This window comes from Marmota monax, unplaced genomic scaffold (genome assembly GCF_021218885.2).
Source record: "Marmota monax isolate L192 unplaced genomic scaffold, Marmota_monax_Labrador192_F-V1.1 WCK01_AAM20220418_F8-fsc00008, whole genome shotgun sequence".
Lineage (NCBI taxonomy): Eukaryota > Metazoa > Chordata > Mammalia > Rodentia > Sciuridae > Marmota > Marmota monax.
The window spans coordinates 28,080,555-28,223,248 of record NW_026694432.1 but is presented as its reverse complement, the minus strand read 5'-3'; the positions used below and the strand labels follow the sequence as shown (position 1 = coordinate 28,223,248).

Genomic DNA, 142,694 nt, shown 5'->3' with positions numbered 1-142,694 from the left:
GATGGTCACCCAGCATGGCATGAGGCACCCCCAGGGAAAGGCAGACCCTGGCGGGTCGGTCACCTCTGGCCCCTGCACAGCCATGTTCTTGCCCGTCTCCCACCTCCAGCTCCTTGGCCGCAGTGTTAGGGGCGGGGTCCAAGTCCCAGCTCTGGGTCCTCTAGTGACTGTGAACATGACCTTTGCCCTCCTAGGCCCTAGTGTCCCTGTCTTTGTAACTGAAGGCTTGTCTTGGCCACTGAGGGCCTTCCTGCTGTGATCCTTCACTGGGTTCTTGCCTCCTTTGGAAGAAATTCTAGAACCTTTGGCCTGAATGCAGGTTCCCCTCCCTGAGTGAGAAGGACTCTCCTCAAGGCAACCCCCACCTCCTGAGATCCAGGCCCTTGGTGCCTTGTGTCTGAGGGCCACAGCTGAGGAGAGGCACATAACCTGGCACCCTGCAGCCAAAGCTGTACCCCCTTGCATATGCAGGTCACGCCAGGGCTCTGGTGGGGACAGGACGATGGTGTCTGCTGGCAGAGGGAAATCCCTTCCCGGCCCACAGCGCCAGTTGCCAAGTGCAGGTAAACGGGTGGGGGGATCAGCAAGGTGGGGGCAAGGCAGGCCTGGGCAGACGGTCCCAGCGCCTCGCCACTCCACCCACCTCTGCTTGGCTTCTAAACGTGGCCAAGAGGGAAGGGCAAGGGCTCCATGAGCGCCTCTGCTGGTGAGCAGAGGATGAGCTGACCAGGAGCCCAAGGTCGGGAGAGGGATGAGGCTCCCCCAACAGCCGATGGATGCTCCTTTCTGCCCCTTGGGGCCCCCAAGATGCCCCAGTTAGGGGTGGGAAGTATGACCTTAAGACCTTCCTAGGTCCCCACCTGGTCCCTTCATTTCTGCCTTGGAGCGTGGAAGTGACTCATTCCACCCTGGCCACTGCCTGGTGGCAGGAACCGTCAGCACCCACTTGACAGATGGGGAAGGCAAGGCATCGGGAGGGGAGAGGCGCCCTGAGCTCACTGCACCAAGCGAGTGTCCCCCAGGGAAGTCTCCCGGGGCTCCCTCCAGGGTCCCACACCTCCCTGTCCTCTGAACTCTGCAACGACCATGATCCAAGTCCATGGAAAGAGACCCCTGCCGACCGGAGTCACGCAGGTGTGCGAGGGGCCTGGGCTCTGAACCACAGCTGACCCCTGGGTCCAGCCAGGCGGGTTGCCCTCTCCTGGGACTCAGCTGGCACCAAGCCCTGTGCCCGGGCTGGCTTTTGCTGCTCAGGCAGAGAAGACTGCTACATTTGTATGGATTTTGTGACCAGGCGCTTTTCCTTTCTTCTTTTTCCTTTCAGAAGGGGGTTGTTAAACATTTACCAGCTCACACTGACAGGAGCCCACAGCTCTTACAGTGTCTCAGAGGGGTCCCTGGCTTAGAAGGAACAATAGCTTAGTGAGATCCAGGCTTTGTCTCAGGTCCGGAGACAGATCTGAGCCTGTCTGAATCCAAAGCCAAAGAAATTCCTTCCTCCCCGGTGATGTCAGGAGGTGGCTTCTCTTTCTTTCTACTCCGCCATGACAACTTCCTGTCCAGGCTAAGAAACCATTCTGACTGTCCCTTTGGGGCAGAAATTAAAAGTCCTGCAAGTTCAGAGCTGCCGCCCAGCACACCCTGCCCCCTGACACTGCACCGTAAACATTGACCAAGCGCCTCGCTTATCCCCCTGAGCCCGTTTCCTCCCCGGCATGGTGGGCTCATGGGCAAGGCCCATCCATTCGTCCACCTTCTGTGGCCTGGTGTCTCCCGTGTGTGCCAGGTGATGTCTGGAAACAGTGAGATCAGGATTTCTGCTTTGAGTCCTGGCTCAGCTGTGGGCTCCCTGTGTTACTGGGCCTCAGCCTCCCATCTGGACCATGGCCTCTGTGTAAGGGCTCCTTCCAGCTTCCCTCCCATCTGGGGCAATCAGAGTCCCAGGAGAGGGCAACCCGCCTGGCTGGACCCAGGGGTCAGCTGTGGTTCAGAGCCCAGGCCCCTCGCACACCTGTGTGATTCCGGTCGGCAGGGGTCTCTTTCCATGGACTTGGATCATGGTCGTTGCAGAGTTCAGAGAACAGAGAGGTGTGTGACCCTGGAGGGAGCCCCAGGTGACTTCCCTAGGGGCACTCACTGCATGAAGTGGGGGAGATACCTGGACTCTGGTGAGGTGGGAACTGGAATGGTACCCATTTTGCAGATGAGGAAGCTGAGGCCCAGAGAAGAACAGAGACCTGACTGAAGTAGTTTATTTACTTGAAAAATATTGACTGACAGGGAGTGTTTAACTGTCAGAGTCTCAATTAGGGATGGGGAGTGTTCAACGGGTCAGAGGCTCAGTTTAGGGAAGGTGAAAAAGTTCCCCACAGGTGAAGGCCGCACCACAGCATGAATCTACTTAAAGTCTCAGAACTGAAGCTTTCAGAGGGTTACAGCGGCAGCTCGTAGGCCAGGTGTGCTGATTTGGACTTTTGTCTTTGTTTATGCTGTGTGTAGTTTACCACAATAAAGCAAAGAAACAAAAAATATCGATCCCCAACTGTGTTTTGGACACTGTGCCAGATACTGTGGACACAGAGAGGAACAAAACAAATATCTCTTCCTTTGTGGAGCTAACATTCTAGAACAGTGCTGCCCAGAGAACTTTCTGTGAATGGAGTGACAGATGGGTGGCCCGTTCTGGATCTGCTCTGCACAATAGGGTGGCCCTTAGCTACACGGGGCTATTAAGCCCTTGAACTGTAGCTAATGCAAATGAGGAACTGACTTTAATTTTATTTCATTTTAATTAATTTAAATTCATCAGCCGCAGGTGGTTGATGCCTACCAAACTGGACCGTGCAGTTCCAGTGAGTCATGTGTGCGCCGTTCAGAACCCCGTTCATCTCCCCTGGCCTTGTCTTAGTCAAGCTTCCAGGTACTGTCTTGCAGCAGGTCAGACCTCTTGCATCAGAGTCTCCAGGGAAGCATGCTAAAATCCAGGTTCCACTCGACCCACGGAGTCAGCGTCTCAGAAAATGGGCTCAGGAGTCTTGTGTTTTTATCAGAGTCCCTGGGTGATTCTGATGCACAAGGTCAAGTCTGAACCCATCACCCTTCTTGTTCAAGACTCCCAGCTAAGAAGAGTTTGCATCAGGTCTGACCTGTGAGGACCAGGCCTGCTCAGGGTGGGCACCCCTTAGGGCTCCCCGAACCCAGCTAACCCAAACCTGAAGATAACTAGTTCTGGTTAGCAGCCTGGGGCTCCTGGGAGCCTGTGCTTCTTCCTGAAGAGCCAACATGGGGGCTCTTCCATGCTGCATCCAGAGGGGTGGAGGGCTCCCGTGGTGCCCCGTCCTGTGTTTCACCAATCTCTGGGGCTTCCCACCCATCAGCCCCAGGCTCTGGCCCCAGTGGGTGGGGAGTGGGGAGCAGAGGCCTGGCCTGGTGCCCCAAGGCAGACCAGCCTGGTCAAGCAAGGAAGGAAGAAGTGGAGGCAGCCCAGGGCCAGCGGACACACGGGGAGGGGTGACTCGGGCCTCAGGAATTTGAAAACAAACATTCAGCCAGGGAAGGAAGAGGCTGCTTCTGGCGGCTGAGCTAGGGCGGGCCCAGTTCCCTCCTTCCCGAGGCAGGGGCAGGGGTGAATCCCAGCCCTGCTGACCGTGGCCCCTGGCTGGAACCAGTGCCTGGGAGTTTCCACTCCATCGGTGGGATCAGGAGGCCAGAGGGGCGAGGAGAGGACGGGCCAGAGAGCCAGGAGGAGGCGCAGCAGAAAGGGATGCTCATCAAGCACCTGCGGAGCACCCACAGTGCTCCAAGACAGAAGCACCGCCTGGCTGCGGGGAGCAGGGCTGAGCTAGGGGCTCCCTGCAGAGAAAGCCAGGGCAGGCTTCCTGGAGGAGGCAGCACCTGGACCCAGCCCTGAAGGGTGAACTCTGGTAGGCCAGGATAGAATCTTCTTAATCCCAGCCCTCCCCAACCCTGAAGGCAGCACCCCGAGCGTGGATGAGCCCGCCAGTGCGCGGACATGCAGAACAGGCAGATGATCACTGTGCAGTCTGAAGGGTCCAGGCTCAAGGGCAACAGAGGAGCCCCTCTTCCCGTCCCCTCTTCCATGTCTCCTCCTCCTGGAGCTGAAGCTGTGATCCCCGTTGGGACCCAGAGACTCTGGAGCCAGCTGGCCTGAGTTCCGTCCCAACTCAAGTCACTCCCCAGCTGTGCGGCTTTGGACACACGACTTCGATTCTCTGTGCCTCCTGTCCCTTCTCTGTGAGAGGGAGAAAATAATATCGCCTCCTTTGTGGGGTTTGGTGAATCCACACAAGTAAATGGCTGGGAATGGTGGCAGGCTTGTGTGTGCCCATGGGTGACGGGGGTGACGGTGTACGCATTCGCTAATCCACTGACTTACTCACCGATTCACTCCCTGATTCAGTGCCCCACTCACCCTCCTCCCTCTTTGCCAGGCATCTGCTGGGCAATCCCCGAGTGCCAGGCCCGCCGGTCCTGCCTCCCAGCCCCTTGCCAGTCCTGGACGGTGCTGGCTGAGCTGCTAATGACTGCAACAATTTCCTTAATTCCTCTCAGCCCAAAACAAACTAGAAGGGCCTTCTGGGGCAGGGGTGACGTGCTAAGACCAGACCTGGGTGTGGACGCTAAGCCCCTAGGATGGGCTCCTTGGCCGGGAGCCAGCACCTGGCACTGCCCGAAGAGGGTCGGGCCTCCCAGCCTGCAGGTGGCACATCAATGTCCTTCCCAGGGTGGCCTCACCCACCCAGCCTCTTTGACAGCCAGATTGTCCCAGGGCCAGACCTCAGGCACTCACACCTCAGACTTCATGAATGCCAGGACCCCGACCTGGTACCCAAGCCAGCGGCCAGGGCCGGCTTCAGTGAGCTCCATTTCCCCAGTGAACAAGCAGAGTTGCATGCGGTGCTTAATAATTGCATGCTGATTAATGGTAGACAGCTGAGCCAAAGATCCTCCGCTGGCTTCCTCCTTCCCCATGGGCCCCGGAAAACAGGTTTGCTGGGCAGGAACCCACCTACTGGGATCCTGTGAGAGCTGTTTCCCAAATTCCTTCTTAGGCCAGGCTCTGAGCTGGGCTTTTAATATCTTTTCTTTTTTCTTTTCAGTACTGGATGGACCCAGGGGTGCTCTGCCCCAGAGCTACATCCTCAGCCCTTTTTATTTTTAAAATAGGATCTCCTGGCAGCTTAGGAGACTGAGGTAGGAGGATCTCAAGTTCAAAGCCAGCCTCAGCAAAAGTGAGGGGCTAAGCAACTCAGTGAGACCCTGTCTCTAAATAAAATACAAAATAGGGCTGGGGATGTGGCTCAGTGGTCAAGTGCCCCTGAGTTCAATCCCCGGTACCCACACCCCCCAAAAAAACTAAATTGCTCACTAAATTGCACAGACTGGCCTCAAGCTGTGATCCTCCTCTCTCGGTCTCCCAAGTCACTAGGATTACAGGTGCGGCCCCCTGCACCTGGCACCTGATACTTTGAACAGCATGGTCTGGTGGGGATGCTGACTTGCATCTCACACACAAGGAAAGTGAGGCTCAGAGAAGGAAGAGGACTCACCCCAGGCCACACAGCCAAAAAGTGTGGTCCTGGGATTCCATTCACGTCTTCTGGCCACCCCCACTCACACCCAGGGCCAGGAAGGGTTGGCATCTATGGAACTGGAGAGAGGCTGGGCTGGGCATGAGGTGCTGTTTGGGCTAGAGGGTGGGGCGGGTGAGGAGAGTGAGAGGCCCAGGCAGGTGCCAGGCAGCCACACAGCAGGGCGGGTAACGGGAGCCTGGCCAGGCTGGGGCCCTTGGGCAGGCCCCGCCGGGCCCTGGAAGCAGCAGGCTCATCCCATGGAGCCACTGGGTGATGCCACCTCAACCCGCTGACTCAGCCATTGTGAGGGCTTTTTCCTGGAAAACGGCAGACACAGAGGGAGTCAGGGAGGGAGGCTCCGATTTGGGAAGGGGGTGTGGGCACCCCTTTCTGCCCGCAGCTCCTGCCTCAGCCCGTCCTCAAGGATCCCCCTCCAGGTGCCTCAGGAGCCCCCTGCCGTGTGCCCTGACCTAGGGCTCCTGGATCCAAGGGCCAGAGGTGGCCGTGGGGCTGGGACAAGGGTGCCAGTAGGTCCCTAAGTGACCACCTCAGCCAAGCAGCACAGCCTGGCCGGGCATGTCCCCACTCGCCTTCCGCAGAGACTTGCTTTGCCCCATCCTGAAGGGGACAGGCGTGGATGGACATCTGTGTGACACCATTAGGTGCCACTCTTACTTGGGGACTTTGGTGCTGCTCTGCCGTGTGGAGCATCTTTAGGGAAACATAAGAACCCCGTGGCATCAGGACCAAGGCGTCCACTGCCCAGCCGGGGTCAAGAACAGGGGCTGAGTGCAGGAGAACCTGCGGTCCTTGGGAGCCTGGCAGGCCCGTCACAGGCATTTGTCACGCCCTAGAGGGGATAATGGGATCAGGGGCTTGGCGGCCACCAATTGCATCATCCCCACACCCAGGCAGGGCAAGGGCAGAGAGAGCTGGGCAGAGGCATCTAGAGGGCCAGGCAGAGGGCTGAGGCCTGGAGGGCGAAGTGGGAGGGTCCTCCGATGGCTCAATGTCAGGGTCCCCTGTTGGTACAGTGGTGTGCTGGTAAACATTAACAACCGGTTCTGTGCAGGGCGGAGATTTCCTGGCACACCTCCCCATCCCCGCCTGCCTGCCTGCCTGCCTGCCTCCCGAGCTGTCATGAGAACTGTGGAGCTGAAGGACGTGCACTCGGCCAGCTGGGAGCCGAGGCGTGGTTGTTAACCACGGGTCACGTGTGACCTCAGGCAAGTCACATCCCTTCTCTGAGCCTTGTTTTTCCCCTTTGTAAAATTTGGATGATATGAATAGAACCTGCTCTTATGGTTGTGACAGGAATTAAAGGAGGTACTTAGTGACAATGAACTGGTGACATGTGGCACTTGGTGTTGGTGGTTTTTATGGTCCAACTATTCAGCCAAGAACTTGGCATGAAGGACTCAGACAGCACAAGCTGCTGGTCCCCAAAGTTTCTGGAAATGAGCACCTTCCAGTCTTAGGAACCCTCAGAGCTGAGACCGGGACCCGGCATGAGCTCCTACCTCCTGAGACCTGTGCCCGCGCAGCCCACTGCCTTGTTCCTAAGCAACAGGAAGGCTCAACCCTGGGACCCAGGGAACACACAGCCCGACTCCCAGGTCCCCTCCACACCTACCCTGGGCTTTGCTGCCCCCTGGTGGCTGTCCTTAGAAAAACGCTGCTCCCACTGGGGGAACCAAATGGCAATTACCATTAAAAAATAAATTAATGATGATGATGATGATGATGATGATGATGATGATGCACCAGCGCAGTGGTGCAGCCTGTGATCCAGCTACCGGGAGGCTGAGGCAGGAGGATGGCAAGTTTGAGGCCAGCCTGGACAACTTAGCAAGACCTTGTTTCAAACTAAAAAGCGGGAGCTTGGGATGTGGCTCAGTGGTCCAGCACCCCTGGGTCCAATCCCAGCACCAAATAAATAAATAAATAAAATAAAACAAGCAAACACCAAAACCCCAGAGGCTGCAGTTCTGCTTCTGCTGTTCATCACTTTGAGTTTGTGGAGAAGCTCCCCAGCGGAGCATGGGCAGCACAGAGCAGGGGACAGGGATCTGGGCGGAAATCAGAGGGGGATTTAAGTCCTGGGCCAACAGGTTTGGTGACCTTGTGCGAATCACGTCCCTGAGCCTCAGACTCCTTTTCTGTAGAATGGGGTGACAAAAACAAGGTTGTTATGAGGATTAAGAGACCCACTGCCTGTCACAGAGGTTGAGCTTGGGACAATAACATAGACATTGTCACCTAGTGACACTTGCCTGGTCTGTGACACTGCTCCCCTCTGTGGAGCGCTTTTTCAAGGTGTCTCCTCCTTTAATCCATATGGTGACCCCCATTTAACAGATTAGGCAACCGAGGCCCAGAGAGGGGAAGTAACTTGCCTGCAGCCTCACAGCTTGTAAGTGCTAAGGCAGGACTGAAGACCGGTGCGCTGATTCCAGCCCCACCTCGCTTCCCCGCACCTCGATGCTCTGCACTCTGAAGCTCCTGAGGGTGCCTGTGTCCTTCTGCAGGCCCAGCTCCCGTCCCTATCAGAGTCCCTTCCTCCGCCCATTCCATGGCAGCACCTGAAATGCCAAGCCCAGCAGCTGACCCCTTCCCTCCTGACCAGCTCCCCAGCCCACTCATGAGCCCAGAGCTTGCAAGTGGCTTCCAAAGGTCATCCTGTCCATCCCTCTGCACCCCACCCAGGCAGATGACTGTTCATCCTGTTCTTCATGCTGCTCAGGGGAGGAGATTCCATAACCTGCTTCCTCTTCCCGCCCAGGTGTTTGTGAGGGTTCCCATAGTGGCAGACTCTAGTGTCTAACCACAGTCCTTCCTGGTGCAGTTTCCGCCCATCTCCTTTTGTTCCAGTAGTGTCAGAGTTACCATGTGAGGAGGACACTTGACACCACAGAGAGGGACCCTGGGACTGGAAAGCAGCTCTCAGGGGCAGGAAGTAAGAGCCGAACCCAAGTTCAAGTCCAGGTCAAGGTGGCAAGAGTGGCCGAGCTGGTCTCCTCCTGGTGCCCCGGGCAGCCCGACAAGTCCACCCTGCCTCATCGCACAGTGGTGCTCACAGTCTGGGAACTGGCTTGGCAGCGGCTCTGCCACCCTCCACACACGTTTGCTGAGTCCTCCTCTGGGCCTGGTGATGCATCTCGAAGACACCAACGTCCCTGCCCTCAAGGATGGCACAGTCCACGACCGTGAGCCAGCCCACAGATGAACGGACAAGGAGTCCTGGAGTGGCCAGAGGGTGGTGGAGTGACCCTTGGCCAGGTGACTGGGAAGGGTCTCCAGGGAGGGGCTTGGAGATGAGGCCTGAATAACAAGAAGGAGGGAGACCCCAAGATCCCGGGGAGACCCTGATAACTGGGCCAACGCCCCCGGGGTACAAGGAGCTGGTGTGAAGCCACCTAGAAAGATGGCCAAGGGCAGGGCTCTGTGGGCCCACCAGGGCGAGAACTCACAGGGCCCCCAGCTCTGAGCCTCAGTTTTCTTACCTGTCAAATGGAATCAATGGTACCCGAAGGTACTCCGATCCACAGGGGTGGACAGACGGGCAGGGAAGTCCTGTAGTGCTGGGGTCAAACCCAGGGCCTCCCAGGTGCCAGGCAAGGGCTCCACCACTGAGCGGCGTCCCCAGCCCAGGAGGATGCTTTAAAGGCAAAAACGGGAAGGAGGCCACAAAGTATTTTGAAATAATATTTCCTGACGGCAAGGATCAGTAGAGGCCGCGTGTCGGCCCGGGATGAAGCGGGCAGTGTGGGGAGGCCTCCTGCGGAAGTGCTTTTGGTGTAAGGTGCAGTGGCCTCTGGGTGAGGTGGTGGCTTGGCAGTCTTGTGAGGGGTGCCTGTCATCGGGCACCAGATCCCCTCCTTTAGAACCTCCGGGCTGTATTGAATTTCTGGTCAGTGCCCAACCAAAGCGACTCCATTGCCTCAGTCCGGCTGCAGCAAAATAACGGGGGGGGGGGGGGGGGTGACGAACAACTTGTGTAGATTGATACAGCAGGAGTGGGAGCCGTTTATTGTAGGACAACAGAGGTATTTATACATTCCACACAGCTTATCTTAATTAGCATAAACTAGATACATCAGTCAACCAATAAGGAATCTCCACACTTAATGGCTCGCTGGTGTTACTTCACAAACCACTCCCTCTGGCATTTTGCCAGGCGCCATCCAGACTTGTTTATAGACTCTAACACTCCATCTTGATTTGGATGGCTTCGCAGTCCCTAGCGCTCTACCACCTAGTCCCTAGTCTAGTAGCCAGGCCATCCGTGGTAGCTTTCGGGGTTTCACTTCATCACCACCCCCTCGAAAATGACCCCCACCTGCACAGGGGCTGCTCGACTGTTCCCTTGGGTACTGGGAGATATTTTTGAGTGCTCATGCACAGCACTTCACAGTTTGTAAAGCACTTCCTCTGATCTCTGAAGTGCCCTGCGAAGTCTGATCGCTGCAAAACCTCTGGAGCCATCAATGGCAAAGGGTCTAAAGGCCACAGGAGGCTCAGGCTCAGGCCCTGCCGTCCGCCCTGCTCCCCCGAACTCCAAAGCTTTTCTTACCATCCTCTGACATCTGAAGGATCGTGTTCCCAACACACAGAACCCCAAGCCAGGGAGGTGCTGTCATGGGGCTATACTTGGTTAGGATCAGGTGGTGACCTTCTTAGCCTGGCACACACCTGTGATCCCAGTGACTCAGGAGGCTGAGGAAAGAGGGTAGCAAGTTGGAGGCCACACTCAGAACGCAGGGAGATCCTGTCCAAAAGTTAAAAAATAAGTAAATAAATGAAGGGTTGGGGATGCAGCTCAGCAGTGAAGTATCCATGGGTTCCATCCCCAGTACAAAAAAAAAAAAAAAAGTCAGAAGGTGACTTTCCATCAAAACCCAAAGCAGCAGGGCACAATGGCACACAGCGGCTTGGGAGGCTGAGGCAGGAGGATTGCAGTTTCAAAGCCAGCCCGGGCAATTTAACAAGACCACGTCTCAAAAAAAAAAATAAATAAATAAAAAGGGTGGTGGGGGATGTGGCTCAGTGTTTAAATGCCCCTGAGTTCAATTGCCACCCCCCCCCAAAAAAAAATAAGAAGGGTTCTTGGTCCTTCCCAAATGGAAATGGAGCAGGAGCAGGCCAAGGTCAGATTAAGGAGGCAATCCCTTCCCTCTCCCCAGCAGGAAAGGACTTCTCCTTGGGCCACTGCTTCCCAGGGGAGGGCAGCTCCTGAGCCACAGCTCAGCATGTCCTGCCACCTCCATTTGGGTTCTTAGGATGTCCCCTTGGTGGCACCACCTCTAGGCAGTCTGCCCTTCCTCCTGAGGGCTGGCTGCTCCTTATTTGCACTCCACAGCCCAGGGGCTGCACTCCAGCTAGTGAGTAAGTTTAACTCACATGCAAAACTGCACAGATCCTAAGTGTGTGGCTCAGTGGGTGGATCCAAAGGGACCGGCCCTGGGCAAACAGCTCCAGCCGCCTCCCTCTCTGGTTGCTTCCTGCGCCATGGGACTCCCCGCCCTGGCCAGTCAGTCCATCCTGCCAGCTTTTGTACTTCATGCAAACACAACCATCTGATCTCCTCTGCCATCTGGTCTGGTTTCTCTCACGGCATGTCCACATCCTTACACGTGGCTGCAGATGTTTTATTCTCGTTATCGTATAGAGTCCCACAGTGTGGTTGTCATTTATCATCGGTAACACCTGGGTAGTTTCTCCTATTTTGACAATTAATGTTAAGAACATGCTATTTCATGTTTTTAGGGGGTTTTTTGGCCCTGAGGATTGAACCCAGGGTGCTTTACCACTGAGCCACATCCCCAGCCCTCTTATTTTATTTTGAGACAGGGTCTTGCTAAGTTGCTCAGCCTGGTCAGAACTTGCAATCCTCCTGCCCCAGTCTCCCGAGTTGCTGGGATCACAGGCATGCACCACTGCACTAGGTGCCAGTTCCCGTCTTTGGGGACTTGAATGTGCCCATTTCTGTCGAGTGTGTACCAAGAAGGTGGAGGGACTGTGCGCTCAGCATGTGCTCAGCTCTAGTGAAGCTGCTGGGCTGCTGTCTGAGAGCGGCGGTGCCCATTCACGCCCCACCACTGCCTGCCTGCCTGGCTGTGCCAATCCTGGGGAGCTATTCAAGAGTCCTGTACTTCCCCTGTTTACCCAGTAGGGGACGCCACAAAGACTGGCACTGTGTCCCCTGGTCCTGAGGAGGCGTAAATGAGGGAGGAGAATGAAGGAGATTGGAAAGAGGAGGCAGGTGGGAGGGAGGAGGGAGGGAGGAGGGAAGGGGAGGAGGAGGGCGGGAGGGCGGAAGCACACAGGGCTGTGCTCTGCCAGGCTTGCAGCCCCAGACAAGTGCCCACCAAGTCAGAAGCTGTGCTCATTGGTTCCCCAAAACCAGGCTGTGCCATGGGAACAAACCACTGAGCAATTTCTTCCCCTCCCTTTCCCCCCTCTGTTGGTGCCAGGGACTGAGCCCCGGGCCCTGCCTATACTAAGTGCCCAACCACTGGGCTGCACTGTCAACCGGTATACATCACTCTCTCAATTATTTTTCAGGACAAAAATCTACATAGGCTCAGAGTTTGGGGACCTGGGGAGGTCATGGGCAGCAGAGAGGGGCGTGGGTGCTGGTGGGGAGACAGTCCCTGGAAGCCATGTGTGCTGGCTCCCGCAGGCACGTGGCTTGGAGACTGGCTGGGCAGACAGCCCCAGGCCAGACCTGCCCTAGACATGCCCGCCTCCACCTCCTGCCCTGTCCAATACCACCCGCTCCAGCCTCCTCCGCCTCAGCAAGCAGGGGCAGGGCCCTGGGTCCTTGGCCAAGGCCAGATGCCAGTGCAGGGCCTACTGGGCAGAGGCAGGCGCTCCTGAGAGAGGGGCCTCCAAGAGGCCTGGTCTGGACCTACTCTCTGGGTGGGGGAGCAGGCAGGGAGGGAGGGAAGTGGGCCAGCCAGCCTTGGGCAGCCCTGTTGGCAGCACCCCCAAGCCAGCCCCCGGGGCCAGCAGTCTAGCCCAGCCCCGACACAGGCCAGAATCAGATGTGCCAGGGCAGGGAAACGTGGGAGGGCCTCTGCTCTGCCAGCCGATGTCAACCTCGGCTCTCCCTGAGCAGATTCGGCGCTGGGGAAGGCACAGGAAAGCTGTCCTCACGCTGTCCATGCGCCTTAAGTCCTCCAGGGGCAGAGGCCGCACCACCTCCAAGGCCTGTGCTCTGACTGGGCAGCTCTGGTGCCATAAAAGCTGTCGCTTGGTATAATTTCTTCACAGGGCATGTGATGTGTCCAACACTTCTTTTCATGGAGGCTTCTGGAAATAGGTACCCTATTTTGCAGTTGAGGTAACTGAGGCTCAGGGACTTAAAGACCCTCTGAGGAGCTTGGGGCCTTGTCTAAAATCACATGATTCGTGCGCGCGTGCATGCACACACACACACACACATACACAAGCGCGTGCACACACTTCCCATGGCTGAAGAGAGGTGCCTCTGCAGCAATGGGCACCCCCAGCATCCAGGTCTTGGTGTCTAAATACCACTGTCCTAATGAGTGGAGCCTGCCCTCCTTGGAGATACAGCAGAGTCCTCCGTGGAGGCAGGAGACACGCAAGATGAGCCTGGAGTGTCCTGCAGTGGCCAAAACCAAGGAAATGCTCAAAACCTCAGAGGACGTGGGCAAGGCAGACAGTCACAGGAGGTGACCTGAGAGACCTGGCAGAAAGCTGGAGCAATCTGAGCCACTGGACAAGCCCATAGTATTAGATTGCAGCCCAGAGTTTAGAATGCATAGACACACGAGTCCACGCGGCTAGAAGAAACGGCTGACTAAATAAATGAAGGGAAAGGGACAAATCCTCCATGAGGAGGAATTCCAAATAACACGTGGAGATGCATCCTCCCAGAGTGCAGCACGCCCTGTGGGCTCGACTTGATTCCAAGGAACAGTATGGGAAAGAGGAGAAAGAGGAGCTTCATAGTAGAAAACCCAGCAGACACCACCTTACCCACATAGTCGAGGCCAACATGGCTGGGGCTGCAGAGCTCAGTGGTTTAAAAAAAAATTAAAAAGGCCAAAGCCTGGAGAAGTGGCCCACACCTGTGATCTCAGCTACGAGGGAGGCTGAGGCAGGAGGATCACCAGTTGGAGTCCAACGTCAGCAACTTAGGGAGACCCTGTCTCAAAATAAAAAATAAAAAGGGCCGGGGATGTGGCTCAGTGGTTAAGTGCTCCTGGGTTCAATGCTCAGCACCACAAAAACACCAACAAAACCAGCTCACGTGGCAAGTCCCGGGCCAGCATGTGCCCCCTGCCGAGATGCGGTCTGTCTGTCCCCAAACCCCATCACTCAGGTCTGGTCACGAGGAAAACATCAGATACCCTGACCTGAGGGCTCGTCGGCAAAACACTGACCAGAACTCCTCAAAATGTACAAGGTCAGGAAAAGCAAGGAAGGACGGAGAAACTGTCACAGACCAGAGAGACAGACAGACATGGCAGCCGGAAGCAACGAGGGCTCCGGGAGCAGAAAAGGGCAAACTGGGAACCCCCCCAGAGTCTGCAGCTGAGTTAGCGGTGGGGTGCGGAGGGGTCCTTAGCTGTGCCACAGGGACCCCGTCCTGGGAGGCATTTCCAGGGGAGGGTTGTGAGGGGGTGGATGGGACCCCTCCCCTTGCAATTTCCCCGTACACCCAACAGGATTCAAGAATAAAAAGCGGGAGGGCCGGAGGTGGGGCTCATGGGTAGGGAGCGGGCAGGGGTGAGGCCTGGGCTCCTTCCCCAGCTGTGCAAAAAAATAAATAATAATAATAATAAATAAATAAATAAATAAATAAACTTAAAATGACTGTAAACATGGTACGTGGGGCTGGGGTGTGGTTAACTGAGCGACAGGGCACTTCAGTCATTCCCCAAGCCCTACCCTGGGTCTGTGCCTCTCTCCATCCGCCCTAGTCTGCCCCCTGGGGCAGGGTAGACATCTGTCTTCCTCCCCCAGTGACCTCCTTTGGAAGCTGAAGCAAGCCCCCTGTCCCCCGCTCACCTCTCAAAGCTCACTGTCCCACCTCCTCCCACTCTCCTGGCGGCTTGGACTTCGCCAACAGTGGCCTCCTCAACATGGACCCTGCTTCACAGCAGCTGCCCATCCTGCTTGGGGGCCACTTGGACTCCAGGGCAGCTGACCCCAGCCAGGCCTCAGGGAGGAGCATGTGATTGGTGTGCTGTGGTTTGGATCTGAGAGTCCCCCCAGGCCCACGTGTCCCAGGCTTGGTCCCCTGCCCGGGGCTCTGCTGGGAGGTGGTGGAGCTATAGGGTGTGGGACTGGTGGGAGGAGGTTAGGTCACTGTGGAGGGGTGCCCTTAAAGGGGACACTGGGACCCCTTCTCCCCTCTCACTTCCTGAGGTGAGCAGACGTCTTCCCCTACGCGCTCCCACCCTGACATACTATGTTGCCACAGGGCCAAAGTGACAGGGCCAAAGACCCTGGACTGAAACCTCTGAAATCCTGAGTCAAAATAAACCTTCTCTCCTTTAAAGTTGATTATCTCAGGTGTTTTGTCCCAGCGATGAAAAGCTGACCGACACGTAGTCTACACCTAACAGCATAAACCATCCCCTACATCAACACAGAGGAAGCCATGCGACCCCAGCAGTCCAGTCAGAAAGAATCCCAGGAGTGGGGTTGGAGTTGTGGCCCAGTGGTAGAGCATTTGCCTGCATGTGTCAGGCCCTGGGTTCGATCCTCATCCCTGCATTTAAATAAATAAAAGATCCACTGACAACTAAAAAAAAAAAAAGACTTCCCAGGACTTTGGGAACACTGAGACATTTTTCTTCCATGTTGGATATGAATGAAGAGGCCCCAGGGCTGGGGATGTAGCTCAGCTGGTAGAGTGCTTGCTTTGCATGCACAAGGCCCTGGGTTCAATCCCCAGCACCACCAAAAAAAAAAAAAAAAAAAGGAACAAAGAAGCCCCTAGAAGCTCTAAGAGGAAGATAACACCAAGGACAGGAGTCGAGAAATGGAGAGAGCTGGGTCCTCAGTGACATCAATGAGCCACTTGATCAAGCCAACTCTGAAGCCCATCTTTCCTCTTCTGTGCTCAGTATAAAAACTATGGTAAAAATGACCCCTCAAAGTATATCTATGTCCTAATCTCTGGAAACTAATTTTTCAAAAATGATTAAATGATTTTTTAAAATAGTAGATTAGGGGTATCTTTGTAATGTGATCTATTAATTTATTTATTTTGAGATGCCAAGAATTGAACCCAGGGCCTGGCACATGCTAGGTAAGCATTTTACCACTGATCAATGCCCCCAGCCCCTTTTATTTTTACTCTGAGACAGGGCCTTGCTAAGTTGCTGAGGCTGGCTTTGAAACTTGGGATCTCCTGCCTCGGTATCCCAGGTCCCTGGGATCACAGGCATGTGCCACTGCACCCCGCTCTGCCTGTTCCAGTGCAGGATGATGACATGGGGGATTATCTGGGTGGGCGCCAAACTTTAGGAGCATTCACATGTCCGTAAGCAGAGGCAGGAGATCTGACAAGGGCACACAGAACAGGGAAGGTGACCCCAGAGACAGAGCCTGGAACGATGTGGCTCCAAGTCAAGGAATTCAGCAGCCACCAGGAGCCAGAAGAGGCAGGATGACCCTCTCCTGGGTCCCCAGTAGAGCCCAGCCCTGCCCAGCCCTGCCAACACCTGGACGTGGGCCCAGCGATGTTGGACTTTAGATTCCTGCTCCAGAGCTGGGACAGAGACATTTCTGTTGATTTAAGTCACCCAGAACCGATAGGAGACAAATCCAAGAACTAATAAAATCTCTTTAATATTCAGCTGTTGGAACCCAACGTTTCATGATGGCAGCTGAAGGCAGCCTGACCATGCAGCGCCTGTCCCCAGCCCCCTCCTCACCAGAGAATTCTGGAAAAAGGAAACCCATGGGGAAGCAGCCAGAGGCGCTCCTGGTCTCAGGCAGGAATCGGGGGGGGGGGGGCAGTGCGCAGGCTCCCAGGATCCAGAGACAGGTCACAGCCACCAGCCCCAACCTGGCGCCGTGGGGAGGGGGCAGAGAAGACTCCAGATACACAGAGGTCCCAGCACCCACCAACCAGCACCAGAGTACTCCTCAGCCAGCGCCCTGCCAGAGGGGCCCAGAGGTGGGCAGGGTGGAGGGCACAGCGGGAAGGGCCGCGTCCTCGCCTGTCATGGCCCCCATCCCACAGGAAGAACCACATGTGGCCCTGAAGTGTGGACACGAGGAGCACAGGACAGGGAAGACCCTCTGGAGGCCCCACTCCTCGGTCCAGCCTGCACCCTCGATGGCAGGGCCAGCCGCAGCAGCAGCCCGGAGTGTGGAGACACTGCAGGCCCCTGACCTGTCCAGGCCAGGGGTGCCAGTCACGCGGGCGGCTCCCCCAGCTTGCTGGTGGCACTGGTGATCCGCTTATTCTCCCGGAGGTTCCGGAGGCGGGCGCTGAGGCTGCTGATCTCTTCCACGTAGGCCTGGGGCACCCACCCCTTCTCGCCATCGGCCAGCCGGACCCCCTCCAGCCAGCCTGGGGACACAGCCGACAGCAGCATTGGTAGCATCAGAGGGGCACCAAGCCTCCGCCTGATGCAAGCCTGGGGCCCAGGTGACATCATTTCAGCATGTCCTAGCTGTCTTGTAGATAAACTGACCTGTTTTTATTGACACCTCTGAGAAGGGTATTTCCCACTCCCCCCATCACTCTAGATCCTACAGCTTTAGGAGCAGGAAGTTCCTCCTCTTATCTAACTGATTCCCACACGCGCTGTGGTTTATCAACCTTTGCATAATCTTTCCCTGTGATGTCTAAGCCCTGGCCGGGAGTGCTTTCCAGGGGGACACGCTCACCGTCACTGGTCCGGGTCTTCACTGCCAGGATGTCAGTCTTCTCCAGGGTCAGCTCATCAGGCTGCAGGGCCTTGTACGTCCTGACACACTGAACCTGAGGGCGGTCTACAGCCCAAGGGAGGGTCAGGGAATCCCAGGCAGGTGGGGCAGGAGGGGTAGTAGGAAAATGTAAAGCAAAGAGAGGAGCTTTTCTGTCCCTCCCCGCCGCAGGTCATCAGCAAGACCTGGCGCCCTCTTCCTGCAGTACAACCCTGGTGGGTCCAGTCCCTCCACGTTTTGGTTACTACTCTGGCCAAGGCTCTCACCTCCCAGCTCAATCCCACACTTTGCCCTTGACCCCTAGACCCCAACCTCCAACTGCTCCAGACGCCACTCAGGAAATAGTGGTGGCGTCACACGTCCCCTGACAGCACTGATGCCAGCCACACCCTTCCCTCCCTCCTTCGAGAACATCCTCAGACCTCCCTGGGCCCACAGGCCTGTGTGGTCGGCCAGGAGTGCTCCTCCTGGACTGTCCATGGCTGCCCTCCTCGTCCCATAAGGCTCAGAGGTTACTTCCCAGGGGCGTGCCCTCACCACCTGTCTGGAGTAGGGGTCTCATGCCAGCCAGTGGGACTCAGCCCAAGCCAGAGGATCTGTGGTTCCAGGCCCTACCCTTTCCAACAGACTAGGTGGGCAGGAGGTCCAAACGCCACAGGTTAGAGCATCTAAACCAGCTCTGTCACCTACTGGCTCTGTGACCTTGGGCAAGTTACTTAACCTTTCTGGGCAGATATGAAAAATGAAGAAAATGAGTCTCACAGAGCTGTGGTGAAGATTAAATAAAATAAATGCAAATGCAAAGGTCCTAGCCCTGGGCCTGGCGCGTGGCAGGTGCTGGTGGAAACGCATCCCTTCCTTCCTAAACGCATCCCTTCCTAAAGCTCAGCCCGAAGCCTCTGCTCAGAGCCATCAAGATCAACTGGCTGCCAGCAAGGTGCTCTGGGACTAGGCAGCACCGTGACTCCCCAGCCCAGATTCCATGGAGGTGACTCTATCAACCAAGCAGACCCCCACTCTCTCTCCACCACCCACAGGCCCGCCACTCTGGTACCGTTCTCTTTGCAACTGATGCAAAGACAGAGGCAGACCCTGGCTCCAGAGAGCTCTGCCACTTACAAGCTGGGTGAACTTGGACTAATCCCCTCCCTACTCAGAATCTGTCTTTAACATGCAGAATGGACTTTGGAGATTCCTGGTGCTGCCCCCACCACAAGGCTGGCCTGTCCCGTGTCAATCCTGCCTAGCCTTCCAGGGTCCTCTGAGCCACCCCTAACCACCCCAGGCTGCCAGTCTCCCTCCCTACAGCCCACCCAGGATTGGAGGAAGAGAAAGCAGTGAGGTCCCCAGCCCAAGGGACATGGGGGTGGTTGGGGTGGACGCTACTACCTTCCCCCTCGCTGATGACCTCCTTGTCCTCCTGGGGGCTGGAGGGGCACAAGGCTGAGATCCACCTCTGCTTCTCACTCCTAAGGAAGAGGGGGCTGTATTGTCACAACATGCAAAATACCACTGCCCAGAGGTGAGGGAAACCAGGTCACGGAGAACGATGTCCAACCCAGGAGCCACGTCTGCTCCGCCCCAGAGCCCCCAGGATGTTAGCGCTGCCCATGTCCTGCCTTGCCCCATCCTGAAGCCAGAGATAAGGGGTATTTGTTGGCATCCAGAAGACACCCAGGGCCTGGCCCTGGCCCCCAAGTCGGACACATCTGCTGCTCTGGGCACTCGGGATCCTCCTCCCTCCCCTGGCCACTCACTCTGTACGGGCCCTCAGCAGGAACTGGTGCTTGGCATGCTGCCCGTGGAGGAGCCGGAGGAGGAACACGTGGCCTGGGATGCCCTGCAGCTGCAGGCTGAGGTCCCTCACCTGCAGCTCCACCATCCTGGCGTGGACGAAGACGGCAAACCTCCCCAGCCTGCGGGACAGGAGGAGGTCAGCCTGGCCTGGGCCTGGGCTCCTAGCACCATCCTCTGGACAAGGTAAGATGACCGAAGGGAGAGGGGTCTCTGCCCCTCCAGCAGCCTCCCCAGGGAACCTCGCCCACGCAGGGTGCCACTCCTCCAGGGGCCAGCAAGAAACTGGCAGCTCCATTGAAGAGGTGCAGGTAGACAGCCTTGCTGGACAGCTTCAGCTTGGCAGGAGGCACTGCGGCGCTGATGGAGGGGGAAAGTGGTGACCAGTTCTGACCCAGGCACACTTTCAGCTTTCCCTGAACCTCTGCCCCAGCTCCTGCTGCGAGGACCCAACTAGATGCGTTCCTGTTTGGTGTCGACTCCCTAACTGGTATAGAAGCTCCAAGAAGGCCAAACCTTGCCTCTTAGCCCTGCATCCTACAGCCGGGCACTGCCTGGCTCAGTAAACACTGAGGTTCAGTAAACACTTGTGAGAAGGAGGGTGGAAAGTGGGCAGGGTATCCCACAGCTTCTGCTACATCCCCAGCCCGATTTTTCATTTTTTCATTTTTTTTCTGATTTTTTTTTTTTAAGACAGGGTCTCACTAAGTTGCCCAGCCTGGCCTTGAACTTGGGATCCTCCTTCCGGAGTTGCTGGGATTACAGTTGTGACTTGCAACATCCTGAGTGGCACCACTGTGCCAGTCTGTCCTGTAGCTTCCTTATCTTAGCATCTGCCATTCCAAATCAATTCCCTTCTCTTTCCCTGTTTTAGGGAAGAACCCCACCAACTGCCCCAGAGGAAGTCAGGTGTCAATGCACCCTCCCCCCCAAATGGTAGCTCTGACCTGTCTTCCCTCCTATGTACTGTCCCCAGAATCCTCTCACCCTGAAACACCCTGCCACCCCTGGGGCACCTACGCTCACCTGGGCGACTGCGAGGGCTTCTGGTCTCTCCTGCTCCAGGCCGTCCTTCAGATTGGCAGGAGCAATAGTCACACTGCTCCTGGCTCTCCATGCTCCTTGCTGCCCCCAGGACAAGTCTGACCTCTCCACTGTAACTTGCAACATCCCAACTGCCCTCTCCTGACCTCTCTTCTATAAATTCAGCCACAGGAGGTTCATCATTCCAAAACACACTGTCCTGGGGTTGTGGCTCAGTGGCAGAGCACTTGCCAAACACACGTGAGGCACCGGGTTTGATTCTCAGTACCGCATACAAATAAATAAAATAAAAGGCCACTGTCAACTAAAAAAAAAAATTTTTTAAAAACCACACTGTCCTCTCATAAACTCCCACAGCCCTGCTGAATACTCTCCTCCAAATTACTACTCTACCTGGAAAACTTCTCCTCATCCTACAAACCCAACTGAAATGTCCCTTCCTTTGTGCAGCTTTATCAATACTCACCCCACACTAGAGGTACCACACACACCCTCCCATCTAAACCCACATGACATGATTATCAGGATGTATTCTCACTGGTCTGAGAGTCCTGTGAGCAGACAGCAACTGTCATGCATATTTATGTCCCCAGTACTCAGCAGAGAGGGTCCATTACAGAATAAGTTCAGTGACAGTTTATCAAGTGAGCAAAAAATCAGGAATGAACTCTTCTCATGGCTTGAGATGCCCTCTCTCCACCCCATCCAGCCTTCAGCTTACGAGCTCTTCTTTCTGATCCCTCCTCACCTGGGATAATCACAGCTAGGACTGAGAGAGTGCTCCCTGGGCCCAGGCACCCAGCTGAGCTCTTTTCAAGAGTGACTGTCACACTGGATGTGCCTACATGGTAGCCTGTTTTACAGGTGGACATTAGGGCGGTGTGGTAGGTAAGAACATGGGTTCTGGCATCAGACAGAGGGGGTTACCTCTGGGTCCTTCATTCACTAGTGCCCCAATCTTGAGAATAACAAGGGAGCCTAATTTCCAGAGAGGTATCTGGAGGACTGAAGGGAATCCATGAAGCACGCCTGGCCCAGAACATGTCCTGGGTCAATGTTGGCTATTACCACTGACTCAGGGCAGAGCTGGACTTCAGGGCTTTGCTCATTTCTGATCTCACTGGCTGAAGCTTCATATCCTCTGCACACAGCCCAGCCCTTGACTCTCCCATCTGGACAATGGCCTCACTGTCCACCTGTGTTCTAGGAGCCTCCAATGCTCAGGGTGCCCAGGGAGCTCACGGTGCCCAGGGAGCTTAGCCTGGCACAAGCTGGGGCTCCCAAGTCCTGTGAGAGGCCACTAGCAGTGATCCTGATGGAGGAGAAGAAAGCCTGGCTCCGATCCACCTGCCCACCACCCAGACTCACTCCTTCCGCCGGGAGAGCAGCAGGCAGTCATTGAAGAGGTGCAGGTAGACAGCCTTGCTGGACAGCTTCAGCTTGGCAGGAGGCACTGCGGGCAGGGGTGCCAGTTCCACCAGCTCCCCATGCCGAACCAGCCAGCGGGCCTGAGAAATCAGCGGGAAGATCTGGAGGATGGAGTAGACAAAGAGAGGCTCAGGGGCACAGACAGAAAGCACAAGCTGGGAGGTGGGTATGGGAATGACACTGGGGCCTGAAGTCCCCAGGGGAAAGAGGAAACAAGAGCCACATACCTTGCCCTCAAAGTGGATCTTCTTGCTCAGGTGAATGAGCTCCTCGGTCCTCTTCATGGACTGCACACTGGCATTGCACTCTTGTACCAGCTGGGGAGGCCAGGGGCAGGTCACCTGCAAGCCGCTTGTCCAGAGCCCAGGATACCAGAGCCCACCTCAGGCCTCTGCCCAGGAATCAGAGACCCCCACAGCTGGAAGCTCTTTAAAGGACATGCTAGGAGTCCAGGACAGCTGGTCAGGAGCCCAACAGCCCTGTCCCACTGAGCTCACCTCCTTGAGTGCATTAAAAGCCTTGGTGGCCATATCTTCATCTTGGGAGCCCTGGGCTGTCCGCTTCAAGATGTTCTAGAGGTGAGATTCCAAAATGAGACAGGCCACTCCCTCCCCCATGATCTTGCCTGCCCAGCCCTTCCCTCTGGGTACCTCCACCAGCATCTTCAGGCGGGTGATCCTCTGAAAGGGCAGGATGAGGAAGGAGGTGAGGGGCAGTCGTTGGCATACTGGGGACTCCTCCAGACGAGCCAGGATGCTGGGGAACTTGGGGTTTTCCAAGCTATAAAATGGGGAGGGGAGTCACCCCTAGGCCTGAACTCCTGGTGTCCACCACCCCACTACTCCTTGGCTCTTCAGGTGGCACTTATCTTGGTCACAGAGCCCCTTGCAGGGACCCCTCCCCCTTCAGAGTTACACTTCCTCACCCTGTCCTCTGTGCTCCCCGAGACCTCCCTCCCTCCTCCCCCATACAGAGCCCCCAGCCCTACAGCAGGCGCTGGTAAGTGCGCTCCTGGTAGGCCTGGTTGGTGACATAGGGCAGGTAGACACGGCGGAAAGCAGGGCAGTGTTGCAACACCACGTCGCATACACTGAAGCGCAGCACATCTGCCTCCAGACGCTGCTCCAGATCCTGCAAGAACCTGAGGGGTGGGCCAGGGCTCAGGGCCAGGGCAGAACCCACAGATCTGGGGGTGTGCCAGCCACAGGGTCAGTCCCCACCTCCACCAGGCCAGATCACTCCCTCACCTCTCGCTGGTACTCTTGACCTCAGGAAGTTTGGAAAAGAGCCATTGCTTATCCTGCGCCCCCAGACACTCGTTGAGGTCGGTGGAGCCTAAGAAGTGACCTACGGCCACTGTCAAGCTGTGGATGTATGAGGCTTCGGAGGTGATCAGTTCAAATTTGGCCTGAGGGAGGATATACGGGGCTGTAAGGGCCAGGCTAGCCTACCTCGAGATCCTGGCCTGGAATCCCCCAACCCCAAGGCCGCCTCCACAGGCAACCTGTACCCGTCCCTTCTCTAATTGCACCCTTAATCTGGTTCTTGGCGGGGCCCAAGGTCCCGCCTCCTGCCGCAGGCAATTGTAGGAGCCAAATTGCGGCCCTCGACTCCACCCCTTTCTCTAGCTCCGCCCACCTGCCCCATTCCGCTCATCGGGGCCTGCCCCGCCCGCGGAGCGCTCCCCCATCAGCCCCGCCCCTGCCCTAGGCCCCGCCCCATCCAGCGCCGGCTATCTCGATAGCTCCGCCCCCCTCAGGCCCTGTCCTATCCGAGGCTTCGCTTCCCTTGGCTCCGCCCCTCACGCTCCCAGTCTAGCTTCTCTAGTTGCCTTTGGCCCCACTACTTCTCTTGTCCTAGCTTCCAGGACCCCCCGGTCCTCAGTGTGGGCAACCCTGCCGCTCGGTCCTTTTGTGACTCGGTCCGCTCTAAGTCCCAGGACCACCTACTTGTGGCCCGCTCCCTGCCTACCTACTTACCCTCTGAGGGCGCCACCCCGCCCACCCGGCCCAGGCTCCGCCTCCGCCCCGCCCCGCCGGGTCCCGGCACCCACCTCCTGCAATTTGCAGTCACGCAGGCTCAGCGTGGCCAGAACGCCACTGCCGCGCACGTCGGGGATGTCCTGCCACAGCGAGAAGGTGGAGCCTCGCGCCGAGCGCTGCGCCCGGAAGGAGCTGCTCGGGGAGAGGTTGGCGCGCGGTGGCCCGGGCCCCTCCTCCGCGCCCTCCGCCTCGTCCCCGGGGCCCTCCTCTTCGCGCTGCTGCCGCCGCAGTTCGCGGGCGCTGGCCACGTCGCTGTATTCCTGGTACAGGACAGCTGGGAGGGGGAGGGACACGGGTAGGGCCGTGGGACGCCCGCCGGCACCGGCACGGCTCCTCCCAGGTTCTCCCGAGAGCCAGCCTCACTTAACAAGCCTCTGCAGTGGTTGGGACACAATGAATTCATTCATTCACTCATTTATTCATTCCATTGACACTAATTGAGCGCCAACTGCGCGGTAGCACCAGTGCTAGATTTCGAGAATTCAATTCTCTCTTTCACACGATCTCAACCTCCCACCTCTCCAAACCCTGGTGTTTCCACACCCCAGCCTCTTCCTTCGTGATCCCTCCCAGAGACCCTCTCCGCTTACAGTTAAGGAGGAATCGTGACTGCCGCCGCTCGTTGGCTCTTCTAGGATCTGGAGGCGGCCCTTCTTGCGTGTCCAGCCTAGGAAAGAGTGTCAGGACTCTAATTTGGCTGCACCCTGCCTCAGACCCGAGCCGAGTGAATGGTGGTTACCTGGGCTCCAGCAAGCCGCCGTGGCTCTCGCTTGGGTCAACAGGTGGTGGCGGAGAAATGCTGTCCACCCTCATCTCTATGCTTCTGGGCTCCCTTCCAGATGCCTTCCCTAGGGAGAGAAAGAGCTGAGGGTGGGTGGTCCCAAGGGTACAGGGCACAATACCCTTTCAACCAGCACCCAGTGGCAAGTGTCCCCGTGTCTAGCAAGTTGGACATGCCCCACCAGCATGTGCTCACCCAGGGCTGTCAGGGACCAGGGGAATTGTTGGTACCTTCCCGAGCTGCTCCTGAGGTCAGTGCCCTGGCTGATGAATTCCGCCCCAGGCGCAGAGAAGAGTGCAGCCGGGTCATCAGCTCTGAGGCTGAGAAGCGCCTGCGCTCAGGCCCCTCAAGGCCAGCCCTGGTAGTCCCAGACAGTTCCAGTGGCCTGGGCTCCTCTGCGCTCAAATGCCTCTCTTGCGCAGCTTGCCCAGGCTCCAGGAAGACAGCCTGGGCCTGGGAGCTGCCCATGACCTCTTCACGCTGGTACACTCGCATCTTGCGCCCTGTGGTTGTGGGGCATGGGAGCACAGGCTGGCACCTACTGAGGTCTCTTCCAACCCCTGTCTCCTGCTTTTGCCCTGTGGTCCTGAGCATCCCAGGGAGTTCAGACCCCATGCCCAAGAGAAAGGCTGATGTTTCTGTGATGATCTGGTGCCCAGGGCCGGGGAAGCATCAAGAGGGGTAGAGAGCACAGGGCAAGGGCCCAGGACAGCCAGAGACTTGTTGTGTAACCTTTGACAAGTCACTTGCCCTCCCTGAGCACTATAGTTCCCTAATCACTAAGATCTGCCACTTGTCCTGGAACTCTGGGGCTTAAGGGGTTCAAAAAGAGCCCACCCAGCCCCCTCCCCTGTCTGCCCCAGTGGGCCATTCCCCGAAGGGTAACTCACAGGCTGACTTCTTCTCAGAGCCATGGCTGGCCCGTCGCTGTGGCTGTGTGTGCTGAGAACTCCAGGGTCCCTCCAGAGCTGGGGGCTGAGCACCAGGACAGTGGGGCCAGCTGCCTGCCCTGCTGGGCCGCATCCCCCCACTGGTGGTGTCTGGGCCTCCTGGGGATGGTGGCCATAGCAACCTTTGGAGAGGGGCAGGGGTCCCCAGGGACCAGCGGCTGCCAGAAGCCTGTAGCTCCTCCGGGGCGACGGGGAAGAGGTCCAGACACACAGGGCTCAGGGGCTGCAGGCTGGGCAGCTCCACAAAGGACAGACTCTCCTGCTGGCACACAGCTACTGGGCGGCGGGCAGTACTAGGTGGCCCAGCCAGGTGGGGCTGGAGGGTCGCAGGTGGCCCACAGTCCATTCCTCCTTTGCTGTGCCACCCACCTGTGCCTGCAGGGGAGAAGGGATCAGAGCCAGGCACAGGACAGCTGGACTAGCCAGTAAGCCACCACATCCTGGAGGCCTGGACAACCCCTCGTGTATGCTGTTTATACACATCTGCACAAACACCCACCTGATTATCTAATTAAAAGCTAATAGTTGGCCCTTACGTAGTGCCGTAATGCTGGGCAAGTGCTTTCCACATATCATCTCATTTAACTCCTCCTATGAGTCGATGCTGTTATTCTACCCATTTTATAGGTGAGGGAAGTGAAGCAGAGAGGTGGTTATGTGGTGAGTGGTAGAGCCAGGATACTCACTCGGGCATTGCAACTTTCAAGACTTGCTATTTATTCACTGTATACCTTCTTTAATACACTGATGTATGGCATATATATTGCCACACAAATCCATGTTCCAACAAATACATTCACGCATTTACCCTCAAGTACACACACTGACACACACACTTTCATAGATACACTCAGACTTGAGATTCAAGTACACAAATTCACGGGCACATTTTTTTTTTTACTGGAGATTTAACTCAGGGGCACTCAACCACTGAGCCACATCCCCAGTACTGTTTCATATTTTATTTAGACAGAGTCCCACTGAGTTGCTTAGCACCTCGCTTTTGCTGAGGCTGGCTTTGAACTTGAAATCCTCTGGACTCAGCCTCCCAAGCTGCTGGAATTACAGGCGTGCACCACCATGCCTGGCTCATGGACACATATTTTTTGATTTGCTTTTTTTTTTTTTAAATCAAACATCTATATAGGTGTTTTCTCCCAAACATGCGCTGACCCATCTGATGTTTACACACACACACACACACACACACACACACACACTTTCCCATTCTGTTCCAGTCACACACATGCACACCCCAGGATGCAGACATGAATGCACGGGCCCACTAGTCCTTGCTTTGGTGTGACCCAACCCCCCTCCCCCCCCCCCCCCCCGAGTGGCGGCCTTCAGTGCTGAGTGATGCCCACACCCATGCCAAGCTGGCTGGGAGGGTCACAGGCTGGAAGGCAGGCCGCCAACCCAGATTAGGCGGGGCCCTCCCAGGGAAGGGGAGAGAGGTGGCCTAGCCCCCCAGCTTGGGGTCAGGGGGGGGTTTCTCCCACCCTGGCTCCTAGCCTCTGGATCAAGCAAGGCTAATTGAGTTCTTTCTGGGCAGGACGTCATCCCGGGAGCCTGCCAGAGCCTTGGGGTAGAACCATGATCTGAGGGGTCTAAGCCCCCACGGCCTTTGCCCCAGGGCGTTCCACTACCACCCTCCTGCCCCTCACCTTTCCAGCTGCTGATGCTGTCGGGCTGCTGTGCAGGGGAAGCCCTCTCTCTGCCCAGCTGGCTGGGGGAGATCCCACCCAGACAAAGAGTTTGATTCATCAAACCCTGTGGTGAGGCAAGCCGGGAGGGAGGAGGGAGCAGGCAGCGGGCTGGGCGGGGGCCTACCCTAGCCTGGCCTCACTGTGGGCAGGCTGGGCAGCAAGGACCCCCCAGAGGTCCCTTCTGGCCAAATGGGCAGTGCCCAGTCTGGCAGGGCCAAGAAACTCAGAGGGAGACCCAGAGAAATGTAGACTATTTAGACAGCAACTCAGAAACTGAGACCCTGAATGCTGACAAACAGAAAAACCACAGATGCTAAGACATTCGGGGACCCAGAGATGCAGACAGAGACACAAAAAATTTCAGACAGTCCAGATACTCAGAGACAGACATGAAGCCCAGAAAAACCCTGGAAGACAGATGGACAAACAATTCATGCCCCGTGGGCTTGCCAATCTGGTGGGAGAGCCAAGAATGAAAACAGTTACAATCCAGATTGGCAAGAGCCAAGCCAGAGGCACATCTGAGTAGTGTGCCAGGCTCACTCAACCTGGGAATCCTGGAGGTCTTCCTGGAGGAGGTCATGGTAACAGCTAATGCAAAATCCCCAGGACCCAGAGCACCTAGAGCTGCTTCCCCATTCTTACCCTGGCCAGGTGGGAACCAGCTGCTCCTAAGGAGCCTCCCTGGGGTCGAGCCTCTAGCTTGTACCTGGAGCCTCTGTCCATCTGAGTGTACTTCCCTAAGCCTCAGTTTCCTCATTTGGCAAACAGGAGAGAGACACCAACTTGACAGTGCTAATGAGAGAATAGGCACCGTAGAGGTGAAGCACCGAGGGCAGAGTGGAGCTTGTTGTTCACGGTCATTCCCCAGAGTATCATTATTATTTCATCAGTCTTTATGGTATTGGGGGATGGTCTGGGTCATCAGCCAGATGGTAAAAATGAAGATACACATGACATCTTAGGAGCATGTGGGTGGGGACCCAGGTGGCCTCTGCCCTTCAGATAAGTTTCTTTCTCTCCAGGAATAAGAAGTCCTCAGCACAGTTCATGCATTCCCCTGCTCTCTGTATTAGAGGAAATTCTATTTGAGTTCTAGACGCCCCTGGAAGACAGGGAGAGGCAACCTCCATAATTTACAGGGATAAATAAGCCAAATATTGAGTCTTGGGGCAGAGGCACCTCCAATTGAGGCCTTGGGGAAAAGCCTGGTGAGTGTGGGCAGAGGGAAGGGGGACGGCAGGAGAGGGCTGAAGGCAGGTCCTGAGTGGGCGGTCAGGAGTGAGCAGCCTCCACCCACCCCACGCCCAGGCTGAGGGGTGAAGGGAATGATCCACCCAGCTCTGGTGTGGCCACCCAACCTCAATGCTGGGGATCAGGTAGGGGCAGAGCTGCGTTCATATTGTGTGTAGCTCATCTCTGCTAGGAAAAAAGAAAAGAAAACCTGAGGGAGAGAACTGGGCCCAGGCAGCAGGGACACTACCTGCCCAGGACATAACCTCAGGAGAGACCAGTGGCCATTCTAGAACCCAAAGGGAAAAAACCCAATCAAAGGTTCAAGGCCCCATATTGGCACTAATCAGTTCTGTGTGACCTTAGACAAGGTTCAAGGCCCCACATTGGCACTAATCAGCTCTGTGTGACCTTAGACAAGTCATGGCCCATCTGTGGGCCTCAGTATCCCCACCTTCAAAGTGTCCCAAAGTCCCCAGCCCCAGCTGCTCCCTCTAAGAAACCTGTGTCATCATAAATATTTCTCCAGTACAAAAAGGATAGGCAGAGGCCAGGGAGAGTCCTATCCGGTGGGCACTGCCAGTCACAGAGGGCAATAGGCCACTTGGCAAGGCTGGCAGAGAGCGTCCTTGGACACTACTACGGTCTTTTCCCTGCTCCTGCCTAGTGCCCCTAGCCCTGCAGCCCACAGGAAGAGGGATCCTGCCCCCTAAGGACAAAAAACAAGTGGGAGGGTCATGGCTAGAAAGGGGATCCAGGCCAAGTGGTCTGCAGATCCCCAGGAGGCCATAAGTGTGTTGGGGCCAAGATCAGAGGCCAGGCAGGCAGCACAAAGGACTCACTTGGGGAAGACTGGTGGGAGGCGGATGGGGCTGCTGGCACCCTGGGGGCCCTACCTCAGCCAGGGAGCTCCGTCCAGCTGCGGGCACAGTCCAGGGCTGCAGGCCACCCTGGGGGCTCTGGGGTTGCAGCCAAGTCCTCAGGGGGCGATGTCAGCATGGCCCCTGAGCCCGGCAAGGCAAACTGCTGGGTATTGTGTGGGGCAGGGCGGGGGGAAGGCGGAGGGAACCTTGCAGAGAGGCAGGCGGCTGTCTCAACGTGCCTGCTCCCCGCCCCCCTTCCTCAGAACCGGTTTGGCCAGTCTGGGGTACAGAGGGGGCTGGAACAATGGGAGTCCTATGCCTGCACGAGAGGCTCTGAAGGACCCCAGACGTCCTAAAGATGGGGGAGGCACTGCTGCTTCTCCTGGGAGACAGGTTACTCCTCTGCTGGAGCTTCTCGTATGCAAGGTGTGCTCAGGGGACTCCTGGGGGCTGGAGAGCATCCTGGGAGCCTCACAGAGAATCTCCCAAGCCTTGGAATCCTCAGGAACTCTGAGACCTCCACTGACCCTCTCTGAGCCTAATAACACATATATAAAATGGGAATACTCAGTTCTGATGTTGAGACATAGAAATCGGTGCTGACAGTTGGCAATGTGACATCTGGCTTCATCCTGGATGGCCTTTCTAGCATGGCCACTTCTCACAAATTACTCATCCTTTCCTGTCACCTGGAATGACCCACCTCACCATCTCCCATAGACCCTCCATCACAAAGCCTTCTCGGACTGAGCCCTCAGTAAAGTAATTAAGATAGCCTAAACCCAACCACCCTCCATAAGGATTCTTTGTGCTGCTCTGTATCTGGCCTATAATTTTCCAAAGCTTGTGAAAGGGGAAGCTGCTTCCCCCCAACTCCAGCCCCACTACCTGCCATTAATTTGAACACTGCAAATGCCAAGCACTTATTATTATATGATTTGGGCTGGGATGTTGTTCAGTGGTAGAGCTTGCCTGGGCTGTGTAGGCCCTAGGTTTGATCCCAGCTATGGAAGAAAAAAAAAAGTTATGTATACAAAAAATAATACATTGCTAATAACTTGTATTGCACATTTACTATGCACCAGGCACTCTTTTGAGCACTTTACATGCATTTCTTCATTCATTTATCTTTACCAGGACCTATGAGGCTGACACAGTGGCCGCTGTCACTTAGCAGGTCTGGAGCTTTCATAGGTAAAATCACACAGGCAGTTATCTCATTTGAATATCTCATCAGTTCTATGAAGTTTCTATCTTACAGATGATGAGACTGAGGTTCAAGGGATTAAATAACTTGCCCAAGGCCACATAATTAGTAGTAATGAACTAATAATGAAGTAGTAATGAAGCCTAAATCTGCCTGACCCCACCACCAACCTATATCCTTAACCACGCCCCTGCACTGCCTCACCAGGGTTTTGGGCGGGGCCCATAAACAGTGTAAGTCTGTTGGGAGATGTCTCTGCTGACTAGCTAAACCCTTTTAGTGTGGTTCATACACTATGGGTTTTGATGACACACAGGGCAGGCTTGCTTCATGGCTCAGACTCCAAAGAACGCTCCTTTAGCAGCCAATGACGACCATTGTGTTCCGAATCATTAGGATGCTTGCTTCCTTGTGTCCATATCCACCTCCTCCCCTAGAGCAGCATCACATAGTGAGGACACGCTGCCCAAGGCGGGTGGGGACTAGGTGGCCATGGAGAGGTCGCACACTGGGACACAGAGATAGATTTACTGTCAGCATTTCAAAAAGAGCAAGAGGCAGGGAACACAGAGAGAACCCCAATGGTTTCATTCCTGGCCAACGCACTGCTCGGATCCCTACCTGGAAGCCAGAGGGCCCCCATCGAAAGAACATCCTGGGGAATCTAGGGTCTTCAGTTGTTCCTGCGTCCTGAGCTCAGAGGACAGCAGCCCCAGAGGGAGTAAAACTTGTCCAGGTTGCGTAGGCTGACCTCCAGAGCCGAAAGCCTCCTCCTGGGGTGCGTATGTAAATGAAGGGGCGTGGTATGGGCGGGGTTTCACGGGAGGCGGGACCAGGCGGAAATGTGGGGAATCCAGCCAATTGCTCCAGGGAGAAGACAGCAAGACCACGGGGCTAGAACGGGCTGAAACTAGCGGGGGATGGCCAAGAGGCGTAGTCACGCTGTTCAGGCAGGGCCAGGTTCCCCGCCCACCCCGCCGTGCGGACAGCAAGCGGCGCCGGCCAGTTAGTCGCCAGCACCTGTTGGCTAGGTAGCGCTCACGCTCTTTCTTGGCCAGGGCGGCGGCACCTTCGGCACGAGCCAGGCAATGAGGCGCAGACGTGCTGGGGAGAAGGGGCAGGGGCGGCCAAAGCCAGATGATTATTTTAGTAATCTTAGTTTATGGTGCGCTTACTATGTACGAGGAGGTGTTCCGAGGGTTTTCTGGATATCTTCACAACTCCATGAGGTGAGTATAACTGACACTCCCATTTACAGATGAAGAAACAGAAGCATAAAGGTGTGATTTGCCCAAAGACACAGAGGAATAATTCAAACCCCTCAGCGCTCACTAGAGACCCTATTGGAGGCAGGGCTGTTGAAAGGGGGTCTTAAGCAAAACGGGAGGGTGCATGCTTCCTCTCCTTTCTCCAGGTCTTTTCCCAAATATACTATTATTAGCAGAGTTAAGTCATTGTGTACCTACAGTGTGCCAGGCACTGTGCGAGTGTTTGACACTGAGTCTTCATAACGACCCTGCGAAGCAGGTCCCCATTATAAAATATAGCCCCATTTACAGCAGGTCGGCGGCAGTGCCTGAACTCGAACCAGATCTGAGACAGGTTGAGCCTTCCTCAAGGCGACGATGAAGTCTAGACGCACAACCCGCAGCTTCCAGGAGAAGAAGGTGCGGTTTCCCTGCACAAAAGCCTTGAAGCTGGGTTGAGGGGTCAGGAGAAGCTTTCAGTTGTCGACTCGGAGGCCTACATTCCGGGCCCTCCAGGTCCTAGAACCCGGCCCTGCCCCTTCAAAACACCAACCCCATCAACCGAACAAATGCCTGTCTAGAGGAGTCTGCATCCAGGGGTCCCCGCAGGAACCTCAGGAATCTCAGAGCCGCGCCCCGCTACCCTAAGGCTCGGTCCCGCCCGGATTTAGACTCCGCCCCATCCAACACCACCTCCACCCGGCCAATCCAGGCTCCTGCCCTGCGGTTCTCAGACTTTCCGCCCCGCTTGGACTCAGCACCGGCTACTCCTAGACAGGCCTGGGCCCTCCGGACCCACCTGCCCCTCCCAAGTCAATGACCGCGTCTCCAGCCGCTTCCCTGCTCTGCGGCCTGATGAGTCCCCCACCTGCAGGTAGGCGAAGGGCGCAGGCGCCAGCCTGAAATATACCTAGAGGACAGTTGGCTGTGGCAGTCTTGGAGACCAGGCAGGAAGTCCAAGGTGAAAGCGACAAGGAAAGCCTGCAGGGCACGAAGGTCTTCAAGGCCAAGTGCTCTAATTCACTCCCCATTCGGGTCCAGACCCACTCTCGCAGCAGGATGCGCCTACCTTCTGAGACTTCCAAACCTATGACTGCTATCCCAACTCCATCTCCCATTTCTCTATCATGTGGGCCCTGCCCCCCAACACCCCCTGCCCCCATCTCTGACCTCTGTTTCCCCTCCGATCCTGTATCCCCTCCCCTTGACTGTGCTCACATTCACCATTGCCGACAGGTGGTCCGTGGCCTCTAGCAGGAGCAGACAGATGCCCTAAACCCCTGTGCCTTTTGGCCACTGGCTGCTGGTACTCACACAGGAAACTGGGATCTCATTGTTGAGCAGAGAGAACAGGGGCGTCAGCAGGAAGGCCACCACAAAGATGGTGATGAACTCAAGCTGCAGCACTGGGAGACAGGGAGCCTCAGGCCTGGGCCAGCTCCCCAGTGTGTCAGGTCCCCCATGCCCCATGCACACACCCATACTGCAGGGTCACTGCTCACCTATCCCCAGGTATTCATCAAGCAGGCCCTTGCACTGGATGAGCTCATAGTTCTCTGAGTGCTGCAGCTCCTGCCTTGTCTAGATGTCCCACATCCTTGCCAGCTGCCCCTGCTGCTTCTGGGCCTTCAGCCTCCTGCAGCAGAGGCAGGGAAACCTGATAATAGCTGTAACAATATCCTGTGTCAGGAACGACCATTTCTATTCCTCCAACACTCCTTAGAGTCAGCACGATATTCCCACCTGACAGAGGAGAATCAGAGACCTAGAGACTTTGCCCAAGGCTCCCCAAATTTTAAGAGGTAGAGCCGGGGTTGAAATCATCATTTGAGTCTGGAATGCAGTTCTCCTTATTAAGTGCTCCAGGACTCAGTGCATCCTACATAATCAGTCATTCTTGGTCTCTGGAATCTTCTCTCCCCAAAATAGCAATCAGAAGCTCTCTGTTTCAAAGCTCTCTCCTGTTCAGCATTGCATAATCCTCTTTGCTCTTTTTTGAGAGGTATCATTATTCCCATTGTTCTGGTGAGAAAACTGAGGCTCAGAAGAGACAGGGCTAGCCTTGTGCCTGTCTCCTGACACCCAGGCAAGCTTTCCTTCTGCTTAGTTCTCATAAAATCCCTGCCCACAGCCTGGCTAGGCCTAGCCTGTCCTGCCTTCCTGTTCCCCACACTCAAGGCAGGATGCGCTCCTCCATGTTACTGCCATTCGCTGCCACGATGATGAAGAGCCTAAGCCAGCTCAGCGAGGCAGCCGCTAGGGCTGCACTGTTGTTGGCAGACACAGGGCACCTTATTTGGGACTTAGGAGCTGCAGAGGGGTGACTCCGCCTCCCTGCCAGTGTAACTGGCATGTGCCTGGTCACCTTCTCCTCCCACCCATCCTGGAGACCTCAGATGCAGATCCTACCCCTGCCAGACTTGAGGATGGGATGGCCCCCACACTTCTCCAAGAGCCAGCTACACAGGGGTGTAGCTGGTCACCTGTGAGCGAGGGCTGTGCAGAGAGCTAGGGACTGACTTCTCAAGAGAGGGCTCTGCAGCCAGCTGGCTTTGAGGGTCCCAGCTGGGTCATGCCAGGGTCCACATGGGACCAGCAGGGGCAGCATATGATCAAGGGGTAAGAATATCAAGGCCCCTTCCATCACCCCACTTTGGCCTATGCTCACCAGTGTCTCTAGCCAACGGGCAGGAATAGCGAAGGCTGGGCCTGCTCACTGCCCTCCTGCTCTTGATCTTGCCCAGTGGCCTGTTAGGACAACTCATACCTGACTCCCACCTAGCAGGGTCTTGGTCCTGCTCAGCGGTGCTTTCTGACTCCTGGGCTAGCCTGATGTTGTTTTTTGTTTGTTGTTGTTGTTGTTGCTCTTTTAATTAAAAAAAAATTAGTTGTTGATGGACCTTTTATTTATTTATATGCAGTGCTAAGAATCAAACTCATCAAACTCAGGGCTGGGTTGTGGCTCAGCGGTAGTGCGCTCACCTCACACATTTGAGACCGTGGGTTCAATCCTCAGCACCACGTAAAAATAAATAAGTGTAATAAAGGTATTGTGTCCAACTACAACTAAAAAATAAAATTAAAAAAAAAAAAGAATTGAACTCACCCATGCTAGGCGAGCGCTCCACCACTGAGCCCAACGCCAGCCGGCCTGATGATTTTGTGAAAGGCACCAGAGTGAAGGGCTTGCCTCCTGGACCTGCAGGTGGGATGAATCTCCCAGCCTCCTCCCCAGCTCCAGGTGACCAAGTGAGTAGGTGCTGACCAATGGAATGTGGGCAGGAAGTCCACCCCAGGCCCAGTCCACAGAAATCTTCTGTGTGATTCATTTCCTGTCTGCTGACCATTGATGCCCTGGGGCAAATATGGAGGATCTCAGGGCCTGGGCTTCAGATGGGCACATGGAGTAGACAACTGGCCCTTTGCCTCCTCCTGAGGTGAGAACTAAGCAGGAAAAAACACTTCATTTTTTAAAATTATTTTTTTTAGTTGTTGATAGACCTTTATTTTATTTATTTATATGTGGTACTGAGAATCGAACCCAGTGCCTCACACATGCCAGGCAAGTGCGCTACCGCTGAGCCCCAGCTCCAGCCCCAGCCCCAGCCCCAAGGAAAAAAACACTTTCTAGAGTTAAGCCACCAAGGCTTCAGGGTTTATCTGTTACAGCAGATCATGTGACTTCAATTAAGAAGGTGCCTGGCTGAAGGCATGTGAGGTCCAGGTCCTGCTCGGCCTCCCTCCCCCAGTCCACCCCAAGCTGGGTGCTGCAGAAGGGGGAAGGGTAGCAGGAGGCTGGGGAGACAGCTGAGCTCCGGGCCCTGCCTGAAGCCCTGTGCCCCACTCACAGCCAAGTACTCTGCAAAGAAGGTGCCGCTGCAGCGGGCCCTTGGTGGCCAGCCCTCAGGAGGGGTCAGTGTTCCACCCCAGCAGGAGGCCCTCGGTGCTGCCCTCTGGTCCGGGTCACATAAAGGTTGGGAGTGGGGATCATAGGTGTCCTCTCATGATGCCACCCCTCAGCTGGGGGTATTTTCTGTAGAGGTGGGAAGCAGGCCAGCTGCCACCTGGTCCTGATGCCACAGCTGCTCAGCAAGGCCATTGAGCACATGGGCAGTGTCGGCCAGCCCAGCCCGCCCATCCAGCGTGCGCCCATCAGCCAGCCGCCGCCCAGGCACACTCTTCACCCGCAGCAGGGGCAGTTGCCAGGCCTGCCGGAAGGCTGTGAGGTCCCGCTCAGGCACATCTGTGTGCATGTACTGGTCGAATCTGGAGGAAGGTCAAGGAGCCTGGCCAGGCACCTCTGCTCACGGCCCCATCAGACCCAGGCTTTGCCCTCCTCCCTAAAGGCTGGGCCCCACAGCTGGGCGGAGGCAGGGTCCCTGAGCCCACGTTCCACACCTTGTCAAGGGTGGCCTCTGACCTTCCCAGGGACGACCCAAAGGATACTTGGAGCCAATGACCATCCTGACGACACCAGGGGCCTCTCCTGCTACCCGGGCCAGCTGTCCAGGCAGGTCTTCGAAGGAGGCACGGTCAGTGAAAGAGAAGAGGAAGAGGAAGGCATCTGTGTTCTCCTTGCAAGCCTGGGGATGGAGAGGCTGGCTCACAGCACACCATCACGTGACCACGCCGTCCCACACCCGCGCAACCAGAACCTTGTAACTGGCTGCAAGGGGCTAAGAATCAGAAACCGCTCCTCCTTTCCACCTGAGGCCCAGAGTGGCTGGTCCTGTGGCACAGCTCCAGCTGGGACTCAGTCCCATGCCAGTTCAGAGCTCTGCCGCCAGCACCCTGCCCACCCTCAACTCATTGAAGCCCTGCTCAGGGTCCTGCAGACGAGGTGGGCCCAGCTCAGAGCTCCTCAGACATCTGCCTGCTCCCAGGGTCCTGCCGGGCCCGCCCTGCTCACCAGCAGCATGTGATCAAACTTTTTGAGCGCAGACTCCCCGCAGTCCCAGAACTCGAAGCGGAACATGATGACCCGGTTGCTGGCCTGCAGCTTGGCTGGCCAAAACACCACAGTGGTCTGGATGCCTGAGGGGGGCCAGGGTCAGCCATTCAGCATGGGAGAAATGTAGGGGAATGGGTAACCAATAAAGAATAAGAAAAGGGATACATCCCTGCCCTGGTGGGTCACCCGTCTGAATGAAAGGCGCAGTCCGTGACCTGGAAGAATTTTTAGTTTCTTGGGGGGAAAGGGAGACTTGCCCTGGAGGAGCCCCTGGTGCACTGGGAAGATGCAGCCCCTACCATGATAAAGCAGTTTCACAGCCTGTATGAGAGCCCAAAGGTCCTGGGACATTGAGGGATGCACACAATGCATGACTCTGTCCAGTGGAAAGACAGGAGGATGAACACTTCCTGAGCTCTGGCCTTGTGCCAGCCCAATGCTGGGCATGTTACCATCACCAGCTCCAGCTCTGTGACGTTCCCGTGGGGTTGGTACTGTTATCCCCTTGGGATAGAGAAGACTCAGAGAGATGAAGTGACTTTCCAAGGTCCCAGGGGAAGTGGTAGAGTTGGATACACTCCCTAGCTTGCGTAGTCAACAGCCAGGTTCTGTCTTCCACTCCCGGGAAGGCCTCCAAGGATGGGCAAAGGGTGGGTTCACTCACCAGTGGTCTCATGGTGCACCACGGGCACCTCCAGGCCAGCCAGCTTGGCCACCAGCGCCGTCTTGCCCACACCACTTTTCCCAGAAACGAAGATCTTGTAACTGGCAGTGTCAATGGCCACAGGCGGGGGCAACACTGGCCGTTCAAGCAGCCCTGGGCGGGGGGGGGGGGGACTCAGGTAGAGTCAGGGGGTTCATCCTGCACTTGCCCCAGTGGACAACCTCATCTCTAAGGGCTTCTTTTTTTTTTTTTTAATAATTTTTTAGTTTTCGGCGGACACAACATCTTTATTTGTATGTGGTGCCGGGGATCGAACCCAGGCTGCACGCATGCCAGGCGAGCGCGCTACCGCTTGAGCCACATCCCCAGCCCTCTAAGGGCTTCTAATCCACCATCTGTGGTTCTCCATATTTGTTCCAGTTCTTAAGAAGCCTTGGACACACAGAGATGTGTGACATAGTGGCACATCCCTGTGCCTAGGTTCTTAAAGGTAGTTCACAGATACTTATTTAATGAGGCCTGGATATGACACACTCGAGTGGGTACATCCAGCTGTTAATCCCCAAAATAGGAATTCAAAGTCATTATTGCCGACCCTCTAACTTCTGGGTATTGGATACTGCTGTGACATAGGTTATAAGTTTGGTGGCTCTAAGGATTCCTAGAAAATCTCTCTACCTTAACTCAATTCTTTCCCTCACACAACTGATGACATAAGGAAATACAAGAAAAGCCGACCCTTTGCACACCACTGCTCAGCGTGATCCCTACACACTTCTTTATTTCCCCTCCACTGAGCAAAGACCACAATTCTCCCAGCTCACAGAGGAGGAACCTAGCATTCACTATCCACAGTCATAGGCTAGGCAGGCATAGCCTGGGTCAAGCCAGGGTCTGAATGACCCCAAATCCAGTATTCTTGCCACCATGGGATGGAGAGAGATAAAGGCCATACTGGAGTCATACTTCAAATGTGTTTTAATTTCTTGAAGAAGAAAAAAAGAAATCACACCAGGCATGTTGGTGTACACCTGTAATCACAGCTACTTGTAAGGCTGAGGTTGGATGTTTGAGCCCAGGAGTTTAAGGTCAGGCCGGACAACATAGTAGACCCTCATCTCTTTAAAAAAAAGTAGTGAAGACATTCATGGTGGCACACCCCTGTAAGTCCCAGCTCTGGAGGCTGAGGCAGGAGGATCGCAAATTCAAAGCCAGCCCGGGCAACTTAGCAAGACCTTGATTCTAAATAAAAAGTAAAAAGGACTGGGGATGTAGTTCAGTGAAAGTGCCCTGAATTCAACCCCTAGCAGTACCCCTCCTCCCCATAAAAAAAAAATAAAATGTTTACAAACCCTGGCCTGTTAGCTCTCAATAGTAACAAATGACTCCAGTCCGACCCTCACATGTACAAGAGATACTAAAATGAGGTTCCTGAGATTAAGAAGGATCCTATCTTTTGGACAGAGTTTAAGTCCAGAATCTGAAATCCTTAGTTCCTTGCCACTCCGAGTGTGGTCCATGGACCATGGCACCGCTGTTCCCTGGGAGCTAAACAAACATTTCAGCTACGCAGACCCACTGGCTCGGAACCTGCATTTGAAGAGGATTCTAGGTCAGAGGTCTGCCTGGAACTCTGGGGTTCTGTGAGCCAGCTCTGGGCCACTGCAAATAATGCCCAACTTTTTGGGGTTGGTTTTATTAATACTGTTATGACATGCTCTGGATTTCCCACACACAGAGGCGTGGTTTCTCACAGATCCTTCTTTTTTTTTTTTTTTTTAATTGTCAATGGACCTTTATTTTGTTTATTAATTTATTTTTATGTGGTGCTGAGAATTGAACCTAGTGCCTCACATATGCTAGGCAAGTGCTCTACCACTGAGCCACAACCCCAGCCCCAGATCCTTCTTAATAAGGCAATATAAGCAAAAGTGTTTTCAATTACTACAAATGAACCCCATACAAAGTCAATCTATAGAAATCTTTAGGGGGGCTTTAAACTTAAAAATTGGAAAAAAAAAGAGTCAAAATTATGACACATTTATAGGCTAAGGGCCGAGAATCCTAAGCTAGGGACTGCCCTCTCATTTTTTGGTGGAAAGCCTGTTGGCACTTGGTCTCTCCTGGCCGCAGTGAAGTCTAGCTAGCTTGGGTGAGCTGGCTTCAGCCTGGGGGGTACCAGTGTCTTATCTCTGGCATAAGGACGTGGAAGAGCTCTGTGCTCACTAGGGCACATCCTGGGCAAGTCTGTAAAATACTGTTAGAGAAGCTAAGATGGGAGTTCACAGGGTAAAGTGCCCAGCAGAGGGCCTGGCACCAAGTGAGGGCTCAATGGACAGCATCTCTGGTGACCATGGCTGCTGGCAGGTTAGGTTGTTTCCATGTTCCTGGCTCTGTTGATGGAATTAGTTCTAAGGAGACTTGAGGGTGGGGGTCCAGGGATGGGGCTTCCAGGAATCACCAAAGCCAAGGAGTGCAGTGGAGCAGGGCCTCACTTCCTCGCTTCTTTCTATACCCACCATCCCCCAAGCAACAGGTGACACAGCCTCCCCAGAGTGACAACTGACAGGCTGAGGGCGAGAGCACTTACCAAACACCCGACGGCGGCTCTTGCGCAGGATGCAGGCCAAGTACTCCTTACCCTCGGTGGTCTCGTGCCATTCTGGGACAATCACCGAACCGTGCGCGGGAGGTCTGGCCATAACTGAGCATGCCAACTAGGTAGACGGGTGCAGAGTGCTAGGAGTGGGGGTGAAAGCGGGGGTGACGGTCTCAAGCTGGACCTGTGATCCTTCCTAACCTCCGACTCTACTGTAGCCCCAGCTCCCCATCTGAAGATGCCATCACATTGCGCCCTGGCCTCCGCAATGCTCCCTGGGGACAGCCATCCCATTACTGCTTTGGAGGGTGTTTACACAACCCCTCTCTCCCTCATCACCTTTGGGTGGGGGTCACTCTGCCCGACTCCTGAGGCCACCTAACCTTCACAGCCAGCAGTCCACGCCGGCGAGTGGGCTCGGGTGGAGACGGTCCCTTTAAAAGCCCGCCCTGCGCCGCTCCGTGCCGCGCCTCGCCGCAGCGGAACCTGCTTCCGCCGCGGCTTCTGCGCTCTCCTCCAGCCCCTGCAGCGCATGTGCGGGTCCGTTGCCACGGAGACGCAGGGGGCGGGGTTGAGCGGCTGGCGGCGTCCGCTCCTCCCGCAGAGTAGTCTGCAGCGAGCGCCGCGCAATGAATGGCTTCTCTGGGCCACTGCTCCGTCCCAGCCCGTCTTCCCTCCAAAACTTGATCAAATGCCCCTCTGTCCAGGAGCCTCCCGCGCCTCGCTGTGTCTCAGCTTCCTGTTCTATAAAGTGCCTTTTTTTTTTTTTTTTTTTTTACTTTTTAGGATTCTTTCCAACACTGCTGCTCAGCAGCCTCCTGAGTTAAGACACCTCTGGCGTCACAGACGGGGAACAGAAGCTCGGAGAGTTCAAGGGAATTGCAGGAGGTCTTAAAAATGAGCCAGAGGCCTCTGGATGGTCATTTGTTCATCTATTGTTTGATTCATTCTTTTCATTAAAAAAAAAAAGAGCATCTACCTTGTGTCCTGCGTTCTAGGTGCTGAGAATAGACAGGGGAACAAGCAGTCCTGGCCTCCTGCAGCAGACTTTTCTTTCTTTCTTTTTTTTAGATGTTGATTCATATATATATATATATATATATATATATATATATATATATATAAAACAAAACTATATATGTATAGTTTTGTTTGCAGCCGACTTTTCAGCCCTGCGTCTGTGGTCCAATCGTGGCCACTCCACCTGCTATCCAGAAAGTGGGTGCTCAGTAAACACTCCTGAGTTGAAAGGGTGCAGGTGGGCCCCTACTGAGAGGTATCTACTACATTTAATTTTTACCACTACCTTTCTGCAACGTCTTCAAGTCAGGCGAGGACTTTAAGGGACCTTACTTTGTAAGAAATGAGCTAAGGCCAGGCAGTGGGACTTAGCAGAGATGACTTCACTTAATTCTATAAACATTACATTTAGTGTAAATAATAGCATCATCCCTCTTTTACCAATGAAGAAATAGAGACATAACATGACTTTTGTGAGGTCACACCACACAGCTAGTCAGTGGAAAAACTTGTCTCAGAACCCATTGGTACCTGACTCTATAAAGTACATGTCTATTCTGCCAGAGTGGGTTTTGTGTTTTAAAATCTTCGCCCCCAGCCATGAGGAAGGCTGTCTTAGTGAAGCTAAATGCAGCCAGAGGCCACAAATCCACAAGTGAGTGAGACCATTATGTCTGGGGTGTGGGTAGGAACGGAAGATGCGTCAGACAGGGTGCTCCTTCAACTTGCTTACACTGCAGCCAGGCACCATCCCGACAGGATTCCCACAGGATTCTTTGCCTACTTGACTGGGTCAGATGGTTCCCTTCCTGCAGCTCTTCGTGCATCTGCCCACAGTCAGGCTGCCCACAGCAGTGTGGCTCTCTTCACAGGCTGGGCGTGCCCCATGGTGGGGCTCAGATATGAACTGTCTTTGGGTATCCAGGCTTCACGTCCAGCTCTGCCCTGGCTTGGCTTGGGGAGCCCAGTGAAGGTGTGAGAAAACAAAGCAACCTGACAGTGAGCTTGTCACCCGGCAGCCGTCACATTCTCTTGCGCACAGAGGGAGGCTGGTGGTCAGAGGAACTGGTGGCCAGAGGCTAGGGCTTCGGTCTTCACTGCCCCACAGTGAGCTTATGGACGCTTGAAGCCTGCAGAGCTGATAAATGTGGACCCCGGGACTCTCGGCCTCCGACCCTGAGAGGTGCTTCTTGAGAGGGAGCGATGTCTGAGAGTCTGCACCTTAAACAAGAGCACTGGCAGTTCTGAAACTGGGATCTGATTAGCTTGGACTGCTGTGCCAAAGACTGGACGATTCAATAACAGAATTCATCTTCTCACAGTTCTGGAGACTGGAAATCTAAGAGCAGGGGTTGGTTTCTGGTGAGGCACCCCCTCTCCATGTCCTCACAGGACCTCCTCTTTGGGTTCACCCTCCTGGTGTTTCTTCCTTTTCTTCTAAGATCACCAGTCCTTTTGGATTAGGGCACAGTTATGATCTCATTTAAGCTTAATTACCTCTCTTTTTTAAAAAATTTGCAGTTGAACCTAAGGGGGCTCTACCACTGAACTTCATCCCCAGCCCTTTTATTTTTTTTTTTAAGATTTTTTTTTGAAAGAGAGAGAGAGAGAATTTTTAACATTTATTTATTTATTTTTTAGTTTTCGGCAGACACAACATCTTTGTATGTGGTGCTGAGGATCGAACCCAGGCCAACCTTAAAACTTTTGATCCTTCTACCTCATCCTCCTGAGTGGCTGGGATTACAGACCTGTGCCTCCATACCTGGCTATAACAACCTCTTCGAAAGATCTATCTCCAAGGCCAGACGCCGTGGCATACACCTGTAATCCCAGCGGCTTGGGAGGCTGAGGCAGGAGGATCGAGAGTTCAAAGCCAGCCTCAGCAATTTAGCGAGGTGCTCAGTAACTCAATGAGACCCTGTCTCTAAATAAAACACAAAATAGGGCTAGGGCTGTGGCTCAGTGGTTGAGTGCCCCTGAGTGTAATCCCCGGTGACCCCCTGTCCCCCTGTACTGGCATACCACTGTTATCCCAATGACTTGGTAGGCTGAGGCAGGAGGACCCAAGTGTGAGGGCAGCCTCGGTAATTTAGCAAGACTTTCAGCAACTTAATCCCTGTCTCAATAAAAAACAAAAAGGCTGGGCATGGGCTATGGTTCAGTGGTAAAGCAACCCTGGGGGTAACCCCCAATACTTAAAAACAAACAAACAAACAAAAACCCTATCTCCAATACAGTCCCAGTGGGATTAGGGCTTCAATATATGGATTTTGCGGTGCACACTTCAGTCTATGATAAGGCCCACAGATCTCATGTGGGTAAATTCTGCAGCTGGGAACATGGAGCTACTGACTGGCTGGGACCCTTGTGGTCCAGTAGGTTCCACTGCCCTTCCATTAGAGTGGCTTTGCAGGCAAGGTGCTTCTCCTTTTAGGGCCTCTGGTGAAACAGGTGGACCTAAGGTCCCTTCCAGGGTAGAGCCCTCTGATTTTTTATTTTTTTTTAATATTTATTTTTTAGTTTTAGGTGGACACAATGTCTTTATTTTATTTTTATGTGGTGCTGAGAATCGAACCCATTGCCTCACGCATGCTAGGAAAGCGCACTACCGTTTGAGCCACAACCCTAGCCCCGAGCACTCTGATTAATGCATGCATTCTTCATGGTTCAATCATGTTCAGTTCCTCAGAGCAGGGACACAGTCACCAGCCGGACAGAGTGGATGGAAGCTCAGGTGGACGCGCACACACACGTACACAGGCTGGGGGAGGGTGGGTGAGATCGAGGCATGGGCAGCCCTGCCTAGGGACCCTGAGGGGGAGCCAATAGGACCCCAGGCTTAAAACCTTCTCCTAGCTTCTCCTTGCACCCAGAATAACACCTGTCCCCCACCTTCACCGTGGCCTGGAATGGGGCATACTTTTTGCTCCGTCTTCTACGTGGTCCTTCCACCAAGTCTACCACCTTTGAGCCATTCTCCAGGCTGAAGCCCCAGCCAGTCAGTCAGGTCAAGGGCATCAACCTTGTTGCCAAGTCTGTGGCAAACCCAGTCCTCAGATCACCTTACACTGGATGATTCCCAGGTGACTGGGCTGCTGGTGATGCTCCTAACTAGGAGGGCAGAGGAGGAATTCCTGGGGTGCTAGGGCCTGGTGGGGACTCCCTGGAGAGGACACAGCAGGTGGGGGGGGGGGGCTTAGGATGCAGGTGAGCGGCCTGGGCAGAGTTCAGCACAATCAGCACAGGGAGGCAGATCAACTTGAAGCAATGGGTGTGGAAATGAGATCCCTCAGACAGGTGGACAGACTAGAGGCCTGGATGCCACCCGGGCAATGACAGCCATGAGTTCAGACCCAGGAGAGGCAGAGGAACTGGAAAGTAGCTGAGATGAAGTAGCCAGATACCAAAGCTGGTCCAGAGTCAGGGCCCCTGGCAGTGATGCCTAGTGATGAGGGACTGATGCCCAGAGCCAGCTGAGCTGAAGACCGAGAGAAGCCTGAGGTCAATGTCCTCAGCAGTACCATGTGTTGCTCTCTGGCTTAAAACCCTCTAATGGCTGGGCATTGTGTAATCCCAGTCAGTTGGGAGGCAGAGGCAGGAGGATTGCAAATTCAAGACCAGCTTCAGCAATTTTAACAAGACACCGTCTCAAAAATAAAAAGGGTTGGGAATATAGCTCAGTGGTAGAACATCCCTGGGGTCAGTCCCCAGTGCTGCAAAACACAAAACCCCTACAGGGCCCATCTGCCCACTGTCGCTTCACTCATACACTCAGCTAGACTGGGTTTTCCTCTCCTTCTTCAGTGTGTCAAGTTCATACCCAGCTCAGACCTTTGTTCCTGTGCTCCCTCTGCGTGGAACACTCTTCCAGATTTCCCACGACTGGCTTTTTACATTCAGGACTCAGCGGAAATACAGCCAAGCCCTTCATGGGATGAGCCCGATCCTGCCCATTTACATCTGGGATGATGCTCTCAGCTCGTTACCCACACCTGTCCCTCTCCCCTACCCCCATGGGACTTCGTATTTGTTGAATGCAGTGATGAATCCTGGCCAGACCTTTCCCCCTCCACCCCTAGCTCCAATCACTCACCAGAGGCTGAGAGGTACCTCCTGCTTTTTTTTTTTTCCTAGTGTCTGGGATGGAACTTGGAACCTCATGCATGTAGGCAAGGCTCCTCCACCACTGAGCCACAGCTCCAGGCCACCCAATACATTTTTTTTTTTTGTACCAGGAATTGAACTCAGGGGCACATGACCACATCCCTAACCCTATTTGCCTTTTATATAGAGACAGGGAGGGTCTCACTGACTTGCTTAGCGCCTCGCCATACTGAGGCTGGCTTTGTTTTTTGTTTTTTTTTAGAGAGGAGAGAGAATTTTTTTTAATATTTATTTTTCAGTTTTTGGCGGACACATCTTTATTTTTCATTTTATGTGGTGCTGAGGATCGAACCCAGCGCCCCGCGCATGCTAGGCGAGCGCGATACCGCTTGAGCCACATCCCCAGCCCCCTGAGGCTGGCTTTGAACTCGTGATTCTTCTGTCTCAGCCTCCCAAGCTGCTGGGGTTACAGGTGTGCACCACCACGCCTGGCTCCATTTTCTGATGAGGTCCTCTCCTTGTTGCCGCTGCCCCACTCTGGATACTTCTTCCTGGGCTCTACTCTTCAGTTCACCCTTCTCTAGTCCGTCCTCCAGTTCTGCCCTGTCCTCTCCAGTCACAGTGACCTTAAGGTTCCAGAAGGGCCTGACGGAGCCTCAGAGCTCTGCATTTGCGCAGGCTGCTCCCTAAGTGGAACCCGCCCTGCCTCCTCTGGCATGTGTCCAGGTCCCTCTCATCTGTGTTCCAGGCAGGCCAGCTGCTCTTTCTCCTTCTAACCAAGCAAGAGCACAGATGTTTAAGACACAGAACTCGGGGTCACATGTGTAGCTCAGGGGTAGAGGGTATGTGTAGCATGTCAAGGTCCTACATTTGATCCTAAGAACCCTTTTTTTTGTTGTTTCGTTACCGGGAATCGAACCCAGGGGTACTTGACCACTGAGCCACAACCCTAGCCTTTTTTCTTTCTTTCTTTTTTTATTTTGAGACAGGATCTTGCTAAATTGCTTAGGATTTAGGGCCTAAGTTGCTAAGGCTGGCCTTGAACTTTCAATCCTCCTGCTTAAGCCTCCTGAGTAGCTGGGGTTAAGAGGTATGCCACCATATCCATGATACCCAGTCCCTTAAAAGCAAAAAAACAGCTGGTGTGGTGGCACACACCAACAACCTCTGCTACTTGGGAGTCTGAGGCAGGAGGCTATCAAGTTCAAGGCCAGCTTAGGCAACTTAGTGAGACCCTGTCTCAAAAAAATCAAATCAAGGCTGGGTGTAATGGCACATGCCTGTAATCCCAGTAGCTCAGGAGCCGAGGCAGGAGGAGTGAAAGTTCAAAATAAGCCTCAGCAACTTAGTGAGGCCCTAAGCAACTTAGCAAGACCCAGTCTCAGACTAAAAAATAAAAAGGGCTGGGGGTGTGGCTCAGTGGTTAAGTGCCCCAGTTCAATCCCTGGTATTCTCCCCCCAAAATCAAACAAAAACCCCCACAAAACTTTATTTCCTCTGACTCCATTTATTCTGTCTCTGAGCTTCTAACCTCTCTGATGCAGACATTTTAATTCAGTGACTTCCTGGTAAACTCAAGTTCAGCTATTTAAAAAAAAAAAAAAAAAATATATATATATATATATATATATATATATATATATATATATATATATTTTAGTTATAGATGGACACAATATCTTTATTTTTATTTATTTTGATGTGGTGCCAGAGACCAAACCCAGGGCCTCACGCATGTGAGGCAAGCGCTCCACCACTGAGCTACAGCCCCAGCCCATGTTCAGCTATTTTTGATTCTTGACAATTTCAACATTCTCCAAGTTTCCCCCCCGCCCCCATTTTCTCCTCTTCCAGCCCTGGGAGTAATGTTCCCTGTTGTCGAGGCCTGAGCAAATGCCAGGGAAGCATAGCTGCCTCCGAGCTCCCTCTCTTCAGGTGCCTTCTCTGGCGGGGCCTCCTGGTGAAGGGAGACACTCCACTGGGCCCACCTGTGTAGTTCTTTGTAAGAAGTGTTCTCTCCTTCCACTGAGGACTCTGCTCACGAGCTTTACTCTCTGTTCCATCAAGGGGTGATCTCTGTCCATCAAATCTACACAGGTCACTCTACATTTTCCTCAGTCCCTACCACTGGCTACTCTGGGCATGCCAGGCCTCCTACAGCCCTTTTGCATTCTGCCGGGAACACAGGCAGTCTGTCTGTCCTGTGGAGGCCTGGACTGCTCCCTGCAGGGTGAGGCTTAGATCCCACCCACCTGGGATGCCCAGAGAGGCTCCAGCTTCACCTGCCCTGCCACAGGTTAGCAGGGATCAACGGATGCTCTGGGAATGTTTGCTGAGAACAGTGGTCCCTGGGTCAGTTCCAGACTTTCCTGGCCTTCCCAGTGGGCCACAGCCATCTTCCTCCCACCTCAAGCTCCCATGGCTCGGGGAGCAGCCCTCCTCTTGCCTGTGGTGGGTGGGCAGACAGGCTCCCTAGAGGGGCATGACACACTCGGCATTTACTTAAGACATTAGCTTGGCTTTGTGCATGCTGACAGGGTCTGGGCCTGGAGCCCAGCCTTGTGGAGACAACACCAACTTTCCCACAGCTGGGGGCTGGGGCAAAGAAGGGAGAGGGCCAGCGTCGGGATGGTGATCAGGAGGAGGCAGAGACCAGGGAGGGGGTGCCACCCAAGCTTTCCCAGCAGGGGGAGGGAGGGAAGGAGAAGGCTAGCCATTTTTTCCTTTGCTTCTCCACCGCCTGACAGCTCACCAAGGCCCACTGGATGCCTCTCACAGGGTGCCCCCAGGTGGCCTTCCAGGGACTCACACCCATTCAGTGGATTGACAAGTTTTGGCTGGTTCCAGCAGAACTGCTAGATGGCATCATCACTGCCATTGAGACTCAAAGTGGGATGACTTGCCCAGCTTAAATAGCTCTTTTTGAATCTAGGTCTGTCCTGGTCCCTAGCCTGCTGTCTCCCTTCTATGTGCCCTTTGAGTCCACAGAGCCTCATCAAGAGTTGAGGGGACACGTAGGCTCCTCTTGCTCTGATGCATGTCAGCTATGTCTCCCATTAAAGTGACGAACCTCTGCTTGACAACCTCAGGAAGTGGCAAGGCTGTCGCTTCTTGAAGCATCCATGAGCACAACGACCTGCTCTGTCCCTGGCGTTCTGAAGGATGAAGGGTAGTGATGGCCACTGACAGAGGCAGGACTCAGCTGGGAACACTGGCCCTGCCCCTGGGAGGTGAGAAGGCAGGGAAGGGGGAGCCCATCAGCCTGCTGGGTTTCAAGGTGATGCCTCTTGTCCTGCCTGAACCTGGGGGTGCTCCAGGCCCAGTTTCTAGGGACCTTACTCAGGTTCCAGGGGAGGGGTGATGTGAGGCTTTGGGTGGACGACCTGGCTCAGGAGAGGGACTCAGGCCAGTGGTTCTGGCACTGCCTCCCTCTTGCCCTAGCCAGGTCCTACCATTTATACCCAATGAGCATGGCCTCTGGCCCCTTAATATGCAGAAAAGCAGAACACCTGGCTGGGGGCCTGGGCAGGCAGTGGACGCCACTTACTATGACCAGGCACTATGCTATTTCATTTCATGTGCAGCTTCACTTGACCCTCATGACCCTGTAGGGAAGAAGAAACTTTGTTTACAGGCAAGGAAACACATACCCCAGGTTAAGTCGTAAATAGGGGAGGCAGGATTAAAACAAAGACCTCTAGGCCGGCCGTCTGGCCTGTGTTCCCAACCACCTTTGCTGTACTGCTTCAAGACCCTGGGTTCTGTGCCTTGCTTAGGAGGCCAATGCAGATGCTGTCCTGGCCCTGGGGCCACCACTCCAAGCTCATAGCACACCTTGGGTCTCCCTGTAGAGCAGGACAGAGGCTCTGCAACACCAAGCCCTCAGGAGACAGTGGCTTATCAAACAGTTGTTCCAGGAAAGGGACAAGGAACACAGCTCTCCTAGAGGACACAGAGCACCTTGCCAATGACTTTGCTTCTAACATCAACCTCCAATCCCAAATGCTTCCCAGCACAGCACTTTTTCTTTTCTGTACCTAACAAAAAAACAGTTATGACAATTCTGTCCATTTTGTTTTATTTGTTAAATTGCTAAAAAGTCATTGGGGGAAACATTAACAAAAAATGAAACTGACAGATTTAAATATCCATGAAATCCATTTCATTCCTACACTGTTATGTGCCTAAAATGACTGTCTCAGGGGGAGCCACCTGGCAGCCCTGAGTCGTATGGGAAACATCACTCACAGCACCAGCTTCGCCAGGCACGATGGGTGCACTGACATGAACCCTGGTTGGTGGGAGGGGAGCAGAGCAGGGAGAGAGTACACAGAGCCAACACTAAGGTCTGCTCACGTTCACGATGAACAGGGTGAGAGGGAGCCACACACTGGTGACATGCAGAACATGCCTTCTGCAGTTCCAGGGAGGCTGCCCGAGCATAGGCTTCCTGGCCCCCGGGCACGTTCAGATCCTCCCCACTGACTTGTGCGCTGGTGAGACCATAGATAATGCAAAGCAGAGCACATCACCATGCCAGGACCACCACAAGGACAAGGACGGACAGACAAACCAACCAGGTACATCACTTTGAAAGGGAAGGAAGCAAGCGAAGCAGAAGAAAATCCAGAAAGACAAGGTGAAGGAAGGGGATGTCCCCTTGCTCTCCGTAGGCCAGTGGCTTTCTGTCCTCAAAGTCAAGCATCTCATATGGATTTCTTTCTTCCTCCTCTTCTTTAGAGTTACAACACAGTTCCCACACAGTTCATGGTTTCAGCTCTTGCTATGCAACTCAAACATTAAAATCAAACCCACAGAGGGTAGGAGGAGAGTAAGCCCAGTATTGCCTTAAAAACAAAATTTAAACTTCTTTTGACACCTAATTGGTGCTCCCAAATATGGGGGCAGGGCAGGGTTGAAGAGTCCACCATCCAAGTGTGGAGGAAGGGTGGAAATTGGGACAACACAAAACGCTCTCCGCTGCACGATGTGGGATGAGAACAGGAAGCTCTGTTCAAGAAGGTAGAAGAGACTAAAATTCCTACATGAGGTCAATGTGGTGACGGGTGAAGACAGTTATCACCTGGGGCTCTCAAAGGCACACTTGCAGGAATGGAAGGGTTAAAGCTTCAAGTAGAAACAAGATGTATTTTAAATACTTAAATACTGTTAAATATTTGCTAGGTGCTCCTGAGGGTTTAAAAAAAGTATTTTGTCTCCTTTCTTTCAGTCAATTTTAAGACAAAATTGTTATCACCATCGAAACGGAGTCGTGGTCAAATCTGATCTGAGGACACTGTGGGCACACTCACCTCAGCCGAGACACCTGAAGTCTCACTGTGCGTGTGGCCTTGCCAGGGCTGAGGAGACCATCACCTTGACTGTGCTGAGTCACCTTCCCACAGCAAAGGCCCTCAGTGCCCAGGAGCCACTGGGTGCGGATGAGGCAGATTTTTCTCTCAGGGCTGTAAACGGACAGTCTGGTTCCCAGCAGCGTGGGTAACACTGGGGTGCCATGGAGTTCAGAGCAACTGGGTTATTTTCTAAGAGGACCAGCATTTCTGCTGCCTGCTACTTGGGGAAAGTAGAAGGAACCAACAGCTTACAGCTAGGTTAAGAAGGCCACAGGACAAAGGGAAAGATTACAAAGTGGAGATTCTGAATTTTCAGGCTTCCGAGTAGTTGATATCGAAGTAGGACTAAGTTTGGAGGCACTGTCCATGCACAAACACAATGCCATGACCAAGGTTCAGCAGCAGCAATAGCAGCAGCAATGCAGAAATTGCTGATCTTCTGGGCTGGCTTCGCTTTGTGAATCAAGACCCCACATGATTAGATGGTCTTGGCCAGGGAGGGACTGGCCACAGCTGCAGAGCGGGGGAGTTGGAAAGCCGAGTACGTGGCTTGGAGTAGTGGGATACTGCAGGAAGTAGGCACATGGTCATTTCCTCATCTGAGGGAGCACGTACAGCAGTTTCTGGAACACATACCTCTCCCTATGAAAGGGCCTTTGCTGGGCTTGGCACCAAGGGGCCTGTCCCACAAAGACCACGAAGGCAGAGCAAATGGCTAAGGGAAGGGTTCATCATGATGTAACCGGAGAAAACACTTATCAGACGGCTAAGCACTGGCTAAGAGCCAGGACTCAGGGCCAGCTGCAGCCCTGGTCTGTGCTTGGGAAATGCTAACAAGAAAACGAGCGTGGGGGTGAGAAACATGTTTTAAAATTTAGGCCCTAAGGACAAAATTAAAGTCCTTTATCCACTGAGGATAAATTGCCAAAAATCCATATTTTAATGGTGCCACTTGAAATAAACTTACTTTGACATCTCCTATGTCCAGGCCTTGGTTTAGACTAGTGACCTGCAACTTTCTGTTTTAACAAAAAAATGTGCTACTAGGGTGCACCTTATCTCAGAAATGAAGCAAAGTCTAAGTCCAAGCCCTGCTTGGGTGATGCATGAATAAGAGGATGGATCTGCTCCCCAGGTCAGCCATGTGTCACAAAGGTCAAGAACACGACGCTCAACCCAGTCGCCAGGCAGATGACATGTCACAGGGGGAAAAAACATTTCTGGAAGGAACTATTGTGAGGATTCCCTTCCAGGATCAAATTTCACATTCCACAAACATGGACAGGTGTGCCCAATGTGCTTTGGAAGTAAGAGAAGCCCACAGGGGAAACCCAGTGTCTTGAGGGTTTAAGGATTCTTCATGACACTGGCCTCCTAGTAACACCAGGGAAAGTGTTCTGTTTTCTCCAGGCACCCGAGCTTTGTAAAAGAAAAGACAATGAGAAAGGTTTCAGAGCTTTAAAAAATCCATATGCAAACAAACAAAATAGGGAATAAAGCAGCCTATAAACAGGGTAAGGCAGCAAGGAGGACTGATTCTAAAGGAGGAAAAGGAGAACAAATATGGTTTTTGGCAACTTGCAACCAAATACGATTGTCAGAAAATTCCACAATCAGATACCACGTTTTCTGAGACATGCAGGGAGCACTCAAAAGACCAATGGACACTAGGCAGACAGATGTTGGAAACATTATTTCAAGATGATCCTGGCACATGTGGAACAGATCCCCTGCTGAGGGACTTCCCTCAGTCAGAGGGCAGAAGGAAACCAGATACAGGGCATCTCTGCAGAGCTGTCACAGGTCCTCTGCGGTTTTAAGAGAAGGGGAAGGACAGTTTTCTTTAAGTTACTTTTACCCTGCCAGCACCTGTTGCACGGGGGCGGGGGCTGAAATCCTTTGCATCTTGTCTATGCCCTTCCGTTTTCTAATTCTGAGAAGGCCACGTAAAGATTTACAGGGGCTCTTCAGTTTCTTTTGGAACATTACCGATTGATAGTCTGTTCCCTAACTTCTTGGTCTATTTAACAGCAAAGTAGAAAAAGGCAGCACAGCCTCTGCTAAAACACAGCAACAATTTTATCTGAACAGGACGGAGCTCTCTCCCTTTTTTGTAAACAAAGTTGGCTATATAATATATATATATATATATATATATTTTCATATATAATTTTTTTCTTAATGGAGATTTGATCCCAGCCTGGCATGAGTAGGCTGGGAATTGGAGTTTTGGTTTTGGGGAGTAATGCTGTTTTCCCAATTCTCAGTCCAAATGCTCACACACTGGAAAATTCCAAATTAAAAGCCACAGAGGGGAAAGGGGTTTTGAACACATTATCTCTTTGCTCGTACAAAGTACAAGGCGTTTGTTTTTGGGTAGTACTTCACATTCTGCTTCTTGTCCATGAGTCCTCCGAATATGATGAGTTCGCCCCTGCCTTGTACCACTGTATGCAGGCTGGTTTCAGGAGGCCCGACCACAGAGCTGCTATTAAACACTTTCCATTTGACCCGCCCCTTCTCCTTGGTGTCTTTGATGTCCAGCACGTACATCTGCATGGGCTTGCAGTTCATACTCTGGTACAGGGGTTTGCCAACATTGAGGGACTGTGGAGGGTGGTGGCCCAGGCGGCGGGCAATGGGGGGTAAGGAATGTCCATCTCCTTGGGCAGGCCCTGGGCGGGGTATGGGCACTGTTTCTCCACTGCTCAGGCTCTGGCTCCCAGGGGAGCCTGGAGAAGACCCAAGAGGAGGGCTTAGTGCTGCAGAGGCTGAGGGGCCCTTGGATGACATTGCTTTGATGGCTTCCAGACTCCGACGCAGGGCACCAGGGGAGACAGCCCCTGCAAGGGCGCTGGCCACATGTGGAGGGGTATGGACACCATTGGTCTGTTCTGGAGGGTGTCTCACACTCCCTGTAACCGTCCTGTTGTCCATACCATCCACATGATTGCTACCAGAAGCAGGTTTCAGGTCCCAATTCAGATCTATTGACCCCAATCTCAGATCTTTTTGATCTGGTAAAGACCCTCGTCGGGGGGCCAAAGAAAGTCCCATTTTTAAGTCATATCCTTCAGAGGCAGACGGAGTGCTTGGTGATATGGCCTGTACAGGGCTGTCCAAGGAAGAACCACCAACAGCTGCTGTTCCTGGAGATAAACTCCCGCCATTGAGGATGGGAGAGCCATCTCCTCTGGCTGGGGAGAGGCTCCCTTCCCGGGAACCTGAGGGAGTCTGCCTCTGAGCCCTGGGCCTCAGCGTTCCCCAGCGGCCGTTAACACATGGCGCTTCATCCATACTCCTTACTGGAGACTGGGAGCGGTACTCTCGGGTTTCGGGGACCAGGGCTGGAGGAGTGGCACTAATAGGTGATGGACGAGAGTTCAAACTGGGGCTGAGGGGGGCTCTCCCACTAGGAGCCTGGCTGAAGACCACCACGCACTGTCCCACCTGGAAGACAAAGGACCTGTGCTCACAGACTCTTCCATAATTCTCATCATTCAACCACCAAACATTTAAACACAGGCATCTGGAACTCACCAGGCATTCTGTAGCCTTGAGATATGGAAGGGAAATGATCTAGAGATACAAATGATGCAGACTGCTCTCTAGGACAGAAAGGCAGATGCAGCAGCAACTGTGGCCCTGGTGTGACACATGTTATTAGTTACGTCTGTACGTTAGTACAGCAGAGTGGAGGGAGCAAATAGTTTTGTTTGTAAGACTTGGGGGAAGATTTCATAGATAAGAAATGCTTTAAGTCAGGACTTAGAGGATGAGTGGGGTCACTTAGCCCACTTATGTTTTCCCATCTAGTGGCTCATATATGCGAGAGATGGCAAAGGAGCTATGATTTTCACTTTTTTTTATTTTTTGAGACAGGGTCTTGCTAAGTTGCTCATACTGGCCTTGAACTCATGATCCTCCTGCCTCAGGCTTCTGAGTAGCTGGGATTATAGGAGTGTGCCTCTGTGCTTGGCTGACAGCACCTCTTTGTGACACCAGAGTGTTTTCTATTCAGTAAGTTTTCCTTTGAAATTTGTCAAATTAATTTGTTTTTCCAGTTTAGAATCTCTCCTTCTGCTGGCCTGTCAGTTCCTGGCTTACCCGGCAGGCTGGATGGCACCACAATTCTGGAGCCCCGTGATCTTCATTTTCTACCTTGAGTGGCTGCCAGGCCCAGGGACCTGAATGCATGTGCAACAACCAAGCATCCTTAAATAGCTGTAAGAAAAGGACCAACAACAGGACTCAGGTGTGGCATCTGCTACACACATACAGAGCTGCAGTCTCAAGCTATACTGTCTGGTCTAGAAAGTGTGTGGGCTGGTCAGAAAGAATAACAAAGCCCTCAGTTATTTGTTCAATTATACATTCATTCATTCATTCATTTACACTACCATGGATTGGTCTGACACACAGAACTGTGTTTGTGATCCATGAATTAACTAACTGGTTTTGTGTGTGTGGATAGTGGGGTGCAGGAAAGGGTTTGACAATAGATGCCTGCAACTTTATGAATTTGCTTTTAAAGTAAATTCCATGTGGACTCTGGCAGTTACCGACCTGCTTTTTTCTCTCTCTGCCCCTTTGCCTTTGAAAACATGATAGCAGCAAACCTTAGAGCTTAAGAAGGAATAGGAAGAATATAGATATGAATATTCAAGAGACAAATATCGAATTAAAAGCATCTCTCAACACCCAAAAAGAACGGGAAAAAAGGCCAGAGAAAATGAAGGCTATATATCCAAGTGGAAAAGGCACTTTCTAAATAAAAATACCATGGAAAAGTCTTGTCTACTCTTTTTATTTCTTGGTACTGGAAACTCAGTACCAAGGGGTGCTGAGCCACTGAGCCATATATCCCAAGCCCTTTTTATTTTGAGACAGGTTCTTGCAAAGTTGTTTAGGGCTTTGCTAAATTACTGAGGCTGGCCTTGAATTTGCTATCCTCCTGCCTCAGCCCCCCTCGTTGCTGGGATCATGGGCTCGTGCACTGTGTCTGGCCTGCCTACTCTTACAGAAGATAGGGGAAGCAAGTTTTGAACATTTAGTAACATGTGTATGGGAATGCTACAAGCAATACTCACAGCATTGGGACCACCACACCCTCCAAGGATTAAGATAGTTGCATCATCTATGACAATCTGGGGAGGGGAAGAAATTTAAAATAAATTTACACACATAGCTATCTGACTTCCCATGCTCTAGTGATATACAGAAATAGCATCCCCAGCTCCCCAAAAGAGTGTTCTAGTTACCATAAGCTCCCCATTCTCCCCAAACCAGGTCAAGTCTGATCCCTCTGACCAAATTACTGACAATTCACCTGAATGGATCCATTCTTTGTTGGTCAAATATTAACATGAGAGTCTCAAGCCACTTAAAATGAAGGGTTCTCTTTGAGAAATGAAAATGCTTAGGGACAAGGCATAATATAAAGCCACTATAAATAATACAACCCATTAAAAGCCAAAAAATAAACACTAGTAAAAAAGAATGATAAATTCTCTTTGGCTTGGTGCATACTGGCATCTTACCTGACTCCCTCCTCCCTCTCCCGTCCTAACTGAAAGACGCTACAGAGTTTGCGGAATAGTTATTTTAATTCCTGAGCACCTGAGATTGGCCACCTCGAGGATGAGGACTAGGGCCAGAGATGTTCGGCTTGGACCATGCCCACTGCTCGAGGTCAAGGACCCAGACATCATTGCTCCTGTGAGAAAAGGACAGAAGGATGAGGAAGGAGGTCGGGAGCTCCCAGGGTGACAATGGTGGTCAGGGAGCTTCAGATGCCTGTGCCCAGTAGTAAACTCACACCACTCTCCCACTCACCCAGACTAGCCTAGGGGAGGCTTCAGATGGTCTCCTCAGAGTGCAGAACCAGAAAGACAACTATGAATCCCAGCTTGCAGCCTGAACAAAAACCTTAACTTTCTTTAACTCTGGTTTCCTTACTATCAAAGAGAAACACTGCTACTCTAAAGAGCAGATATAAATGAAGTTATATTTATAAATAAGTCCAGCAAAGTGCCATGCTTATAGTTAGCACTTAAAACTATGTTCCTTCCCCTGCTGTCCCTAGAACTCATCTTGAGAGCTGGTAATTAGTGACAGAGGAAACAGCTACTGATCGAACTGTAATTATTCTAAACAATAACAATGACAAAACAACAAAAAACAGGAAGAGAAAAATGATTCAAAAGGCAGCTCTATCATTGTCTGGGGGTTAAAAGCTTTATTGATTCTGGTTACAAAAATAGTTTCATAATGGCTAAAGAAAGCATCAGTTTTATCAAGGACACACTGGCATCTCCAACTCTCAAAAGACCAGCACGGCAGGACAGACTCCTGGATGGCAGTCTATTTTATGGCCATCTCTTCATGGTCCTCTGTTCATACACAGGATCCTACACAAGCTCCTCAACTTAAATCCTGAACCCTCTCATTTGGAGGGTAGCTCCTTTAGTCTCTCTCCATGATGGACAGAATATATGAAGATGGCAGGTGCTGTCAGGGGGAAAGAGCTGGGTTTGGCCTGACTTCACTGCTGGCAGCCCATCCACTCCAGCTGATAGAACAGAAGAAATGACCAGTATTGCAGCAGCTGCTGAATCAGATACATAGCACTGCAGACGATGGCTCTGGCTCGTGACTCTGGCCTGAAATGGCCAGTGTGGAGAGGACGGTGAGTGGTTGTGTATGTCAAAGAAATGTGACATACCTGACATAATTCCCTTGCTTCTATCCACTCTTCCAGCCCATCCCAATTTCTACTTGTCCTGTCTACCCCTCTTTCTTCTCTAAAAGGGGCCTAAGCTATGTAGTCAAGTAGGGCAAGGAAAAGCACCCTGCTTTCTGAAAGGTGGCCTTCTGTAGGCACAGTATAGCAGAATTGGAGTTCAATCAGAACTGGATCCTACTGTACGCATGTCCAACAGAAAGAGATCTGATTCGACCCTGACTTTATAGGACAAGCTTTCCAACTTACTGGTCTGCGACTGAGAATCAGAATAAAATGTCAAGGTGAGATGACTATCTGGATTAATTTCAACTATGCTGAGGAACATTGTACCTAGCGTCTAGTTCACTTTTCTGAGCTGTTATTCTCATGATTATTTTACCTTCAAGTTAACATGGAGCAAATCAAATATACTTACATTTGCCGGGATCCTAAAGAGCCACCAAAGACGATCATTTTATCATCTATCACACAGGAGGAGTGGCCGGCCATGGGAGGTGGCCCATGGGTTGTCACAATGCAATTCCACCTAATGCAAACAAATCAAACAGGAGGAAACCGAGAAGTCAGCACCATCTGCTTCTGTTTTCTGAGATGGGGTCTTGCTAAGCTGCCCAGTCCTCAGCCTCCTGTGTAGCTGGGACTCACAGGCACGTGCCACCATGTCCAGCTTCATCTGCTTCTGATTTTATAGACTTAAAGCAAAAAATCAGTTAAGCACGCAACACTCAAAAATGATAATCCCATCACCTCAGCAGATGTTATTAGGATAATAAAAGGAAGATGACACAACTGTCTTAAAGTTATATTCACTTTCAAGTTCTGAATGTGGCTGGTCTAGAGATAAAGTACAGAGATGAGAAATCAATGGCAAGGGACGCAATCGTGACTTCTTGGCCTCTTCAGCCCGATGTGCTGAAAGAACACCACCTGCCAAGAACCACATTCTAAGTTTTCCATTATATGGAAGAGGGGATGCTGTCATTTCAAGAAGATATGTCTGAAAAACAGCTGAGATCCATCTTGGGGACAAAGCAGAACAGATGGAATCATGTGGCTCTGTACCACTTAAGGGGAACTACCAGCCAAGGCTGAAGAGCTCCCTCTTCTTCAACTGGCTCATTCATTTTTTTTAAGAGAGGAGCAAACCCCCTTTACTTTTTCTCTTTGGAAAAAGAGTTATTGGGCTGGGATATGGCTCAGTGGTAAAGCACTTACCTAAGCATGCATGAGGCCCTGGGTTTGATCCCAAGAGCATGAAGAAGAAAGAAGAAAGGAGAAGAAGAAAGGTTCTTAACTTAAGTTCTAGGGGTCCTGAAAATCCTCTGATAGTACAGGCAAAATCTGGGTATACATACATTTCCCCTTTCCCCCTCCTGGGAAATATCCATGGCTTTTCTTCAATTTCTCCAAGTTTTTTTTTTTTTTTTTTTTGTACCAGGGATTGAACTCGGGCACTCAACCACTGAGCCCCATCCCCAGCCGTATTCTGTATTTTATTTACAGACAGGGTCTCACTGAGTTATTTAGGGCCTTGCTAAGTTGCTGAGGCTGGCTTTGAACTCATGAGCTTCCTGTCTCTGCCTCCCCAGATGCTGGGATGACAGCTATGTGCTACCATGCCTGGCCTCCAACAGTTTCTGGACACAAAACAGATAAAGAATCCAATAACTTAAAACATTGCCTTCCAGATTTAAAGCTTATCTTTTGGCTTACCAGTTTTTAGAGGGTGAGTAGGTGTGTATTTCATCAAAGAATCTCTCCGGTTGGTGTAGAGGATAAGGGCTTGGCCGTGTCCAGCCACCAAAGAGCACTAGCAGGTCCTTGTACACGACCAGGGTTGCTCCGGCCTTTGGGGAAGGGTAGGACCCTAGGAGAGTCAATAACACCATGCTTAAAACTCAGCATCATACCACAAGCCCTGGAAAAATGATCAAATGGAAACCACTACTAAAGAATAGGAGAAAGAGAGAGACGAAACTGGTTCGCAGGTCTGAGAAAAACACCACTCATTTACACATTTTTTTAATTAACAGAGAACCCTGAATTAGAGGGCAGTTACTTAGCTCCTCTCAGGTTCAACTAGCTCACCTGAAATCAGAGATCAAAGTACCTATCTCATAAGTCTGTTTTTTTTTTTTTTAAAGAGACAGAGAGAGAGAGAGAGAGAGAGAGAGAATTTTTTAATGTTTATTTTTTAGTTATCGGCGGACACAACATTTTTTGTTTGTACGTGGTGCTGAGGATCGAACCCAGGCCGCACGCATGCCAGGTGAGTGCGCTACCGCTTGAGCCACATCCCTTGCCCCTCATAAGTCTGTTTTGAATTACTAAATACAGAGATTCCCTAGTTCAACTTAAAATGGCTTGACTCATAATTTTTTAATTTCCTAGTGGGTGCTAAAGTGACAGCCATTCAGTAGAAAGCCCACTTCCATTTTTTCATCTGTTCCAAGGCTAGCAATATGTGGAATAATGCTTGAGATGCTGGGCAGTGGCAGTGAACCTCAGCTCCCAGTCAGCTACATGAATGTGAGGGCAAACAACTGATCCTCCATAGTATGTTGTGTTGCTATGCTGTGGTGTTTAGTGAGTGAGGTAATTTTTAAAAAATATTTATTTTTTATTTGTAGTTGGACACAATACCTTTATTTTATTTATTTTTATGTGGTGCTGAGGATCAAACCCAGGGCCTTGCAAGTGCTAGATGAGCACTTTACCACTGAGCCACAACCCCAGCCCCAAGGGTGAGGTAATTAATTAAGTGCATTTTCGACCTATGATACTTTCAACTTACAATGCATTTATTGGGATGTGACTATCATACATTGAGCAGCATCTGTATTATATTCAAAGCACTTAGCATAGAAAGTACATAGTACATAGCAGGTGCTCAATAAATGTATGATTCAGTGTAGGGAACTTGCCTAGCATGTAGGAGGCCCTGGATTTGATCCCCAGTATCACAAAAAATAAACAAAATAATTTTAAAATGCTGCTACCAAATGGGTAAAAAAGGAGGCAAAATAAAGTTCTTATGTCCTGTGAGTCAAATGTCAATATGGTGACCTCTAGGCCCCTCCTAGCTAGAGTCTCAGACTACCACAAATGGGCAGACTTCCAAGGCCTGATGTGAAGGGACTCTGATGAAACCACAGGCTTCACACCAAGAATGGCTTCTAAGGCTATCCAGGCTGAACTTGGAGCTACAGAGACCACATTTTGAAAGAACAGAAATTTGGCTTATGTTAGAAAACATTAGGGAAAACAAATGTTTCAGAGGAACACAATTTTTTTTTTTTTTTTTTTGAGAGAGAGAGAGAGAGAGAGAGAGAGAGAGAGAGAGAGAGAATTTTAATATTTATTTTTTAGTTACTGGCGGACACAACATCTTTGTTTGTATGTGGTGCTGAGGATCGAACCCGGGCCGCACGCATGCCAGGCGAGCGCGCCACCGCTTGAGCCACATCACCAGCCCAGGAACACAAATTTTTAGTTCTTTTGTCTTTGAAATAACATTTGATATTTTCCCCAATCCCTACTTCTACTTGTCACCTTTATTTGGCTCAAGACCAAATAAGCTGTCCTAATATCCAGGTGTTAGTAAATACTGGAAAGAAAAATTTTGTCTTTCCATCTTGTGGTAATGAGATTTGAAGCCAAGGCCTCAAACATGCTAGGCTAGGCGAGCACTCTACCACTGAGCTGCATCCCCACCTCTTTTTATTGTAGTTTGAATCAAAGCCTCACACCAGGTGTGGTGGTACACACCTGTAATCCCAGTGAGGTAGGAGGATTCCAAGTTCAAGGCCAACCTCAACAAGTTAGTGAGACCCTCAGCAATGTAGGGAAACCCTGTCTCAAAATAAAAATCAAAATAAATAAATAAATAAAGGACTGCAGATGTAGCTTAGTGGTAGAGCATCCCTGGTATGGACAGATAAAAAGAGAAAGGAAGGGAAAAAAAAAAAAAGAAAAAACAATTGTTGAAAAAAGTTCACAACAGTAATCCCCGGGTCTCACTAAGTTGTCAAGGCCCATCTGAAACTTGTGGATCCTTCAGTCTCAGCCTCCCAAGTAGAGCATTGTAGGCGTTGAGCCTCCACATGTGACTAATACTGAGCTATTTTTAAAAAAATTTGTTCTTGTTCTTAAAGCTGCAGGGCCCATGTTTTTTTTTTTTTTAAAGGAAACCTTGAGCAGAAGTATCAATCTAATAGAAGCTGAGAGGTTCCAAATTAGGTGGACAGTTTGGCTTCCCTCTTCAGCAACTGGTATGACAACATGGTTTGCAAAACCCCACTCAGGCTGCTTTAACGTTGTTGCTTACAAAGTCTGAAGGGTGGGAAGATGGAATAGACACCAGTTCTCAGAGTACGCGGTGGGCATGTAATAGTACTCTGTGCATCAGCATTTAGGGTACTTTCCTGATAGAAAAGACACCAATTCAATGGGATCTGACTATGGCAATGAAGTCCTTTTGAGATACTAGCTGAACTACTTCAAGAGTTCATTATCCCTGGGAGGCTGGGGCAGGAGGACTGTGAGTTCAAAGTTCATTATCTCTACCCTCATTTCCCAAGGTACTGTCATCAAAAGGGCTACTCATCACCTGTTTTCCTTCACACAGTCAATCATATTATTTCTGGCTGGAAATTCTGCCTTCTCAACAGAAAGCCTTCTAGCCAATTAGAAAACCTAAAGAATATAATGACTTAGTTAAGACACTACTGTTGGCTAGGTGAGGTGGTGGAGGCCTATAATCCTAGTGACTGGAGAGGCTGAGGCAAGAGGACCGCAAATATGTGGCCAGCCTTAGCAACTCAGTGCTACAGTGCCCCTGGGCATTTTTTTCCCTAATAGGGCAGGGAAAAGAGAAAGAAACAAAAAGTAAGTATGTAACAGGTTTCAGCAGAGTAGTAATGTAAACCATAACTTAAACATTCCAGGATACAATGCAGATTTGGATTTGAGATATTTAAAACCAGGCTTTGAAAATCAAGTGTACAAAAGTGAAGCAGTAGGGCTGGGGTTGTGGCTCAGTGGCAGAGCGCTTGCCTAGCATGCTGGGGGCACTGGGTTCAATTCTCAGCACCACATAAAAATAAAATAAAGGTCTTGTGTCTTTCTATAACTAAACAAACAAACAAAAAGAAGTAATGCTCTATTTCAAAAGGGTTCCTTAAAAAAAAAAAAGTGAAGCAGCAAAACGGGGGGTCCCCCAAACAGCCAAAAGAAAAAAAAATCCATTTTTAATTTAAGTTAGGTTATTTGCATACAATTTTTTAAAGGATATGTGCTTTTAGTCAGTGATTCCATTTCTAGGGGTTATTCCAACAAGATAGGTGGGCAAATGAAAAGAAAAATAGGTACAAGTATGCTCATTTGCAGTGTTTAAATAAATCAAAGAATATCTACACAGGGCTGGGGATACAGCTCAGTTGGTAGAGTGCTTGCGTCGCATGCACAAGGCCCTGGGTTCAACCCCCAGCACCATGAAAAAAATAAAAATCTACACAGAAGGATACTATATGACTATTAAAATTTATGTGCCTCTATACCTTTTTATTACCTCAGAATGCTTTATTAAAAGTGAAAACTGAAAGTAGCAAGTGAAAAACATGAAACAATAACAGCTGAGGGGAGGGCACCATGCCCCTGGTGCTGCTCTAAGCGATTCACTTGGTACCTAAGAAAACCTGGCCAGGAAAGCACTATGATCACCTCACCATATGGATAAAGAAACACAGGCACAAAGTGGTTAATTTCCCCAAGGTCACATATCTAGTTAATCACACAGAATTCAAATCTAGGCAAATTAAGCCCACTTAAAATAATATATTTTTCCTTTATGTGTTCCTACACAGAAAAGAAAATCTAGAAGATCAGTAATAGTTAATTACTCTGAATGATAAGATTATAGATGATTTTAATTTTCTTCTTTATAAAAAACACTCTGTATTGGCTGACCTTTACAAAGAGTGATACTTGCTTCCTGAGCTTGGGGAATAAGCTATTTCAGTTTGTTTTTTTTTTTAATATTTTTTTAGTTGTAGACACAATAACTTCATTTTATTTATTTGTTTATGTGGTGCTGAGGATTGAACCCAGTGCCCCACCCATTTGAGGCAAGTGTTCATCCACTGAGCTACAACCCCAGCCCTATTTCAGTTTTTAAAAATAATATGGGGGGCTGGGGTTGTGGCTCAGTGATAGAGAGCACATCTAGCACTTTCGAGACCCTGGGTTCAATCCTTAGCACCACATAAAAATAAATAAAATAAAGGTATTGTGTCCAACTATAACTAACAAACAAACAAACAAACAATAAATAAATAAGGGGATGGGGCTCAGTGTGGTAGAACACTTACCTACTCATGTACAAAGCCCTGGGTCTGATCCCCAGCATTGCAAAAATGCATGCGTAAGAAATATGGATTTTAAAAAATCCCAAAAATAAAAATCACAAAAACAAAAACTATAAGAAGTATGAATTCATTAGGATTCTTTCCTGTTCCACTGCCAAAAGTCGCTCGACTTAGGAAAGCCCCCGAGAGGCTACACAGTACAGAGCCTTAATCCCATATGTGAAATGACAGAATCCTCAGGTGTGTAAACCAATTAAAAAAAAAAAAAAAAAAAAAACATTTGGTGATGACAAAACCTGACCTGAAATGATGAGGCTATGTATAGTGCTATTTAATCTGCTTAGTGTGAATATTCATAGGTGTTGACAGAGCTATTAAGTCCAATTACAGGGTGCTGCCCATATTCTACCAAAAATATAAAGGCACACACATGGTATTTCTATCCTAAAACTTGAAAAATTCTGAATTCCAAAACACAATTAACACCAAGGCTTTAGCCTAAGGAACTATGCTAAGAACACAGGCTCTCAGGTAGCCTACATTGGGTTAGATCCCAGTCCTCTCCTTCAAGCAGCTGTGAAACTCATGCCAGTTACTAAATCTTTCTTTAGGTCCTTATTTCTTTCTAAAGTCCTTATTTTCGTTATTACCTTTTCTGTTAGATTTTTGAAGTGAGTGGATAGACTTGGCTCACTGGAACCCCAAGAGTGAGGCTCCTGACCTAGAACTCTAATAATAGCTTAAGCAGAGTGGGGAATAAAAGGAAAACTGAGGACACCCCAAAACTTGTGAGTATAATGTCTGTCTTGACTATAACCACCTTGAAAACCATTCAGAATAGTCTCCAGAGTACACAGCCTGAGGACCACAGAGTTATATCAGGAACAGACATTCATTTTTATTCAATAATAAGAATATTTCCAGTTTAGCATCAATATGGTAAATAATATTACAATAAACCTTTACATTTGTATAGATGCCCATACAAGATATCAAAACGTAATGCTTTATTAAAGAGTTAAGTACGTGTTATCGGGTGCAAAAGAATTAAGTTGCGCACAGGTATAGCCTTCTCGGAGGCTGCCAGCGCACACGCCCTCCCATGCTGGCTAAAGTTGGTCCTGGAGGAGGGAGCACCCTGTCATTTATGTTGATCTGAGCACTTAGCACGCTGTGTTGAAATAATCCATTTTGTCTCTCAATAAGATTATACTATCTTAGAGGACAGGGACTGAACAGAATCCAATCATGGAAGCCCACTGGCTACAGATCCCTTATTGGCTGGGATCACAGGTGGCTCCAGCTAATCACAAAGTACCTTGGAAGTACCAATGGATCTTTCCAAACATTTCTTTGGGTGTCTCCCTCCTAGCACTCCACTGTTTTTATTCTATTTTATTTCTCAGTTTTAACAAACCAGATAAATTACTGATTGACAACAAAAACTCACTGATGATGTTAGACAAAGCTTTCACTGAATCCTGGGCTTCAAGGTATACATTCCTATCTATCTATTTATTTATCTATCAATTTATTTAGTTGTTGATAGTCCTTTATTTATTTTACATGGTGTTGAGAATCAAACCCAATGCCTCACACACGCCAGGCAAGTGCGCTACCGCTGAGCCCCAGCCCCAGGTATACGTTTTTATTACTACAGCTATGCCCACAACTTTAAAAAAACACTTCCTGGATCATTTACGGAACATCTAAACAAAAGGAACCTTGTAATGACCATGAGAAACTTCAAGGTGAAAACCAGCAACAGATCCTTGTTACCTCAAGTAGCCTTTTGATTCAATTTCTGGGAGAGAAGAGGTCTAAAGTCTTTGGTTTAATCTGATAACTTGTTAATTGCAGTTCTAATCAAGGGGTACTCTTTCAAGTGGCTCCATTTAGAAGAGAAACAATGTTGCTAGTCATAAACTTTCTGGCCTGGTGTCCAAAAGGGAAAAACCTAGTCAGCCAGGGGAAAGAGCCAACTGAAATATGGTAAAATCTCATTTAGTCTCTCTCCTGGAGAAACGAAGATTACACAGATCTGTGCTGTGTAAAAATTTTCCACTATTCTCTTCAGCAGGAAAGAATATAAGCTTAGAAAAGATATATTCTGGGAAAATCCCAGAATCTGAGCTTTATAAACAAATGGGAAGGATTCCTTCCTTTCCTATGGGAACCTATTGGCTTTGCTCTGATTGACATGTCCTGAGACCATTACAGGGCCAGTTTGTTCTGGGACTTAGGGCTAGCAGGAACAAGGCAAACTCACCAGCTTATAATGAAGGTTAACCAGGGATGTGTCCAGGAGTCAGGGAGGAGTAAGGACAACAAAGAACTTAAAATAAATAATATCCTGTGTCTTCCTAATAGACACTAGCTTATATAAGTGGCATCTGGGCCATATGTGTTTCCCTTCTATGAAAACAGGAAAATGTAGATGAATATCTGGGTATTTTAATCAAAAGCGTATCATACATTTTTTCTGTACTGGGGATTGAACCCAAGGGTGCTCTACCACTAAGCTATAGCCCTAACCTCTTAATTTTTAATTTTGAGACAGGGTCTTGCTAAGTTGCTGAGGCTGGTCTTGGACTTGTAATCCTCCTGCCTCAGTCTCCCAAGTCACTGAGATTTCAGGAATGTGCCACTATAACTGGCTTACCCTAATAAAAACAGATAACCTGCCTTAAAAGTAAATCGTAGGGCTGGGGATGGAGCTCGGTGGTATAATGCTTGCCCAGTATGCACAGGCCCTGGGTTCAATCTTGAATACTGCAAAGAAAAAAAAAAAAAAAACCACAACAAGCCACTGAAGAGGTATATGCCTGTAGTTCCAGCTACACAGGAGGTTTGGGACCAGCTTGGGCAGCTTAGTAAGACCTGTCTCAAAGTAAAAAATAAAAAGGACTGGAGATGTAGCTTAGTGGCAGAGTGCCTCTGTTCTGTACCCAGTATGTCAAAAAAGTAATAAATTCTGAGCAGACTCAAATTACCTATAAAAATCTATCCATTCATATAAAATGGCTCCACAGACATTTTATAACTTATTTTAAATACTCCATCTACTCTGTCCTCTCCTGTCCCCCAATTACTTTCTTTTTAATTCTTTTTTTTTTTTAACTATTCATTTTTTAGTTGTAGTTGGACACAATACCTCCGTTTTATTTATTTATTTTTATGTGGTGCTGAGGATCAAACTCAGGGCCTCGCTCTACCTCTGAGCCACAACCCCAGCTCTCTTCTCAGTTCTTTTTTTTAAAATACCTTTATTTTATGTATTTATTTTTATGGGTGCTGAGGATGGAACCCAGTGTCTTGCACGTGCTAGCCGAGTGCTCTACCGCTGAGCCACAATCCCAGCCCTCTTCTCAGTTCTTTGTATTTCCTTTGTATTGATACAACGTTCATTGTCTCTCTTCTGCTTGTAGACCCTGCTTCTTTTATTTTGTAGGGAGCACAGATACTAGGGATTAAACCCAGGGGTGCTTTATCACTGAGCTTCATCCCCAGCCCTTTTTGAGACACAGTCTCCTAAATTGCTTAGGGCCTCGCTAAATTGCTGAGCCTGGTCTTGATCTTGTGATCCTCCTGTCTCAGCCTCCCACTGGGATTCCAGGCATGCGCCATGGCACCTAGCTAGACTCCGCTCCTTATTTACACTCTACCCTTTAGTATCTAAAGCGGCACTGGGGCTGTAGTAAATAAGTATATGAAGATAAATAAACAAAGGAATGAATGTAGTCAGTTTTCAAACTTTGGAAATTTGAAGTTACTCTGGCAGGAAGAGTTCATTACCAATCTAATTTCCTGAGAAACATGCTTCCAAATCACAGATATATCCATGCTACTGCGAAGTTAAACTGCTCAAAATTGTAAGTGGTGGCCTGTGTTTTTTCCTCAAACACACTCTCAGAATAGTCCCAACACCTTTCCAACCTCCCACCACTTGTCTCAGTTATCTGTGACCTTACACCGTAGAACCCCAGTGTGGTGGTCATAGGGAAAAGCTACACATAATATGCTGGTTCTCCTGGGCTTATCATGGCTCCTGCTGAACTAGGGAAGGATGTTATCAAATCCATCAGTTCCTGCTACTCTCACAATGTACAAATTAAGAAAATGAAAATTTTCATTTCATGTCAAATGTGAGCATAAAGATGGGGAGGTATGGAAAGAGGATTCTGAATACTTGTGAATCCATATATTTGGAGTGAATGTCACTAGCAGCCTGCTGAAATATCAGGCTCATTCATGTATTTTAATCAGAATATCAAGAAAATATTTTCTTAAAGGGAAAGGAAAATTGCATACTAAATTCTTAGATGATATTACAACAGAGGGTGTGTACATACAAGTACATGGGAATCTAAAGTTGGGATTCTCTCAAGAGTGAGAACATATCCTTATACCTATGTTGAATGGATTCTGATTAGTAATACCAGTGAACTGTAACTCCATAAATAGTAAAAAGCAACACATAGACCCAGTTAATGAAGACAAAGTGGAGAAGTCCCACTCTAGTTAGACTGAATTTTCAGTGTGTCACCTGGGCACATGTTCTCTGATCCTCCCACTCTTGTACACATCAGAGAAGAAAGGGCACTTGGAACTTTTTTTCTACTCAACAGGACTCCAGTGCCTGCCAGTACTAGGAAGGAACACACATGGCTGGCCAAGGCACAGGCACTCCCCAGGAAAGGTCCCTGGATGCCAGGCCAGACCTGGACATTGCTACCAATTTTTTAAAAAATATTTATTTTTTTAGGTGTAGATGGACACAACACAATGCCTTTATTTTTATGTGGTGCTGAGGATCGAACCTGGGTCCTGCCTGTGCTAGGCAGGCACTCTACCGCTGAGCACAATCCCAGCCCCATTGCTGCCAATTTTGAGGAGGACTTCTCCCACGGGAGCAGGTCTCAACCTCCCTGCTTCTCTGTGGGCAGACATCTGCAAGCTCAGGAAGAGTGAAAACAAAGAAAGGGTGGGGGTGTAAGATCTTTCCTTTTAGCCCCTGGACTATAACTGCTGGGGAGGCTGTACTGTTACAAGCCCATCACTTCCAATATTTCTGTTAGATGGAGTTACAAAGCATTAAATGGAACTGACTTGATGAGGCTCAACCACTAGGTACCAATGTGGTTGGGATCTGTTCAGAAAAAAATCCCCAAGGAAGACTGGAGTAAAATTTATGAATAAGATCATATATTTTCCCTCCATCATCTTTCACATAGTTACCAGTCTTTAAGATAAAATTCAAACCCTTACTTAGACAATCCTTTCTTGTAGTGCTTACCATGTGCCAGGCCCTGGGGTCTGTAGTGAATAAAACACAAAACCTCTGACCCCAGGAAGATTAGAGTCTGCTGGGCAGAAAAAGGTAGTATGCTGGATAGTGATAAATGCCAAAGGGAAATGAAGAAGGGACTGAGATGGGGAGCCAGGGAAAGTCTCAAGAGGGTTATAAAGAATTTGCATCTGTGGGGCTGGGGATGTAGCTCAGTTGGTAGAGTGCTTGCCTTGCATGCACAAGGCTCTGGGTTCAATCCCCAGCACGCACACACACACACACACACACACACAGAACACAGACCTGTGAAGTATATGTGGGCAAAGATATTTAAGGCAGAAGAAAGAGTAAGAGCCAAAGTCCACAGGTAAGGCTAAACCCCAGTGAGGGACAGGACACAGCAGGTGACAAGGTCAGGGAGGTGACAGAAGGAAGATTGTGCAGGGCCTTGCTGGCCATGCACTGTTCCCTGACTACCTTCCCATGCCTCCTCTCACCACTCTCCCCTCACAAATCCTGGCTGGGGAATACGAACATATTTCTAAGTTCATAAACACACCAAACACTCTGACTCCAATTCCTCTGAAATTCTACTCTTCAGACATGTCACTCATGTTTATTCTTTTTTTTTGTTTGGGGGGGCATACCAGGGATTGAACTCAGGGGCACTCAACCACTGAGCCACATCCCTAGCCCTATTTATATTTTATTAGAGACAGGGTCTCAGTGAGTTGCTTAGTGCCTTGCTAAATTACTAAGGATGGCTTTGAACTCGTAATCCTCCTGTCTCCACCTCCCGAGCCGCTGGGATTACAGGTGTGCACTGCCACAACCGGCTCATGTTTATTCTTTAAGACTCATTTCTAGTGCCACCATCTTCTATGCTCATCCATAGCCCTTATTCCTTTACAACACAAATACTATTTCCTTCTGCTTTTTTTTTTTAAATAATATTGCCTTTTTTTTAAAAAAAATTAGCTTTTTAAAAACTTTATTTATTTTTTAATGTGGCACTGAGGGTTACACCCAGTGCCTTACATATGCAAGGCAAGCACTCCACTACTGAGCCACAACCACAACCCATGTCTGGCATTTGATGAAATCTTTTAGCAGTACCAGGGATTGAATCCGGGGTAGACTAGGTACATCCCCAGCTCTTTTTTATTGCTAAATTGTCCAGACAGCCTTGAACTTGCAATCCTTCTGCTTTAGCCTCCTAAGTAGCTGGGATTACAGACATGTACCACCATGCCCAGCCTGGAATTTGAAGAATTCTTAACAATTTCATTTTCATGACAATTTCAACCAGGGGCTCCAAAGTGTACAATGGCAAAAAATTAACCTACTATATGGACATAAAGTTCTAGATGCTTTTGATTTCTTCTAGATTCCCTAGTGACAAAGTCAGTGTGCCTGATATCTTGTCCAAAGAACCCCAGGCAATCTATGACCACTTTATACTCCTTAGCTAATAACAGTATGTGCAAAGGTGCCAACTTATCAGTTTTCATATCCCTTTCCACCTCAGTATTTCTTTGCATGTAATTTGAGCAAAAACTATGAAAGGTAGGAATCACCATCTCTACCTAAAGGTAAGGCAACTGAAATGTTCATTACTCAGCCTAAGGTCGCCCCATTAGTAAATGACACAGCTGGAATGTGAACCCGTGTTTGCATGGCACAAAAACCATGATATTTTATGGGATACTCACCAGCCTGCTTCCCTCCTACAGTGCATTCTTCCCTTCACTTTAGTAATGGACCCAACTCATGAGCATGGCCTTTCATTATGAGTCAGTGGTCATCCCTCTCCAAGTCTCTATAAGACTTAGTTAAAACATCAGACTTTCCTATTTGTAGAACTCTCCAGGATGTTTGCCATGTCTAGAATATTCCCACCCACCCCCACTTGGTGGTACTGGGGATTGACCCAGGAGTGTTCTATCATTGAGCTATGCCCCCAGCCCCGCCCCCCCCCTTTAAAATATTTTTTTAGTTGTAGACGGACACAGTACCTTTATTTATTTTTATGTGGTGAAGATCGAACCCAGTGCCTCACACAAGCTAGGCAAGTGCTCTATCACTGACTACAATTCCAACACCCCCCCCCAGCCCTTTTTTAAACTTTTATTTTGAGGTAGAGTTTCACTAAATTGTTCAGGCTGCCTGGAACTTTCCATCTTCCTGCTTCAGTCTCCCAGCAGCTGGAATTACAGACATAAGCCATCATACCCTGAATGTCTAGAATATTTCTTAAAGTTGACAAGTAAGAAATGAGTACATAATCTATCCAAACTTACATAAGAATGTTGATGGCAGGTGCAGTGGTGCACACCTGTAATTCCAGCAACTCGGAGGCTAAGGCAGGAGGATCGCAAGCAGATTCAAGGCCAGGCTAGACAATTTAGTGAGGCCCTAAGAAGCAAGACTGTCTTAAAAGTGAATAAATAAATAAATAAATAAAATTAAAGTGTGTGTGGGGGTACTGGGGATAAATTTCAGCATTTAAGTACCCTTGAGTTCAGTCCCCAGTACCAAAAAACAAAAACAAACAAACAAAAAACAAAACAAAACAAAAACACCCAGTTACATTCAAAGTAAAAAAACTGTGACTACCTATCAATAAAGAGAATGGACTTTTTAAAAAAGGGATATATGGAAGACTCACAGCAGTGAAAAGGAATAGACAGACCACTGATAGATGCGATCAAATGGATGAATCTCAAATACAAGTGGAAAGAAGCCAGAAAAAGCCATTTATACACAGTTCAAAAGTAGATACTTGCTGTAGTGTTAGAAGTCAGAATGATAATTACCTCTGTGGGAAGTGGTATTAACCAGGAAGGGACACTGGGAACTTTTGGAGGCGAGGAAGGACGTTCTATCTTTTTTTTTTTTTTAAAGCTTTTTTTTTTTTTTAAGAGAGAGGAGAGAGAGAGAGAATTTTTAAATATTTATTTCTTTTTTAGTTATTGGCGGACACACATCTTTGTTTGTATGTGGTGCTGAGGATCGAACCCGGGCCGCACGCATGCCAGGCGAGCGCGCTACCGCTTGAGCCACATCCCCAGCCCCGAGGACGTTCTATCTTGATCTAGGCAATCATCACATTGCTACTGTCATCTTGGGAGATATGGCCCATGGTTCCTGGCTCATAACTTCCCCTGCTAGGCAGGCCACAAAAAGTAAGATTTGTCTTTCCCAAGGAGAGTCACAGAAGCCTTTCTGTCTTAGAACTGACCATAAAGAAATTCTCTGGCCTATCTTGTCTGATAGTAAGTGATAAGACTCCCATATAGGAAGGGTCCTGCTTCATACCTGGGAGGCAGGAATGTCACACACAAAGACCAGGAGGAATCTGAGCAGACAGCCTGCTGGGTTTCCTTACCCAGTGTATCAGCATCAGATATGCAATGATGACTCCATAAAATCCTACCAGGATAGGGTTTGATGGCTTCTGTATAACTGAGCATGAAGAGGTTCCTGTGGTGGTACAGCTGGAGAGAGCAAGGAAGCTTCCCACCCATTTCCCCATATGCCTCTCTTCATTTGTGTCCTTTGGAAGACCTTTTGTAATATGCTGGTATGTTCAATTCTGTGAGCCACTCAAACTTGAGGGAGGAAGCTGTGGGAATTCTGATTCACAGCTGGTCAGTCAGAGGAACAGGTAAAACACTCTAAGGCTTGAGACTGGCATCTGAAGTGGAGACAGTCTTGGGGAACTGAGCCTTCAACATGTGGGATCTGACACTATCTCTAGGTAGAAGTATCAGAATTGAATTCAATTAGAGGAATCCAGCTATGTTAGTCAGCTTTTTTGTCACTTTGGCCAAGATACCTGACAAGGGCAATTTAGAGGAGGAAAAGTTTACTTTGGCTCACAAGTTTCAGAGGTTCAGTCCATGGAGGGTTGACTCCACTCCTCTGGGTCCAATGTTAGGCAGAACATCATGGTAGAAGGGTGTAGTTGAGGAGCGCTGCTCTGTTCATGGCAGCCAGATAGGAGTGGGAAGAGGGAGGAATGGGAGGAGAAATGGGGTGGGGGAGAGAGGGGGTGGGGGAAGGAAGGTGGGAGAGAGAAAAGGAGGCCCCAAGGAAGATGAACTCTTCCAGGGCATATTCCAGTGACCTACCTCCTCCAGCAGCACCCCACCTGCCTACAATTCCCACCAAGTCAGTCCATTCAAACTAGTTCTCACAGTCTGATCAATTCACCTCTAGAACATTCCTGCATTAACACAGGAGCTTCTGAGGACACCTCATATTTAAACCATAACACAGCTGGGGTACACTGCTACTGGGCTGACTGTTCTCTTGTTGGTGGGGAGAAATCCCCATGCTTTTGGAGAACACAGAGGTCTGTGTTGATGGCTATGGAATGAGCTCCCTACACACATACATAAAAACCCATTAGTTGGGGCTGAGGTTATGACTCAGTGGTAGACTGCTTGCCTAGCACAGGTGAGGCACTAGGTTTGATCCTCAGCACATTAAAACATAAATAAGTAAAATAAAGGTTAAATTCTTTAACAACAAAAAACTCCACTAGTTTTGCACTTAAGATTTGTTCATTCTACTACATGTAAAGTATGTCTTAATAGAGTATTGTTTAGGGCTGGGGTTGTGACTCAGCAGCCTAGCACTGATGAGGCCCTGGGTTCAATCCTCAGCACCACATAAAAATAAATAAGTAAAATAAAGGTATTGTGTCCAACTACAACTAAAAAATAAATATTAAAAAAAAAATAGAGCTTTCGGATCCGCCATCTGCAGTGGGACCGCCATCTGCAGTGGGACTGCCGCCTAGATGCAGATTTTCGTAAAAACCCTTACGAGGAAGACTGTTATGCTGGAGGCTGAACCCTCGGACACTATAGAAAATGTAAAAGCCAAGATCCAGGATAAGGAAGGAATTCCTCCTGATCAGCAAAGACTGATCTTTGCTGGTAAGCAACTGGAAGATGGATGTACTTTGTCTGACCACAGCATTCAGAAGGAGTCCACCCCTTATCTTATGCTGAGGCTTCATGGTGGTGCTAAGAAAAGGAAGAAGTCTTACACCACTCCCAAGAAAAATAAGCATAAGAGAAAGAAGGTTAAGTTGGCTGTCCTGAAATATTATAAGGTGGATGAAAATGGCAAAATTAGCCGCCTTCGCCCTGAGTGCCCTTCAGATGAATGTGGTGCTGGAGTTTTTATGGCCAGCCACTTTGACAGACACCATTGTGGCAAGTGTTGTCTGACTTACTGCTTCAACAAACCAGAAGACAAGTAATGTATCTGAGATACCAAAATACATGAACTAATAAAAAAAAAAAATAGAGGGGTGGGTTGTAGCTTAGTGGTAGAGAACTTGCCTAGCATGTATGAGGCACTGGGTTCAATTCTCAGCACCACATATAAATGGATAAATAAAAAATAAAGGTTCACCAATAACTAAAAAAATATTTTAAAAAATAGAGTATTGGGCTGGGGTTGTGGCTCAGCAGTAAAGCGCTCACCTGATACATGTGAGGCACTGGGTTCAATCCTCAGCGCCACATAAAAATAAATAAAATAAAGTCATTCTGTCCATCTACCACTACAAAAAAAAAAAAGATTTTTGTTTAAAAATAGAGTCATCCCACTTGAATCAAATGTATGAAATATGATATGTCAAGAGCATTGTAATGTTTTGAGCAACCAATTAAAAAAAAAAAGTAAAACACCTCAATGAGACTTAAGGTTAAAAAAAAAAAAGAGTCATGGAAGCCAGAAGGCTGAACTATATGCCATGTCCCTACTGTTGTCATTCAATGGCATCACTTGACATTTTAGCCAGGGAACAACTATTTATTAACAGAATCAAAATTCCTTGTGGGAGGTCTTCAAGAACCCATTCCTCACATAAACTGTAACTACCTTGTAATTTACCTATGTGAATCCAACAGCAAGCAATGTTTAAATCTGGGATTAGGATTTCAGAAAGTTTAGTAAAATGGAAAAAATAAGACAATAAAAGTGATAACAGGGTAAAAAAAAGCCAACAAATCAAATATAAATTCACAGCCCTTAATCACTACCATAGAGAACTGGAAAGGAGAAAATTATAAGAGCACTTGTACAAAAAGTAGAATCAAGTAAAGCATAGTTCATGAATTTATCTCACAAAGAAGAGATGAGAACAGGGCATGGTGATATATACTTATAATCTCAGTGGTTTGGGAGGCTAAGGCAGGAGGATCTTGAGTTTAAAGCCAGCCTCAGCAATTTAGAGAGGTGCTAAGCAATCAGTGAGACCCTATCTTTAAATAAACCAAAAAAAGGGCTGGGAATGTGGCTCAGTGGTTGAGTGCCCCCAGTACGAAAAAATAAATAAATAAAAATTTTAAAAGGGTAGGGAGTGTTGCTCAGTGGTTAAGCGCCCCTGGGTTCAATCCTGGTACTGAAAAAAAATAATAATAAATAGATAAATGGTATGAGAAGTAGCTAGCTTCTGAGCTTCGAAAGGACAACCTCCCAGAATTCAATTGATATCTGGAAGTCTCTTGCCTGTGCCCCCACTTGTGGTAGAAATGGGGTTCCCCTTAGTGGAATGGGCTGGCTGAGAAATAAAAGCTAGGAAAAATAGAACTATGAAAAAACCCCACAGGACACAGAAAGTAGTTTCAAAAGCAGAGCAGGACAGGCAAGCCGATCGAGCTGCTATACTCTGACAAAGTAGAGCCTTCACCTGCTTTATTTATGTTAGGAAACATCATAGGCCTTCCACAGAATGTTCTTCACCAAAAACGGTTAAAGGTGGGTTGTTCAGTTTCGAGCGGGTTTCGCCCATCTCTGCAGCTACCATGAGGTATCTTCCTAGTAGAACAGTGATAAAGGTCATGAGCACTGGGCAATCTATTTCCTGGGGAGAGCCACAGATAGTTTTCAATGCCAAACCTAAATCTCCCTGGCTACCATACCAAGAGAAGATCCTCATGAAATTCTTGGGTGGCTTCCCACAGAAGTCAATAAAAGATCCATCATAACCCTCACTCACCTAAGAAGGAGCACCCTGTAGACTCTTTACAAATCTCTTCAAAAGTCACAAAACTGGTGACTGGGGTTGTAGCTTAGTGGTAGAGCGCTTGCCTAGCATGTTGGAGGCACTGGGTTCGATTCTCAGCACCGCATATAAATAAACAAATAAAGTAAATGTCCATTGACAACAATTAAAAAATATTTTTAAAAAGTCACAAAACTGGAAAACTTGAGAAACTAGTCTGATCCTGAATATAAAGAGAATGAACAGCAAACAGAGTACCAGGCGGAGTTGATCCATGGCACAGTTGACTGTCTTATTAAGACTGTCTTAAGTAACAAGAGGGTCATTCTTTTTTAAATTTAATTTAATTTTTTAGTTGTTGTTGGACACAATACCTTTATTTTATTCATTTATTTTTTTTATGTGGTGCTGAAGATCGAACCCAGGGTCTCGCAGTGTGAGGCAAGTGCTCCACTGCTGAGCCACAATCCCAGCCCAAGAGGGTCATTCTTAAGAAAGCAGAAGTTAGTAATGTCTCAGGGATAAAAATTTTCCTGTGTTGCCCCATTTAGCATTAGCCAAGAATTTCCCTCAGAACATTAAGTTAACAATTTAGATAGCAGTAGAGGTTCACAGAGATACAAAATGAAGCTTCTTGTTGTCATAAAACATGACATGCTATTATGAGGAGATTACGTGGATACCTGAGAATAAACAGAAACTGTGCCACATGACTTGAGAATATTATTGCACAGGAAACCCAAGAGCAGCCAAAACTGCTTGTCACAATGGTAGGCAGACAGGATCACAGTGTAGACTTGAAAGCTGAGGATTCTATGGAAAGTAACTGCTTATTCTCAGTGACACTATGGACTTCTATCTCTAGTAAGGAATGGTTTAGAGGGTTTTAAGAAAGAATACAAAAGGCTCATGAGTTTGACCAAATGATGAAAAATAAAAGGATTCAGGATTTTAACCGGAATGAGAAAAAGCTAAGGATATGACATTTGGTAATCAATGCATTTGTTAATCAAGAAAGATCCAGGGGCTGGGGTTGTGGCTCAGTGGTAGAGCGCTCGCCTAGCATGTGCAAGGCCCTGGGTTCTAGCACCACAAATTTATTTATTTTTATGTGTTCTCAGCACCACATAAAAATAAATAAATTTGTTTCCAACTTAAAAAAGAAAAATCCAGCACTGGAGATTTAGGTTGCTTAGCATACATGAGGACCTGGGATCAGCTGCCAGCACAAAACTAAATAAAAGCCAAAAAAAGTTCCATAGGTAGAATTAACTGGGTCTTCTCATTCCCAAAGAAAAAAATATATTTTTTAAATGTTTATTTAGTTGTAGATGAACACAGTATCTTTATTTTTATGTAGTGCTAAGGATTGAACCCAGTGCCTCATACATGCTAGGCAAGCACTTTACCACTGAGCTAGAGCCTCAGCCCCCACAAAGAAAATATTAAAACAGTGAAATTCGCTCCCTGTTTTTAAGACAGAACAGAAGCTTGAAGTGCATTTGGAGGGCATGCACATGTCCTCTTGTTATGTGGGATAATATTTACCAGATAATAAGTATCTGCTTCTTCCTCATCACAAATTTGCATTTTCAGAACATAATAGCACATCATGATTTTTTAAAATTTAAGTGTTTAGATGTAAAACAACATTGAAAAGCAGCAGTCCCTTTGAGTACAATTATATATTATCCAAAAAATAGTCCACATCCAGCTAATTCAATGTCAATGGTGCTCACCACTGACACCAGGACCTAATCTCTTTCCAGAACACTCTCTCCTGTCAGCTGTTTTGGTTATACCTGGTCCAATTATCAGTCCAGACTCCCTGATTTTTGTAATTTCCTTTTGCTCAGCAAAAGGCAGTAGTAGGGAACCCAGGACTAGAACTAAACATTTCCACTAGATTTTTTTTTAAATGTACAATTTTTCTTTATTTTTTATTTGATTTTATTTTTAAAATATGACAGTGAAATGCATTACAATTCTTATTACACATATAGAGCACAATTTTTCATATCTTTGTATATAAATGTATGTTCACACCAATTCTCCACTAGATTTAAGGTAAAAGCCTTCATCAATGGACACAGAGACTCATGTGTATCCTTTTTAAGGTATCATTTACATTGCAAGAAAATCGATGGCATTCTAGATATATATTTTTTGACAGTTCAAGTACCACTCAGCTTTTAAGGTATTTTAGCTTTCCTATAGATATCTGATAGGAATAATCCTCTTTTCTTCCTGCCCCCAGCTCCAAAGTAAACTAGCTTTATGTAGGGGTACTCTGATTTGGAAGACAGGATTATCCTTTTATTTATTCATTTATTTTTCGGTACCAAGGATTGAACCCAGGGGTGCTTAACTACTGAGCCACATCCCAGCCCTTTTTAAAATTTTTTATTTTGAGATAAGGTCTCGCTAAGATCTCACTAAACTGCTGAGGCTGGCTGTGAATTCTCTCCGTCCTCCTGACTCAGCCTTCTGAGCTGCTGGCAGTACAGTTGTGGGCCATCACCCCCGGCACAGGATCATCCTTTTAGAGAAAAGTCCTAAAGGAACAAAATTATTTCCAATGGTGCTTCTCTGACTCTGGATAGCTAGAAAGTGGTTGATTGCATTAAGTCATAATAAAAAGTACTTTGTCTTCAGAATCTCTTTCCCTACCAAAAATTTAAAAAGGCAAATCATGTTGATATTTTAAAATTCTCTAAGCTGCAAAAGTTTCTTCAAATAACATACCTCTCTCTGCTCCTTATCATTTCTTGACTGATGATAAACATACTAATAACATAGTTTAGTTATGCACCTAAAATTCAATAGAAAGTCAAGAACCAAAGTTTTTTTTTTTTTTAAAGGAACAGGAATAAAAGGAAAAAAATTATAAATAAGAATTAAAAGGGAGAGAAAAAAGCGTAACTGTGGAGAACTCTAATAAATACTACCTCAACCAGGCAGTCAAGGTTAACATCAATAGTGATTAATTGCTGGGTGCGGTGGTGAATGCCTGTAATACTCGTGGCCCAGGAGGCTGAGGCAGGATGATCCTGAGTTCAAAGCCAACCTCAGTAACTTAGTGAGGCCCTAAGCACCTCAGTGAGACCCTGTCTCTAAATAAAATATAAAAAAGGGCTGGGGATGTGGCTTAGTGGTTAAGTGCCCTGGGTTCAATCCCCAGTGCCCCTACCCACAAAAAAGTGATTAATCTTGCTGACAATATGTACTTTTTTTTTTTTTTTTGTACTAGGGATTGAACCAAAGTGTGCTTTACCACTGAGCCCCACCCCTCATCTGTCTATTTATTTTAGGGGACTGGGGATTGAACAGAGGGTCACTTTACCACTGAGCTAAATCTCCAGCCCTTTTTATTTTTTTATTTTGAGACAGTTTCACTAAGGCTGGCCTCAAACTTGTGATCCTCCTGCCTCGGCCTTCTGAATCCCTAGGTTACAGGACATGCCACTATGCCTGGCAACAATATGTACTCTGTTACATCTGCGATCTTTCTCCCCCAAAATTCTATAACTCCAGGCTGACCATAAGAAAAACAGACAAAATCAAACTGAATTTCAGTCCACAGAACACGTGACCAGTAGTCTTCAAAACCGTCAAGATCATCAAAAGCAAAATAAGAGTTATAAACTGTCAAGCCAAAAGCAGTTGAAAGAGGAGGAGGGAAAAAAAAAACAACAAAAACCAAAAACCAAAAACAAACAAACCTAAATGTGGGGCTGGGGCTCAGAGGTAGAGCACACGCTTGGCACTTGTGAGGCACTGGGTTTGATCCTTAGCACCATATAAAAATAAAATAAAGGTATTGTATCCACCTACAACTTAAAAAAAAAAAAAAAAAAAAACCTAGGGGCTAGGGTTATGGCTCAGCGGTAGAACGCTTGCCTCGCACGTGCAAGGCCCTGGGTTCAATCCTCAGCACCACATATAAATAAATAAAATAAAGTTATAAAAGAAAAAAGAAAAAGAAAGGCTAATAAATTCTTAAAAAAAAACCTAAATATGATATATCAAGGAGGGATCTTAGAACAGAAAATGAACGTTAGGTAAAAATAAATCAGGATATCTGAATAGAGTTATGGACTGAATATTGGATCATTGTTAGTCTACTATATTAATGTAAGATGTTAACGATAGAAAAAACTGAGGAACTCTGTTCTATTATAAAAATATGAGTTTTAAAAATTGGTAATATGAAATAAATAAAACAAAAATGAAACTGCTCACCGTGTGGCGTATTGGAAAAAGCATGAATTTCAGAGACGAAACCCGAGTTCCAATCTCTGCTGCTTCACTTATTGGTTGTATGGTCCAGTAGGTAAATCACTAGGTACTTCTGTGATTCAGTTTCCTCTTCTGCCAGCCTCAGCAACTTATCGAGGCCCTAAGCAACTCAGTGAGACCATTTCTCTATATAAAATATACAAAGGGATGCCATCCTAATCAGGTTGGCATGAAGGCTAGACAGAATGTATTAAGAATCTAGGACAACCAACGCCCACCTCTAAAACCTTCTCAAGGACCAGACACATTTCTTTGGGCAGTAAGCCGATTCTCACTAATTTAGGGGCAAAAGGTAGCAACCACAAGGGCAGGGAGGTAGCATGTTCCTTCCTTAACCGTAGTCGAGGAGCCCGGTTTGGCACTTTATATACCCACTTCCTACACAGCGACAATGCTGAGTGAGATCACAGACTGCACAAGAAGGCAAAAAAGACATCACAAGATTCCAGGATTTCTTCTTCTTCTTTTTTTAATAGAACGCTTCATGAATTTGTGTGTCATCCTTGCATAGGGGCCATGCTAATCTTCTCTGTATCGTTCCAATTTTAGTATATGTGCTGCCGGAGTGAGCACAGGCTCCAGGATTTCTACATTTAGCTATATGTAGAGTCCACAGGGATTTTTTTTTTTTTTTAAATGCAGATTCATTATCCTTAACCTTATCCTTATCCTCAACCCCTGAGATTACTGAGTGAGTCTGTTACAGAGCTATGGTGTCCATTGGTTAAGTACGTTTCCAGATAATTCAGATGACTGTTATTTCTGTATTCCAGGAACAGTGAGCTTATCTCTTCCTCTTTTTAGAGAAGGGAATCAAGGCCCAGAGAATGCAGAAGTGATGAAGTTCAAAGGCACGCAATTGAGGAATGGCTAAGCCAGGAGGAAAACATGTATCTAGGTTGTGTATCTTTGTCCTTAAGCACATTTTTCTAAAACAAAGGGCCTGAACCCACAACCTAACACTTGGAATTGCATCTGCAATGGAAAGGGGAAAAAAATCTTAGGAAATAAGGTTAGATAGGAAAATGTGGTGGGAAAATCAATTGTGACCCAGGACTAGTTAAAATAGGTGACTGAGCTCTAAATCTTTATCTAACATTTGTAGACTCCACAAATATTTAGACTCTTTAACTGTGGAAAGTTTGTTCCTCTTCTGTAAATGGTTGTAAGATTATCCTTAAGATTTTTTTTTTTTTTTGTACTGGGGATTGGACCCAGGGGTGCTTAGCTACTATGACCCCACCCCTTTGTATATTTTATGTAGAGAAATGGTCTCACTGAGTTGCTTAGGGCCTCGCTAAGTTGCTGAGGCTGGCTTTGAACTCATGATCCTCCTGCTTCAGCCTCCCAAGCCACTAGGATTACAGGCTTGTGCCACCATACCTGGTGACTTACGATGATTGTATATTAGCCTTGGTTTGAATAAAGGGTAATTCATTTAAGAAACAGTGGGTTAAACATTAGTCTTTCAAAGTACCTGTTAAAAGAACTGCTTATTTGCTTTGCAGAGACTAAGCCAAAAAAATCTGATTAAGAATCAGCGTTACCTTTGTACAAATTCGAGAAGGTGAAACATTCAACTTCCTGGAACCATTTGGCAAAGACCAGAACTATGTGTACAATTATACATTTACCATCACTGGCCAGGACTGCCAATGGCTTCTGTTCTGCTCCACCCTCAATTATTTCACCTGAGTGATGCTCCAATCAGTTGAGAACCTGTATCAGCCCCACTCCCTAGCATCTGCAATTACACTTTTTCTCCTGTTCCTACAAATAAGTGAGAGTCAACCTTCCCATCTCCAGGTGACCTCCTCCCACTTCATTCTGCCTTTCTCACCACTCAAAAATACCGTTCTAGGGCTGGGCTGGGGCTCAGTGGCAGAGCACTTGCCTAGCATATGTGAGGCACGCACTGGGTTTGATCCTCAGCACCACATAAAAATAAACAAATAAAGGCATTCTGTCCATGTACAACTATGTAAAACAACAACATTGTTCTAACAATATAAACCAAGTCCTCTCTCTAAATTGTTCTTATCAGCATATCAACATCTATAAAACTTGCTGTTTTTTAAAAAATTAATCTCTCAACTATATATATCTTCTTTCACTTAGCACCAAACTTTCTGAAAAATAAATAAATAGATCAATCAATTGATTTTGGGTTTTGCAGATTACTTTTGCAGTGCTAGGGATAAACCCGGACCCTGTGCATGCTGGATAAGTGCTCTACCACTGAGCTGCACCCCCAGCCCCAAATGTGTTTTTCATAAGCTCTCCTCAATTCTTCTCTTCCCATTTTCTTAAGACTCAGATTTTCATCCTTGTCAGTCACAATATTCTATTCACAAAATTCAAGACCAATTCTCTGTCTTCACACTGCTTTGGCATGTTGGTCATATTCTCCTCTCCTGGAAGCACTTTCCAAGTGCAGCACCTCCCAGTGCCTTTCTCTTGTGTTCTTCTACTGCGCAGGTGCTACTTTTCTAGTCCCCTGCACTGCAAGTGGTTCCTGACCTCTTCCCTTCACTCACTCCCTTGCTCACCTCACCTCACCTGCTCTCACGGCTTTAACTCCACCTCTGCTCAGTGATGGCTCTATGGCTCTCTCTAACCAGTGGGCCTCCCCTGGACTCCAGGTAGCCGCAAGTCCTCCTGGCAACCTCCTGGACGTCCTAGTAGGCACCTCAAACTTCACCTATTTCAAACAGAATTTCTCATTTTTTTTCTGCCCCTTCCCAACCCTGACCACTCAGCCTTCCCCATCTTATCTGACAGCAACTACACCCTTTCAAATGCCCAGGCCCAAAACTAAAAGAGTTATTCCAACTCCCCTCCTTCACACTGCACATCCAAACCATGCCAATTCCTTTGGCTCTATCGTATTTATCCGATTCTTTTTAACCCCTCCCCCCTCACTAAACAGCTCTAGGGATCGAACCCAAGGGTGCTCTGCCACTGAGTTACATCTCCAATCTTTTTTATTTTTAAATTTTGAGACAGGATCCTACTAAATTGCCCAGGTTGTCCTCAATTTTGTAATCCTCCTTCCTCAGCCTCCCACGTAACTGGGATTACTGGAGTGTGCCACCATGCCTGGCTCCCTTCAGCTCTAATCTTTCGGCCAACACCTCATCCAAGTTGCTACCCTTTCTCATCTAGATTATTGCTACCACTTCTTAAGCCTTCTCCATCTACGTAATTATTACAGAGTATGGTGGCACACGCCTGTAATCACAGCTACTCAGGAGACTGAGGCAGAAGGATCACAAATTTAAGGCCAGCATAGGCAATTTAGGAAGACCCTGTCTCAAAATAAAATTTACAAAGACCTAGAGAGGGAGGGAGGTCAGTGGTAGTGTTTGCCTAGCAAGCACATAGTCCTGCATTCAATCCCTAGTATAGGAAAGAAGGAAAAAGAAACATAAGGGTTTATTCACTTTTAATATAAAAATCCAACTGAAATCCATCCCCTTCTCTTTTAATCTCTTAACATTATGCTAGTGGAAGCCATCATTTCTCTTACCTGCACTTTTTTGATACTGGGGATTGAACCCGGGGTGCTCTCTCACTGAGCTATATTCACAGCCCTTACTTAGATTTGATTTTGAGACAGGGTCTTGCCAAGTTGCCCAGGATGGCCTCAAACTTGCAATTAATCCTCAGCCTCCCAAGTAGCTGGGTTTAAAGCATGCTCCACTGTACCCACAGGCTTACCTGTACTTGTTTTGAAAGCTTCCTATTTGTTCTCTCTGCTTTACTTTCTTGCCTCCCTTCATTTCCTAAAGAACAACAAGTATTTTTAAAAAGTGTAAACTAAATCACTGTACTTCTCTCTTTAGAATCTCAAAGATTGTCAGGATGAACCCAACTAATATGTGTAACTACAAAGCTCTATAAAGCTCCTGCCTACATTCCAACTCCATCTGTACCACTCTGCAAATCACTTATTATGCTACATATACAAAAATCCGCTTTCAGGTCTTCTAACATGTCCTATTCTCTGCTGCCCTGGATCTTTGTGCTATTCTACTTACCTCTACTCCTTGGCCATTAGGTTTTAGTCAAAAATCTCCTTTTTTTTTTTTTTTTTGTGGTGCTAGGGATTGAACCCAGGGCCTTGTGCATGCAAGCACTCGACCAACTGAGCTATATCCCAAATACAAAAATCCAAAAATCTCCCCTTCTTATTCTGTATTTTGTTCCCTTTTTCCTTTGTAATTTCTAATTATTTGCTTACTTGCTTTTTGTTTCTTTACTGTTACATTATGGCTCCATGAGGAGTACTTCTCACTGGAATGGACTGAGACGCATTAGTTGAAGGTCTTTTAGCTTGAAGAGCTGTCATCCCCAAAGTCATCACCATCCTACCTCTAGATGGAGTACTTCTATCATTTCATAGCTGAAAGCCAGGAGGAGACACCTCATCAGAACCTAACCTGGCTGGCACCCTGATCTCGGACTTTCAACTGAAAAGGCAAGATCCAAAACTGCAAGAAATAGATTCCTTGTTTAAGGCCCTAGTCTATGATGTTTTGTAATGGCAGCCTGAGCTAAGATACCGATCCAGGTGAAAAGGCTCCAGGCTCCTTTGCAATATAACCAAAGGCACCCCAAAAAAGATATCTGATGGCTGGGTATGGTGGTACATTCTTATAATCCCAGGCCCTCAGAAGCTGATGCAAGTTCAAGGCTAGGCTAGGCAACTCAGACCCTGTCTCAAATAAAATTAACATAAAAAGAAAGAAAGAAAGAAAGAAAAAATGAAGGCATCAAATGCAGGTGCAGTCTGTATCAAGACTCTGCTGTCGATGTGGTGAATAACATTTATTGATTTCCGTATATTGAACCATCCTTGCATTCCAGGAATGAATCCTACTTGATCATGGTGCACAATTTTTTTGATGTGTTTTTTGTATCCGATTCGCCAGAATTTTATTGAGGATTTTTGCATCTAGGTTCATTAGAGAAATTGGTCTGTAGATTTCTTTCTTTGAAGTGTCTTTGTCTGGTTTCGGAATCAGGGTGATGTTGGCCTCATAGAATGAATTTGGAAGAGCTCCCTCTTTTTCTATTTCCTGAAATAACTTGAAAAGTATTGGTATTAATTCTTCTTTAAAGGTTTTGTAAAACTCCGCTGTATACCCATACGGTCCTGGGCTTTTCTTGGTTGGTAGTCTTTTGATTGCTTCTTCTATTTCATCCATTGATATTGGTCTGTTCAAATTGTGTGTATCCTCCTGACTCAGTCTAGGCAAATCATATGACTTAAGAAATTTATCGATGTCTTCACTATCTTCTATTTTATTGGAATATAGGGTTTCAAAATAATTTCTAATTGTCTTCTGTATTTCTGTAGCGTCTGTTGTGATATTGCCTTTTTCATCCCGTATGTTAGTAATTTGAGTTCTCTCTCTTCTACTCTTCGTTAGCATGGCTAAGGGTCTGTCGATCTTATTTATTTTCTCGAAGAACCAACTTTTAGCTTTGTCAATTTTTTCAAGTTTCTTTTGTTTCAATTTCGTTGATTTCCGCTCTGATTTTAATTATTTCTTGCCTTCTGCTACATTTGCTGTTGTTTTGCTCTTCCTTTTCTAGGGCTTTGAGATGAAGTGTAAGCTCATTTATTTGTTGGTTTTTTCTTTTTTAGAGGAATGACCTCCAGGCAATGAATTTCCCTCTTAAAACTGCTTTCATTGTGTCCCATAGATTCTGATATGTTGTGTCTGTATTTTCATTTATCTCTAAGAATTTTTTGATTTCCTCCTTTATGTCTTCTGTAACCCATTGATCATTTAGTAACATATTGTTTATTTTCCATGTGATGTAGGATTTTTCCCTCCTTCTTTTATCATTGATTTCCAGTTTCCTTCCATTATGATCAGATAAAATGCATGGTATTATCTCCACCCCTTTATATTTACTGAGGGTTGCCCTATGGTATAATATATGGTCTATTTTTGAGAAGGATCCATGTGCTGCTGAGAAAAAAGTATATCCACTTGATGATGGTTGATATATTCTATATATGTCAGTTAAGTCTAGGTTATTGATTGTGTTATTGAGTTCTATAGTTATTTACCACATCAATAGACTTAAAGATAAGAACCATATGATCATCTCGATAGACGCAGAAAAAGCACTCGACAAAGTACAGCATCCTTTTATGTTCAAAACACTAGAAAAACTAGGGATAACAGGAACTTACCTTAACATTGTAAAAGCTATCTATGCTAAGCCTCAGGCTAGCATCATTCTGAATGGAGAAAAATTGAAGGCATTCCCTCTAAAATCTGGAACAAGACAGGGATGCCCTCTCTCACCACTTCTATTCAATATAGTTCTCGAAATACTGGCCAGAGCAATTAGACAGACGAAAGAAATTAAAGGCATAAAAACAGGAAAAGAAGAACTTAAATTATCACTATTTGCAGATGATATGATTCTATACCTAGAAGACCCAAAAGGGTCTACAAAGAAACTACTAGAGCTAATAAATGAATTCAGCAAAGTGGCAGGATATAAAATCAACATGCATAAATCAAAGGCATTCCTGTTCATCAGCGACAAAACTTCTGAAATGGAAATGAGGAAAAACACTCCATTCACAATATCCTCAAAAAAAAAAAAAATAAAATACTTGGGAATCAACCTAACAAAAGAGGTGAAAGATTTATACAATGAAAACTACAGAACCCTAAAGAGAGAAATAGAAGAAGATCTTAGAAGATGGAAAAACATACCCTGTTCATGGATAGGCAGAACTAACATCATCAAAATGGCGATATTACCATAGCACAAGAGTTAACAACAAGAATCAACAAATGGGACTTACTTAAACTAAAAAGTTTTTTCTCAGCAAGAGAAACAATAAGAGAGGTAAATAGGGAGCCTACATCCTGGGAACAAATTTTTACTCCTCACACTTCAGATAGAGCCCTAATATCCAGAGTATACAAAGAACTCAAAAAATTAAGCAATAAGAAAACAAATAACCCAATCAACAAATGGGCCAAGGACCTGAACAGACAATTCTCAGAGGAGGACATACAATCAATCAACAAATACATGAAAAAAAAGCTCACCATCTCTAGCAGTCAGAGAAATGCAAATCAAAACCACCCTAAGATACCATCTCACTCCAGTAAGATTGGCAGCCATTATGAAGTCAAACAACAAGTGCTGGCGAGGATGTGGGGAAAAGGGTACACTTGTACATTGCTGGTGGGACTGCAAATTGGTGCGGCCAATTTGGAAAGCAGTCTGGAGATTCCTTGGAAAACTGGGAATGGAACCACCATTTGACCCAGCTATTCCCCTTCTTGAACTATTCCCTAAAGACCTTAAAAAGAGCGTATTATAGGGATACTGCTACAACGATGTTCATAGCAGCACAATTCACAATAGCTAGACTGTGGAACCAACCCAGATGCCCTTCAATAGATGAATGGATAAAAAAAATGTGGCATTTATACACAATGGAGTATTACTCTGCAATAAAAAATGACAAAATCATGGAATCTGCAGGGAAATGGATGGCACTAGAGCAGATTATGCTAAGTGAAGCTAGCCAATCCCTAAAAAACAAATGCCAAATGTCATCTTTGATATAAGGAGAGCAACTAAGAACAGAATAGGGAGGAAAAGCATGAGAAGATCACCATTAAACAGGGATGAGAGGGGGGAGGGAAAGAGAGAGAGGGGAAATTGCATGGTAAAGGAAGGAGACCCTCACTGTTATACAAAATTACATATAAGAGGAAGTGAGGGGAAAGGGGGAAAAAAACAAGGGAGAGAAATGAATTACAGTAGATGGGTTAGAGAGAGAAGATGGGAGTGGAGGGGAGGGAAGGGGAAGGGGGATAGTAGAAGATAGGAAGGGCAGCAGAATACAACATACACTAGTACGGCAGTATGTAAAAAAGTGGATGTGTAACCAATGTGAATCTGCAATCTGTATCCGGGGTAAAAATGGGAGTTCATAATCCGTTTGAATCAAATGTATGAAATATGATATGTCAAGAGCTTTGTAATGTTTTGAACAACTAATAAAAAAATAAAATAAAATAAAAATAAAATTAAAAAAAGACTCTGCTATCAACCACAAGGGCCCTACTTGATGGAAGGACAGACACTCTTACTTCTCCAACAACTACATTTTTGAAGACAGAATACTGTTAGAGCTACTATCGCTGCTTGCACACACCCGAACACTATGAGACGCCCCTTCAACTGTGACCAAAAGGAGAGAGTAACACCCTCCCCTCGCCAACCTGCAACTCTCTGCCTCTGAGCTCTGTGCAAGTCAGGAGCACCAGACACATGGACAACTGTTTTAATCAGACACCCTGAGGTCTCAGTTAGGAAGTGATTCTGGTTGGAACTCAGAACAGAAACATTCCTCCAGGCAATCTTCCCATGGGATTTCTGTCTAAGTGAGAATCTCACAGGACTCTTTATTAAACCATTGTTTCTGTAAAGCAAACATTTCAAAAAGTTCAGTTCCTCCACTGCTGGACTTAGGCTTTAATTGTGGATTAGGGTGAGGCAACAGCTAGATTCTTTGAGAGACTGTAAGAAAATAAAACATTTGAGAACTTACATATTTTAAAAAGAGGACATTCTAAATGTTCTATATAGAAACTGAATTACCAAACCAGTTACTTCTCCAACACTTTTCTACCAAGGGAATTTCAAAGTGTCGCCTTTAAACACTGATTTTAAAAACAAAAACAAAAACAAAACAACACAAAAACCTCCTAGGCTAGGATGTCCCTCAGGGGCAGAGCACTTGCCTAGAACACACAAGGGCTTTGGGTTCTAACCCCAGTACTGAAAATCAAACAAACAACAAGAAAAACACAAACAAAAACAACAACCCCCCAACACAAAAAAAGCCCCCTGTCCGTCTTACAGAGAAAAATAACAAGTAGTATCAGTCTATGAAGGTTCTAGAACTCCATTTTCACAAGAGAGGGTTACATCCATGCCTAATTACCAAAGGCACAAAGCTTGGTTCAAACCAGAGAAAGGCAGTATTATTATTTTGTGACTGGAGCAATCAAAGCCGCTCTCAAGTGCAGGCTGGACAAAACACCAAGTACAGTGACAACAAGAGGCTTCAGCTAATAAGAGCTACACTGCAGAATCAGGACTCCAAACACTGATACTGCACAAAGGACTAGAAAAGCAGACCCTCTGAAGTATGAAATTTTGAGGGCCAATACAACAGTGCTAACCTTCAAAGTTTCTGTAAGATTACCATTTCCTCATATTTTCAATAATCTTAATACAGATCTTCGGCACAAAACCCAGCTCCACCCAGTAAGTATCCTGTCCCTGTCCTCCTCCTCTATTTGTCTACCACACAGAGAAGGAACAGGAGAGTTCAGCTTTAGGACAGCAAAATGCTTCTTTTAAGTAGTTTTAAAACTTATCCTACATTCACTGTGAACACAAAAACATAACTGGCCTTCCCAGCCCACTTGAAAGCAGAATCACCTAGTCCTACTCCACCTTTTTTCTCACACAGGTACACCTACCTGCTCATAGTTAAATAGAGAATTGGTGATTATGCCAGGAAATGAAGTCTGTATCTATTCCAGCACCCTGCCTTTTATAAAAGACCATCTTGCCTACAATCTAGCAATCCAAGTAGTAAAGGCAAAGCCTAAATGAATACGGAACCCGCCATGGAAAACCCAGTCTCCTTAGTCCTAACACTGAGCTCTAACCTTGAAAAGCTAAATGAAGAATGTTTTGGGAAAAGTTTGCCAACAAATCTAGCAGTACACCTTATATTGAGGACTATATTTTGTACCAGTCCCTCAAATCATAACTGTGTCCCTTCAAATTGCCCTGTCTTGTCAGTGCAAACTCAGCTGTGTTTTTACTTTTTTCTTCCAGGAAAGGTTGAATAAGAATGTAGAAAATAATCTAGTTTCATTCTGCCAAAATTCTGGCAGAGCAGGGCTGTGAAGGAATGTACCTACTACGGAATCTTCCCACACTCCTGAGTTGTTAAGAGGAACTAGCAGAGGCATGTCCCATACACTCCCCAAATATCTGAGCTGGCAAGAACAAAAGATATTCTGAGACCTTAGCCCTGGGACAATAGCTTCTGTCAGTCATTTATAGTTCTCACGATTCTGTTTCTGCACTAACTTCAACCTCATAGCAAACAGCACATCACACCTGTACAAGTACTTGAGAAAAGCACATGAATAAATTCACACAGTAGCATAATGATTTTGGCAAGGAACCAAAACTAATGATGAAGTACAACTTTTTAAAAATCAGAGACTTACCCAAGTATATTAATCTTAGCATTTATATAGCAGATTTGGCAAGAGATTTGGGACCCCAGTAACCCATGCCTGAGACCAACACCAAAAAAGATCAGGTAGAATTTCCATGACAAGGGAATTACTTGGTAAGGAGGCTAAGATCAGCATTCATCTCTTACCTGAAGCCAGAGGTCTGATCCATTCTTTGCTATTGAGGTCAAGTCTCCAGAGATCGTTGAAGGCAGCATTGCAGCTGCTCTGGGTACAGCCTCCAAACACATACATAGACTGATTAGCATCATAATAGCATGCACCTAGAAAGAAAACAACAACAATATGCTATTGCTGCTTAATATTGAGGCCTGTTCGACACTGAAACCATAGTCCATATGTTTTAAATTTCAAATATTCTACACATTAACTAAGTCTATTACCAGGAACCAATTTTTTTAACCAGCCTCTTGTCTTTAGGTTCATCAATCATATTATCCTTTAAAATAAGGCCCAGAGAAAAGCCATGAAATTTTATTTCTGAGAAAGTAAGCAAGTAACAATGATGTCATTAAGACACAATAATTCCAGCAAGAACACAAGGGAATTCAAATTAAGGATGCTCCACAAGGGAAACAATTTAAATGTGTATCAATATCCTCTAGGGCAAGGCTAAGATGGTTCTGAGCTGCCCTCTGCCCTCCTACTCCTCTCCTCCATCCCTCCTCCTATTGTTTTTGTTTTCAAATGAAACCTGAAGGGTAAAACTGTACACAAATCTCCCTATGAAATTCAGTGACAACAACTGTGAAACAGTTTTATCAATGACATGAAGTAATCATGCCTAAAGATCAATGCAACTAACACAACACCAATTTTATGAATTCCAAAATGCAGCCAGGGCTCAGTAGTGTGAGCCTGAACTGATTCCAAAGCAACAACAACAAAAGCTCACAAGTTATTAAGTTCCTAGGCATTCCAAAAGCTACTAAGGCAGGCTCCCAAAAACTACAAAAGGCATGCTGGCTGGTGCCAGCTAGAAAACTGGCATACTTAAGAAACCTTTAAAAAGGACTAAGGTCTCAGAGAAGAGCCCTTTAAATTAGATGATTACGTACATATCACCATTTCTAAGAAAAAGAGGCAGACTATAAGAAGGACTCTTACCCTAAAACTGCAAAGACCATGCTGGGCATGGTGGTTCACATTCGTAATCCCGCTACTTAGGAGATTGAGGCCAGTGGATCACAAATTTGAGGCCAGTCTGAGCAATTTAGCAAGATCCTATCTCAAAATAAAATTGTAAAGAGGGACTGAGGCTGGGGCTCAGTGGTAGAGCATTTGCCTAGGTAAGATTTATGTTTTCTTTTCTATCAAATCTAAACCTGTAATGAAATACAAATATGTTTATTGTAACCTAAATTTCATGTGTATGATGGAGCCATTTTAAGTTAGGAAACCATGAGGTCAGAATGGTGCCATTTTAAAATTCCCAAACAAGACTAGGCTTGGTGGTTCATGCTTATAATCCCAGCAGCTCAGGAGGCTGAGGCAGGAGGATTGCAGGTTCCAAGCCAGCTTCATCAACTTAGTAAGGCTGTGAGCAACCTAGTGTGACCCTGTCTATAAATAAAATTTTTTTTAAAAAGAGCTGGGATGTGGCTCAGTGGTTTAGGGCCTGTGCATTCAATCCCTAGTACCCCAAACAAACAAACAAAATTCTCTTAACAGGTATCCAAACATAACTGCAGCCCTTTTCTGGTACCCTCCCCAATTTTAAATCGGCTAATTGTGTAGACTGTACCCCTAAACTCTTCCTATCAGAGAAAGGGGCAGTGCTTCACTAGGGATAAAACCTGGTGGACTGCCTGCCCAGGTGTGCTTGCTTGTTGGCCTCTGGGGTCACACCCTTCTGCAGAAGAACAGGTTTTTTTTTGTTGTTGTTTTGTTTTTTTACCTTGCCAATCTATTTACAAGCAAGTTTGATTTCTTGGGTACTGGGTATTCTAACACCTAACATATGGAAAGCCCTAAGTTCAATCCCCACACCAGGGGAGAGAAGGAAAGGAAAAATAATACTACTATTGGTCATCCAGTGCCATTACCATAATGACCTTTGTGATATATACTAGCTGAGAGCAACCCCTTTTTTCCCTTTACTCAGCCCACCTGTTAGGCTCTTTAAAGATGGCACTAGGAAGGACAAGTCAGAAAACTACATGAGGTAGTAAAGCAGTGTGTCTAGGCATTACACCCTGTCATCTCAGACAGTGAATAAATTCAAATGATCTGTCTACCAGCATGTGCAACAATGGAGCTGCAGGCTTTTGAAAGATTGGAGAAAGCAGAGAAAACAGATGTGAAGATATAAGATGCCATCTAGTACAGGCTTACCCTTCACAGTATTTACTACAGCCCCAGAACTCACGCCAGAAAGGCATATGAAGATGTAAATGGTCTCACACCTCCCATTGACACCTTACCTTTAAAAATAACTTCTATAGTTTTATCAGTTTTTTAAACCCACATCCCAACAAGAATATTTATTAAGTCTAATAAAATTCCATTGCTCTCATTTCAGATTGGCTTAGAACTGCAATTTAAAAAAAAAAATCAAGTTAGAGGACTTTAGACAAACAAAAGACTAATTACCAGAGCCACATTTTGAACTCCACTGAAGGGCTCAACACCAGAAATTTTCGTCCTGTTAGACCTATCCTGAACTAGCAACCCCAACACATGGGTACTTTTGAACTGAACCAACGGATGCTAGGTGTAAAACAGTCCTCTTCTTTTGATTATCCAGAACAAAAACTAGCTACGTTCTAAAACCTTAACTGGTTTCACTTATAATGATGTCTAATAAGACAAATTCATAATTTCATAGTTAAAAAAGAGCCAAGGGTGCTGGGCAGGGTGGCACACGACTGTAATTGCAACTATGTGGGAGGCTGAGACAGGAGGATCACAAGTTTGAGGCCAACCTGAACAACTCAGAGAGACCCTGTCTCAAAAATAAAAGATAAAAATCAGTAGTAGAATGTCCCTGGGTTCAAAATCTAGTACCAAAAAAAACAAAACAACAACAACAAAACTCCACAAATACACACATGAAGAGCCAAGGGCTAGTTTATGTTTCCTAGTTCCTCACACATAAAACTCTCAGCATCTGCTTCCTTCACGTAGCAAAAAAGCACAGTGCCTTTATTTTTCAAAGATGGTGTGAGTTCTGGGGCTACAGCATTCTTCTTCTCTATCTGGATTGAAAACCCAGCCAACAGCAGGGCCCCCTGCGGTCCTTACTACGTGTGTTTTAGTCCTATACTAAAATATGGAAATAGGCATTTTCCTGCTTTTCTTTGAGCAAACAAAGATTTCTGGAAGAGGAAAGCACAGCCCAAGGTATGCAAAGCCAATGGGTCTGAAACGGCAAGTTTCATACACAACTGGATTTTCTTCTTTTAGTTTTTTTTTTTTAATGTTTATTTTTTAGTTTTTGGCAGACACAATGTCTTTGTTTGTATGTGGTGCTGAGGATCGAACCCGGGCCACACACATGCCAGGCGAGTGCTCTACCACTTGAGCCACATCCCCAGCCCACAACTGGATTTTCAATGATCAGCAGTCAATTATCACTGGAACTTGGGAATAAAGGGAGTCAATTTGGGCAGCTATGTTTAGAACTTATATATAAAGGAATGAGAAAATAACAATCAATAATACATTCCACTATTTTAAGCATCTTGCTGAACTTTGCTTAGTGCTTATTTTTACTTAAGATGCCTATATGTTGATTTTAGTGGGAACATCCAATGGGCCTTTTAGAAAAACTAGGAATTTGAACAAATTACCAGTGCTCAAGCAGTCATTTCCCTTTTACTCGGGTTCTCCACCCAAATAAAAGGTTTTCCTTTCCAAACATCTAGACTACTAGAATACGCTGTACAATGCAGTATGAATACTGTGCCAGGAAATATTAAGACTGTTTACCCAAGTTAAATCTCTTCAAATTTTCTAAAATGGGTCTGACTGTTTTATGATCAGGTTACTATCTAATAGTCCCTATTCAAAGACAAGTCAGATATTCACAATTTAATTAAACACAGCAAGCAAACAGTTTGTCACAGTTCTGAATATTTTTGTACTGTATTATAACCATTACGCGCAACATTTTCCTGTAGTTTCATATTTCCCATGCTGCCCGGTGCATTCCCTATGCTTGATGAATGAACTGTACATTCCAACTTTTGCACTTTCAGATGTTAAATTCTCCTTTGTTTCCCCACCTGTCTCCAGGGAAAGGCCCTCAGGCATTTATCCCATGCTTACAGAGACTCTGCTGTTCTGTATCTCACATCAACAAGCCAGAACATATTTGATAAGGTCTGTAATTACATAACTCTGGAATAGGCAAGGGGGGTTACCCAGCCTGGGCCTGCCGGCTCCTGCAAGAGCAGGACCATCAGTATGTGAAACTACCTGACCCTACTGAAAGCCTAAATACTCACATTTTTCCAAAGGTTGATATTGGGGACTCAATAAACCTTTATATCATTATGAAAAGGTTCCAACCAAGTGCAGTGGTACAAGCCTGTAAATACCAAATATTCAGGAGGCTGCTGTAAGAGGTTCAAAAGTTCGAGGCTAGCCTCGGCAACTTAGTAAGACCCTGTTTCAAAATAAAAATAAAAAGGGTTGGGGGTGGGTGCGGTGGCTCATGCCTTTAATCCCAGTGGCTCTGGAGGCTGAGGCAGGAGGATCGCAAGTTCAAAATCAGCCTCAGCAAAAGCGAGCAAAAGTGAAACCCTATCTCTAAATAAAATACAAAATAGGGCTGGGGGTGTGGCTCAGTGGCCAAGTGCTCCTGAGTTCAATCCCCAGTATCCCCCCCCCCAAAAAAAAAGGTGTACTGTAGGGGAAAAGAGTGTGTGTGTGAGCAGTGGTGCACAATAGTGCACACCTATAATCCCAATGACTGGGAAGGTTGAGGCAGGGGGATTACAAGTTCAAGGTCAGCCTCAGCAACTAACCAAGACCCTGTCTCAAAATAAAAAATTTAGAAGGGACTGAGGATATAGCACAATGGTAGAGTTGGGTTTTTAAAAAAAGTGTATTGTGGACTAAGCGTGTAACTCAATGGTAAGACACTTGCCTAGCATGTGCAGAGCCTTGAGCACCACAAAAAAATAACATTAAAAAAATGTGTGCTGTGACGATTTAGAGAAGATGAAATGATTAGTTTGTTAATTAGGATGATAGGAAAAAAGAAAAGGTATGAGGGAGATAGGATAGAATTAACAGAATTTGAGTTGTTAAGAAAAAGGAAGGAGAGAAACTGAGGAAGAAGCCAAGATCTCAAGTCTGTGTAACTAAGAAAATGATAATGACATGAACTAAATTAGGAAAGGAGAAAATTTGGGGGGAACTACTGAGTTCTACTTTTAGCTAACTGAATATGAAACATCTAGTATCTCTATGGCAACACAGGCAAGTATTAGAAATGCAGATCTCGAGCTCAATGTGAATTAGAGATAGGAAAGGAAACTTAGATCAAGGGGAAAACAGAACAGAAAGAGGAAGGAGCTAAGGAAAGAAATCAAAGGAATTCTTTTTGTTTTCAACCTATTTTGAAAATTGTCCTCCAGGGCTGGGGATGTGGCTCAAGCGGTAGCGCGCTCGCCTGGCATGCGTGCGGCCCGGGTTCGATCCTCAGCACCACATACAAACAAAGATGTGTGTCCGCCAATAACTAAAAAAGAAATATGGAAAAAAAAAAAAAGAAAATTGTCCTCTGCTGCACAGTGCCACACGCCTGTAATCCTGGCTACTCAGGAGGATCCTAGGTTCAAGGCCAGTCTGGGCAACTTAAAGAGACCCTGTCTCAAAATAAAACAAAAACACAGAAGGGCTGGGGAGTGGCTCAGTGGTAGAGAACTTGCCTAGCATGTATTAAGCCCTGGGTTCAACCCCCAGTACCACCAAAAGACAAAAACTTAAAGAAAACCTGCCCTTTTGCCTGTAATGGTCCCTTTCAGCTTGCTGGTTAGCTAGTCAAAGAATGTAGAGACAAAGGGAAGAAAACAATAACAGATCAAAAGAGATAATTAGACACAGTTTTTGGGTTTTTTTTAAATATCTACCTATGGTACCTTTTCTTGGATTTCAAGTGAAGACTGAAAAATGTTTTAAAGTATTCAAATTCACCAACTTCCAAACTTCTGTGGGCTTACTCAATGAGCTATTCCTTTCCACTGCCCCTTCAAACAATGCCTCCACTTTGTGGCAATACCATCTGCAAAAGCTAGTTAACCGAAAAATATCTTTTTCCTTTCTCATAAGAAAGCGGAGCTGTTGCTGAACTGATCATTCACAATGGAATATTTCCGAATCTGGTTTCTATTTCACCCAGTGTAACCACCTGAATATGGATGGAGTGTCCCCCAAAGGTCATGTGTTAGACTAGACCATCTTGCTAAAAGAAAGTAGCTCTTGGGAGGTGGTGTGGACCTTCAAAAGTTGGGGACAAGTAGGAGGCCCTTAGGTGACAGGGGGTATGCCCTTGAAGAGGACTCTGGGACCCCAGCTTGCCTTCTCTGTTTCCTGGCTCGTGACATAAGCAGCTTCTCCACCACGCACTCCTGTTATGGTGTGCCAGTCTTACCAAAGGCCTAAACAACTGGGCCTCCAGATCTTGGATTGGAACCTCTAGAACCATAAGCAAAGTAAATTTTTTCAAAATTTAATTGCCTCAAGTATTTCACTACAGTAACATGAAGCTAATATACCCAGGTTCACTCAACTTCTCAGAGTACTAAAACTACTTGTTTCAAAAAATGGTATTTAGAAATTTTGTCCCTACCTTTTACTCCAGTTATCTGTAAATTAAGTCACACTCCCTCAATGATATGGGTCCTCCTGTAATTTACTTTTTCTCCTTTTGTGAGACAGGGTCTCACCAGGCACAGTGACACATGCCTCAATCCCAGTGGATCAGGAGGCTGAGGCAGGAGGATCACAAGTTCAAAGCCAGCCTCAGCAACAGCAAGGTGCTAAGCAACTCAGTGAGATCCTGCCTTTAAATAAAATACAAAATAATACATTGACCTCTTTGAAATATAGAAAAATCCAGGGAGAAAATAGAATATAAAATAATTAATAAAGCACCTCCAATTTTTTTATTTGTTAATTTGTGGTGCTTGGGGATCAAACCCAGGGCCTTGCCTATACAAGGAAGTAAGCTGTATGCCCAGTCCTTACAATATATTTAGGCTAACAATTTTCCTATTTCTGGTTGAACTTAATTAATACTCTCATTTTACATTCTCTTCATTAAAGTCAGATAAAAAACATGCAACCAAAATAGTTTGTGGAAAATGAGCAGAGGCAAGTGGGGTTTGTTTTCACATAGATACTTACTGTGTGAAAACCGCTGAGTGATTGGGGTTCCAGGATAAGGATAAGTCCGGCTCTCCCACTGAATGTTTCCTTCCTGGACAGCCTTCATGAAACCATGGTAACACTGGTGGGCCACACCTAAAGATAGAAGAACAAATGCCTGAGCTTCAACACTTAACTTGTAGGTAAAATTATTAAGCCTGTGTCTTTAACTCTTTTTTTTTTTTTTTTAACGGAGAAGAAAACATGGTCGTGATTTTTTATTTGGCCTTAAAAGAATTATTAGTAAAACAAACAAAATATCAGTATAAGCTTTCATTGAGTATAATTCTTAAAAGTGAATTTGGCCAGGCATGGTGACACATTCCTGTAATCCCAGCGGCTCAGAAGGCTAAAGCAGGAGGATGAGTTCAAAGCTAGCCTCAGCAACTTAGGGAAGCCCTAAGCAACTCAGCAAGACCCCGTCTCTAAATAAAATATAAAAAAGGCCTAGGGAAGTGGCTCAGTGGTTAAGTACCCCTGAGTTCAATCCCCAGTACCAAAAAAGAAGAAGAAGAAGAAGAAAAAGTGAATCTGTATGACTATTAAATCATAAAGATATGACAGCCTTACTAAGCAAAGAAAGATCATTAATGCATGAATGCCCTCAAATGAAAATGGCTTGATTTGGTAGAAATGGAAAGAGGCAAATCTGTAGGCCTAAGTGATACAAATATTAAAATGATTTTTTGCCTAAAGTAATGAAATAAGCTTTCTTACTTGTGATGATTTCATCTAGACGATCATCTTTCCCACAGAGCATGTTTTCTATGGTTCCCTTAGAGATAGCAGATAATTTCAGGGCCCAATAGTACAGGCTTTTTAGTCTCTATGCCATCAGCTCATACTCTGATGTTTTCCATTAACATTTTTTGTATATGAAGAATGAATATTATGCTGTTTCATTTAGGCCTTAGAATTATATATATATGAGATTCAATCTTAATATTCTTGGCTCTGAAGGCTGGGGTTGTAGCTCAGCGGTAGAGCACTCACTTAGCATGTGTGAGGCCCTGGGTTCAATCCTCAGCACCACATAAAAATGAATAAGCAAAATAAAGGTATTGTGTTCAACTACAACAAATAAATATTAAAAAAAAATATTCTTGGCTCTGAAATAGGCATGATTAGCATCATTAGCATATTAAGGAAATAAGTCCAGAGTGGTTAAAGGACCTGTCCAAAACTGGACTGAAAGTCTGAACTTCTAGTTCTCTTCTTCTGATTTCTTTTTTTTTTTTTTTTTTTTTTTTAAATTTTTTAATATTTATTTTTTTAGTTTTTCGGCGGACACAATATCTTTATTTGTATGTGGTGCTGAGGATCGAACCCAGGCCACACGCATGCCAGGCAAGCACGCTACCACTTGAGCCACATCCCCAGCCCCTTCTTCTGATTTCTTAAAAAAAAAAAAAAAAAAAAAATTCCAGTTGGTGGTGAAAGAGAAAGAAAACTAGTCTAAATTTCTTTGATTTTATTTATTTATTTATTGGTACTGGGATTGAACCCAGGAGTATTCAACCACTGAGCCACATTCCCAGCCCTTTGTATTTTTTATTTTGAGACAGGTTTTGGCTAAATTCCCAAGACTGGCCTTCAACTTGTGCTTCTCCTGCTTCAGCCTCCCTCCCACTAATCTAGGTTAATTTCTTTGATTTTTTTATTCAAAGAAAGGAAACAATCAAAGAATTTCAAATTGGGAAGATCTAATCCTTATTTTACCAAAATACAGGGAGGTTATTGACTTTCTCAAGGTTAACTGTAACCCTGGCCCCCTTTATCATGAGACAATACACCAAGATAAGTGGTATTTATTTTCTCCAAAGCAAAGGGGTGATGGGATAATTTAGCTCTGTGAAAGAATATGATAAGACAGTATCTGTAATTTAGTAGGTATTATGAATATCTGTAGATAGATCACAGCTCCCAAGCATTCTACAATAATAAGCTAATAAAAGATTATGAAATGATGAATTCTTAACTAAGGAAAAAGAATTTTTTAAAGAGCCTATGTAGAAAAGAGAAAGAGAGAGAGACAGACAGACAGACAGACAGACACAGACTTTACTGCAATGGTAGATTCATGTCATTATACATTTGTCCAAATCCACAGAACATACAAGATCAAGAGTGAACCCTTAGGGCTGGGGATGCAGCTCAAGTGGCAGAGTGCTTGCCTAGCATGCGTGAGGCACTGGGTTCGATTCTCAGCACCACATAAAAAATAAAATAAAATAAAGATATTGTGTCTACCTAAAACTAAAAAATAAATATTAAAAAAAAAAAAGAGTGAAACCTTATACAAACTATGACCTCTAGGTGATAATAATGTGTCAATGTAACAAATGTTCCACTTACGTGGACAAAGCTGATAAGAGGGAGGCTGAATGACAGGGAGCATATGGGAAATTCCTGAACTTAGCAGTTCTTTGCTAGGAACCTAAAACTTCTCTAAAAAATATAGCCTATTTAAAAAGGTGAAAGCTTTATGTTTCAGGAACAACCTATTTCTAACGCATTCATTTCAATTTCTGATTACATCAGTGCAAACTTCTGAAGGAAAAGTCCAATCAATGTTATGTTACATTTTGAAAGAATCTATCATTTCTCAATTTATGTAACCTTAGTAGACCTTTAAGCAGAATCACAGTACATAGTTATACATGTTTTCCATGATGATCACTATCCCCATAGTATGATAAATTCAATTTAGCTGAACTCACAGTTAAAAAGAATTAGAATATTTTTAATCCATATGCCCATTGCTTGCTTGCTTTTTTTAAGGTACCAGGATTGAACTCAGGGGCACTTAACCACTGAGCCACATCCCCAGCCCTATTTTGTATTTTATTTAGAGACAGGGTCTCACTGAGTTGCTTAGCCCCTCACTTTTGCTGAGGCTGGCTTTGAATGTGCAATACTCCTGCCTCAGCCTCCCAAGCAGCTGGGATTACCAGTGTGCACAGCTGTACCGGTTAAACACCATCTTTAACTATGGAGCAAAGCCAAGAAAATGGAGGAAAAAGCCTTTTACAACAAATGGTGCTGAACTGAGCTTATCTATTCAGAAAAAGGAAAGCAGAATACCTTCAAAACTAACTCAAAATGGAGAGACCCAAATGTAAAATGCAAAACTATAAAACTCATTGAAGGTAACAGAAAACCTAGATGACCCTAGATTTGGAGATGACTTTTTAGATACAACACCAAAGGCAAAAATCATGAAAGAAAGAATTGATAAACTGGATCTCACTGAAATTTCTGGATGGGTGCAGTGACACATCCCTATAATCCCAGCAACTTGGGAGGCTAAGATAGTAGGATCCCAAGTTCGAGGCCACCCAGAGTAAATTAGTAAGACCCTGTCCCAAAATAAAAAATAAAAAGGGTTGAAGATCTAAGTAGCTCTGTGGCAAAGCACTCCTGGGTCCAATTCCTAGTGACCCCCCCCCCCAAATTATAATTTTCTATTCTCCTAAAAACACTGTAGAGAATGAAAGAATAGGCTGTAGAGTGGGAGAAAATATGTGCAAAAGACTTACCTGATAAAGGTGTATTATCCAAAACATTACAGAACTCTTTTTATTTTTATTTTTTTTTTAGTTATAGTCGGGCACAATACCTTCATTTTATTTGTTTACTTATTTTCTTTACATGATGCTGAGGATCAAACCCAGCACCTCACACATGCTAGGTGAGTACTCTACCACTGAGCCACAACTCCAGTCCAAGAACTCATTAAAAAACAAAACAAAACATGGTGGCTGGGGCTGTAGCTCAATGGTAGAACACTTACCTCACATGTGTGAGGCACTGGGTTCTATCCTCAGCATCACAAAAAAATAAATATAGATATTGTGTCCATTCACAACTAAAAAAATATTAAAAAAAAATAGTGGGCTGGGGATAGAGCTCAGTTGATAGAGTGCTTGCCTTGCATGCACAAGGCCCTGGGTTCAATCCCAGCACCACAAAATAAATAAATAAATAAATAAAATCCAATTTTTAAAAATGGATCAAAGACTTTAACAGCCACCTAACCAAAGATATATGGGTGACAAATAAGCATATGAAAAGATGCTCCATATAATTTATCATCAGATAACTGTAAATTAAAATGACAAACTACTATAAGTCTATTTTAATGGGGAAATTCCAAAACAATGACAACTAAATATGGTGTTGAGGATGTGTAATAGGAACTGTTATCTGTTGCTGGTGGTAATGGAAAATGGTACAGCCACTTCAGAAAACAGTGTGGTGGCTTCTTATGTAACTGAACAAATTCTTACCATATTACCTAGCAACTGTGTTCCTTGGTATTTACCCAAAGGAGCTGAACACTTGCGTCTATAGGAGCACCTGCCCATGGATGGTAAGAATGGCTTTATTCACAAGGACCAAATTTGGGAAGCATGGAAGATGTCCTTTAGTGGTGAATGAATAAATGAACTATGGTTCATTCAGAAAATGGATTATTACCCTTCACTAATAAGAAATGAGCTAACAAACCATGAACAGACATAGAGAAAACAGAAATTCTTATTACTAAGTGAAAAAAGGCAACTTGAAAGGCTATGACATTCTGGAATAAGGCAAAACAATGGAGACAGTTGCGGGGATTGGGGAAAGGGAAGGATGACTACGCAAAGCACAGAGGAGTTCTAGGACAGTGACATTACTATGTGGTACTATAGTAGTGGATGCACGTTGTACATTTGGTCAAACTCATAGAATGCACATTGTCAAGAGTGAACCCACCTAGCTGAGCATGGCGGTACATGCCTGAAATCCCAGCTCTTCAGGAAGGTAAAGCAAGAGGATTGCAAGTGTGAGGCCAGCCTGGACAACTTAGCAAGACTCGGTCTCAAATTTAAAAAGGGCTAGAGATGTAGTAGTTCAGTAGTAAAGCACTTGCCTAGCATGCACTAGGTCATGAGTTCAATCTACAAGAAGAAAAATCTACAAAAAGAAAAAAATACACAGAGGGCCTGTGCTTCTTAAAGATAAAATTAAGTAGTAAATGCTTTCATGATCACGTTTTGCTAAAATAAGCTACTTTGAGAGATTATATATGTGTGTGTGTGTGTGTGTGTATATATATATATATACATATATATATATATGTGTGTATATATGTGTATATATATATATATATATACATATATACATATATATCTCCTAGTTAAGAGCAAGGATTCTAAAGCCAAAATGACTGAATATGAATCTTCGATCCTTCATTTACTACTTGTGTGACCTTGATTTAGTTACTGCCCCCCTCAGTTTCCTCATCTATAAAATGAAGTACATTCTATTGTAGTTTGTTGTGAGATGAGAGCAATTACAATAGTGCTTGACACACAGTAAGAGCAATATTCATGTTAGCTCTTATAGTTCTCTCATATCCATGCCTGCATTACCTATTCAAGTACAACAGAACCTTTTCCAAATCACCTTTAAGAATATGAAGCTTTTAGAGCTAGGTGTGGTGGTGTACACCTGTAATCCCAGAGGCTCAGGAGGATCATGAGTTCAAAGCCAGCCTCAGCAAAAGCAAGGTGCTAAGCAACTCAGTGAGACCCTGAGGACTAGAGATGTGGCTCAGTGGTTGAGGGACCCTGAGTTCAATCCCTGGTACCAAAAAAAAAAGAATATGAAGCTTTTAAAAAGAATCCTCATTTTTAAACTGTAAATCTTCATTTTAAATACTATATATTCAAGCTATGCATAAAACCAACCAATATAAAAAAAAAAAGGAAAATGGGTTGTCTTATACTAAATTTTATAATCATAATACATTTAAGGGAGAAAAGGAAGTTGGGAATCTAAAAATAAATCATTGAACACAATTTGAAAGGGTTTATTAATAAAGCTTTTGCCTTCACAGTACCTTTGATAAGTCGATACCACTGTTTGCAGACAAGGGCTGCGGTTTTATGTTCCTGATATGGTGAGAGAAAGGACAGGATATACTCCAAGACCTCTTCTGGCAGCTCAGACATGGATCTGTCATGTCTAGGCTCCTCGACATCCAGTACTGGGTGGGGGTCCTCGTCTTGCTCCATTGTCCCTTCCAGCACAGTTTCTTCTTGGTCCACAGCCATGAAACTGTCATCTTCACTGTCCGAGGAGCTGGCCATGACATTCCACTTGACAGCTGGAGTAGACAAGAAACAAACATCCTGCAGATTGTTAGCAGCAGCCCAGGACTCAGGCTGTTCAGATTTCCTCCCTCACTACGACCTCTTCTCTTCAGCATTTCCCCACAGTAGTTGTGAGCCACCTTAATCTAACAGGAGGAGCTCAAAACCCAAGCCCACCTACAAAGGATCTGATTATACCCACACACACAGTGGAAACCAGGAAGGCAGCCAAGTTCTGGTACAATCTTAAAACTGGAAAACTAACTACTTTAACTCAAAAAGTCTGACACAGACAACAAAGAGAATAACAGCTAGCTTCCATTGGCCAATAACAACGATCCAAAATCTTGAACTTAAAGGAAAAACTAACTCTGGGTCCTGCAAAGAGTAATAAAATTCTGAGGATGTGAGTTAAGAATACCATTTTTGGGGTATTTTCAGTGACAAGAAAGCTTGTCTGGCACGTACAAAACTTGGTTTGATTCTCAGCACTGCAAAAGCAAAACAAGACATTTTTTTTTTCTGGCTTTTACATAAAAACAAGTCACTTAAGAGCATAATTAATGCTCCCAGAATAATTAGCTATAATTATTACATATAATTATGTGATAATATAATACAACGTTTACCACAGAAAACATCATAACAGATCCAGGGAATGAAAACTGAAACAACCCAAATGTCCAGAAAAGATAAATGGTGGTACATTCGCACAGTGGAATATTATACAGCCAAGAATGAAGAGTACATACACACAGATAAACCTTGCAGACATAATACTGAGCAAAAGATGACGAGATATACTACCTAATTATACTTATGTCAAGTTTTAAATTTTACTTATATTACAAATGAGGACAGTGGCGAGCAAATGGGAAGCTCCTAAAATGTTAGTAAAGTTCTGTTTTCCTGACTGGGTACTAGTTACACAGATATGTTCTGTTCATGAAAGATTCACTGAACTGAGTACTTATGCACTTTTCTGAAGTTTACCCAAATAAGCTATTATCAGTAGTTATTTCTAGTGGAGATAACAGATCATTTTAATATTTTCCTCTTTGTACTTTTCTGTATTCCTTAAATTTTATGAAAAGACCATAAATGTATAGAGAAAACCACTGATGCATGCAAAGCCTTGCAGACAAGGACTGCGGTTTTATAAAAAGGGTAAAATTAAGGAAACAGGGTGACTTATATAAGAACTGTGTCCCAAGTTAGATTCTTCAGGAAGCAGATACTAAACATTATTAAGAATGAAAAAGGTTGACTGATGAGTAACTTCTGTGAGAGGAAGAAGCAGGACTGGGGGGGGGGGGTGGACACATTAGATCACAGACTGCCAAAGCCTGTGAGAGCTAGTACAGATGGCCAGTTAAAGGAACACAATATAAGGGGACAGGGAGAAGTTCTTACATCACTGCTTTGCTCAGCCACTGGTTGGGACCCCTCTAGGAAGAGCATGACCTTGGCTCCAAGGGGTAGACCTTGAAGCTGCTAACAGGAGCGGCTACACTCCTTTGCAGGCGGCCAGCCAGCCTTTTTTTTTCTTTTCTTTTTTGGTACTGAGAATTGAGCCCAGGGCGCTTAACCACTGAGCCACCTCCCTAGCCCTTAGGGTCTCTCTGAGTTGCTTAGGGCCTCACTAAGAGGCTGAGGCTAGCTTTGAACTTGCAATTCTCCTGCCTCAGCCTCCCAAGCAGCTGGAATTATAGGCTAGTGCCACCATGTCCAGCATGCCAACCCTTTCTTGAAGAGACACCTGAGATAATTTTATTACTCTATAATATATTTACTTGCTTTGTTCCACCCACATCTACCCAGATGGTTCACTATGCCACTCTACCTTACAAACATCCAGCATTTCTCTCTAGCACTGATAAAAAGAATAATAGGAAGAAAATATACTTTGGGACTTTGAGAAAGATCTGAAATGTTGCAAAAGGTAAGGGGGACCCTTCAATAGAAGAATGGATAAAGAAACTGTAAAATGCATGCGCGCACACACACACACATAGAAGAATATTACTCAGCATTAAAAAAGAATAAAATTATGGCATTTGAAGGTAAATGGATGGAGTTGGAGAATATCATGCTTAGCAAAGTAAGCCAATCCCCCAAAATCAAAGGCTGAATGTTTTCTCTGATAAGTGGATGCTAATCCATAATGGGGGGTGGGGGTGAGAGATGAGTAGAGCAACTTTGGATTGAGTAAAGGGGAGGGAGAGCTGAGGATAGGGGATGGGGTAGGAAAAATGGTGGAATGGGATGGACATCACTACCCTAGGTACATGTATGATTGCACAAATGGTGTGACCCTACAACCAGAAGTGAAAACTGTGCTCCATTTGTGTACAATGAATACATTCTGCTGTCATGTATATCAGATTAGAACAACCACAACAAAAAAGGTGAGGGGGAGGGCAAGAGAGGGGACAGGAAACTCACCTCATCTCTACCAATCCTTAATTCATATACCAATTATGCACATCTTTGAAAACTGGAAGAATCATCAATAAAAAAAAAATGGAAACATGAATCAACACTCATCGTTTCCAAAAATTGTTTATCTACTTAATTAGCTCACAGCTCACAATGCCACAAATGCATCTAGCAACCTGGCTGCTAGGATCTTGGTGATAATGGGGAACTGGCAGTTCCTGGGTTAGTACAGCGGACTAAATCCTCCTGGTGCTGTGGTGCAGAGGCAGTGGCAACCAAAGGAAATCATTTCCCTCCTCCCAGCCCCCAACCCAAAACAAGAATATCATAATTAATTTGCTTTCAACTATGTTAGATATAGGATCTTCAGGTTTTTTCCAACCCGATTTGAGTGAGCTGTATTTCAATGAACAGACAGCTCCACTTCCAGCCTTAACTCCTGTATTAAAAGAGGGTACAGGGCTGGGGATGTGGCTCAAGCGGTAGCACGTTCGCCTGGCATGTGTGTGGCCCAGGTTTGATCCTCAGCACCACAAAGAAAAATGTGTGTCCGCCGAAAACTAAAAAATAAATATTAAAAAAATTCTCTTTCTCTCTCTCTCTCTAAAAAAAAAAAAAAGAGGGTACAGTCATGTGAAAAAATAAAAATCAGAAATGTTTTTCTGGCAAAGGAAAAAAAATCACTATTTCTTGTTCCCCTGCATATTATCACTTCCTATTGGCCATTTCCCTAATTTATTTACTTTCTTTATTAACTCCCTTCTGCTCTAAAATCACTAAGAGTCCAAAGAAATAGACTTCTTGAGTTTGACTACTTCATTCACATTTAAATTATATACAGCCATTCCCTTGTACAACATTCTCATGTATGTAAACATGAGACAAAGAGAGAAACTGGAGGTTGAACCCAGGGACCCTAAACCACTGAGCTACATCCCAGGCCTTTCTGTATTTTGAGACAGGGTCTCACTAAGGTTGCCCAGGCTGGCCTTGAACTTGCCATCCTCCTGCCTTAGCCTCCCAATTTGCTGGGATTACAGGCGTGCATTAGCATGCCTGGTTACTTTGCAAGACATTCTGAGAGACTATGAGCCTTAGAAGGTCTGCTTCAGAACAAATTGAATCAATGGAGACTATAAAGGTCATTTATGTTACTATTTTTCCCAAACAAAATAAATCTGTTTGATTCAACAAACCAATCTACTCCTCTTCCAAATCTTCTAAAAGTACAATTGGCAAGTCTCAACAAAGGCATTCACTCAACCATTTCTCCGTCCACAAAAACATCAAGTCTCAGACCCCTGAAGGCATTTTTGCTAGCTTGACCCTGGCACAGATGCCCAGGAGAAGACCAGGAGTGGGCTCACATGAAATTCCTCAGTAATTGCATGCCCAGTGCCAATCTGCACAGCACTTCATTTTCACTTCCATGATGAGGTTATGAAACCATCACTTATACTCCCCGAGGACACAAAGGCATTCTGAAGCTGAGTTTTTCTTGTTTTCATACCAAAAGAAGCCCTACAAAATGTTTCACATGTATGTGCATTAACTCAATGAATGTGATTTTTACCAAATGTTTAAAAGAAATCTTTTAAAGAGAGAGTGAGAAAGAAGCGGGGGGGGGGGGGGGGGAGAATTTTAATATTTATTTTTTAGTTATTGGCGGACACAACATCTTTATTTTGTATGTGGTGCTGAGGATCGAACCCGGGCTACACGCATGCCAGGTGAGCGCGCTACTGCTTGAGTCACATCCCCAGCCCAAAGAAATCTCTTTACATTTATATTAGGTCTTTCCATTTTACTCAAAGTGATAATTTCAGGAAAAACACAAACTGAAGTTAACCTAATAGGATCCAACCTGCTTGAAGGCAGAGACCATTCAGATGGGCACAAAGTTTATAGGCATTTCTACTCAGAACACCTTTATGGTGAGAAATTATATCATTTCTCAGGAAATAGCAGACCTAACCCATATATGTCACTGGATGCTGTCAAGATATTTTATTGGTCATTATTAGTATATATCTCTGGTCCCTTGAATTCTGACTTCCCCTCCCCCAAGTACTAGAGGTTGAATCCAGAGCATGCTACCTCTGAACTACATCCCTAGCCCCTTTTAAAAAATATTTAAAACAGGGTTTATATTAAGATGCACAAGTGGGCCCTGAACTTGGGATCTTCAGGTCTCAGCTTCTTGAGTAGCTGGGATTAGGTATAGGCCATTATGCCTGGCAAATTCTAAACTCTTTCTTCTTTTTGGGGGGCACTGGGGATTGAACCCTGGGGTACTCCACCACTAAGCTACATCCCCAGCCCTTTCTATTTTTGAGACAGGGTCTTGCCAAGTTGCTTAGGGCCTTGCTAAAGTGCTGAGGCTGGCCTCAAACTTGCAGTTCTCCTGCCTTAGCTTCCTGAGTCATTGGGCACGTACCACAGTACCTGGCAAATTCTGACCTTTTAAGGTGTACACTGGCCTGAGAGTCTGTTGCCAGGCTCATAAGCCACACCCAGTCACCCACTGCCAGGTCAAAAAAGAAAGTGTTTTAGAAATCATTTAATTGGCCCAGAATTTTTTTGGGGGGTGGGATAGGGTGTGGGAGACCAACCTTACACCCAGTCACACTCCCCGGTTGTGTGTTGAGGTGCTCAGTCACAGAAATGTGGCAGAGTTTTCCCCACCTTTCTTGGGTTTGAGGGTCAGTGTCTCGTGCATGGGTGTGTCTTGCTACAGCCCCATGGTTGAAGCTATGCTCACTTGTTCCTTTGTAATATAACCCCTTGCCATGTTTAGGATAGAATCTTCCATGGAAGTGCCTTGTGTGTGTCCCCTTCTCTTAATGTGCCCTTGGGTGTGGCCTACCCAGGTTTAAGTCAACCTGCTGACAGTGGACATCATGAAGTAGACTCAGCCCCCTGAAACCTGATCACTTGCCTCATTTGAATAGCTTCTTCTCAATAAAAGGGGTCAGCGCGTGCTCTTGCTCTCTCTTTCTGCGGACCCCAAAGAAAAAGATATTTGTGGCTCTTGGTGGTTATTTCGTGCTGCCCAGTTAGCCCAGTTCAATTGGAGTAATACCTGAGCCTTTTAATCGAGAGAAGAGAAACCCCGCAGTAGGGTTATTTAACCCAGGGGCACTCATATCCTGAGCCACATCCCCAAACCTTTTTATTTTTTTATTTTGAGACAGGGTCTAAGTAGCTAAGGGCCTCACTAAGTTGCTGAGTCTGGCTTTGAATTTGTAATCCTCCTGCCTCAGCTTCCCGAGCCATGGGATTATAGACATATGCCACCATGACCAGCAAGAGAATTTTTTTCCCCTAAAAAACTATTATATCAAATCCATTTAAATACAAATGTGTTTCTCTTTCTGTTTGGGTGCTTTGGAGTAAACCCAGGGCCTCACACATGCTAGGTAAGTGCTCTACCACTAAGACACATTCCTATCCCAAAATCACTTTCTAACCACCCCTCTGCCTTCTGAGGTAAACATTCAAATTAAGAATTTGAGCTGGGCGCAGTGGCACACACCTATAGTTCCAGTGGCTTGGGAGGCTAAGGCAGGAGGACTGCAAGTTCAAAGCCACCTCAGCAAAGTGAGGCATTAAGCAACTCAGTGAGAACGTGTCTCTAAATAAAATACAAAATAGGGCTAGGGATGTGGCACATTGGTCAAATGCCCTGAGTTCAATCCCTGGTGTGTACACACACACACACACACACACACACACAAGACTTTGAGATTGTTAGACATAGTTACTGCTTGTAGCATTAATGCTGTGTGACTTAGGGTACGTCATACAGTAAGAAAGGAAAACCCTCTATCCTTAAAAAAGGAAAGTTCTTACCTTCTTCATAATGATTCTGTAAAGACAGCACATATCAACATATGATACAGTTTACTGCAGGGAACTTACAGCCTATGAGAGTTAAGCAACTTAAAGAAATCCAAGATAGAAGCAGGGCACTGGGGCGCACACCTGTAATTCTAGCTGCTCAGGAGGATGGCGAGTTCAAAGCCAGCCTCAGCAAAAGCGAGGCACTAAGCAACTCAGTGAGACTCTGTCTCTAAATAAAATACAAAATAGGGCTGGAGATGTGGTTCAATGGTTGAGTGACCCTGAGTTCAATCCCTGGTAGGAAGGAAGGAAGGAAGGAATCCAAGATTGAAATGTCTATAAGCTTTGTGCTCCTCTGAATGGTCTCTGCCCTAAAGGAGTTTGGATCCCATTAAGTTAACTTCAGTTTGTGTTTTTCCAAACTCCATCACTCTGGGGAAAATGAAAAGACCTAATTCAATGCAAAGAGTGACAAAGTTTAAACGGTTTCACAAAAATCACATTCATTAATATACATACATGTGAAAGATGGGAACTGAATTACTTCATTATACATATAAAAGTCATTGTGGGATTTCGTGCAAAATGTGATTAATCTGTGTCTTTGGCTGCTATACATCTAGATAATCCCCTGGAGCAAACAGGTCTTTATAAAAGCTGGAATTCACCTCATTTACCTACAAGGAAGCTGAAGATTTAAAATGCAATCAGGTTTATTCTTTACAATTTCAAAGGTTGGTTTTTTTTTTGGGGGGGGGTAATGTAACAAGGATCTGGGCATGGTGGTATATGCCTGCTTCAGTCATGTAGTGAGACCCTGTCTCAAAATAAAAAATAAAAATAACTAGAGACATAGCTCAATAGAAAAGTGCTATTGGATTCAATACCAGCACCAAAAAAAAAAAAAGGTAAAGTCATAATGATAGTAAAATGAAGCACTGAGACATACAGAATGAGGAGCTGGCTAGGCAAGTGGTTCAAAACATAATCTCAGCAATTAGGGAAGCTAAGGCAGGAAGATTACAAATTCAAGGCCAGCCTGGGCAATTTAGTGAGAACTTGTTAAAAAATGTGTGTGTGTGTACACATATACATATCCACACATACCTACATATGGCTTGAGATATAGCTCAGTGGTAAAGCAGCCCTGGGTTCAATTCCTTATAACAACAACAACAACAAAAAGCCAGGTGTGATGGTACACACCAGTAATCTCATTGGCTCAGGAGGCTGAGGCAGGAGGACTGCAAGTTCAAAGCCAGCATCGGAAATTTATCGAGGCCTTAAGCAACTCAATGAGACCCTTCTCTAAATAAAGTACAAAAAGGGCTGGAGATGTGGCTCAGTGGTTAAGGGCCCCAGGCTCAATCCCTGGTACAAAAAAAAATTTAAAAAGAGGAAGTTGGATTAAACAGAAGCACCCAGAACATCCCTTACTCAGCAGGAGGACTCCTGATGCTTCAAAGACAAAGCAGCAAACTTACACAGATACCATTATGAAATCAAGAAGTTACCCACCTCAGTGGCTATAAAAAAGTAGAAAATGCTACTCTTGAAAATATAAAACACTGTCAAATGAGGAATTTCAGAAGTTCACAATATGATTCATTTTAAGATAATAAGCCTTATTAATATGCCACCATTATTATCATCATCATTGTACCAAATCAAATGAAAATTATAGGAAGTGAAAAAATGATCAAATATAAAATTCTAACTTACTTCATGCATTCAAAAATATAATATCTGCTGTGTGCAAAACTACTGTGCTTGGATCCCAGGAAAGGTACAAAGAAGGATATGCCACTATTTGTTCTCACAGATTATCCCCTAAGGGTAAAGACACATGCATAAGTAAATACGTCAACACAAGACACTGTATGACAAATGACCCATGGTACAAAAAGAAGCCTGAGCGGGTAGCCTTTGAGTACCACTAGGATAAGGAAGTCACAGAGGCAGGCATGCAGGCTGAGCACTAATGAATACACAGGCCTTCAGGGAATGAACAGAGAGGTAGAAGGATAAGAGAACTTTTAAAAATTACTGTTTCTTAAACTAATATTCTTTGCCACTCACAGAATTATCTTTTGGACAAAAGCTAAAAACCATTTTGTACTCAACAGGTGTTTTTAACCACATGTATACACTATTTAATATTTTATCTACATTAACAAAAGCTCACAATCTAGAAACTCCTTAACAAAAGCTCATAATCTAGAAACTCCTTAATTTCGTACAGTCAATGTCTTGACAAAGTCTAGGAATAGAAAAATTTGGCATAACTATCATAGCTATTAGAAAACTGTGAGCTACTCTGAGATGCAAAATTCAGAGCTGTTTCTACAAAACATTCCAAATTTAATAAGAGATGTCAGCTGGAGTTTTATTTTAATAGTTAACACTGTGTTACTCAATTAGGACTCCTTTTAATGAAATAGAAAAACAAAGTATTTCCCAAATTTTCCATCTGTCTACTGTCTTATCATTCTTTACAAAGGCTGATATTAAATGAAAGCAACTGATGACTTGCAAAGTTGTCAGAAATGGACCAGTTCCTAGGGCTGCTCTCTTATACCTTTATATAGTATCCAAAGGATTTGCTGTTGTTAGTAAGTACTAACAGTTAAAAAAAAAAAAAGATACTGAGCCAGGCATGGTGGCACATGCCTATAATTCCAGCAACTTGAGAGACTGAGGCAGGAGGATCACAAGTTCAAGGTCAGTCTGGGCAACATGGCAAGATCCTGTCTCAAAATTTTAAAGGGTTGGGATGTAGCTCAATGGTATAGTACCCCTGAGTTCAATTCCCAGTTCAGAGAAAAGGGGAAGAGAGGTAACTATTTAAGAAAGAAAACTGTGAAAAGCAAGAAAAATGCAAATAATTATAATATAACAGTAGTAAACTCAAAATTGCACTGGGCTACAGAAATGCTCAATTCAAGCAAATCATATCTCTCCTTCCCTACTCCCAAAATATTCAGTACCTGCCTACATCCTATCAATTACTACACTGCAGCTGTGTGCTGCCTCCTCCTCCTCTTCTCATTAGGGCACACAAGAACATAATTCCATTTTCTATACCCAGTACCTGACACACAATCTATGCACTCAACAGTAGCATGCTGAATGAATTAACAAGAGAACAATTTTAGAAATTTGTTTGAAAGTCAAAAAGACAACCCATTTTGTTTTAAACATCCTTAGCTCTATTTTTAATTTTGAGGTAGGATCTTACTAAGTTGCTCAGTCTAGCCTTCTACCTCAGCCTCCCAAATGGCTAAAACTACAGGCACATGCCAACATGCCCAGCTATAGCCCAAATCTTAATTCTTATTCTGACAAAACAAAGAGACTTCATATTAAGAAATAATAAAATCAGAGAGTTCAGATGATCAAAAACTTAAGTAAAACAAGGGAATAGAGGGTAAAAATGGAACTGAAGAATAATTTTTAATTCATAAATTTAAAAACAAGCCATGTATGGTGGCATATGCTTGTAGCTTCAGCTATTCAGGAAGTTAGGGCAGGAGGATTACTGGAGTCCATGAGTTTGAGATCAGTCTGGGAAAAACAGAATGTCTCAAAAACAAAACACAAAAGCCCACACACTTAAATTTACAACTAAATGTAAATCATTATTTTAAGATGTTAGGCTTTTTCTACTATTGCAGAAAAAGTCTGCTCTGACAAAATGGGCTGACCATGGAAAAACCAATGCATGCCAGGATTCTCTTAGTCTTGGGAAAAGGCTTTAGCACAATGATTCCCAGACTTCTGAATTCCACAGGTCAGCAATTTGGGGGGTGGGAGAGGAGGGTGACTGACACAGTGTTGACAATTTTATTTTCCAAAAAAATGAAAAAACACAAATACACAAAAACACTACCATCCAAGTAATATAATTTTGTAAAAAGACGTTTATTTAAAATCCTAAACAAGGGTCTGGGGGAAAGTAGCTCAGAGATAGAGCATGTGCTTATTATTAATAACATGTATGAGGGCTGGGGATGTGGCTCAAGCGGTAGTGCGCTCGCCTGGCATGCGTGCAGCCCGGGTTTGATCCTCAGCACCACATACAAAGATGTTGTGTCTGCCGAAAACTAAAAAATAAATATTAAAAAAATTCTCTCTCTCTCTCTCAAAAAATAAATAAATAAATAAATAACATGTATGAGGTCCTGGGTTCAGTACTAAGCACTACCACCAAAAAAATCTGAAAAAGTTGAAAGATCATGACCTCCAAGAAAGCGAACCTCATACACATACACAGGCACCCTAAGACAACACAAACCTGAGGCAATATTACTGGGAACATCCTTATGTCATAGCTATTACATTTTACCATTAACTTGCTTTGGGGGTAAAAAGGAAACACAATTAAAACAACACATGCAGAGTCTGAATTCTAACGTATGTGTGTTTAAGACTAATTTAAATTAAAAGTTTCTCAGTTATTCTGAGAAACCATTCCCAACACCATGAAAACAACAGAGATGATGGCTATTGGCAAAGTGCAATGTGACCTGCAAAAACGAATGCAGCCTTGTTTCTTCTAGAAACAGCTTCACTGCTCTTTTCCTCCACTGGCGGGTCAAACTGATGATGTTTTGTTCCTGTGTTTCTCCCACTAAATTCTTTGTGTGTGTGTGTGTGTGGGGGGGGGTGCTGGGGTCTGAACCCAGGGCATTATGCTTTCAAGGCAAGCACTCTACCAACTGGGCTATATCCCCAGCCCTCTCCCACTAAATTCTATTTTTTTAAATATTTTATTATTTTTTAGAAGTAGTTGAACACAATACCTTTATTTTTATTTTATTTTTATGTGGTGCTGAGGATCGAACCCAGGGCCTCACACATGCTAGACAAGCGCTCTACCCCTGAGCCACAACCCAGCCCTCCCACTAAATTTTTAATGACTATACTATTAACAAGATTTAACTAATACCTTTTTTTACATCTTTTAAACTGCAAAAGATTATATCAAACTTTATTATTGTTTGGGCGTTATTACAGTCAAAACTGAAGAGCTTCATAACTTTCCAAAGAAGCTTAAGTTTTAAGCATCTGGTTCTCCTGCAATTTGCTATTTTATTCTACTTAAAATTAAAAAGAATAAGGCCAAACCTCATTCCAAAATTATGTAAGTTAGAACACTCTTCAACATTCAGAGGCGTAAGTGAAATAATAGGGAAAACAAAAGTCTCCCCAGGGTTTAAATTAAGAAGAGCATCTCCACCGCAGATGCTTCAATTAAAGGAATATTTTTATTAATTCAATGAACTTTACTTTGCATAAGCAGTTCTGTATGGTGAAATGTTGTCTTCATGATTAAAAAAATTAAAGGCAACTTCCTACTTTGACCCTGCATTTCTTATGAATAGATCTGCATGTCCTATGCAAGTATTTCTGATATTGCACAGGCAAAATGCAAACAGAGGAAGGAAAAGTTCAAAAACATACTGGATTTGGCAAAATTTATCAATGTAAAATATACAAACACAGGGCTGGGGTTGTGGCTCAAGTCATAGAGTGCTTGCCTAGCACCTGTGAGGTACTGGTTCCATACTCAGCACCACATAAAAATAAAATAAAGACATTGTATCCACCTAAAACAAAAAAAATTAAAAATATTTTTTAAAATATGCAAACACATGGGGCTGGGATTGTGGCTCAGTGGTAGAGCACTTGCTTAGCATGTGTGAGTACTGAACCCAGGACCTGGGTTCGAGTCTCAGCACCACATAATAATAAAATAAAGGTCCATTTACAACTAAAATAAATATAGATTTTAAAAAATATGGAAACACAAAAGTTTTTGACTCAGCAACTTAATTTTAAGGTACCTTTCCAACACAAACATCCAAACACCCATGTATACAAAAAGATCTGCACAAGATGGACAGGATAGTGCACACCTGTAATCCCAGTGATTTGGGAGGCTAAGATAGGAGGATAGCAAGATCTTTGCAACTTAGTGTGGCCCTAAGCAACTTAGAAAGACCCTGTCTCAAAATAAAAAATTTTTTTAAAAGGGCAGGGGATGTGGCTCAGTGGTAAAGTACCCCTGGGTTCAATCCCTGGTACCACCCTGGCCCCCCAAAAAAAAGTCTGCACAGGAGATTTTTAATCACAAAAACTTGCAAAACAAGTGTTCGTTAATGAGAGAACCGGTAGATAAATTCTGCTGTATCTAAATTACAGAATTTAATTATCCAGTTTTTTTAAAGTGAGTATTTTGGCACATATTGAGATAAAAAGATCTCCCAAGACAAATTATTATGCAAAGAAAGACTATAATCCCAATGTATATCCACATAGGTAATTATATATATATACACACACAAATACACATGGATAGGGCTGGGGTTGTGGCTCAGTGGTAAAGCGCTTGTCTAGCATGTGCGAGGCACTGGGTTCGATTCTCAGCACCACATATAAATAAGAAAATAAAGGTCCATGAATACACATGGATAAAGCAAAATTGAAATATGCATAAGTGGAACATACAATGGAATAGTATTCTACCCTAAAAGGGAAAGAAATCCTAGTCAGGCGCAGTGAAGCACACTGTAATCCCAGCTTCTCGGGAGGCTGAGGTAGGAGAATTGCCAAGTTTGAGCCCAGGCTAGGCAACTTAGGGCAACCCTGCCTCAAAAAATAAAATGGGCAGGGGATATAGCTCAGAGGTAGAGTACACCTGGGTTCAATTCCCCAATAACACACACACACACACACACACACACAATTTTGAAATATGTTTGTCAGGTTAAACACTGATCAGTGTCTAGGAAAGCTTGCTATTCCTGGTGGCAATATGAGAAGGACTTCAAAGAATGTGATAACCAGGGGCTGTGGTTGTGGCTCAGTGGTAGAGCGCTTGCCTAGCATGTGTGAGGCACTGGGTTCAATCCTCATCACTGCATAAAAATAAATAAAGGTCCATCAACAGCTTATTAAAAATAAAATTTTAAAAAAAGAATATGGGGGCTGGGGATGTGGCTCAAGCGGTAACGCGCTCACCTGGCATGCGTGCAGCCCGGGTTCGATCCTCAGCACCACATACAAACAAAGATGTTGTGTCCGCCAAAAACTAAAAAATAAATATTAAAATTCTCTCTCTCTCTCTTTAAAAAAAAAAAAAAAAAAAGAATATGTAACCAGGGTAAGAAGGAAAACCAGCCACTTCTCCTGTCTCCAAACTTCCTGGTGGGGATCAAAGCAAAGCAATCTTGTTGAAAGATAAAGGAATATACTCATAAAATATCTGAAAAAAATCACCTGTGCAGCAGGCACACAATCTATACTATAAATTCCCCCTGCTTGAAGGTGTGGTGCTGTCCTCCATATTACCCTGGCCAATCACGAACTGGATGAGGTGGCACATACCTATAGGATCGCAAGTTCAAAGGCAGCCTCAGCAACTTAGCCAGACTACATGTCAAAATAAGAAATAAAAAGAGGAAGCATAGCCGGGGTTGTGAAGAGCGCTTGCCTAGCATGTGTGAAGCACTGGATTTGATCCATGGCACCACATAAAAATAAATAAAATAAAGGTGTGTGTCCATCTATAACTAAAAAAAATATATTGAAAAAAATTTTTTTAAAAATGGGGGAGGGGGGAAGCTTAGTGGTAAACCACTCCAGTACCAAAAACAAACCAAAACACAACACAACAATATGCTGGGGCTTTTTGTAGGGGTGGAGTTGAAAACGCATAACATGGAGGACTTGAAGACTTCATGTTAAGTGAAGCAGGCATATAAAAGGACAAGTATCACATGATACTACCCATATGAAGTACCCAGAGTAGTCAAAATCACAGAAGGGAGACTGATGGCTGTCAATTTAGGGAGGCCCTAAGCAATTTAGTGAGACCCTGTCTCAAATTTTCTTTTAAAGACTGGGGAATGTAGTCCAGTGGTAAACTGCCCTGGGTTAAATCCCCAGCACCCCCCCACAAACAAACAAACAAAAAATATTAGATAATAATATATGCCTAAGCATTACATTGTGCAGTCAGTGCCTGCAGCAGGCGCTCATTTCCACTGTGAGGTAAAATGCCTCTGCAGGCACATGCCACACTTCATCCATTCTACTATTGACAGCAATCACCTGGCTCCAGTGTTTAGTTCTAATGAAATAATTAACTCTTTTAGCCAGGATCAGTGGCGCAAGCCAGTAATCCCAGCAACTTGGGAGGCTGAGGCAGGAAGATGACAAGTTCAAAGCCAGCCTCAACAACAGCGAGGCGCTAGGCAACTTAGAGAGACCCTGTCTCTAAATAAAACACAAAATAGGGCTGGGGATGTGGCTCAGTGGTAGAGTGCCCTGAGTTCAATCCCTGGTACCAAAAATAAACATAAAAAAACCAAAACACTCTTTTACTTTCTCTAAAACAATGGCTTTTCAACTCTATTTACCACAGGAAAAAAAAATTTCATGTCAAAAACAGCCCCCACTACACATAACACATTAAGATATATGAATAAGAATAGGTTTCTAAAATTAGTACCTTTACATTGAGGTACACTGATATCCCCCCCAAAACATATTTGTTTCTTTGTTTGTTGTGGTACAGGGTTTGAACTCGCTAGGCAAATGCTCTATCACTAAGCTATATCCCCTGTCTCTATACTGATATTTTCTACTATTTTATTTTAACACTGCCACTAAATTGTCTTCATCCTTAGCAATGCAGCAGGTTGCAAGATGTAAGTTAAAAGTTGAAAACTACTACTCTAGAGTGTACAGTATGGGTGAAACAGCTGGGTTGCAGGGTACTGCATGTACACCCTTACCAGGCAATGTCAAACTGTCTTCCAAAGGGATCCCTCCAATGTATACTTTTTATTTAATTTAAATCTAAATGATGTAAAATCATAAATGGGTATTAAAGTTTATCAAATGTTCTCCTGTAATTATTAAAATAGTATATGATTTTCTTTGGGTCTGTTGGAAAGTAAATTATATTAATTTTCTAATATCAAAAAAACAAGCTTGTGGGCTGGGGTTGTGGCTTAGTGGTAGAGCAGTTGCCTAGCATGTGTGAGGCACTGGGTTCAATTCTCAGTAATACATACGAATAAATAAATAAAATAAATTTCATCAAATATTAAAAATACTAAAAAACAAACAAAACACACAAGCTTGTGAGCCAGGTGCAGTGGCACATGCCTATAATCCCAGCAACTCGGAAGGCTGAGGCAGGAGGATCACAAGTTCAAAGTCAGTCTCAGCAATTCTGTGAGACCCTGTCTCAAAATAAAAATTAAAAGGGCGGGGGATGTGGCTCAGTGATCAAGCACCTCTGGGTTTAATCCCTGGTACTCCCCTACCCCAGCCCCTCAAGAAAACACCCCAAAACAAAACAATACAAAAAAAATTTGTATTCCTCAGATAAACTGAACTAGGTCATGGTTTTTTGTTGTTGTTTTTATAATGCTAGATCAGTTTACTAATGTCTGGTCCAGCATCTTTGCACTTATATTCATGAGGGACACTCGTCTATAATTTTTGTTTCTTGTGTTGTCCTTTTGTGATTCTTGGAACCAAGGTCATGGGAACTGTTTTTTATTTTCCTATTCTCTGGAAGAGTTCACCTAAAACTGGAGCTATCTATTTCTTGAATATTTGGCAGAGATTACTTAAAAATCTACCTGGACCTGGAGTACTCTGTGTAAGATTTATCTGACAACTGATTTCATTTCTTTAGTGTTAATAAGCCTACATGAGTTTTCTATTTCTTCTTGAGTTAATTCTGATAAGTAAAATTTTTCCTAGGAACATACAGGTCATCTAAGAGGAAACACATTAAGCAGAACCAACTAAACCTTTCATTACCCACATAATTTAAACAGCCTGGAGATGAGCTAAGATGCCACTTAAATAATTGTTAAATGCCCTCAATTTTCAACTTCTGTGAGCCATCAAACCTTTTTACTTATACAGCCTTCTCTCTGTCCTATTTCTTTCTTTTATTTTTGGTTAGAATGAACTCAGGGGCACTTTATCACAGAGGTACATCCCTAGTCCTTTTCATTTTTTGAGACAGGGCTTCCCTAATTTGCCCAGACTGTCCTTGAACTTGCAATTCTCCTGTCCTAGCCTCTGGAGTCTCTGGGCAATCTGACCTACTTCTAAACATCATTCTTAGGTTCCTTTCTTCCCCACTTGAGCATAATACTTGAGAGCAGGGACTAAGTCGTATTCATTTTTGTACATCTGGCATATTAGTAAGTATAATTTTTGTTTTATATTATTTTTTTGGCAGTGATGGGGACTAAACAAGAGTCACAGACATGCTAGGACTGAACTACACCTCCTTCCCTCAATATCTACACTTTTTTTTTAACATGGTGTCATTTTTTTTTAATAGCCTTATTTATTTATATATTTTTTTTGTGGTGCTGAGAATCGAACCTGGGTCCTACCATGCTAGGCAAGCACTCTACCGCTGAGCCACAATCCCAGCCCCAATCTCCACATTTTTTAATGAATTAAGATCATTAAGTCCTTCCTGATTAAGTTAATGTTGATAACTCACTTTTGGTTGCAATATACTTGAGATATTGAGTGTTTAAAGATTCCTTCCTAATGGACCACTGTGATATTGTGAAATATATATTTGATCTTTTCTCTGCTTCCTGGCATACGACTCTTAAAACCCTTGAAAATCTCCAATGTAATGTCTTTTGCATGCTAAGGAGTTGACTGCAAGTTGGCAGCTTTGGCAGTTTCAGGATTGGAGCTGGTCATAAGACCAAGGCATGATCAGGTTGGGACTTTCAGTCCACCCGCAACCTCTAGGGAGGGGAGAGGAGCTGAAGATTAAATTAATCACCAATTTAATTAATCATGCCTATGCGCTGGGTGCACACCTATATGCCAGTGATTTAGAAAGCTAAGACAGGAGGAGTTCAAGTTCAAGGCCAGCCTCAGCAACTAAGTGAGACTCTTATCTCAAAATAAAAACTAAAAGGGCTGGAGATGCAGCCTCCATAATTAAATTTCCATAAAACCCCTAAAGTACTGGGTTTGGGAACATTCCAAATACAAGAATATGGGGGGGAGGGTGGAACACCTAGACAGGGCACGGCAGCTTCATGTCCCTTCCCACATTTGCCCTACGCATCTCCTTGTTTGTATCCTTTGGAATACCCTTTATAACAAATTGGTAAATATAAGTGTTTTCCTAGGTTCTGAGCACTGCTCTAGCAAATTAATCAAACCAAGGAGGGAGTGGGGAGAAGCTAGATTTATAGTCAGTTGCAAGCACCGAGTGAAGCACCTGGCTTGCAATTGGCACCTTAAGTGGGGAAGTCTTGCAGGACTGAATCCTCAACTCTGGAATGTGAACTGAATTAAAGGGCAACCAGCTGGTGTTTGCTGTTAAAAGATTTCTTGCCTGATACACAGGGGAAATGCCCATACATCTCAAGTCACAAGTATCTTCTGTACTGTGTTATAAGAGTAACTATGGTTTCCTGCTAGAACTATACTTTCATATGGCTCTCTTTGTGACCAACAGCACAAAGCCATCTATCTGTAAGACAGTTTGCCAGAGAACATAAAATGAGTTTATTTTCACTGATGAATTTATTAAAATAAGAATAGATCTCAAGCTACTTGAACTTGTTGCTTTGTACTTGAACTTGTTGACCAAATGAGTTACCCTTCTGGGGGGGGGGGGACTATAAACAATAGGGAAAACACACAAAAATAATCAAGGAGGGAAATGCTGGGATACTATTCTATGCCAGATTGTAATTGTCATTATTCAGTCATAGATTTATGAAGTCTGGATTCTTTAAAGGTATAATTATTTCTTTACATAAATCTGAAACACTGCCAAAGTCCAGCTAAAAAGACTAAACAAAAATTTGCCAACAAATTTGGATACGGTCATTTATCATTTTAAATTTTCTCATCTTTGAAACAACTCAGATTGTGTTTTCTTTGCAATAATTCATCCAGCTATACGATACTTTTGTAAATTAACTTGAATTTTAAAATACTTTAAAAAATAAAGAGCTGGGGCTGGGGCTCAACGGTAGAGTGCTCGCCAAGCACCACATAAAAATAAATAAATAAAATATTGTGTCCAACTACAACTAAAATTTTTTTTTAAGTTAAAAAAAAAAAAAAAAAGAGCTGAGATTGTAGCTCAGTGGTAGAGCACTTGCCCAGCATGTGTGAGGCACTGGGTTTGATTCTTAGCACCACACAAAAATAAAATAAAGGTTCATCAAAAAAAAAATCGTCTGCAGGGCATGGTGGCCCATGCCTATAATTCCAACTACTTGGAAGGTTGAGGTAGGAGAAAAAAAACATTAAAAGATGGAGAAAATGGGGAATATAACTGTTAAAATCATGCCATTTTAGAGTCCAAAGTAGGAGCTAACTTCATTTTGCCCAAACCACTCTTTGTTGGGTTTTTTTTTTTTTTTTTTTGACAGCACTAGGGCCTGAAGCCAGGGCCTCACACATGGTAGACAAGAGCTCTATCTCTTAGCTACATCACCAGCCCTTTTTATTTTATTTTCAGACAGGGTCTCACTAAACTGCCCAGGCTGGCCTTGAATTTGTGATCCTCCTGACTCAGCCTTCTTCTTCTTCTTCATTTTTTTTGGGGGGGCGGGTGGGATTGAATTCAGGGACACTCAACCACTAAGCAACATCCCCAGTCCTATTTTGTATTTTATTTAGAGATAAGGTCTCACTGAGTTGCTTAGTGCCTAAAGATTGCTGAGGCTGGTTTTGAACTCCCCATCCTCCTGTCTCAGCCTCCTGAGCCACTGGGATTATAGGCGTGCGCCACTGTGCCTGGCCTGCCTCAGCCTTCTGAGTAGCTAGAATTAAATGTGTACACAAGCACACCCAGTCAACTATTTATTTTTTTAAAGCATTTTAAAATTTGAGTACAATTACAGAAAAGGAATAGTACAGATGAATTGTTGCAAAATAAACACAAATCTCAATTATTTTAAAATAGGAAAAATTTAAATAATCAAATGATACAGCATATCCAAATTTTAGCTTCAATTTAAAATTCCCATTATGTGAAATCCCAAGGTTTTCTATAAAAACAATAAAAATCAAGACTCAAGGTCATGATGGTGAACAGAAGGCTGAGGCAAGAAGATGGCAAATCTGAGCATGCATGGGCAAGACCCTGTCTCAAAATAAAAATAAAAAGGGCTGAGGATATAGCTCAAAAGTAGTATCCCTGGGTTTAATCCCCAGGACTACAAAAAAATCCTATAACAATTCCCATTTGTCAAAACCCACAGAATTTTACAGAATAAAGGCTGAAACTTGCTAAGCCTGGTAGTGAACACCTAAAATCCCAGTGGCTTGGACGGCTGAGGCAGGAGGATCACAAATTCAAAGCCAGCTCAGCAACATAGTAAGACTCTGTCTCTAAATAAAATATAAAAAGGTCTGGGGATATGGTTCAGTGGTTGAGTGCCCCTGAGTTCAATCCCCGGCACCAAGAAGGAAAAAAAGAGAGCAAAGGAAAAAAAAGAATGAAATTTGCCAGGCATACACACTTATAATCTCAGCAACTCAGGAGGCTGAAACATAATTGTAAATTCAAGACCAGCCTCAGCAACTTGGCAAGTTCTGTCTCAAAATAAAAAGGATGCAGCTACCCCTCTGGGTTCAATCCCCAGTTAGGTACACACACACACACACCCTCAAAAGGAATGAAGCAATGTACAGAATAGAACTGGATTACAAATATATCAATCAGCCTTACATGGAGGGAAGGTGCTGACCTACTTTGAAAATAAGGGTACCTACAAAACTAAAGGAAAATGGAACTTGTCTTTTTAAACTACTCTACTTGATAAAGCTGTTCTTCATGGGAGCATAATTTAACAATTCTAATATATAGTTATATGTACACTAAAACTAAACAGTTAGGTTAAGGGATGGCAGATGGCTAGAGCCATGTTTTTCACTTTGGAAGAGATATTTAGATAATCAAAGGAGGAGGGTAGAATAACCATGTGATAATGGGTCAAAGTGGGAAACCTTAGTATAAACTCAGGTTTAATTTAATACAAGCTACATATTGTACATACGCCATGAAATTCATAGTAGAGAAATACAGGTTAAAATACATAACCAAATATCAACAATTTTGTGCACAAACCTTGGTTAGCATACACACATGTACTTTCTTGCTCTATTAGCTGTGAAAAGCACCAATGTCTTGTTTTCCAATACCATTCTTTAATAAAAGGTACCAAGTCTCCTTGGTAAAACAGCAGAATCTAGGACTGGGACAGGAAACACACAAGATAAGCCTGGAGCTGGTTATGGGGACACGTGCCTAAGAGTTCAAGGCCAACCTGGGCAACACAGCAAGACCTCATACCAAAATAAAATCTAGTACCACCAGAAAGTAAGGATATGCTCCAAAAACAAAATAAAACTGATGGAATTATGTCAACAGGGCACAAAAGACAGAAAAAAGTGAAAAAAACTGTGGAACAAAGTAAAGTAGTACTGAATTAAAACCCAAAGGGTAAAATATTTATGAATTCATGGTGATATAAATGAATAAATAAGCAAAAACAGGAATCTCTTGAAATTTTCCAAATAATTCATGTATACTCTCCCCCTTCTACTAGGTGGAGCTTAACTTTTCCTGCCTTATAATTTGTCTCTATGTAGATGAAGTTACACAATGTAGCTAGACACTATTTTTTAACCATTATGAAAGTAATTTCAACCAGAAGACTGCCTAAGGGTTATTCCTCATACCCTGGACAAACAAAACATATATATCATATCTATGCCATGAAATTCATAGTGGAGAAATACAGGTTAAAAATTAAGAAATGGAAACCAACTGGTACCTTCCAGCACAAGCCATCCCAGATCTCTCTCTCTTTTTTTTTTAATATTTATTTTTTAGTGGTATTTAGACACAATACCTTTATTTTATTTATTTATTTTTATGTGGTGCTAAGTATCGAACCCAGGGCCTCCCAAGTGTTAGGCGAGTGAGCTACCACTGAGCCACAGTGTGTGTGTGTGAGTGTGAGTGTGTGTGTGTGTGGTGCTGGGGATTGAACTCAGAGCCTTGTGCATCTAAGGCAAGCACTCTTATCAACTGAGCTATGTCCCCAGCACTCCAGATCTATTTCTTTCTTTTTTTAATAATTTTATTTGTAGTTGTAGATGGGCAGCATACCTTTATTTAGTTAGTTAGTTGTAGATAGACACAATATCTTTATTTTGTTTTTATTTTTATGTGGTGCTGGGGATAGAACCTAGTGCCTCATGCATGCTAGGCAAGTACTCTACTCTTGAGCCACAACCCCAGCCCCACCCCCACCCGTTCATTCTATTTATTTATTTTTATGTACTGCTGAGGACTGAACCCAGTGCTTAGGAAAGTGCTCTACCACTAAGCTATAGCCTCAGCTCCCAGACCTATTTCTTTTTGTTGTTGCTTTTTTTTTTTTTTGGTACCGGGAATTGAACTCAGGGGCACTCAACCACCAAGCCACATCCTCAGCCCTATTTTGAATTTTATTTAGAGATAGGGTCTCACTGAGTTACTTAGCGCCTCACTGTTGCTGGGCTGGCTTTGAACTCCTTGCCTGAATCCTCCTGCCTCAGCTTCCCAAGCCACTGGGATTACAGGTGTGTGCTACCACACCCACCCGGCTCCCAGATCTATTTCTGGTAAAGATTTATAACTTTTGTTTTGTTTTGTTTTTAGTTTTAGGTGAACACAATATCTTTATTTTATATTTATGTGGTGCTGAGAATTGAACCAGTGCTTCATTCATGCTAGATGAGCACTCTACCACTGAGCCACAACTCCAACCCAAGATTTCTAACTTTTGCTCTTCCAGCATTCCTTTGCTTTTGCACTCAGAACCTGTTAATTAGCTGCCTTCACAAGTAGACAAGTAAATCACAGAATCCTGACTTACATCTAAATGTTCCCATTTGCTGAACTGAACTGTCGATAATTATTTAATATAGTTTCTGGCAAATGACAAATCAAAAAAAGGATGGTAAAAACACAGTATGATAACAGCACATTAATATTAAGGAGACAAGTCCCAATGAACCCCCAAAGATTTTTCTAAAGTCTAGTTTCAATCACATTATTAAACAAACTCAAGTAATTTTCTTGAATGATAGAAACATAAATTACTGAAGAGGAACTCTTATTATCCTCAGTTATGGTACTGAATGTCTGTGCCCCTTGGAATTCATGTTGAATTCCTAACCCTCAAGGTGATGGTATTAGAAGACTGAAGCCTTTAGGAGGTAATTAGGGTCAGAGGTCATCAGGGTGGAGTCCTCAAGAAGGGATTAGTGCCCTTGTAAGATTGTGTGAATGCACATAAAGACAGCAGGATAAGAAACCTCAAAATTAAATCCACCACGCTAGCATCTTGATCTTGGACTTGCCAGCTTCCAGAAAAGTGAGATATAAATTCTTGTTGGTTAAGCTATGCAGATTATGGATTTTGTTGTGTAAGTCCGAACTGACTAAAAATACTTCTTCCAAAGCACCTCATAAAGAAAATGTGGAAGTACATAGGAAGTAAGCTCAGTGGATTTACAGCATAATACATCAACTGCATATGAAAGGATTTAAAGAAAATACATAGTGTCAGTTACTGGTTATATTTCATTATCTTTACTATTTAGTCACTCCTGATATAGCATATTTTTACTTTGAAAAAGCCCAATGAAGGGCTGGGATTGTGGCTCAGAGGGAGAGTGCTTGCCTCGCATGAGTGAGGCACTGGGTTTAGCACCACATAAAAATAAAATAAAGACATTGTGTCTACCTATAACTTAAAAATAAATATTTTCTTAGGAAAAAAAAAGGCCCAATGATTTAGGAATCCCCCACTGCTTTGTTTTGTCATTTTCTGGTACCAGGGATTAAACACAGAGGGCCCTAAACACTGAGACATATCTCTAACTCTTTTTATTTTTTTGAGACAGGGCCTCACTAAGTTGATGGCTTTGAACTTGCAATCCTTTTGCCTTAGCCTCCAGAATAGCTGGGATTACAGGCAAGCACCATCACATCCAACTATAGGTTAAAATTTAAATCTTTCTCCAACACAGCTATCACTACTATTAATACTCTTATTATTGAATCCAAGATGATCAAATATTATCTATTTCTCTCCAAAGAGTATATTTACGGAATAGATGAAAAGATTTAATGGACAAAACCTTACTATAATATTACTTGGACAGTAAACAAATTAAGTTATCCTCCTGCACAATAAATCTTACTTGGTTTAATTCTTCAACAATATGAATGCTTTTAATAAAATGAATAAAATTATTAGGCAATAGTTACTATAGCATACCAAGGTCTTCACAATGAGAAGATCAATGGCTTTTTCCAAAAGATTTCCATTCAGCCACTTGAGCTACTTTACTGAAATATCCCCCAATCTTTTCCTGTCTCTGGTCTTGGCTCTTGCTGGTAACCCCTCTTTGAAATACTCTTTTCCATTTGCTAGTATGGTGAAATCCTACGCCTTACTTAAGAGTCACCTTTTCTGGGAAGCTCTTCTGTTTCCTCCAGCCAATTAAGTTCTTCTTCTGGCCTTCTATTTGCTTTATATAATATCTTCATTCATTAGAGTTGTACAAATACTTGTCAAGTGATGTGGCCTACAAGACCGAAGCCAACATTAGATAAATAATACAGATAGCTTCTACTTTTCACCACTTCGCAAGTTATAATTCTGCTCCTTAATCACTTGCCTAATTAAAACCAACATTTCACTACTCATTGCTATGGTTTCCAATGAAGTGGAGACAAAGAAAACAGCACAGAGACAGAGGCCACAGAACAAACACAATCAAGACGCAACACGCAAAGCCAGCTGTCCTATTATGTGTGTTGTATTACAAAGCACTTCAGATAGGTAGTGCTGTGGCTTGACCCAAACTCAAGAGTCAGCACGTAAAAAGATGGAATCAGAAAAGCTAATTTCCATTGTTGATCCTTAAATTTGCTACGATCTCAGGGACATTGATTTTGTGTACTATATCAACTATGTGATAAAAATAATAATCTGCCAGAAATTTCAAAAGGCAATATTGTGTCATTTCTATAAAAATAAGCAAAGATTATGTAGAATACAAATGTTTTCAAAGAAAATATTTAATATTAAATACAGAAAGATATGTGGAAAGCAAATTTTTACTTCAATTTAAGGTGATTCTGGGGCTGAGGATGTAGCTCAGTGGAGGTTCACTTGCCTAGCATGCATGAGTTCCTGAGTTCAATCCCCAGCAATGCACCCCCCACCAAAAAAAAAAAAAAAAAAAACCTCTAGTTAAGACTAATATGCCCTGGGAACATCTCCTTGATTCTTGGAGCTCTAAACAGTTGATTTACAGATATTCTTTAATAAAACCCATGACTCTCAGGCACTGTGGCACACGCCTATAATCCCAGTGAGTAGGGATGCTAAGGCAGGAGGATCACAAGTTCCAGGCCAGTCACAGCAAGTTAGCAAGGCCCTAAGTAACTTAGTGAGACCCTGTCTCGAAATATAAAATAAAAATGGCTGGGGATGAAGCTCAGTGCTAGAGTGCCCCTGGGATCAATCCAAGTACCAACAAAACAAAACAAAATCCCCCAAAATATGACTGCCTGTAATCCCAGAGACTTGGGAGGCTGAAGCAGGAGAATCACAAGTTAGAGGCCAGCCTCAGCAACTCAGCATGATCCTGTCTTTAAAATAAAACAAAAAGTACTAGGGATGCAGCTGAGTGGTAAAGCAACCCTAGATTCAATCCCCAGAACCAAAAGCAAGCAAGCAAGCAAACACCAGTTAAATGGAGTTTTAGAAAGTAAACAATGATCTGTGATATTATCAGTAAGAAAAACATGTTTATAAAAATAAAACTAGCTGGGCACGGTGATGCATGCCTGTAACCCCAGCAGCTCAGGAGGCTGAGACAGGAGGATCATGAGTTCAAAACAGCCTCAGCAAAAACTGAGGTGCGTTAAGCAACTCAGTGAGACCCTGTCTCTAAATAAAATACAAAATAGGGCTGGGAATATGGCTTAGCAGTCCAGAGTCCTGAGTTCAATCCTTGGAACCAAATAAAATAAATAAAACTATTTAGCCCAGTGTGATGGTGCATACCTATAATCCCAGAGTCTTGGGAATTTGAGACAGGAGGATTGCAAGTTCAAGGCCAGCCTTGGTAACCACAGGGGGAAAAAAAATACATTTTAAACTGTTAACTATGAGATTATATAAAGAATTTCAAATTAAATATGTTAAATATTATGGTGAAGTTAAATAAACCAAACTTCACACGTGGGAAAAAATGAAATAATTTGCTAAACTGCTTAGGGCCTTGCTAAATTTGCTGAGACTGGCCTCAAACTTGCAATCCTCCTGCCTTAGCCTCCAGACTCCCTGGGATTACAGAATTACACCACCATGCCCAGCAAACTTAATTTTTTAAAATATTCTTTTAGTTAACAATGGACATTTATTTATTTATATGTGGTGCTGAGAATCAAACCCAGGGCCTCATATGTGCTAGGCAAGTGCTCTACCACTGAGCACAACCCCAGCCCAGCAAACTTAATTTTTAAAGAACTAATTTCTGCGGTGGCGCACACCTGTAATCCCAGTGACTCAGGAAGCTGGATAAGAGGATTGTGAGTTCAAAGCCAGCCCCAGCAACTGTGAGACTCAGTGAGACTCTGTCTCTAAATAAAATATTAAATAGGAGTGGGGATGTGGCTCAGTGGTTGAGTGTCCCTGAGCTCAATCCCACTGGTACAAAAAAAAGAACTAATTTCTGAAAATTCCCAACTTCACCTGGTATCACCACTGTAATTCCTCAAATTCAAGTTAATTCTTGATGATTAAACATTCCCCTTGGTCTCTACTATATCCCTGACCCCTCATTTTGTTGTTCTTTTCTCCTTTCATACCCAAAATACGGTGATATAGATTCCATTTTTTGTCTTTTCTTGCCTTGCTGCATTTTCTCCTCAGGCAATTGCAGTTTCAAATATAACCTCTAAGAAAATGACTCACTAGATTGTGAGATCTTTGAGTTTAGAAATTGATGTGTTCATCTGGCAAACAGTATTGAATCAATTAAACATTTGTTCAAAAGACTGGATGGATGGATAGTTCCCAAACTTAACTCTAGGCCTGATTCTACTGAACTCTAGCTCTTCCTTTTTGTATTTTCAGTTACCTCTAGACACCTGATACCACATTCATATTGGACATTTTCCCAGTCACATGCTTATGTATCTTCCTGTTTTGCTGACATAAAACCTAAGGTGTCATCTTTTGCTTTCCCTCTTTTCTTTCCTCCCACAACTGATCAGTTGTTAAATTTTTCTCACAGTCACCCTTCCTTCCAATTCCTCCCACTGCTGCTCTGTATCAGGCCCACATGTCTCTTCACTACTGCAACACAGATGATTACCTTGTTTCCCACCTCCTCACTCCTACCCTCTCCATCTATCCTTAAATTGCTGCAGGATTAATTTCATGATGCAAAGCTATTTGGTTGTTTTTGTTTTTGTGATGCTGGGCATTGAGCCCAGGGCCCTGCTCATATGAGCTAAGTGCTCCACTACTGAGCCACAACCCCCCAGTCTCAAAATGAAAACACAGACCCTGGAGTTGGGGTTGTGGCTCAGTGGTAAAGTGCTCGCCTAGCACATGGGAGGCCCTGGGTTCGATTCTCAGCACCACATAAAAATAAATAAAAATAAAATAAAAAATATTGTGTCCAACTACAACTGAAAAAAAATAAGTATTAGAATAGAAAGGAAATTATCAAAAAAGAATGATTCTTTCTGGGGCTGGGGATGTGGCTCAAGCGGTAGCGCGCTCGCCTGGCATGCGTGCGGCCCGGGTTCGATCCTCAGCACCACATAAAAAACAAAGATGTTGTGTCCGCCGAGAACTAAAAAATAAATATTAAAATTCTCTCTCTCTCTCTCTTTAAAAAAAAAAAAAAAAAAGAAAGAATGATTCTTTCTGGGAGAAAGGTAAATGGCTGTAATCAGAATTTTTTTTGTTTTGTTTTTAGTTGTTTGGTACCCTGGGCATCAGCAATGTTCTCTTTCTTTCTTTTTTTTATTTAATAACTTTATTTTTTTTTTTAAAGAGAGAGGGAGGGAGGGAGAGAGAGAGAGAGAGAGAGAGAATTTTAATATTTATTTATTTTTTTTAGTTTTCGGCGGACACAACATCTTTGTTTGTATGTGAACAAAGGATCGAACCCAGGCCGCACGCATGCCAGGCGAGCGCGCTACCGCTTGAGCCACATCCCCAGCCCTTTATTTTTATTTTTTTATGTGGGCTGAGGATCGAACCCAGTGCCTCATGCGTGCTAGGCAAGCGCTTTACCACTGAGCCACCACCCCAGCCCCAATGTTCTCTTTCTTGACCTGGATGGTGGTTACCAGGTATTTGCTTATTATTCTTTAAACTTCATATTTTATGCACTCATCTGTATTTCTTACAAGACAAAGAAATCTAGCTAACTTGACTTTTAATAATATTAAATGTGTAAACACTTCTGCAATTGAACTTTCCTTCTGAACACATACTCACATATTTCTACTAAGTGTGCACAGCAAAACTAACCTGTCAGAGGTAGAAGAAAATCATCAGGAACTGAGATAAAAAGGAGGAATTTCAGTGGAAATCTTTTACAAGTCCAGTACTTCTCAAATGTTAATGTGAATCTAGTTCATACTATAAATTTGGCTACAGTAAGCCTGGGATACAACTTCACATTTTGGATTCTAACTTTTTTTTTTTAATATTTATTTATTTTTCTTATCGGCGGACACAACATCTTTGTTTGTATGTGGTGCTGAGGATCGAACCTGGGCCACACGTGTGCCAGGCGAGCGTGCTACCACTTGAGCCACATCCCCAGCCCTAACTTTTTTTTTTTTACATTTTATTTTTTAGTTGTGGTTGGACATAATACCTTTTATTTATTTATTTTTATGTGGTGCTGAGGATCGAACCCAGGGCCCTGCACGTACTAGGCAAGCACTCTACCTCTGAGCCACAACCCCAGCCCTAGATTCTAACTTTGATGATACCAATGCCTGTGGACTTTGAGTAGCAAGGTCTTTTTTGTTTTGTTTTGTTTTGTTTTTAGTTATAGTTGGGCACAATACCTTTATTTTGTTTATTTTTATGTGGTGCTGAGGATCAAACCCAGTGCCTCACACGTGCTAGGCAAGCACTCTACCGATGAGCCACAACCCAGCCTGAGTAGCAAGGTCTTAAGTAACCATTAAAATACTGCTGGTGGCCAGGTGTGAATGTACATGTGTAATCCCAGCTACCTGGGATGCTGAGGCTGGAGGATTGCCAAATTTAAACTAGGCAGAGCAAATTAGCAAGACCCTATCTCAAAATAAGAGGGTTCTCAGTGGTAGAACACTGAGTCTGATTACTTCCTAGTAAACACGAAGTCCTGGGTTCAATCAATCCCCAGTACTGGAGGAAAAAGAAAGAATTACAACATATTCTACTACATACTATCTTGCATACACACTTTCAATTTCTCCTATTAGCTTTCTTCAAAATGTCCTTTCGTTTACTATTATCCCCTTGCTAAGCCAGTCATTGTCATCTACACTTACACTACAGTAGTAGACACCTGAGTAACCTCCTTGACTCTGGGCTTTTATCAGTAGCTGTTCCACAGAGTGCTTGTTGTCTCTAGGAATTCACTCAATGTGGTCTAGAAGCATGGGGGAAGAATTCAAAACTACAGTCCTACAATGATCCTATTAAATCTCTCAGTTTGTATATAAAGACAGCTTCCCACTGGCACACACCAGTATTTTGCAAAAGAAAAAAAAATTTAACATGAGTCTGTGAGGGGGTAGAAAATTTCATTTCTGGGGTTGGGGATACAGCTTAGTTGGTAGAGTGCTTGCCTCACATGCACAAGACCCTGGGTTCGATCCCCAGCACTACAAAAAAAAAAAAAAAAAAAAAATTCATTTCCATGTCTTTTTCCCAGTATTAGTTACAGCAAAGCAATGCTCTCCTTCTTCTGACTGAAACCCTCATCTTCTAGAAGAGGAGAGTACCTGCTACATCACCAGTCAGAGTTGAGATTTTTTTTTTTTTTTTAATAATGTTTAGTTGTCAATGGACCTTTATTTTATTTATTTATATGCGGTGCTAGGAATCAAACCCAGTGCCTCACACATGCTAGGCAAGTGGTCTACCACTGAGCCACATCCCAGCTCCTAGAATTGACAATTTTTTATGTATGACTTTTCTCCTTAACCAAATTATAAATTCATGAAAGGTAGATGATGTCTTGACTGCTCCTTAATTCCCAGGAAATCTAAAAGATAGAGGCATTTGCACATAAAGCAAATCTTTGGATCAGAAGCTCGCCTGGTCATAAAAATCCCCTAGCAGGGCTGGGGATGTGGCTCAAATGATAGCGCGCCCACCTGGCATGCACAGGGCGCTGGGTTCGATCCTCAGCACAACATAAAAATAAAATAAATGTTGTGTCCACTGAAACCTAAAAAATAAATATTAAAAAATTCTCTCTCACTCTTAAAAAAAAAAAAAATCCCCTAGCAGGTAGATTTCCTGGAGATTGTTTATAAATTTAGGGATGGATTCAGGAACCTTAATTTTACCAACATGCCAGGTGCCGGGTGCATGCCTGTAATCCCAGCAACTCAGGACACTGAGGCAGAAGGATCACGAGTTCAAAGCCAGCCTCAGCAACAGCAAGGTGCTAAGCAACTCAGTGAGGCCCTGTCTCTAAATAAAATACAATATAGGGCCTGAGATGTTGGCTCAGTGGTTGAGGGACCCTGAGTTCAATCCCCAGTACCCCCTCAAAAAAAAGTTTTTTTTTTTACCAACAAGCACTGCAGATGCAAGTTCTGAAAACCCCTAATCACACTTCTAAAACTTACATTATCCCATAATCTGTTCTTAAAAGATCAGCAATAAAGCATTATTTACCAACATGAATCAAAAGGAGATCAGTTGAACAAATCCTACTATATCAATAAAGCTGTGAAAATGAATAAGGATTTCCTGCCTGAACGTGGTTGATCTCCATGATATATTAAGTGAAAACAGCAAGATGCTGAAGAAGCTGTGTAGTAGGGTAAACTTCTGTGCAAGAAAAAAGAAAAAGGAAGGTATGTAGAATTCTGCAAAAATAAACATTAAAAAGATAAACCCAAAACAACTAAATGAGGATGATGGTCCAAGCACCAGCTATGTAACAACCCTTCATAATTCCTCCTCAGAGTCCAGCTCTGAAAGCTGCAGTAGTGTCTGAGGTGGTAACCTCTCCTCTATATCCTTAGAAGTTCTAGTAATACTCTCTCTTCCCTTTTGTTGCCCCATCCCTTGAGGTATTAACTGTTTCATCCTACAGTTACTAGTCTCTAAATTATCTCCACCTACTCTTTTTTTGCCTTCCACTCTGGCAACACACATATAACTAATTCCCTGTATTAAATCATTTCTGTTTGAAATATCTAGCATGGTTCCCAGTTTAGGGCTGGATTCTGATGGAAAGAATATTCTAAGCATAAAAAGAACTACAAAAAATCTTAAATGTACCTCAGGAATTTTGTTAACACCAATACAGAAAATATACTTAAAATCCTATATATAAATAGGATAAAGCAAACAAATGTTAACACTATTAAAACCAAGTTCTTCAACTGAAGAGGCATGTCCATGTCAAAAGGATACAACACCATCTTTTTTTTTTTTTGTACCAGGGGATTGAACTCAAGGGCATTCAACCACTGAGTCACATCCCCAGCCCTTTTTGTATTTTATTTATTTATTTATTTATTTATTTATTTTTAGAGAGAGAGAGAGAGAATTTTAATATTTATTTTTTAGTTTTCGGCGAACACAACATCTTTGTTTGTATGTGGTGCTGAGGATCGAACCCAGGCCGCACGCATGCCAGGCGAGCGCGCTACCGCCTGAGCCACATCCCCAGCCCCTGCATTTATTTAGAGACAGGGTCTCACTGAGTTGCTTAGTGCCCCGTGGCTGCTGAAGGTGGCTTTGAACTTGCAATCCTTCTGCCTCAGCCTCCCGAGCCACTGGGATTGCAGGTGTGCACCACCACATCTAGCCAACATCATCTTAAATAGGCTTATATTGGCCAAATTTCTGCATCAAAAAGACTAATGGCAAGGCTGGGGTTGTAGTTCAGTGGCAGAGCACTTGCCTAGCATGTGTGAGGCACTGGTTTCAATCCTTAGCACCACATAAAAAAACTAAACAAATAAAGGCATGCTGTCCATCTACAGCTATAAACTGGGGGGAAAAAAAGACTAATGGCTATAAGTAAGTGTAAAATAATGAATAAATCAAAATCCATGTGCCTACAGTAATACAGAAAATAGCAAAGAAATTTATTTACCACCACTGAGGTGACTATTGCACCAATTCTTTACTAAGAAACTTTAGAATGAAAAGCAAAGAATTAAGTATTTTGTCTTAGAGAATAAAGAAACAAATTTGGAAGAACATTCTGTACTAATGAATTCCTTAAAACAAATGAAATAAAATTATCCTAAATAGTCTAAGGAAATAATACCAGCTAAAACTAAAATTGATTTGCCTTTATAGAAAGTAAATGAACTACCTCAAATCTACATATTACTAAAAATGAAAATAAGTTGCTGTCAGGGGCAGAGGATGTACTTCAGCGGTAGAATGAGAACTGGGGGCTCAGCACATGTCACATCCTGAGCTCAATCACCAGCAACAGAGAGAGAAAAGAAGTTAGTTTAAGTTAATCTACAATTCAGAACAGGAAAATAGTTTTACAAAAATAGTAGTTACAAGTAACTACTGCTTTGTGTAATACCTATATATTTACAATATTTGTATATTGTTTATGTATATTTGTATATGCTTATATATTTACATATATTTGCATATGTATGATTACACAAGTATGTGTGTGTCTATCAAAGGACAAGATACTAAGCTCAATGTAGTGGCATACACCTGTAATCCCAGTGCCTTGGGAGACTAAGGCAAGAGGATTGTAGATTCAAGGCCAGTCTCAGAAACTTAGCGAGGTCCTATCTCAAAATAAAAAATTGGGGCTTGGGATGTGGCTCAAGCGGTAGCGCGCTCGCCTGCCATGCGTGCGGCCCGGGTTCGATCCTCAGCACCACATACAAACAAAGATGTGTCCGCCGAAAACTAAAAAAAATAAATATTAAAATTCTCTAAAAAAAATTTTTTTTAAATTAAAAATGGGCTGGGGATGTGGCTCAGTTCTATTCCTGGTACCAAAATATATATATATATTTGCACATTTGAAGCAAAACAGAATAATACTGGAAAAAATTTCAACAGAAAACTTTGCAATATATAAATTTAATACAAGAACAATCAGAATTCAAAGCAAATTTGCTTTCTAATACATGCATGAATAAGGAAATGCAAAATTAAAGGTACAGGAATGCCACTAAATCATAATCTTACAAAACTTTTAGAAGAATGTCATGGGAAACATTTTTAAAAATAAACTGCATTATGAGCTTAACATAGGGCAATTTTAAAATGACTTGTATATAAGTCATACTCTCTTACATGTAACTGTCACAATACAGATAAATTAACACACTACTTTTCTGTCAACCACAACCTTAAAACACTCCTTTTCAGTGAAGATACAGATGGCATGTATTCAAATAACAGTGCCACATAAAGATTCTACTCTATTCAAAAACATATAAAATTCTAGCAATATAGACAACAACATGCTAAATTAATTATAAAACAACTACAGCACTAAGATACATAACTTTTGTAGAAATACAGAAATTCAATTTCAGAGATACTAAGCAATCTCAATTCACATAAGCAGATTCTATAAAGTAGTTTATTGTTAATTCTGGCTTAAGCTGCCAATTTCACCCAAAAACCAACAGGACTTTATTAATTATTCAGAAAAACGAAACAGTACTAATAACCACCATAGCTGACATTCTAAAGGATGACAACTCAACATTAATTAAATATGATCAAATTAAAATATACAATGCCTCTCGTGCTAGCTGGCAAAACAAAAACAACGAAAAAAGCCTCACTCTATAAAGTTATCACCACTTAGTAATCTGGGATATTTTAATTGCAGCTGCAATGTTTGTGTTTGCTGCCTGTGCTTCTGACTCACTCAGAAAGGTTCTCCCAAGACTGCTGAATTTTTGAGAATGCAGAAACCATAACTAGGGCATACTGTGTGGGAAGTGTCATGACAATGAATGAATAAAACAGGAAAAGAACTGATGACAGAATTTTAAAAAAGTTTTTATAAAAAGCAAGTCACACACAAAAGGCAGACTTTTTTTTGCAGAACAATAAGATAGACTGGGGGAAATGCTGCCAACTTCAAGAAGCCTTCCTTGACTCCCCTGTTGGATTCAATGCATTTCATTTTTTAAGCTATGGATGGACCTTTATTTATTTATATGCAGTGCTGAGAATCAAACCCAGTGCCTTACACATGCTAGGCAAGCACTCTACCACTGAGCGACAACCCAGCCCCTCAATGTACTTCTTATATATACTACAATAAGCTTAAGTGGTTTCCTTGTCCAGTTTCCCAATCAGACTTCAGGCAACTTCATACCAAAAGCTGCCTGTTCTTAATTAGCATCATTAGTACCTCCCTCCCAAAATACCTAGTACAGACAGCACCCTTAAATAAGGATTTCATAGAATAGAAATAATCTTACATTTACCTTTCATTTGACATCTACAAAGCACCTTCACAAACATTACCTCTTATGACCCACATAACAATCTTATGAAGTGGGAATGTCATTATTTATAACTAAATGGCTCTAGTTTCTTATAAGAATTGTTGACAGCTCTGAAATCACAAAGATAAGCACATATTTGTTTTTCTTTGAGACAGCCTCTCCTGGGGACCTCAATATTTTCATAAAACTCAGGCTTTGCTAGCATTTTCTTTGCTTGCACTTCATAATAGTTACCAATCACACAGCTCTGAATCTTACTGAAGGTTTTAACTACATAAAGAGACATTAAAGGCCCTTCTAGAATTTGAGGCATCCTAAGCTATTTTTCCTGATCCTGTTCTTTTTGTAACTGAGAATGGTAAGGAATTACAAAAGTAGAAGTGATGGGGAGAGAATGATGTCATGGATGTCATGAAGTTGCATCAATATCTAATGATGATTTAGCACAACAATGCAACATATTATGCCAAAAAGCACACTCTCAAACCACCAGGATGTTTTACTGCATTAATTTCAAGACTATTAGCAAATTAATACATAGAGTGGCTTTCCAATTTTCTACTGTTAGTGCAAGTTTACTTCTTTAGCAAAGATACTAAAAAAAATCTACAAATTCTATGGAAAGCACCTGGATTTAAAAATAGAAAAGGAAAAAATGCTTAAAGAACTAGCCAATATTAAACTAAACAGCTACCATTTTAACAATTAAAAGCTTTTTAAAGGGCAAAACAAACCCGTGGGTCCATGTAGATTGAATAATAAGCTTATATTGGGGTGGTCAAAAGCGAACAGTTTCAGGGTACAAAATGACTATGTACAACAGAAAAGACACCCAACCAGATTATACACATGAATAAACTCAAAGTTAGCAATTTGACACACAACATCACTATTCAATGTAAGAGGTACAGAATGAATTCTAAATGAGAGTATTTCTTCTCAAATTTTCCATGTCTCTTTAAATCCATGATGTCATCTTTCTTCAGCACAAATAAAACCAAAGGTATATGTTACAAAAGGTATTTGGTGAGTTCAAGCAAAAGCAATGGCCACAACCATTCCCCAAAGCACAATTACCACTGAAGCCATCATTCCTCAAGGCTTCAAGTTAGCTTCCCTACCTGAGAGAAAACTAAGCCAAAGGCTCCCAAACAGCATTTGAACAACAAAAAGTTATTCTCAAAAAGGAATTAACCAGCACAGCACAATGTCGCTGCCAGCAAGTAAGAACTGGTAATGTGTCTGGATCTTCATCTAGCTCGGTGGGAAGCCCACCACAGAAAAGTCCAAAGACTTCGGCAACGAAGAAATGAAGCTTTTATTTTCCTAATAAAAGTGGGGAGATCCAACAGACAAAGCAAATGGTTATTCTGGCTTAACAAGCCAAAGGTTTCAAACGAACTCCATGAGCGCTGAAGTTATTCTGCAGACTACCGAGATCTTACAATTGTGTTTTCTTCATTTACAAATCGTTCCCACCCTCAACCGTTCCCATTGCACAAACAATTCTCACCAAGAAAAGGCGTCCTCAGTCACAACGTGGACTGCAGTCTCAAGCAAGGAGATCCGCTGTTCCCACTTCTCCAAGGCAACATTCATATATCCAGGGGTGAGGAAAGGCTGCTGCTGTTTTATTTTGCAAGCCAATCCCAAAATCATCCCTTTGCAGCTGCAGCTTTCGAGATGCGGGCCCCTCGCCGCGGACCCAATTTTGGAGAGCACCAGCCTCCAGCTCCTCTCGCAGGGAGTTAAGGTCTGGGGGGCGGGGTTAAAGCCTATTTGACACCCCTAAAACCATCCTTGCCATGGCCACACACCCCTTCCTGGACCGAGTGAGGGGGACGAGAACCGCCCCGCTGAAAAGGGATGGGAAATGCTGGCTGTAAAGGGGCTCTCCTTCTCCCCGCCTCACCCAGGGGAACCGACGATGACTACAGCAAGGCCCAGATTGGCCAGGACCGACCCCGGCGCAGGATGCCGGGCCTGCATGGACCCCGCGCCCACTGCCCCCGGGGCATAAAGGGCAGGAGGCGCCGGCTGCCAGCCGCGGCTCGGGAGGAGAGGCCTCACCTGGCCCAGCCCGCTCCACGCTCTCGGGTTCTCTCCGCTGGCGACTGTGGGGAGGGAGCCGAGGACAGGGCCAGAGCAGAGGCGCTCTGCCCCAGGTCGCGCTGGCCGTGCTCGGGTATCCTCACAGCTGGCGGGACCCCGAGCCGCCCGGAGCCGCCATCTTCCTCCACTCAAACGCCGCCGCCGCCGCTACTGCTGCTCTGGCCGGGAGAAGACAGCACGGAGCGCGCATGCGTCGAGACTCAGCGCGGAGGACGCGCGCGCACTCACGTCAACGCGGCGGAAAGGCGCGGCGCGGCCACAGGGCGGCGCCATGTTGAGAAGGGTTTTCTCCCGGAGGTTTGAAGGCAACCTAGTGGAGCGAAGCTTCCCGAGATTTGGCCTCAGACCTATATCCGCTGCGCTGCCTGGGGCAACAGGGCGGTTTTCCCAGTGGTTTGAAACTATGACGTTTAACCAGGAAATTAATTCAGTTGTGCCCCCGAGGTCCCAGTGGGAACCTATGAGGGCTGTGGCCCATGGAAGTGCCCTTGGATGTCACCTGGGGGAGGGAAACCTTTGGAGGCAAGCAGAGCAAGCAGAGCGTCTCAAAACTGTACCAATCATGTGTGAGTCGTTACTACCTACACCTTTCGGATAAGAAAAGTAAGGTGCAGAGCCATCACCTAGCAGTAGAAGCAAGCCAGGGCCAGGAAGAGACGAGATTCAAATAGACCTATCTGATTCCCAGGCCCCTGTACTGCTGCTCACTATCACTAGGAGATGGGGTCCACCAAAGTCCCCCTCCAAGGGTGCAACTGATGCTCCTGTGACAACCTTGAGGAACTTATTCCTGCAGCATGTGGTCTGAAGATATGCCAGAGATGCGGAGCTCTGTGCCTATCACAGGAGCAACCTTGGGCTGCCTGCCTGCAACAGCCCTGGATAAGAGCAGATCTCCTGGGCTATTCTTTGGAACATAGGTCTGGGTCAGAAGCCAAGTTCTGCAGGTTCTGGTGGTACACTCCCGTGGTTCCAGCTACTCAGAAGGCAAGAGAATCGCTTGAGTCCAGGAGTTCAAGACCAACCTGGGCAACATAGCGAGATCATGTACCAAAAACAAAAAACTCTGGCTTTTATTTAGGAACTATCACCACAAAAGGGAAAATTGTTCATTAAAACTGGTAAAAAGGATATTTAAATCATGTCATTTAAAGCCCCAAGTCTAAACTGGGCACGATGGCAGACGTGTATAATATAATCAACTCCTGAAGCTGAGGCAAGACGATCGTAAGTTCAGGACCAGCCTCAGCAATTTAGCGAGGCACAATTAAGCTCTGATAGCTCTTGCCTAGCATGCCCGAAGCCCTGGGTTCAATTCCCAGCACCACCAAAAAAGAACAAAAGAACAAAAAAAAAGTTTTTTAAAAAGTCATAGAATTGTGAACCCTTCTCCCCGATAGCACTGGAACCACTATTTTTAAAATTCTGGTTCCAGGGCCTGTCGCAGAGCACTGCCATAGACTTTTTAAAGTTCCCCAGGGATACTGATGCCCAGTCAGGGTTGGAACAGCTAGAGCATGTTACAACATGTTCAAATGAAGGATCGATGCATCCTGTCATAGTTCAAAGATAGCAGGGATTTTTGTCTGTTTTGCTCACTGCTTTATCACCTACATCTAATAGAGACCAGCATACAGTAGGGACTCACTAAATATTTGTTGAAGGAAAAAAATGAACAGGGAATTTGACTACAAGAAGGCGTGCAGTAAACAAAAATTTAGTGAATACCTACAATGTGCCAGACAATGTGGCATGTATTTTTTTGATATATATATTTTTAGTTTTAGATGGACACAATATCTTTATTTACTGATTTTATGTGGTGCTGAGGATTGAACCCAGTGCCTCTTACGTGCAAGACAGGTGCTCTACCAGCCCCTGTGGTATGTATTTTTAAATAAAACAAGGTCTCTTCCCACATGAAAGCTCCTACAATATACGTAGAAAGAGACAATAAACAAGTAAATAAGCCAAAACAAAAACTACAAATTGTGTTAAGCATGAAAATGTTATTATTAAAGCAAATTACTTTTTTTTTTGGGGGGGGTACTGGGGATTAAACCCAAGGGGCACTTAGCAAATGAGCCACATGCCCCATCCTCTTTTATTTTTTATTTTGAGACAGGCTCTAATACAATTGCTCAGGGCCTAAATTGATGAAACTGGCTTTGAACTTGCAACCCTCCTGTCTCAGCCACCCAAGCTGCTGGGATTATAGGCATATGCCACTACACCTGACTAAAGCAAATTTTTAAAAAATAATCACAGTTTCTGGATGTGGTAGCAATATGCCTGTAATTCTAATGGCCAGGGGAGCTGAGCTAGGAGGATCACAAGTTCAAAGACAACCTCAGTAACTTAGCAAGGCTCTAAGCA

General features: G+C 45.3%; 4 protein-coding genes and 2 non-coding genes across 12 annotated transcripts; 2 read left to right on the top strand and 4 right to left on the bottom strand.

Annotated features, from left to right (window-relative positions):
* Nucleotides 1–15,463: 15,463 nt before the first annotated feature.
* On the top strand, nucleotides 15,464–15,536 carry Trnaa-ugc (transfer RNA alanine (anticodon UGC)). The gene has a single exon. It is a non-coding gene; the product is annotated as a tRNA-Ala (tRNA).
* Nucleotides 15,537–16,402: 866 nt separating this feature from the next.
* On the bottom strand, nucleotides 16,403–29,320 carry Arhgef19 (Rho guanine nucleotide exchange factor 19). Its single transcript, XM_046468501.2, has 16 exons — nucleotides 27,910–29,320; nucleotides 25,496–25,930; nucleotides 24,836–25,108; nucleotides 24,564–24,672; nucleotides 24,415–24,491; nucleotides 23,836–24,098; nucleotides 23,030–23,190; nucleotides 22,771–22,923; nucleotides 22,433–22,562; nucleotides 22,280–22,354; nucleotides 22,010–22,099; nucleotides 21,723–21,883; nucleotides 19,274–19,432; nucleotides 18,906–18,985; nucleotides 17,478–17,582; nucleotides 16,403–17,157 (listed from the first exon to the last, which is right to left on the bottom strand). The coding sequence occupies exons 1-16, from the start codon at nucleotides 28,022–28,024 to the stop codon at nucleotides 17,000–17,002; spliced, it is 2,544 nt and encodes an 847-aa protein (XP_046324457.1). The 5' UTR covers nucleotides 28,025–29,320; the 3' UTR covers nucleotides 16,403–16,999.
* A 5,970-nt stretch (nucleotides 29,321–35,290) lies between these two features.
* Cplane2 (ciliogenesis and planar polarity effector complex subunit 2) lies at nucleotides 35,291–40,549 on the bottom strand. 4 transcript variants are annotated; one of them, XM_046468513.2, is made up of 6 exons: nucleotides 40,412–40,549; nucleotides 40,020–40,168; nucleotides 37,430–37,582; nucleotides 36,724–36,848; nucleotides 36,261–36,397; nucleotides 35,291–36,080 (listed from the first exon to the last, which is right to left on the bottom strand). In XM_046468513.2, exons 2-6 carry the CDS (start codon nucleotides 40,129–40,131, stop codon nucleotides 35,831–35,833), a joined length of 777 nt encoding a protein of 258 aa, XP_046324469.1. In that variant the 5' UTR covers nucleotides 40,132–40,168; nucleotides 40,412–40,549; the 3' UTR covers nucleotides 35,291–35,830. The 4 variants fall into 4 exon arrangements, with proteins under 4 accessions (XP_046324469.1, XP_046324471.1, XP_046324472.1 ...); XM_046468515.2 differs by having other exon boundaries at nucleotides 40,368–40,537; XM_046468516.2 differs by having other exon boundaries at nucleotides 40,020–40,146; nucleotides 40,368–40,537.
* Nucleotides 40,550–49,216: 8,667 nt separating this feature from the next.
* On the bottom strand, nucleotides 49,217–140,418 carry Fbxo42 (F-box protein 42). 4 transcript variants are annotated; one of them, XM_046468502.2, is made up of 10 exons: nucleotides 140,277–140,418; nucleotides 103,840–104,106; nucleotides 97,932–98,048; nucleotides 90,704–90,838; nucleotides 58,968–59,121; nucleotides 57,670–57,780; nucleotides 56,129–56,225; nucleotides 55,600–55,656; nucleotides 54,617–54,733; nucleotides 49,217–53,959 (listed from the first exon to the last, which is right to left on the bottom strand). In XM_046468502.2, exons 2-10 carry the CDS (start codon nucleotides 104,087–104,089, stop codon nucleotides 52,844–52,846), a joined length of 2,154 nt encoding a protein of 717 aa, XP_046324458.1. In that variant the 5' UTR covers nucleotides 104,090–104,106; nucleotides 140,277–140,418; the 3' UTR covers nucleotides 49,217–52,843. The 4 variants fall into 4 exon arrangements, with proteins under 4 accessions (XP_046324458.1, XP_046324459.1, XP_046324460.1 ...); XM_046468503.2 differs by having other exon boundaries at nucleotides 103,840–104,131; nucleotides 140,277–140,402; XM_046468504.2 differs by lacking the exon at nucleotides 140,277–140,418 and adding an exon at nucleotides 139,720–140,050.
* Nucleotides 73,714–74,219, top strand: LOC124109771 (ubiquitin-ribosomal protein eS31 fusion protein-like). Its single transcript, XM_046468525.2, has one exon. It carries the CDS (start codon nucleotides 73,717–73,719, stop codon nucleotides 74,182–74,184), a length of 468 nt encoding a protein of 155 aa, XP_046324481.1. The 5' UTR covers nucleotides 73,714–73,716; the 3' UTR covers nucleotides 74,185–74,219.
* LOC124075420 (U6 spliceosomal RNA) lies at nucleotides 80,702–80,808 on the bottom strand. Its single transcript, XR_006846038.1, has one exon. It is a non-coding gene; the product is annotated as a U6 spliceosomal RNA (small nuclear RNA).
* Nucleotides 140,419–142,694: the final 2,276 nt, after the last annotated feature.

What these genes read in the sequence shown, in the direction of transcription:
- Arhgef19 (XM_046468501.2), bottom strand. Translation starts at nt 28,024, where the DNA reads ATGAGGAAACTGAGGCTTAGGGAAGTACACTCAGATGGACAGAGGCTC. An exon ending in CTCAGGAGCAGCTCGGGAAG is followed by an intron (nt 24,673 to 24,835) that starts GTACCAACAATT and finishes TTCTCTCCCTAG; the next exon opens with GGAAGGCATCTGGAAGGGAG. An exon ending in GTCACGATTCCTCCTTAACT is followed by an intron (nt 24,099 to 24,414) that starts GTAAGCGGAGAG and finishes TCCCCCTCCCAG; the next exon opens with CTGTCCTGTACCAGGAATAC.
- Cplane2 (XM_046468513.2), bottom strand. Translation starts at nt 40,131, where the DNA reads ATGGCCAGACCTCCCGCGCACGGTTCGGTGATTGTCCCAGAATGGCAC. An exon ending in GGTGCACCATGAGACCACTG is followed by an intron (nt 36,849 to 37,429) that starts GTGAGTGAACCC and finishes GGCCCCCCTCAG; the next exon opens with GCATCCAGACCACTGTGGTG. An exon ending in AGTTTGATCACATGCTGCTG is followed by an intron (nt 36,398 to 36,723) that starts GTGAGCAGGGCG and finishes CTCCATCCCCAG; the next exon opens with GCTTGCAAGGAGAACACAGA.
- LOC124109771 (XM_046468525.2), top strand. Translation starts at nt 73,717, where the DNA reads ATGCAGATTTTCGTAAAAACCCTTACGAGGAAGACTGTTATGCTGGAG.
- Fbxo42 (XM_046468502.2), bottom strand. Translation starts at nt 104,089, where the DNA reads ATGGCCAGCTCCTCGGACAGTGAAGATGACAGTTTCATGGCTGTGGAC. An exon ending in CACTCAGCGGTTTTCACACA is followed by an intron (nt 90,839 to 97,931) that starts GTAAGTATCTAT and finishes TTTTCTTTCTAG; the next exon opens with GTGCATGCTATTATGATGCT. An exon ending in GGTGTGGTGGTCCCAATGCT is followed by an intron (nt 54,734 to 55,599) that starts GTGAGTATTGCT and finishes CTTTTCTTACAG; the next exon opens with CTATTTAAGGATGCTTGGTT.